We start from the raw sequence: 144179 nt of genomic DNA, 5'->3' as shown, positions 1-144179 counted from the left end.
TTGTGTGTGCTATTATAAATGACATTAGCCACACTGTGGATTTGCATGAGAGTTGAACTAAGAGAGAGATTGTGTCCAAATGGCTGGGCTTTGCTACTTTTGTGTTGGAAATGTACCACTTTGAGGCGTCGACAACAGTCCCAGCAAATATACGAAGACTGAGCGGATGTTTAAAATGAAAAGCATTGAACTTGTACTAAAACAGTTGTGCTTCTCATCATGTCGCCATAATATCTTCAAATGAGCAGGAATTAAGTTTTGAGCCAGCCAGATATTCAACTGCGAATGACTTTTTGCTTTGTGATAAAGAAAGCGTGTGCAGTGTGAGAGTTGTGTGTGTGTGTGTGTGGGGGGGGCAAATGTGATGCCAGCACTTGCCCCCCCACACACACACAGACACACGTGCAAATGCAAATGCAAAAACAGGATTGAAAAGCAGCTTTAAATTAGTTGATCTCTGAATACAATTTCACTTTTGACCCGTCGTTGTACAATGTGTTCAGAAAACGCTCCTTTTTCACGCTTTCGCCCCGTGTGTTGCAGCTACGCCATCACACTCTGGTACTTTGACGCAAAAGAGAGAGCCGAGGCGAAGGAGAAACTCAAACTGGGTGAGCAAATGATTCTGTTCCACCTTCACTCTCCTGCTGTAGGACGTGAACCTACTGCGCCACTTCTGGTTACATTTGGTACAATATATTATTATCGTAAAGTGACTAATTTTTCTTCTTGTGCTGTATCTGGTTTCCACAGCGACGGGACAGAAAGGTGTTGAAGTGCCTGTCACTCCGAACAGCAGGACATGAATCTGACGCGATGGCCGGAGAGCACTCTGGAAGTATTACGTGCCTTCCCGAACTGCTAATGGATGTGATCACGAGGGGAGACACAGTTAAACTGTCGGTCCACGCTTTGGCACCCGCCGCCCGGCCGGCAGACTGAGCGATCAAGAGCACAGTGGGCCGCACTGCGAGTCGGGGGGGGGGGGGATAAGTAGACGATAACGTCACTGTGTCAACGAACCACGGATGAAGAAGGCGAACTGACAGAGGGGGGGGGTGGGGGCAGAAAAGACTGTAGTGTTATTTAGTTTCAGGTTTGCCCGCTCAGTTATCAGAGACGTTGCGACGTCTTCAGACACCAACGTTCGATTCTCGCTCTCGTGCAACTTTCAGTTCAAACACGAGGAGCAGAAGCGACGGACAGATCGGCGGGGGAACGAGGCAGAAGGAGGAGAAATCAACGCCCTCGCCCCTTTTGTCTGACTTGATTTGATTTGACACTGTAGTTTTACTCTGTATAGCACACCGAGTCCGCAAATTATTTCAGGGCTTTATCAGGCTAACAATTAAAGAAAAAAAAAAGTCTTCAAACAGCCTTAAAATTGAAAAAGAATCACTAAAAATCCAGCATGGATGTTTTTTTTCTGTCCTTTTTTTTTTATTTTTTTAGTGATTTTAGTGTGTTTTAGTAAATTTCAAAGACTGAACCTGGAGTGCTCGAACCTTTCCTATATACTTGACATGCGGCGCTCTGTGTATGACTGAAAAACGCAGCTCACGCCTGACGCAGGAGGCGGGACCTGCAGTGACCGAGGTCGAAACAGGGTTCGAAGAAGTAGAGTGTGTGTGTGTGTGTGTGTGTGTGTTTGTTTTTGTTTATTTGTGCCAGCGTGCGTGCGACTGCGTACCTGTATGCTGCTTGACTCTCACCCTGCGCTCAACGAGGCGGGGAACATATCAAGGATCGTCGAATTTAAAACCCGCCGGTGAAAACCACATCACGGCGGGCGATTTCAAACAAGCACCACAGCGGAGTCATACCAAACCGTACGTGAGCGAGGGACAAACCCGTCGGCCTGTAAAGTGAAGATCATTAAATCTATGAAGCACGGGGTTGAGCGCGTCTTTGCTGTATGCGAGATGCAGGGTGAGACTGCTCACGCGCGTGGGAATCGACGATTTGTAAATGTGTAACTTGCACACGTGTGCGACGAATTCCACTGTCTTGAAGACGACCGCGCACGTCGTCTCAGTTGATTTGGTTGAAAGACAAAAGAAAAAAAAAAAAAAAGAAGCACTTTATTGGTGAAAATGCCATATATGAGTGGTAGGGGGAAAGAAAGAAAAATGTAGATTAATGCCTTTATGCTGTGGATAATATGACCGTTCAAATGCAATAGAAACTAAAAAGAAAGAACAAATGGAAATTGTTTACCTAATTATTATTTTTTTTTTTTTTAATTATCAAACTAAAATGTGTCTCCTTTTTAGATACAAAAATTAAAAAAAACATTGTTAACTAATTTACTGGGAATGAAAATTGTAAATTGACGTTCAGTGAGATGAGACCAAGAGAGCATCACAACAAACCTTTTTAATGACAGACGTGATTAACCTGGGTCTCCTTGAACACGGGATGAAAACACAAATACAATAAAGTGATTGAAGAGTGTACTGTGAATATGAGAAATGTAGTCTGTGTCTTTATTGTGGCAAGAGTTTTTATTTGGCATCATTTACACTGACATTTTACACTATAGTCTTTATTTATGAGTTGACATCAATGCAAAATAAAACCTTTTATCCTGCAAAAGACGACGAAAGACAGTCTGAATGAAGCTGACAAAGACTTTTTGATAATGGTGAAAACTTGTTGGAGGAGGATTGTGTCATGGAAATGCCAGTGAGGAGCAATCACCATCTGTACAGCTATTAATAAACCGATGCGTTATGTGACACAAACCAAGCCTGACAGGCATATGGCAAGTGGTATATTGACGTCACAATCGCCAAACACCCATGGACAAGATCTTCTACATCAACGTGGGTTGAAAGGGAGTGCCAAATAATAAAGTCCAACTGACACAGAATCGAACCAGGATGACATGTGTGACTATTTGAGAATAGTTAATCCTATCACACATTTACATACAGTATGTTACTGTTTAAACATTTATGTTTGCAAAAGACAAATTCACTTTTTTTAATGGAGTATATTGAAAATACTTTTGTGTCAAAAAATGTGTTTTACTTACATTGACAAAAAATGAAATTTTAAACACCCGCAAGAAAAAAAAAATTCAACTTATGATCGCCCTTTTTTGTGAATTAATAATTGTGATTTATTCTCAACTCCATTTAGATCTCAAACTTATTTAAATGCTTTATATATATATATATGTATATAACATTTACAGGGTTTAAAGTTTTATATATATATATATATATATATATATATATATATATATATATATATATATATATATTACCAAAAACGTATTCTTCGACACGATTGGCAAAGCATTTAAATAAGTTTGAGATCTAAATGGAGTTGAGAATAAATAATAATGTATATAACATTTACAGGGTTTAAAGTTTTATATATATATATATATATATTCATGGGGACAGTTGCAAACCGTTATGGGTCTAATTTAGTTTAAACGCTCAAAAACAAACAGACTGATGCTATGAAGTGTGAAGCTTTCGGTGCAGAACGTAGGATACAATAGGCTTTAACTTTGAAAGAATATATGAAAGGTTTCTTCCTGTTAAAATAGAGCATTTCTCATGTGGAAGTTTCATTTTTCTCAGTAAAAGCGCCTTGAAATGACTGTTGTATTTGGCGCCATGCAAATACAATTGAATTGAACAGAATTCAGAATTGAATTTTGTCTTTTTTTATGTGGTCCCAAAGTCATTACACCACAATAGCAAAGCTCCATGTTTTGCTTGTACTTTTAAATAGTTTCGTTTTTCATTACAATTCAGTTCAATGTTTTTTGTTTTTTTCGTTTTGTACCTTGATATTATAAATAGCTATCACTTGAATACAAATTACAAACCTGATATTTCTCTTGAGACGCACAGGGTATGAGCAGAAGCTCTGCATCACCAATCACAACCATGTAACTACAATTGGCCTACGAACCTTTCACAATATAGAAGTTATGAGGTATTTATGTTTTGCATCGAAACTCGAGCAGATGTCTCTTCTTCTATCTCATGAATTTGTTTAATGCTGCAATCTGCTCCCGCAGCAGCAGCATTTCCCATCCGAACCCCTCCTGCAGAGGGTCAGGGGACGTTCGTGTCAAATGTGTGGGTGTTCGTCTCGAAAATAGACCTTGTATGCAGCAGCTTCAGATATTTTCTTACTGTCTTCTCGCTCCACCTTGTGGCTCCATTCATGACAACGTGAGTGGATTTCACCCGCAGTTGTCGCGTGTAGCCGCCAGGTGGCAGCACCTCATCTCATATATTCCCATTCATTTAAAAAAAAAGAAAAAAGGGTCCCTTATGAGGATTTTCTTGTAATCATTACTCACAGTTTCTACCCTCAGGGTTTACTTTTACCCTCTATGGCTGTTTCGGACATCTTATGATTCAAAACACACGCACACACGCATACACGCACACATGCACACATGCGCACACACACCCACATCAAATTCAATGGAATGGTAAAACAACAATACAGCAACATATTAACCTCAGTTTTTTCCTTAACTCAGATAAATGATCAGTAAAATGACATAATCACTTTTAAAGACATACAAACTGTCAAGGAAATCAAAGTCTTTGGACACTCAAACACAGTAGATTCCAGTTACTGGGTCCTACACACAGAAAAATAGAAGCACAAAGCAATAGAACCCACAAACACACACACACACACGCAGACACACACACTCAAATAAGCACAGTGCACGAGGTGTGTGTCAGCAGCCTACACACCTGTGACCCAACCATGTGACAAGTTTTTCCAGTGAATCACATTGAGGTAAAAGTTGTTGTTTGGCAGCATCATAAATTTAATATTTGCCCTCAAGTCACGATGATGCAATTCTTTGAAGCAATTACACGCCCTTTGAATAGTTGCCATGCTATTCATAGTATGGGCATGCAAAGAGTTTCCCTGGGTCTCTCTCTCTCTCTCTCTCTCTCTCTCGCTCACTCTGTCTTGTTTTGAAGGTCATTGTCCATATTCTATCAGTCCCCAACCATGTCAGAATTTCCTCAATAGATACATCTTTTAAAATATGAATTTTTTTTTCAAGTTATTGAAGTTGATTTCCTCTCATGTCAGTGTGTCACAGTTGCTTCACTTCTTGCATCACGGAGGAGATGAAGCTCTCAAGCGAAGGTTCATGTATGTTCATGTATGTTGTGGATGGAAAACCGAAAGCAGTTCCTCAATTTGGTAATTCTCTGAAATATCTGAGTGCTCAGTGAGCGAAGGTGTTTCTTGCAGTGGAGAGTAAACAGTTCATGTTCACCGAGGGTCATTTGTTTGTGATAAAACCGTTGGTGAAGACATAAACAGGAAGCTGGTAATTTCCCTGTCATGTGCAGCGGACAGACGGACGGACGGACGTACGGACAGACAGTTAGACTCTGATACCTTCTCTGCACTTGGTCTTTGCAAAGAAAACTGCACAGAATTACACACAAGTTAGAACGGATGAGAGTAGATTATAAACACTTTATAACCCTTTATATCTGCAGGACTGTTTTAAACAAAACATTTTTTTAAGGTTTGTGAATGTGTTTCTTGCCTTCATTGAGGATAAGAGGCCAGAACACCTTAAAATCTCTCCTGCGTGTTCGCATGTGGATGTTAAGCAGTCATAAATCTCAGTGTCGAGCAGAAAATGAGAAGATTTGTTGTCTCCTTCCGGGAATGTGAGTTCAGATAAAAAGAGCTGCACACATATACTGTGCCTGGTTCAGGTGGTGTTCTGGCATGCTTCCCATTTCAGTGTTTTTAGTTGTGTCTAAGACCAGAAGTCTGTTTGCAGTGATCCTGTTGTATATTAAGTACCTTCACCTTATCCTAAGTCTGTCTTGCCTTGAATATTAAAACTTTTACATCAATGTAAACTTTGCTTTTCATGGCAAGGGAAATTAATAATACGTATAGCTTCATGTCTTACTGAACAAATAAGTAAGAAATATGAAAGAATGTTCTGAATAACTTTTTTTTTAATGTACTGATGTAAACAATAAAACAGAAGTCACACAAAGATATTAGTTTTATAAACATCTTGTAGGTCGATTAGAAAAACGTCTCCTCCTCTTTGCCTCTCAGTAACTAAATACGCCAGCATTCTGTGGAAATCACAATTTCTGAATGTTCTTACAAAACAAAACATTTTCCGTTCTCACATACAAAGTTTCAGAATAGTGGCAAAAAAACAAAAATAAGGAAAGTATCTGGCATGAAGTCCCCTTTCATGATTGTTATTTGATTAAAAATAAACCTGTCACATTGTATTCAAGCAGTGCCTCCACAGGAGTCACACCAACCTTTATTATTTACATGTTTACCTCAGATTATTTTATTTATGGTCCTGTTGTCTTATTACTGTCTTCCCAACCTTTGTCACCCTGCTTCTTTTGACCTGCTTCACTTCACTCAAAGTAATGACAATCTCAAAATTAAGCTCTGCGGTCGGGCTCCAAACGTTATAATCGATCAATATTTGACTTTAAAATTCAGTCTATGTGTTTATGGTTATTAATGTCATGTTGTCCCTGCGGTTTGTGGAGTCGACTTGTATTCGGAAAGTTTTCTGGTGAAGGAGAGAGAATGCTGATGTTTAGGGTTCAGGAAGGTGCAGATTGTCAAGTAACACAAAGGGACGGACGTTTTCCATTTGTCCCGCGGCCAAACTGTCTGTACATCATCAATCATAAGTCACCGTGTGGCCAAACACAGCTGGTATGTAATGTCAGGATGGAAGTGCTGAAGGTCTTCTTCAGAGTTATGAAGTCAAATATCCATAAACATGACATATGTTTGACTATAGTTATAACTCAAGACAATAGAAAGTCAGATGAATACATTCCTTAACAAAGTGGAGCCGTGGCTCAACCTCCTTTGAATTAGTGGGAAGGAAGATGGATGGATGGATGGATGGATGGATAAGTGTAATCCTCCATTTATCATAATAACTTTTCTCACTGTCTAGATTATTTTCTAAAATCACAATTTTAATCCTTTAAAATAGGAGTCTGTGACCTTTGTGACCAAAAGAGCCGTTGTTGAGATTTTCCACCAAATAAAATGTATATTCATGACATTTAATAGTTACAATTTATATATACAGTACCTTACTTTCTTTTTAGCAATTCTTTTTTGCAGTTTTTCTTTTCTATAGATTTTTGCTGCTTTAGCCATTTTATGCATCTTGACTATTTTGACTATTTATAGCCAGTGTGCATTTCCAAATGGTTAGAACAGTTTTAGCTATATTAGCAATTTTAAACTTTCTTCACTGTTAGTTTTTGTTATGTAAAGTTTTTCTTTTCTGTTTTATCCATTTTTAATCCATTTTCACTTCTTTAGCTGTTTTAAGCCTGGAGATTCCACCTTTTTTTGAAAAGCAGGCTGGTATGGACATAAAAAAAAAAAAAAAATGAAAGCAAAATATTTATTTACATGGCGTCGTTACATTTAGCCTGAAGAGCCAAGTGTGACTCCAGAGCCGCAGGACATAAAATGAGAAGAAAAAAAAACGAATTCCAAGTTGTTTCACATATTTACTTTAAAAATAGGATCTAGATTCAAAATAAGTGCTTTAAAAAATATGTACACTTACACCAGTCTTTAGAATCAAGTACATTGCAACAAGAATATTGAACATGTCAGTGAAATCAATTCAGGACTCTTTTTTTTTCTTTACTCCTTAAAACAGAACCACATGTCGTAGAACCAATGAAATTCACTTTTTCCTTCTGCTCATTACAGTGTTTGTTCATGTCTGGAGGGAAAGGAGGTGGTTCGTGCTCTTGCCTCAAGGAGGTAGTATCCCTGTTTCAAATCCGGTTTGGGGCTTTTCTGCGTGAAGTTCTCCCACAGTATTTACTCCCAAAAGCCTATTTGACTTTAACATCTGTCTGTTTGTTTGTACTCCGCCTGTAAATACTCTCATTTCTTCTGAAACGCTCAGCCACACAATGGGTTCATACATCTCATTTGTGCAGCAGGCCTACGTATGACCTGATTCTTCAAAAACCTGCCCCTTTCTGTTTTTACTAGTCTCTTGCAGACTTTCCATGATTTAATATGTCTATATCCTTCTTCCATAACCACTTAAGCTTCATGCTGACACATACGCGACAGTTTGGTAAAACTTCAGGCCTTCTCTGTGTTGTATTCTCCCGTCCCGTTAAAATTGAACACTAGCAAAGAACATTGTGTTCTCCTGTTAATTTCACCGCCGATCATCTGCTGTTGTCTTTGGGAAATGGAAATATGAAGCAGGATGTGTCACAGAGGAAAGATAACTGTTTCAGCGCTCAACAGTAAATCATCCAATCAAATCGTTGCGAGCTGTGTCAGATGTCTCACAGTAATACGGTGAAATGCCACCATTCAGGTTAAATATTAAGATGTACAGCATTTGTTCTTGCTGCGTTTACTTGAATGACCTCCATATTGAAGCTGTCAATCTGAGGTCGCCATGTCCACACTGACAGTTTCACTTCACAAAATGCTTTGTGAACTGATTAACGTAGTTTTAGAATCAATGACTGCTGAGGTAGTGAGGTCAGAGATGAGCTGAGACATGCTGACCACAGCTGACTTAAGTACGAAGGGCAAGATACACATGTGGACACATCATCAGACATGGACACGCCCAGTCATGCTTACAAGTAATTAAGAGTTCACTAACTCCAAAGACATGTTTTCACGTTTTTCATTTTAATTACTGGAGGAAACCAGAGTGGCCACATTTCAAAACTAATGGAGACTTTGTTTCCCCGAGACAAAAGAGAGGAGGGACACGTTGCTTTGGTGTCAGTTCACATCTGAAAAAGCACTAAACAATGACTATTAGCAGGCCTATACATGCAGAGAGAGGACATGCAAACTCCACACAGTAAGACCTCCTCGCCTTGACTTGAACCGAGAATATTCTCACTGTGAGGTCAGAACATAAACCACTACACCAGCCTGAAAAATATGCCTTTTGTCATGAGCTTTAAGCGTTGCCATAGATTAACCTTAATGCGCACATAGCTTTGAAAACACTGTGTTGTGTTGGTAAAGTGTTGTTAAAACACAAATGCATCACACTGTTTTTTTATGGAAGAGACTGTTCAGAGCAGAATATTGGTCAGAAATGTTTGTCATCACTGAAATGAAAAGTATAGCCAACTTTCACATTGTAAATTACACAACAGTTCAACATTCTCATCTTGAAGACAACAAAGCTACGTGAAGGTGACTGCTTTAGACAAGAAAAATAACACTACTTTAAAGCTTTTATAAGTTTTATGATCAGTCAGTCCAGAATGTGTGGAGTTAACATGTTTTTTTTTCTGTGTATGTGCAGCTTTTTTTTTTATGGGTTTCCCAGAATGTTTCTGGGGCAATCAATTTGTGTCTGTTAAGTTAATTGTGGAGGTATTACAGCTCAATGGCAGTTTTGACATCTGGAAAGAAAGTATCACGCGTACAAGTATACAGACGTTTGAACATCTGCTCCTTTCCAAACAATGTCTTAATCTGGAAGAACTCAGTGTTCTCTCAGTCCTAATTTCTTTTTGAGGTGTGTTGTCATCAAACTCATATAAGCTCATATTCTGTTGAAGGGCGAAATGTCTTTATTTCATCATATGTTGATACTAATTTCTGAAAGTTGTGAGTCATTGTGTCATTTTTATAGGGACATTATGACAAGCGGAATAACTGTAGATTACTTTCTTTTTTGGGGGCCGTTTTTGCCAGCCATGCAGCAAACACTCATGATTATGTATTACTCTTACCAATTTCCCGTTGAACAGAAATGTATTTCTATCATACTGAAAGGGTGAAGACCATACAAAATCCAAAACACAAAAAGAAATCCACTTCGAGATATATATGTATTTTTTTTGTTGCAGCCCCATTTGTCTCGTGTCCCAACTGAAATTGCTGGATTATGTATTTTCGTGTTCAGAATTTACAGCGCTGCCTTTAACATGTGCTTAACTCTAAGGTCACTTCTGTAGTTGCCATGGCGATGGATCTTCTTCCCAGCACTTCTCAGAATGTATAAGTGATTTTGTGTTGTTGTTGTTGACATGTCTATCAGACTCTTAATCTGTGATGGTATAGGCGGTCTCATTCACATGCTTGAGGCTCATATGGTGCATGAACACTGTGTTGGAGCAAATACATTATAAGTGTCTCCTATTTATCTGTGCATGTAACACGTTTGGAGTCTGATGCATTACCTGCATGGGTTTCCATGTGTGCCTGCGTGCCTCCGTGCATGCCTGCGTGCGTTTGCAGGATGACAGACATCGTTAAGGACGGTTGGATGGGCAGACTTTATGAGCCGATGTATATTTGTCCCTGTCTCCCAGGGGAGCGGTGGATTGTGGTCGTTCTCACGGGATGGGGAGTGTCTGTGCACCTCTCCCAGGGCTATCTCCTACACCGAGAGGGCTTTAGACCGTCTGACCCCTGTGTCTGACCTCCGACTGGTCCTCCGCTGGGCCCCACGAGCCCTCTATCTGCTGGCGTCTGTCTGTGCAAGCCCCCTCGGCGAGATTCTTTCAGGTCTGGTTTATAAAACAGCATTGGGGAGATGGTCATGTCACATGCGCACTGGCTCCTGACAGAGCGCTGCCTATAAGACAAGCAACACGGTTGCGCTGCTCGAATCGTGAAGATGAAATTTCAAGCGGGTGTGGTCTCAGAATCATTTTAAACAGACCTCTGCATGTTGAAATATTCAATATCCGAAGGCATGTCTGGTTTATTGTGCCGAGACCTGAATAGGAGCTTTACATCTGCATTAGGTCACCAGAATCAACATGCAGCTGCTAACTGAGCATGTGTCTCCTTGGTCCCGTCCTCAAAGATGTCTGGATCTGTACCGGCAAACGAAAGACCTAATAAGTGATATGCAAAAGTTACAGCACAAAGAAAAAAGGAAGAAAAAAAAGGCACACAATTCCAAAGCAAAATCAAACTTTTTGATATGTCTCAAACAGAAACAAACTCAAGTGCTCAACAGCTTTGTCTTTGTGACCCCATTATGTGCGACTCGCTCCTGTTTAGGGGTTTTTACAGATTGATGCCAAGAAGCCTGTTATTTCACAATCCACTCATTAGCAGTTTGTATAGGATTGCTCTATGGTTCGTCCAAATGCTGGTTAATGTTTGGCCCAGTGGCAGTTCACGCTCTAATCCAGGCCCTATAAGGCAAAACACAAGGATTTACGGTGGAATGGAATTAGAGCAGAGGAAGAAGCTGATGCAACGAAATGTCTGATCGGCATCACGGCATCATGTGAAGATCAGACAGGAATAGGTTTGTGGAGTGACAGGAGGGAAATGTGTCAGTAAGAGCAGCAGCAGTTTATCTAACCAGTCTGGCAGTGCTGCCCTTGATCCAATCTACTATTGCAGCTAACAGCTCAGGCAGGCAGGAATTATCGGCTACACTGAGGGGATTAAGCTGCCATGTGCATTCACATGCGAGGGGGGTGTGTGAAGTGCGAATAAGGAGGTATTGGGGTAAGGTCGTAGTAAAAGGTATGGGGGAGGATTGTCGGTGAATCTGGAAACTGATAGAGAAAGGATTAAGAGTGGGGGTTTTTTCTCGACGTTACCGTTCACCTCAACTTGGCCGGGCAGCGAGCGAAGCCTTCGGGTTATTGCTGGGACAGTGATCACTAGAGTTTATGCATCTTGTCAGTATACAAACCTCCTACTGTGCTTTCATTTTCAACAAAGTCCTTTAAGAGCGCTGACTACTGAAATCACATTAAAACGGACTCAGCAGCCGAGCCCCACTGACTACTCTCAATATTGAAGTACTAAGATGTAAGGGAAAAATGCATGAGAAAGGTATCTGGGGATGTACTGAGGGATTGTGGAGATTAAAAAAAAAAGAAAAAAGAAAAAGATGAGCATAAGAAAATATTTCAATGATTAAAGTTCTGGGAGCAGACCAGAAGGTGAAAATAAAATCCATTCAACTCTCTCGACCCTCTGCAGTTCAACAAAGTGGACTGACACATGTTTTTAATCATAATGTAATCAATTTTTAAAGACAATCTATCAATACAGGCAATATCAGCGCCACTAGCTTTGTCTGTAATACACTAATAACTAAATACTATCATGAAATTGATAATGCAGCGCAATTCTTTTCTGCTCTCTCCTCCAGCAGTTCAGTGTCAACTAACTGATCACAAATAAAAAATTAATAGCACAGTATGACAAAAGTATGAGATATTCGTAAGTGGTGATGATGAAGAGCACGCTGAGTCCTACGACTGAACTGCCGACAGACAGAACACTCATCGAACAAGAACATTCATTCTTTCACTCGATCAAACAAATTCATGTTTTGGGATCCTTCTGTGATTTTTTGTTTTATTTAGGTGTGTTTAAAGATGTGAGGTGGTCGCCGGTGAAGGTGCACTGGGGCACTCCGTGTCCCGATTGGTGTCATTTCAGGTGAACTTTATGAGTCATTATATTCTGACCAACACAGTGCTGACAGCTCAGCCATAATGGGTCACAACAACCACACAATTTGACATGTTTATTGTCAGCAATGTGATTCTCAACTACTTTTAAAACATGTAACTGGTAACTGCAAGACATTATCAAAGAAATGCTGATGCTTGTACTTCAGTTTAATTTGCCAGATCTGACTGAGAGACTGGTTTATTATTGGAAAAATAGCTTGGAAGCATGCGTTATGACTTTTTATTTACTAAACTTGTACATTTTAATTGCTGCCATTTGTGGGATGTCAGGACAGTGTCTTTGTCAAGGCCGCGTTGAATAGTGCCTATAAAACCTGACATACCAGCAGAAAACCTCTCAGAGGGGTTTCACTCAGAACTTGTTTCCAAATCTTGAGAAATTTCACTCCTCGATCTGACTGACCTCTGTTCTGGTCTGGATCAGTTACAGCCACCTTGCCTCATGGAGACGGGACTATTAATATACACATATTATATACAGGCAAACAGGCATGTATTGCTTTGACGGCATACTGTAAAGACACAGACACGTGGTGTGTGTGGACATGTGCGCGCACATGAACAGCTGTGAGTGCTCACAAAAATGTCCAAAACACTTCTGCCTGACACAGTTAAATCATTATCTTTTTAAAGGTTATTCAGATACAACCTGTACCAATAAATTGTAAGACTAGAGTTCGCTCTATTTAATATTCAATACATGATGCTATAACTAAAATAACACTGAGGCGAGCTTCAGATCAGTTCTTATGCAGAGATCTCATGTATCACATTGCAAAATGACTCTTGGCCAGTTCACAGAAACTGAATATCTAAACCAGAATACAGCATTGTTCTCATACTGTGTGTGAACTTAGCGAGCTGAAAACTCGTAGAGTGAACATAGAGCCCACATGTCCAAACTTGTATGGATGCCGTGTAAAAAAAAAAAAAAGTACATTATACAGGATTTAACTCCCACACGTAAAGACGAATGGAATTCTCTATTGTGAGAAATTAAAGTTAAAAATTGTTCCACAATTTGACTAAATGTTCCTGGAAGAAAAACAACAATAGGTTGAACATGCAAACTCCACACAGGAAGGGCCCAAAGCTGGGGATATTCACGCCGTGAGGCTGTGTGGCAGCCTCAGCTGGTTCATCACGTGCAAATCACCACATCTGGCCTTCATTTACATGGGACATATTGTCCAAACCTTCATGGATTTGAGGTTGTAAATACAAAGGGTTTTTTTCCCCTTTTGGTCAGAGAGTCGGAGACACAAAAACATCCTCCCTTTATAGCTTTCAACAGTTTGACCAGCATGTCTCATCAGAAGACACAGTTTCATGTTTTCATGCTTGAGATCGGGCTGGATTGGCAGAGAACACATTTCATTCCTGTGGGTTCTGTATACAAGAGGCCTCTTATGCAACACGTGTGCTTGTGTACGCTTCACTCCAAGTGAGCGGAGAGTAAACATTAAGGGTATGATGACTCAGCATTAGAGGCTGCTATTAGTCAGAGAAAACAAGAACATCCACGTTGAGAAAGTAACTTCATCAAATGAAGCATTCTTTGAATCTTCAGGGATTTAAGTCTTTCTGTTTTTTGAATCTCTTTTGACATTTTAGACTTGAAAGAAGTCGTAAAATGTGGCCGTGAAACAGAAAAGTAGCTTTTCTCCCCTCTGTCCTTTGTTCTTCAGGTCCCGTCCTTACCGAGACAAAGAAATCTAGTGAACAAAAATGGAGTAGGAGGTAGACGGGGTGGAATGGTGGGCTTGTGAAAAGAGAAGATTCTGTGCTTGTGTATGTGTGTGTGTGTGGTACAGTGTCGTCTAGCTTCCATAGGAGGGCTAAGTGTTTGTCAAGCTGAGAAAGGAGGGGGTTGGGAGGTGTGTCAAGAAGGGCGTGTGGAGCTCAACAAATCAGAGCCCTCACCAGTTCAGTCTGGCTTGTTCTTGTTCTTGTCCTCAATGTTCCCTGCAGAAGTCCTGAGGGAAGATTGTGTCCTGCCTGTTTTTTATTTTACTCTTCAGGTGGCTTGTCTTCCCAAACACTCATCGAACTGCCTTCGGTATCACCTGGATGGTTATAGACCGTCTGACCGCTGTTGCTGCAGAAATATAACACCCATCTATATGTGGGACTAACTTTCTGCGAACTGTCTTTTGAGAGGAAGCACATGCACCGGACATATTGTGGTGGAACCACTTTTAATGGGCACGGAAGCGTTGAGACATATTGGAATGAAAGAATCGCACAGTTGTTGCAGCTGTGTCGGCTGCACATTAGCGATGTGTATATCCACTTCCACAACATTTCATTTTTTTTTTTTTTTTTTTTAATTATTTTTAAATACATTACAGTCATTCCAATTTGCTGTTATAGAGAAAATAGAAAAGCCCAACATATCCACATGAGCAAGCAGGTGTGTTTGCGACTGTGGAAAGGAAAAACTCCCTCAACAAGGAGAAACCTTTGCAGAAACCAGACTCAGAGGTGGCGGCATTCTGCGGACCGGTTGGGGTGAGAGGATAGAGGAGAGGAGAGGAGAGACAGAGAAAGGCTTGGTGAAACAAAATAAATACACAAAATACAAAATACCTACAATACCCTTGTTAGTGCTACATACAATTGTTTTTTTGTTTTTTTTGATAATACATTAACCACAGTGATCTAAATATTTTCCAACTGCCATGAGATTAAGACCAGCCTGAGCAACAACAGAGCAAAAGACCTAAATAATGACAACAATTATAACAAAAGCAAAAAGCAAAAGGACATAGAACAAAAATAAATAAATAAATAAATAAAACAAACAAACAAACACAACAACAACAAAAGCAAACAACAACTTGGTTTTGATAATTAACAGAACAATCTCGTCAATGAGGAGTGGGAGTGTGTGTGTGTGTGTGTGTGTGTGTGTGTGTGTGTGTGTGTGTGTGTGTGTGTGTGTGTGTGTGTGTGTGTGTGGTTTGTCCTCTGGATGTGAATGAAACTGTTGTTGGGGGGCCGCAGCACCACCCCGGAGCCCAAGGCCACCAGGGCCGGACGCCGCCACTCCGGCACCCAGCGACCCACCGGATCCAGGGAGGCCCCGACAAACCCCCCCGGAGAGCCACGCCCCAACCCGGAAGGCACCAGACGGAGCGCGGAGAGAGGACCCCCCCCAGGCCAGAGGGGCCCACAGGAGAAGGATAAAGGGCGCAGAGCCCCGGGCCCCGACCGAGCCGCCAAGCCGGAACCGGCCAGTGCAGCGCCCCCAGGCCACGCGGGCAGGGAGCCCCCCCGGCCCCGACAGCGGAGCCCGCCGCACCCCCGGGGGCCATCCCCCCACCACCCCCCCAACCCCCGGCGGGACAGAGAAGGCCCCAGCCGCCGAGCCCCAGACCAGCACCCCCCCAGACCAGGAAGAGCGAAGGCCCAGCCAGGCCCGGCCGGAGGACAGCCACCCCCCCCCCCCCCCCCCCACCCCATCACCTAATCCCAGCCCACCCACACACTCACACCCAAGCATACGCATACACACACACAGACATACATACACACCCACACAGATACACACACCAAGCATACACATACACACACAGACATACATATCTACATATATACAGACATACGTACATACATTTATATGGTTGGGAGGGGGGTGCCCCCCACTCCCCAGGCCGCCAGCCAGGCCCCCACCAGGCCACTACGGGATCTCATCCTCCACCAGTCCAACTGTGAATAGGGAGGGAGGACCACTACCCAGCCCCCCCGGAGGTGCCACGCCCGAGCTAGCGTGCCCCCCGCACTCCAGCCGCACCCGCCCCGGAACACGGCGGGACCACAGCGGGAGGTGCTGGGGGGAGCCCCCACCCCCCCCTCCACCCTGTGGGGTGTTGGGTGCATGTGGATGTGTGTATTTGTGTTTTGAAGAGGTGGTGCAATGTGTGTGTCTAGGGTGCGGTTTAAAATTGAGGGGTAGCGGGGGCCCGGGTGTTCTACCGCTGCCCAGCGGCAGAACCCCGAAAGCCAGCTGATCCCCTCAAGACCCTGCGTGACTAAGTGTAGTTAAAATTGTGGGCGGCGCAAAGTCGGGGGAGGGGCAGACCACAGTTAAGTGGCCTGGACCCCCCACCCTAGGCCCCGTCCACTGGCCCCTATTGTTGAATGAGGTATGGTATGGTAAGGTAGGAGGGGCTGAGAGGGAGAAGGTCCCCCCGTCGCTAGGACTTAGCCCAGCTGGACCCCCCGCGCCATCCCGCCCCACCCCGAAGCGGCCGGTCTGGAACACGGGGACCAACACCCACTCCGACAAGGCACCACAAGAGGACCCGGACAGGAAGCCCCCCCACCCCACCCGACGGCCGAAGAGCAGAGTCTAAGACCCGCATGGCCCGGCAGGAGACCAGCGGCTAGGGAGCGTAAACCCCCCCCCCCCCCCCCCCCCCCCCACACTCACATACTCTCATACACATACACACACCCATACTTATATATAAATTACACCCCCCCACACGCACATACACCTACGCTCACATTCACCGTCCCCCCACACACACAAACACACGTAGACACTTACACACACCTACCCATACAGACCAATCCACACTCGTACCCCCCCCCCCCCCCCCCCCACACACACACACACACACACACACCCGGCCCCTGTCCCATAAAAAACCCCCCCGGGGGTCATCTCCAGTCAGCTGTCCATCCAAACCCGGAGCCCCTACTGCCCTCCATTTCCCCCCGATCCAGGGGTGAGCCAGACCCGGAGCCCGGCAGCAGGGGCCACCCCCGCCCCAGCGAGGGGAGGGAGGCGGAGGGAGGACCCACCCCCGGCGCCGCAGCGGGCACCCCCACCAGGACCGGGAGGGCACCCAGCCCCCAAGGCCCCGAGGCCCCACACCCGCCCGCCCCGGCCAGGCAACCCGGCCGGGGCCCAACGCCCAGCACCCCCACCCCACCCCAGCAGAACCACCCCCCACCCAGAGCCGACCTCCCCCACACCCACCCCCCGGAACCCCCCAGCCCAGGCCGCCACCCCCCAGGATAGATGCCAGCACCCCCCCAGATCTCAGGGCCGCCAACCACCCAAGCCACAACGCCCCAGCCACAGATGGCCCCAAGAGCCCCGAGGCGGAACTACCACCCCCCCACAGGGCTACATGGTGTATTCAATTATTGGGGACCATGTCAACTCAAATTGAGCTGACCGAACATTTCAAAGTTGTTCAGCGTTGTTTACATTGAGAGCTGCTAAGTGTGGAAGTCGTTTGAGTGTCTGAAGCGCGTCTGAAGTGTTATCTCCGAGGGAAGGACAAAGTCAGCAACGCCACTTGAATATAGTCACAGTCGCATCAAAACGTGTACTGACTGATGATTTCACGATTACGAGTAAAGAAGTTTATAGAATCATACAGAATAGTGCCCTTTGATATGACAAATGCTTGATAATAAATCAACTGTAATAATACATTCTAACAGGATTCAATATTGTCTGGGTAGTTTACAGATAGATTGTGTTGCTCAAACATTGTAGTAAAATACATGTAGAATTCCCAGATTCTGCATGTATTTGGGCTGGTCTACATGAAAGCAATCTGTTGAAAACTACATTGCCATTTCCTTGCTTTAACCGTGGAGTAATTGGAGCAAAAAATTACATGAGATACCATGTGATCTGTTGGCGGAGGAAGTCAAATATATGAGCGTGTTACAGCATATAAAACTCAATTTGGCACAAAAAAGAAAAAAAAACGCAATATGGGAGATGGAAGTCTGGGGTATAACAACGAAAATGTAATTAAGAACAGTCAAAAGAATAAAAGTTGTGGCGAGCCAGCTGAAGAAATGCCTCTATTCACAATAACCACAGCATCTATAGTAAAAGCAGAGACAACATTTTAATGAACTCTTCCCAAAATTTTGTGAGAAAGCTCAAGATTGATTTTGTGTTATTTTACATGTCAATGGGAAACGATATTCAATGTATAGTGTAATCAAATTGTTCAAGTGTCACCACAATATTAGCATATGAACATTTTTAACACAATATCAAAATATCCTTATCTAATTCAGATTCATTTATTTGCCATTTGCAGTAAAACCACATTGGAATAAATTTGTAAAAGTCCCCAGTGTGCACAAGACAGGTACAGCCATAAAATAACATTAATTAAAAAGTACATAAATAAAACAGGATAAAAGTACAGAAATAAAACAAAGAGAACAGTAAACAATTGACACTGTGAAATCGATCGACTGAAACAGATTATAATACCACAATTATTATGAATACTGCTGTATTAAAACAGTCACATTCGTGCTGAAATATAGTACTGCTTTACTGCTCACTGAAGAGTGTACCAGAAGGGCTGTCCACTTTCATTTATTCGAGCACTGACAGTGCAAAGGACCCTATGGTTTTATTTGCTTTTGAAGAAAATATATCAAGCTAAGTCTTTTGCACTCTTTGTTTTTCACCTTCACATGATAAAGCTTAGGATCAGTAACTGATCCTGAAGTGACGTCGATATAAGCTTCAGTGGAGAGGGATTATTTATGCGGTAGATGTAAATAGTGGCAAAGAACAAACCTGGAAAATTCCTAGCGGCACTAAGTGAAGTTAACAGTTTTTGGAAGTAAATAAAGACTGAAATCCAGCATGTCCATTTTGTTTAAAAGTCCAATATTTTTTTTAGAAAATGTTATGGAGGCGTCATAGGAGAGGTCCAAGAGCATTGTATTCAAAGTATATTGCCCCAAATTCAGCCTTGGTTCTTAATTTGAGTCTAAATGTCAATCTATTGACCTCTACTGAGAACTTGATGTTTCTGTGTCTGTCATTTAAATGTTACCAAGTAGCCAATGCGAGCTCCTTTAAAAAAATATATATCATACTGAATTTATCCATTATATCAGTAATCTTTTTTAGTTTGATCTACCTGTGAGAGGGTTAAAGTGAGTGTCTATTACCAGAGGGAGTGGTTCATTCCCCTGATTCCTCTGATTGGCCTGTGTGAGCACACGTTCGCCAAAAAAATAGTGAAGCAAGCGAGGGAGACAGCAGACGTTCATCACTTCCTCGTCCTTATACACAGGTTATGGGGACACATATTACTGTTAAAAAAATATTCTATAGTCAATTTTGCACAAGTCGAAAGCTTAAAATAGCTTGCACTTCATCAGCCGGAATCTTGGCGATCTTTTGCTGCAGGACAGATGGCAGTCATAGCAAAAAGTGAAGACCTGCTATACATTTTTTATTTCTGTGTGCATGAGTCTCTGCAGAGGAGTGTTGCTGCGCAGAGAAAACAAGACCCCAGAGACTGGTGTCCTCTCTGTGTTATTGATCGACCTCAGTATAATGTAGGTCATTTATTCACATAAACACACTGACACAAACATCTGCACAGCTCACACACTGTTCCGTGCATGGACAATGCAGTATTAGTGTATGGCTGTCTTTGACTGTGAGAACCTTGGTGCGCTGTGGGTGTGTTTCTAAGTAAACAAACAGATCTGACCTCCAGCAGGTAATACCACCTCTCAGAGACTGAGAACAGGCAACGGGATCCAGTTACATGCCTTTTAGCACACACACACACACACACACGCATGCACGCACACACACACACGCACGCACGCACGCACGCACAAGAAGGGAACATTTCCTTTTACAGTGCTCCTTTTCAAAAAGCATCCGAGATTGTCAAAAGTATTGTGTCCTTGTGATGTTTTTCATGTTATTTCTAGCTGGAATATACAACACCAATACGTTCAGATCTCAGACATGTCTGACATTTGAAAACACTGATTGCCTGTGTTGTAGGACACTGTTAAAATACATCACTTATGGATACAAGGCAGGTTAGTATGTCAAAAGTACACAGAGTCTTTCAACCAAGAGGAAAACAAGTTCTGTAGATGATAAGGGGAGAAGCAGTTGTAGCTTAAATATTCAAAGTTAAAACACATGGAGCAAAAACAAAAACAGCTTGTCACCACATGCTGCAGTTTATAGCAAGTTCTTCCTCAATAAACCCCCTCCATGTGTGCATGATTATACAGTGTGAGGCTGATTAAATTGAACTTGAAGTACAGTATAGGTGGATAAAGTGAATCGAAATTTACTGATGTAATCATTGTAATCACACAGTCCAGACTTAAGTTAAACATGGTTCCACAGGGTTCTGTCTTAGGTCCCATACTTTTCACTTTATACATGCTTCCTCTAGGGAATATCATGAAAAAAAACTCCATTAACTTCTATTGTTATGCAGATGACACACAAATGTATTTATCTATGAAACCAGAAGATACTAATCAACTTTCTAAACTGGAAGCCTGTCTCTAAGACATAAAGTCTTGGATGAGCCGCAATTTCCTACTTCTGAACTCGGATAAAACTGAAATTACTATATTTGCCTCAAAGCATCTGCGAGAGAAATTATCTAAAGATATAGTCACACTTGGGGGTATTTTGACCTCCAGTACCACTGTGAGGAACCTGGGAATCAATGTTGACCAGGACTTATCCTTCAACTCCCACACTAAACAAATCTGCTGAACTGCCTTTTTTCACCTCCGTAATATTTCCAAAATTAGAAACGTGCTGACTCACAGAGTGTCGCCAAAAAAAAGAATCCATGCATTTGTTACTTCGAGAGTAGACTATTGTAACTCCCTATTAACAGGGTGTCCAAATAAAACTGCTTAAAAAGCCTTCAATTAATTCAAAATGCTGCAGCAGGAGTCCTGACAAGAACCAGCATAAGAGATCACATCACTCTGATATTAGCTTCTCTTTATTGGCTGCGTGTTAAATCTAGAATAGAATTTAACTTATAACTTATAAAGCTCTTAACAACCAACTAAAAAAGTCGTGGATGGTACGGAGGAGCGACAACGTAGCCATCTACTGATTGGTAGTGACGATCGCTACTCTTGACTTGCCCGCAATATTTAACTATTTCATCGGCCGTAAACCCTCTGTTGTTGTTTCCATACACCGCTTTTATCACTGGTTGCTTTGTTAACTGTGTTTATTGAAACGTCAGCACGCAACACAACATGGCAGTCTTTAAACGAGGTGTAGATGTTTCTCTCAGTACAGGAGAGGAGGAGATTCAGCAGGAGCTGGACTCTGCTGTTCACGATAAGAAAGTTGAACCTGTGTCACAGACAACGACTCTGACGGCCGCAGGCCGCTTTCGCGTTCTTCACTGAACACGTCTCCGAGTCGTTCACAACCCCACCTACATTTTTACCATACCTTCTGTGGTGGAACGAAGTTGGGCCTGGGTGCGCTTTGCCGTACCGTAACCTCCAGCTCCGTCACTTACTGCACGGCGGAACTGCGGCTTCAGGGAGGCTGAAACCGGCCAGGCTGAAGACTTACAAAGCTGTTTCAAAACACTGCCAATGTTGGGTTTCTCTCTGTTAAAAGCACCTAGAACTGATTGTGTTGTATTTGCCATATAAAAAAAAGTTGAATTATGATCTCGAATTAAAAAGTATTTAGTTTGTGGTAGATTGCCATGGTATCGTTCAGGACCAAATGCCAAAGTGTTGTTAAATAACTGACGTAATTATTGTTATTCAAAAGGAAATCAGTTTAGTAATCAAAGACGTGCTGTAACAGACATGAGAGGATGGTTGTAGGCAGGGCATGTGAGTCTGATTACACAGTGTAAATCCGTAAATAAGTTGTGGAGGCCCCTCCTGGTCACATAAGGCTCGAAGAGATCAGACAGGGTTTAGGGGCCTTTCATTTGGTGAGGCCTACAGACATAACTCGAATGTCGCCTGTTGACTTGCAGCAGGAGTAAATGTTTTTTTCTAAAATAAAATAAATTCTTCTCTTACGCTAATTTGAACCAGGCTTAGAGATTTTTCAGTGTTTTAATTTAACACAGCAGTGAACTTTACACAATGCAAATGTGATCATTTGCAAGTGTGAATACTAACATTAAGCAGACATAATATTTTGTGAATTAAACTATTGTCCTCAGGGGAAGACGCATATCTGGAGGAAATTTCCTGGTATACTGGGGGAACTATCTCAGTCCCACAGTGGAATGACTGCCTGCAGCATTTCCACCAGTACATCTAAAAATAATCTGTAACACATGTTAACATAGTGGTCTGGAACCTTACACAATGTGGAGCATTGGCAAGTCGCGATGCCTTAAATTTCTGAATACAAGAAGCATCTGCTTCACGTGCTTTCCGATGACCAAACCAATTTAATATTTACTTTTCATCATCTTAATAGTCAGCCGTTGCAGAAGTACTTCTGGTGCCTGTCCCAACCTTGGATAAATGGTGAGGGTTGTGTCAGGAAGGAAAGCCAAAGTAAATACGCAGATCTAACGCCACTGGTTCTGTTGACCAGCAGGGTGCGGGGTAGAATGTGGCTGTTGGAGGTAGTAATCCACTGTGACGAGCAGAAAGACAAAGAAGATCATCCTGGCGAGCATGAAGCACAACACAAAAAAAATCCTACACAGGCCACTTCACAGACCTTACCTCATAGTTTAGAGGAGATATGAAGAAATGCAGATAATAAAACTCTGCGGTGTTTTCTGAATTGTTTCATCTGTCACTTTGTTTTCTGTAGCATTGTAGGGAAAGCCACACAAAGTCTGTGTACTCTTACATGACTTCATAGATTTCCTTTGCTCTCCTTCAAATATTTGATTCGAGGAATGTACCCAATAAGGGTCGCACTGAAAAAAAAAAAGAAAGAACCCAAAACACTAAACATGGTGCTGGTTTGAAGTCTTGGCTGGTTTGACATCTCAACATTCCTGTTAAATTAACATCCAGCTATGCATTTTCATCATGACTCAGTGAATTTTCTTGTGTGCCACCCTTGTAGCTATTGGGCAAACATTCTTATGATTTTATCATCTTTCATGGAAGGACTCCTTTGTCTCCCACAGGTGAAACAACAGCTTTGGAGTCTATGAAAGGCCTTTTTGTGGAGCACTTTGATTCTGTTACATAGCCACTATCAAACTTTAGGAGAAAAAAAAGGCCTTACTAAGGCAGTACTTAGTACATTCAGATGAGGTATTAAGTTTCCTTTCTTTCTCCACCTTTCTAATTTTCTTGTAGTCAGCCTTGCCATCTCTCACCTGTTGTTCTCATGATACCTGAGACAGTCGAGGTTCATTGTCTGATATGTCACAGATCACATGCTGGACAGCCAGACTCTACCAGAAACAAGACGTGAGCTTTCGAATGCCTCCGTTCAAGCATTTCGCTGTGGATTTCCCTTCGGTGAAATCAGAAAGACAAACAACAGTCTACAGTTGAATTAGTGGCTATCTGGAGGCTGTACAGAGGGATCATGTTTACCTCGCTCACCATCTGTTTCTGTATCTTTGGACACTTTTATTCTGGCGTAGATAAAAGTAGTATTGGGTGACTAGCACGGTCAGGTGATTTTAAAAGTAGGAGTTTTTCAAATAAAACAACAAAATACAAAATTACAAAATGTCTCATGCCAGTAATTTCATAGAAACAGTGAAACATTTCTATTTTAAGATTTATTACCAATAAATAAACAGTAAAAATGAAGCAACTTTGTTTAATTCTTCAGAATCTTGAAAATCAAAAACACAGTATGTTAACAGAGAAATTTCAGTTTTCTTCAACCAGAGAGCACAAATAAATCAAAATTTTAAAAAACTACTTATACTTTTCAGTTCATTAGTTATATCTAATATTTTTTTTTTGGTCTTTTTTCCCCAAATATATTCAAGCCAGTTAAATTCTGACATCAAATAGGTGGAAATGTGATGACCCACAGCATGTGCATTGAGGCTATGTGTGTTTTTATAAATGGGGCCAACTCTGGCAAAACTCCCTCTGCTCTCATGTGCCTGTGGGTTTAACCATGGATGTTGAGTCCTTTCTCACAGAGCATTTCACAGAATCACAGCGATTCCTCCCAATCACTCACACAGTCAAAGGGAACAAAGAGAGAGCTTGAGATAACAAACTGGGCACTGGGAGGACAGCGTCCTACGGGGTCTTCTTTGGTGTTAAAGGTGCCTTTCCCACAATTTTCTAGCACTGGAATTCCTTTTTTTTTTTTTTTTTTTTTTTTTAAAGACTTGGATTGTTATTTTGAGGGTAAGCTTACCTCAGCATGTCTTGGGGCCCATACACACATGTTTTAAGTAGTGGGACTGTAGGCCTCTGTGATTCAGACAATGGGAGTCTGTCTCTTGGTACAGTGTGACAGTCACCTTGCCAAAAAAACTCCTCGGGTGGGATCCATGAAAACCATTATGTGAATGGAATTTTGAACATCATTTGTCTGTTTTCAACACCATTTATCATTTCACATCACTTTGATTTTGGGTTTCTGCAAGACTCGTTCTGGAAAAGACCAATCCAGTGTTGTGGAGAAGGACACCCTGCTCCCTGGTGCTTTAGCAATCATCGAGAGCACAAACGCTAAGATTGTTATCGCTGCATTTGTTGATCCATGTGCATTCCTCTTTGATCACATCGCCTCAACAAAAATTGTATACTTTGTTGAATTGGCGCTTGGGAGGAGAGCAAATAAGCACACTCAGGAGGGAAGTCACATCAAAGTCCAGCACCAGCGGCCTTCACAGCTGTAAAGGCAAAGCATCTCTACCGCCGCTGCATCAGCTAACGTGCCCCAGTTTAACTGCCACTCTAATAAAAGGCCGTAATCTGGAAGGAGATTAGTGGAGGTGGATAGGAAGGCGTCGTTTTGAATGTACCGTGTTTTTGATGAAGTCAACTATGATCATGGAAATGATTACACAGGATGGATAAATGACTGCATGTCGTTTGTTTGTGAAGCAAGAAAACACATCTATTACTTTATGTCATTTTTAGCTAACTGATTTGATAGTTTGAGATTTTTAAACTCCAAAACTGGCTTCAAGATCAGCGCTTCAGAGTCGTCTGACTCCTCTTCTTTCAACTCCATGATGCAATAAGTGTGGATGGTTGCAAATTAATTAATATTTTGTAAAGAAAATTATAAAAAAAAAAACCAAATGTTTATTCTAAACATATGATTTTACCATCACTCACAAGCCAATCCCCCACAGTAACTTTATTTTTAAAAAAGAAAATCTTTTATCAACAATTGACTTTGTTTCCTCCCTTTGCTTTATTAATTAAAAATACAAAATGTTCCTCTACTAAATTACAAAATCACAAGGTCTTTCCTCACAATAATCCAACCACATGCCATCACATAATAAGGCCATTAGACTTAAAAAAAAAAAAAAAAAAAAAAAGAAAAAAAGAAAGAAAAAGTCTTCATACATGTGGCCCAGTGGCCAATTTTCATTTGTGATTTCAATTTGTGTCAATGAACATTAAACCTTGACACAAAAAGCCCATGGAAACTTGCAGAACATTTGGGAAAATAGGTTGCAACAACTTTTGTCTCTTATTCGGCAAATCATTTCCGAATAAATCCCCCAGAAACTGTGAAAGAATGTCCCGTACAGAGAGGATGGAAGAGGCACCTCATGGGGGAGATCAGTGTCTGTTGTTAGGGAAATACTGAGATCAACAGAGTGGCAGGCACACAGCATTTCCCCTGGAATTTTCTACTTTCAACTTAGAAGTTGAACTCCTGAAAGAAGATGCCAGCGATGCCTTTGCTTTTGATAAATGTGTTTATTCTCAGCCTGGATTTTTATACGAAACATCTGGATCTGGGCCTGGGTCAGACCGTCATCACTATTAGATGGAATATAGGCATTGCCTGCAGTCACAACTTATAGTAAACAACCTTACCCAGTGTACGTGTACAGGGGTTTACCTGCTCACACAGTGAGCAGGTAAGTATTTACCTGCAGTCTGTCAGGTTGCGCTGCAACCTGGTGGCTGAGTTGCATCACCCTATGGAGTTGAATAGAACCGAAATGCCGAATGTCGAATGCCACAGAAAAATACCTTGAGAGGGAAGCTTGAAAGAGGTGCAGGTGACGTGTGAAAGCCGGGACTCGTCTTTCCGCCGGCTGGAGCGCGAGCACGCCCAGTCACACGTCACGTGGGTGGAGATTAGGTTTCCCGGCAGATAAGCGGCATACAAACGTTGAGAGAGCAGGCGGGCATCGCGACCGTGGCTGGAAGGAGGAAGTTACGCGTTAGAGAAAAGCCGCTCCCGCCGCCTTGTCAGCTTGCAAGTGAGAAGTTGTCAGAGTCAGTTCACCGGCTGAGCATCGAGTCCCGAGTGAACAACGGTTAAGTTACCGGGTGGGTCTGGACGATCGCGTCATGGCTGACAACAACGACAAGGAGGGAAGGAAACCGTCCAACGGCGAGTCGCATCTCGAGCCGTTGGCCAACGGGATGAGCCACAAGAAGAGCGGCCCGGAGCCGCTGTCCCAGCGGCTGCTGCGCATCGCCAGGGCCAACTTGCTGGTCATCCTCACCGTGGCCGGGGTCATCGTCGGCGTCTTCATCGGGCTCGGCGTGCGCAACGTGGACCTGACCATTACGCAGAAGATCTACATCGGCTTCCCGGGCGAGATCCTCATCCGGCTCCTGAAGATGATCATCATCCCGCTGGTGGTGTGCAGCCTGGTGTCCGGGGCCGCCAGCCTCGACCCCCAGGCCCTGGGCAAGCTGGGCGGCTGGGCGATGCTCTTCTTCCTCGTCACCACCCTGATCGCGTCGTCCATCGGCGTGGTGATGGCCTTCATCATCACTCCCGGGGCTGTGACGGTGGACAAGCCCGCGGGTTTGAACGATGAGATACCTGCTCACAAAGAAGTTATCGACTCCTTTCTGGACTTGATCAGGTGAGTGTAAAAGACAGGGAAACTACCTCGGAAGCCCCCCACCCCCTCCCCTCCCCACAAACTAACGTTTCCCCTCTGTGAACCATGTGATCGTAAGAGCGGCACGCGGCGTGGATTAATCACGGTGTTGTAACTCCAGTTGCATCAGCCCTGTTAGGACTCCTCCACAAAGCTCATTCCTCCACTCAGCTACTGCGCTTCTTAACCGGATTCTGGTATTTGCATATAGCCGCTGCTGCATCTGCCTCTTTTCTTTCTTTCTTTTTTTTTACGTTATCCCACGTGGAGTCGAAGGACACGTGTGGAGTTTTCCAACACGCTGGGAAACGTCCTGCTGTGAATGCAGGGACGCGCTGCCCCTTTACGCAAAGATAAGACCCCCCCCCCCCCCCCCCCCCGACACACAGGATTCAACATGATTTATTACACCTTAAATAGTCAAACCCCAGCAACCAATTGTCCACAAGTAACTTAAAACTATCTGTAGTTGTATAATAATTGAAATAATTCTTATTTATTTAAAAAAAAATGTAATGTCCTAATTTCAGAGGAAAGTTTGTGTGCCTGCCTCACCTCAGTGTTTCTCTGGCACAAGGCTGATCTCCATGAGGTGCCTCTCCTATCCTCTTTGTGTGGGACATTTTGTGCATTGTTTTGCAAATGTATTTATTTATTTAAAGACTTTTGCGGAAAGGTTTAGCCGAATCATTAACAAAAGCTGTAGCAACCTATTCCCCACAGTCCTGCACGTTTTGATGTGCTTTTTTGTGTCCTTTCTTTAGTTAGTCACGTGCAACAATTTACAGTATTATTCTGCTCAGAGCACCAGTCAGCACAATTAAGTACATCATTATCCTTTAAAAAAAAGTTTTATTTTAAAATTGAAAAACAAATTAAACTGGACATGTCCACATTGCTCCATCCATCCAGATTTCATTCCACCTGTGGTCACATGGTAGCTGGAGCCCAGGACACATTCTGAATAAGTGCTGGTGGAGAGAGAAACAGTCAAGCACACTCACATTACACAGACACGAGTCATCAATATTACTCAGAGTGCATATCTTTTGACATGTGGAAGGACACTGGAGTGTCCAGGTAACATGCATACATTGAGAAAGTGAGTGGAATCGCACTAGAATATCTTATAGAGGCCAAATAATGATGACCACAACAATACTGAGTGGTTCATTCGTTTGTTTTGCTTGTACAAACCAGGATGACGGCATTTGAAACCTGCTGAACTTGTTTCTCTTTAGTATCTTCTGCTCTGAACTTGTTTGGTGTCCACACATTTGTCTCCTTTTTTTTATTTTTGCCAGTTAATCTCATCTATGAGATGTGTCTTTTAAGCCTGGCACACGCTACAGGATTTAAAAAAAGATCTTCACAGATTTGGAGACCACACACTTGATGATCACAAAAGACAAATTGCACAAGATCTTCCTCTTCTGGTCTGATGGTGTGTTTTGTGACTACAGAGCTAACCAATCCTTCAGCAGAGTATCTATAAAACTATACATATAGGTCTATGTTCTTCACATGCAATGCTCCAAATTATGCAGAGTCATACCATGACTCATGACTTCACACCAAGTCACTGCCGACTCTTCTCGGAGCAGGAAACACACTGCAGGATTTCTCCTCGCAAAATATTGAACATGTTCATTATAGAGGATCTCCCCTTCCGACCAGATTGGACCAAATAAAATCACTCTTAAAATCAGCCGCGGTTTTTTAATTTTTTTATTTATATATATATTTTTGCAGACATGCAGGACTTTGCTCCTAATGCTCGGGAAGGTGAGATCGAGATCAAAATCATTCCGATTATCCTGTAGTGCGTGCCGACCTTTTAGATACAAAATTTTAAATGAACTCGTGGCTCATATGCCACCTCATCTCCTCGAGAGTGAAAAGGGAAGCAGCTATGTTTAGAGCAGGTAAACACTCGAGTCAGCCTGAATCAGTGAGGTGGCTACATGTCACGCAGTACTTCCTCGGGAGGAAGTTACCCAACAGTTTCCATGGGGTGCAGGTTATTTTGCCTCCTCTTAATGGCGCCTCTGTTTTTACATGTGGAGGGTGGGGGGGGGGCAGACATTCCTTATCTGTGTCAACAGCAATTCGGTAGATTACATGTTACGAGAAGTTGGTGTATTCCACCTCAGTTTGTAGACGTGGCCACACATTAGGTATCATCATGGCCTGGAAGAAAGGCTTTGGAAATGTCCTCCTCCAATATTGGTGAAACCCTGCTCTGTATTTAGACTAAACAAGGAACATTTGAAGGTGTATTTTAGGCAGAGTGATGACAGGCATCACGCCACCATAGAAGGGAATAGGATGAAGTAGGATAATAGAATAAATGTCCACCGGTACTTTTTCTTTCTTTCTTTCTTTCCATTGTTTATAAGATTTATAGATTAAAGCAGCAGTTTGAACTCGCAAACCAAACTTGGATAACAAGTTTATTGTTATTATCTGCCCTTTTTTTATTGATCTGCCTGTAGCTGCAGAGTAAACACATTTCAATATTTGAGACTGTGCAGCATGCGGACCTGATGACAGGTCTGTTCCTATGCTTTTTGGAAGGCTTTACTGCTATGTGCAGTGTACACAGCTGCTTCCTATCCTCCACCCCATTTTCTAGGCTCTCATGAGCTCTACACCTGACATGCAAGAGTAACGGTGCGTAGTGAAATGGTCAGAGGTTACCATTTGTGTTTTTTGAAGAAAAGCTTGCATAACTGTATTTACACTTTCTAACAACTTTATCTGCCTTCCAGTTCTCTGTTTGGGAATAAAGCGAACTTTACAGTTTCCCACAGAAAAGCTTGTCACGACCTCACACTCATTTGCACGCCGTGCTAATCGGGACAGCGGGGGAAGCCCGTGCCTCTCATTAGAGCGAGTCCTCTCGGCGTGTGTCCCGCTCAGCCTGGACTAGAAAAGCTGTGTGGATGTTACTGGCTGAAAGTGACAGCAGGGCTGCTCATCGGAGTGTTCAGGACTGCCTGTCCATTGTTTAGACACACACAGCAGAGCACAGCCCCGACTACATACCAGCAATATGTATCAAGTTTTCACCGCAGCCGCTTCAGCGTCCCTGTTGACATTTCTTATCTGCTATCATAAACCGTATGCTTGCATTCACAGGAGATGGCCAATATTTACTAGTGTCGGCACCTGTTGATTAGTCGTATTCAGTTATTTTGAATATGTCTGGCATCCCGTGGACTCGCACTCAACATGAGTTAGTTGATGTGATTAAACTATTGTAACACTGTCAAAAGGCTAATTCTCCTGTAATGGATTTAACACAGACCACGTTAATAAAAGTGGTATATATTTGGAGAGAATGGGGGGAAAAAAAGTATGAGTACTCAGTATGAGTACCTTAACTGGTACGTAATCGCTTTTTTTATTTTGTCAATAAGTTATAAAAAAAAGAAAAAAGTGCTTGCTGACGTTTGCGTTGGTGACGCTGTGTGTTTGTCTTCCTTCCATTAACCACTTTCGTAGGAATCACGGGGTGTGAAGCCCAACGTTTCTTCTCTTTATCATACGCATAATGTGTCCACCGTGTGTTCCCTGTTCAGGAACGTGTAATAAGTCGCGGGGAAGACGTCAGCATAGCTCAAGCCAAACAATCGGCAGCCTGACAACAGGGACGCGCCCACCTAACATCACGTGACCGCACCGTGTGTGCCACTTGTTGTCACACCACGCTTGTCCGTTCTCTTTGTCTGTACAATAGTCGAGTTTATTTATATTGCCACAAGTCACGTGGACATGTGGAAGCGCCTTCTTTTACTCACTAGGGTGAAGAAAACAAAAGGATTGGGGGAAAAAAAACAAACCCTCAAAACAAACAAACTCTATGGGGGGGAGTTTTAAATGTTTCCTTCCACACCTTCTGCCAGGAATTTGAAGGTCACACACAAAGAAACGGAAGTAAAAGTTTCAAATCTGTATAAGCAACTTCATACAACTTTAGAATCGATGGAGATAAATGATCTATCAAGATCATTATAAGTTACAGTTGTGTTCCTGCCAAAAGCAGTGGCAGTACACCGTGTTCCTTCATAATTCTTTCATTACTGATCGAGAGAACGATGCTGGCGCAGTTACAGCCGTGATGCTCTGGTCTTGTTTTAATGTCTTGCGAGGTTCTTTATGAAGTACACAATAGTACAGCTTCTCTTCCCATCTCAGCGACTCAAAATACATTTGAAAAAATAAATGGTGTCCAGCTTATTGAGCCTGTTGCCAGTCATGTGCTGTTGTAATCCAGATGCACTGTGCGTCCAACAAATGGGAGTGAATGGGTGCAAAGATCTGGTAAAGTTCATGCCTCATTACAGTAAAGCTATGACAGATTACTGGAGTATCGGGGCCAAACCGGGTTTCATGCATTCTTTGGAGATTTAAGATGCACTTGCATGTATGTGACAATGTGTGCATATATGTGTGTGTGTAGTCGTTTGCACCACAACTTGAAGGAATACAGGCACAGAGGAATAACTGGATTAATCGCTAAATTCTCTGGGCTATTTCCACCTGATCGCCCTTGTGATCTTTCTTTCTCTGCTCTGACTGTGTCTGATGATAGGAGAGAGCAGAGCAGCAAGATGTGACTCGTCTGATTGTTTTGAACTGACCATAACGGCAACAGAAGTCTCTCTGCCTTGTCTCTGAATGATACTTAAAAATAAACCGGCTTTGTCTGGCCCATGGCATGTGTGTTCATAGATTTGTCCAAACACATCAAAGCTGTTTGTACTGAAGGAGTTGTGACTTCAGCTCCGCTTTATCCATGGTATGTGAATATAAAGACCCAATGAAAGCCTTGAACTATGGTGCAGCATTCGCCCCCAGTTCAAGAAATATGTAACCCGTAGTTCTCTATGGCTCTGTCTTTTTCCTTTGCCTCCAACGGGGTAGCTCATTGCACGCCAAGCTCGGGTATTTAAAGTATTGTTTTCCTTTTTCTTCCTCACAGGAACATCTTTCCTTCCAATCTGGTTTCATCTGCTTTTCAGTCGGTGAGTGTTTGATTTAAAAACGATCCTCGGCACAGCCGCAACCTGGACATTGTGTCGCGGGAGTATTGAAAGCAGCTAAACTATAAACCGCCGTCTCTTTTCCAGTATGCAACGGGCTACAAGTTGGTGAAACTGAATGGCACGGACGGCAAACCCAACATCACCGTTGAGAAGGTGGGCAAAGTCACTGACGTTGGTATAAACCCATCTGCGCGGCGAGCCGTGCCGTTAAAAAGCCGGTTGTCTTCTTTCTGTTTTCCTTCGCCAGGTCCCCATTGGAACGGACCAGGACGGCATGAACATCCTTGGCCTGGTTGTGTTTGCCATCGTGTTTGGCGTGGCTTTGAGGAAGCTCGGCGAGGAGGGAGAGATCCTGATCAAGTTCTTTAACTCCTTCAACGAGGCCACCATGGTGCTGGTCTCCTGGATCATGTGGTGAGCGTCTTCATCGCGCCAGTGGAGAGTGGCTGCCGTTGTGCCTGCGTCAAATGTGAAGAGTCAGCCTGGCCTTGGTTCTTGGTTGTGATCCTCACGCAGCAGCTTCATTTCGTTCGTCGTCCGATTCATCGTTGCACTCGGGGAGACACCTTGTGTTTATACGGAAAATATTTCATGTTTTCACTTCTGTGCCCTCAACCGTTCTGCCGGTTGTTGCAGCACAGTGAGGAAAGGAGCTTTAGTTCAACTGAGCGAAGAGGCTGAGGAAGTGAGTTTGTTATAAACATTTAAAAGCTCACTTTATCCACTTGAGTACATCTGACAAATAAGACGGTTGTAGTGATCCTCTTGCCTCTGAAGAAGAAAAACAATGATGTACTTCTACATACATTTATAGGCATTCCTCCTCCTTGCCTTCGTCGTTCCACCAGATCCCCCCTTGCCTCACGTCTTTACTCTCCGTCTGTCTGCAGGTACGCTCCTTTGGGTATCATGTTCCTGGTCGCTGGTAAGATCGTGGAGATGGACAAGGTCGGCGCCCTCTTCGCAAGCCTGGGAAAATACATAGCCTGCTGTATGATTGGACACGCCATCCATGGCTTTCTGGTGCTGCCGGCCATCTACTTCATCTTCACGCGCAAGAACCCATACACCTTCCTCTGGGGTATATTCACGGCTCTGGCGACGGCTTTCGGCACGAGCTCCAGGTAGAAACCTGACCGCTTCGTTCACACGCCGACTCGTCTGGTGGTAGATTCCCCGCTCAGCCCCTCTCGCTCACCGTCTGCCTCCGCAGCTCCGCCACACTGCCCCTCATGATGAAGTGCGTGGAGGAGAATAACGGCGTCTCCAAGCACATCAGCCGCTTCATCCTGCCCATCGGAGCGACGGTCAACATGGACGGAGCCGCCCTCTTCCAGTGTGTGGCGGCGGTCTTCATCGCCCAGCTCAACAACACTCCTCTGAACTTCATCCAAGTCATCACCATCCTGTAAGTACGGGAGCGGCCGAGACGGTACACTTGCGCAAAGTTCATTGTCGGTCTGATCTGGACATTTCCCTTGCTCTTTCGCGTCAGCGTGACCGCGACGGCGTCCAGCGTCGGGGCAGCGGGTATCCCCGCTGGCGGCGTCCTCACCCTGGCGATCATCCTGGAGGCAATTGGACTCCCCACCAGTGACATCTCTCTCATCCTGGCTGTTGACTGGCTCGTGTAAGTAAATGATCTTTATTAGACACTAGGTGAGGGCTTATCAACCGCTACTTCAAAGCTACTGAGCCAGATACATTCTTTACGAACCTCCTGGGTGATAAGAGTTCTCGGTTCACCGTCGACGGTAATGAATATTTATGTGTGTAAAGGAGAACAAACGTAGTTTTAAACGGGGTGTGAGTTGTGGTGAAAGCAGGGGAAACGGGGACAAAAAAAAAAAGTCTTTACAAATGAATCATTCAATAAAATTCTCAGAATAAACAAGATAAATTCAAAACTATTATAAATGCCCTAATTGCCGAGCCTTGGTATTTAGAAAGTCCATCATCTCACCAACATTTTCTGCTCAGTGTGAAGCAAACCTGAACTGTGCGGCTGATAAAGAGAGGAATTATTTGATTCACATAATTCAACGTGCACTTTAAAAAAAAAATATATATTTTTTATTACTGCTCATCAAACGTCAAAGTCATTAAACATATTTTCTCCAGACGCTAAAGATGGCAGCTATAAAGTCAAATTTGAATTGGACACTAGATGGCGCAACACTAGCTGTGGGGGAGATCTTCTACTGAATGCTTCAGTTCACAGCATGACATAAGACCCTCTTATAAATGGTGTTTTATATTGCACTTACAATTTAGGATGGTTAAAGTTTCATCAGCTATTTTTGGACCTGATTTTTACAGCATTTTCTTTCCTACAATTTCAATATTTCAGCCGTTTTAAGCATTTTTACTCTTTTGAAGCACTTTTGTGGGTTTGAAAGTTTTTTTTTCTTTTTTTTAAGCTGCTTTTCGCTGTTTCCCTCATTTCTTGTGTTTTTAACCAACCCCCCCCCCCCCCCCCCCCCCCCCCATTTTAGCCATTTTTAATTGTGCTTTTTTTTTTTTTTAAACTCTTTTGAAAATGACTGCGTGTGTGAACGACATGAAATGTTTTATTTAAGGGGAATTTTGTGAAAGGATCAGGGAGCCACTTCAGGCCAGTGACCGAGCCAATAAGGTCATTGTAGAATATTTGTAACAATCTGTGTTGTGTACATTCACAGTTTTTCCACTTGTTTGCCGTCGTTGAGTGAATGTTTTGGTATTCAACGCGGTGCCTTTCCCTTCCTGTCTCCTTCAGTGACCGTACCTGCACGGTGCTGAACGTGGAGGGCGACGCATTTGGCGCCGGGCTCCTGCAGCACTTTGTGGACCGTCAATCCAGGCAAGAGGGAACGTCGCTGAATGAGGTCAGACTCGAGGGCGATCCGTCGCCGCCCCCCGAGCAATCGCCGCTCATTGAGAAAAAAGAGGGGAGGGGCCCGAAGGGGGATTCTCCCATCGACAGTGAATCCGCTCTGTAATCCAGCTACTGACATTCTCAACTCCCCATCCAGTCCTGGATTTCTCTTGTGACACTCCGGCAAGCTGGATCCTCACGGTCAAGACTCCCTTTTTTTTTTTTTTTTTTTTTTTTGCCAATTCTGCCCTGAAAAGAGTACATGGAGGGAGGATGGACATGCGCACCACAATGCAAGGAAACGCTCTCTGATCTTAAAACACTTTTCACGGGGAACAGCTACTAAACCTTACATCGGACGCTCCGAACCTGCGTCGCACCCGATGACATGTTCTGAGAGACTCTGTGAAGCCCATGAGCCCGTTCCCCCAGGCCGGCAGTCGTGCTGCTTCAGGTTGTTCTTCATCAACTTTGCAGTGAAAGTTTCATCACATCTCTGCGTTGCTTAATAAGTCACTCAGTTGTTTATGATTAAGCGGGACAGATTAAAGCTTATCTTAACTTGCTCACAGCAAATCAACAGTGAGACTCTGTCTTGGAAATTTCAGACATTTCTGACTGAAAAGTTGATGAAGTCCTTCCTATTTAATTTTTTTAAATGCACCCATTATAACAGTTTTCCCCTCCATCTTAAATCTATTTACCTCAACATTTGTGTTCAGATTGTCTTGTTGAAGAATTTCTGACTTGGATACTTTTTATTCTAAACAAAATACAATATTTGATTTGGATGCATGTGCATTTCCAATGCACATATCCAACATTATTGTAGTCACTTCCGTGCAGGTTTTGTTGATTAAATGAGAAACATTTCCAATTGCATCTCAAAAAAATCAGAATAGAGTAGAAGTTTTTTTTTTTTCTTTTAGGGTTAATTAAAAAATGTTTCACATTTATACACACACATCAAATTAATTATTCTTTACATTTTTGATAATGAGTAATAAAAGCTCATTAAGGCAACTTCAAATTTTGGGAGAAAAATACACAATATTCCCCATCACCAGCTTGAAATTGGTTTTAATTACCGAGAAATGCCGAAAAGAGTCTTGTTTTTACTGTTTTAAGTGAGCTTGAACGTTTTTATCGGGCCATTATTGTTTTAACTTTTCATGCACAAGGAGTTCTCGCGGTTGAACAGTTTTTCTGAAGCACACCAAATGAAGTGGTTTTCTTCACAAACGTCCCAAAGATCCGCTTTTTGTCCGACACACTTGCAATAAGTCAACACACACACACACATACGCCTGATCTTCGGTCTCTTCGACTGGTCTGGATCGCGTGACCTCAGGTTCAACTTTTGCTTGAAGACTTCCTCCGGCTGCTTCTGAAAGACCAAAAATCAAAGCCCCGGCAAAAAGAAAGAAGAAAATGACATTTTCTGGGAAGTGTGCTATTTTATTTCTTTAACTTTACTTGAGATGTTGCTTCTTTGTGGGTTGTGTTGGACGGCCACAGTCCTGCGTGTTCTTGTTCCTCCATCCTCCAAACGCACCTGAATGCATTGACTCTGCAGGAATGTAATGACTTTACTCAATGCAGTCGGGTGGATAACGAAGGAATGTGTGCAGAAATGTGGCCCTCCGGAACCGGGAGTGCCCTCCTCTTTTGTAAAAAAAACCACCAACAAAATAGGACAAAAAGGACCTGTCATGCGCTTACATGCATCTATAACTAAAACATTTTTCTCCCCCCCCCCGTTGGTTCAAATGAATGAAATTTGATTTGTAGAACTTAAGTGCACGTGAGCGTCTCGACTTATTTATACCCGATGGCTTTCAAGACTATAAACGTAACATGAAATACTTTTTAGGTTTTTAAGCTTTAGGTCTCTTTGTATGTGTGATGATTATTTGTAATTAATATTTATTTCTCAAATCAAAATCCAAAGAGTATTCTCTGCAAACTTTTGGATATGCTAGAAACTCCAAATTTACTTTTACTGTTGTAACTTTTTTTTTTTTTTTTTGCCAGCTCCTCAAATCAATTGGTTGGTGGAAACTTTTTTTTTTTTTTTAACTTGTGTTCCGTTTCTTTTCTTGTTTTAAGCTCGTTTATACTCGGTTGTCATTTTTGGAGGATAAGTAGATTTCTAGCTGAGGCAGAGATGAGTTGTATCGCTTGGCATTGAGCTCCCATGTTCAAACACTTTTAAATGTTCTTTTGTGTCTTTAACATCTGCTACTGCTCAAGTTGGAAGTAAGTGCTGCATATTGCCAGGACTGAAATAAGTCATGGGTTTCTTTTTTTTTTTTCTTTCCAAAGCTTCATTTTGTGCTTGTTTCGCTATATAGCCTATGAGGACATGTTTGAATACAATGTGGGCCTCATTTCTTATGTCAAGTCTTTATCTGTCACTGCAAAGGGCTAAACTAGCACTGCTTCACTATATTAACTCTTTTTTTCTTTCTTGGTGCAAGGTTATTGAGAAGTCATCATTCCTTAAATCTTACACCATGTTGATGTCTAGTTGAATCTTTGTGCGTGTTTGCACACAGTAGTTTAATAATTTTTTTATTACTGTGGGGCATTTTTTTTCAAGAAATGACCTAAATTCCCGGTTTCCATTTGAATGTACAGTTGATGCAATAAAGACCTTTTTAAAAAACAAACAAAAAAAACGTGAATTCAAAGTGTCTGCTTCCTGAACGTTTCCCGGCGTGTTTAGGCCTCATTACCTCGGTTTACAAGCTCCTAAATTGGCAAAATTAAATCATCACTGGGAAAACGAGACAGCTGTGTTGTGTTTCAGTCACCTTCAGATGTCGGATGACACTTGTTGAGAATTCACCGAGATCTTCTATGTTTTTTACACCCCGAAAATAACCACGCGCAGCCCCATTTACTGGCCTGATCTAATTACCGGCCCATATAGGAGCGCTGCCGTTCACAGGAACGTAAACACAACATGAACAGCTGCAGGAGCTACTTGAAAAGGCGTCACGATGCTGATTTCCATCAGTCGACATGCTTGTCATGAACAAGCCGGCTGCACCCCTGTCATAAAGTCTTCCACTCCCTGGACTTGGGCCATGTTTCCAGAAGATCTACAGTATTGCTGTGAGTTGGGGTGCTACAGCTTGAATAGTTAGTTGTGTGGTGCCACCTAGTGTTCAATAGGACTTACAACATGTGGCATTTATTCCCACATTATGAGTCTAAAAAAAAAATGGAAACATGTTTGTTTTTTTTCTGACTTGACTTCAGTTTGCATGCAATGAAGATTGTTATGCCTTGGAATTATTTCCAAGTCATAAAATATCGATATGTTATATAAATGTAGTTGTTTAAAGAACATAGATATGAGAAATGTGCATGGCAAATCCTGTCAGAGAAGACACACTATGAGTAAAACTTAAATTATGAGGAAAATGTAATTACATTTTTTATGTTTATTTTACAGTGTTATAAATATTTCCACTATAAATCTAAAGCAGTGGTTGGCCAGTGTGGTTCCTGTTTGTACCTGGTAGCCCACAGAGTGTCTTTCCACAATTGGGATTTGCTCATTTTAAAAAAAAAACTTAATCAATAACTAGTCAGAAAAATCAGCTGTGTTCACTGACTTTCAACTGTTGAGACAAATTATCCAGAGAAGTAAATTATTACATTCCCACACATTTTTCGTATCAAGAAAATCATTAATAGCTGTCTCTACATATATGCAAGTATTTATTGTCAAGTGTACAAACCTATAGTTCTGAAAATGTTTACAACCATAATTGAGTTGTATAGTATTTATTATTAATGCTCAAGGATGATAACTATGACATTCTCTATACCTGCTTTAGATAAGCCAAGTGGAAAGAAATGCAAGCAAATGTTAATTTCTAGAGATGAAGACTTATCTAAATAACATTATTGGCATCAGTTACTCAATCTTCACATGATTTCTAAATACTACCTCAATAATGAAATGACCAGTACATAATGTGTTAACTTATGAAATGATCAAAAAGTTACTATACTATTGTCTTCATCAGATGTGGAATTGTGACACTATCAGCTGCTCGACACGTTGCTGTTGATGAAGCTCTCACTTTGTAAAGGGTGGATGATCCCTGACTGAAAGTGTCTCAGTACTTCTTGTCACAAGATCGATATTATTGTTCGCGGTCCTTGTAGCAACGTTCCAGACTGTTGCCATCACCTTCTCTGGAGGGATCAGATTCACACACCTCCTGCAGTCTCGACACAACATAGACTCACTACTGCTGATTGGTGAAACAACACGACTTTTACCCGTCCATCCTTTTTTCTATACACTTTTATCAAATTTACGGTGTTGTGGGCCAGATTGGAGGCACTCTGAGTTGACGCTGGGTGAAGGCAGGGTTCACCTTGGGCGGCGGTCACGAATGTTTACAGGCAACACGTTTTTTTTTTTTGCTGTGTGAGGAAACCGAGAACGAGAACACACACACACACACACACACACACACACACACACACACACACACACACACACACACACACACACACACACACACACACACACACACACACACACACACACACACACACACACACACACACACACACACACACAATACACTCAGCAAGCCTCTGAATGGAACCGGGTGTCTTCTCGCTCTCAGGGAAATATAAAAAAAAAAAACAGCAAACAGCGAAACATGCTTGTCCAAATATAAATGGAATTCACCTATATAGCGCTTTTTCCACAGTTTTAACAGCCACCGGAGCGCTTTACAATGTTAGTCACATTCACCGGCTGCCATTCAAAGAGCTCAGTCTCGCCATTTAGAATCCAATGTCTTACTCAAGGACACTTTAGCATACGGTCAAATAGGGGATTGAGTCTGCAACCTTCAGATTGAGAGACCACAGCCACCCCGCCACAATAAAACTATATTAAGATATAAACTGTTACAATTTCTTTATTTTACTTAGACATAAAATGGAGCAACACCCTTATATCACACAACGCGACATAGACTGTGGTTACAGTGGTTGTTTTTGATCTATAACTTCCTTTAATTTCTTTCTTTTTTTTTGAATTAATACTATACAGACCAAAACTTCTGTTTCAGTAACTGCATGTGCTCATATGTTACACATGTAAATGGCAGATACTTATTTTGAATTGAAAACCGAGGTCTGAGAGGGCAATCGCTCATCCTCAGAAGGATGAATGACTGTGTGCTTAACGTGTCGCATGAAAACGTTCTGACCACATCAGACTTGTCGTCTACCAAAAGGCATTGAAACGCAAACATTCATTCATAAAATGTGCAAAACCGAAACAGTGCAAGACAAGGCAATACAGTTAGAAAACATAAATACATCTTGAGGACAATGTCACTTATTTCACACAAATAATTCCATACAATAAATCTGATCCCACTTTGGATCATTGACACTGCAGAAAATGAAATATTTCAAAACATCTATTAAAACTTTCAGCGGGAGTGGGAAATTATTTACTAAAACCAGTTTTTGAAAACACACAGTGTACTGGACGTTCGTACACTTGTAAATGGATTAAAATTTGCCGTCACTCATAATTGGAGGACAACAATTTGTTCAAGAAATAAATACACTGCTGTAAGCTGATATAGCTACAGTATAAGGTAACAGCAAAAGCTAGTAGCTGGTACCATGATGTTGTTCCAGAACTATGAGGTCTTGTGTTCTGAGTTCGATTATTAAAAAAAAAAAAAAACCTGTACCACCTACAATTTGCTCCTATCAAGTCTTTTTTTTGCAGGATTGGGGTACTGGGGGGTTTCAATCACCCCCTCCCCAAACTTCAGTTCCAAGAAGGCTCTGTGGTTATTGGGGCCGTACGCTGTGATGCCGGCAAACGTCATGGGCACCAGTGGCTGCAGGAAGTGTTCGGGGAACTCCGTGTCTTGTTTGTGCTCTGTCCACGTGTCTTTGGTCATGACACCGTTGCGCGAGTAGAACGGCCACAGGTCCACGTGCAGGTGGTTGGCCTCGCTGTACTGGACTCGGTAAAAGTCTCCCTCCACTGCTCGTTCCCACACGTAGCCATTAGCATCAACCAGGGAGCCCGAGTCCAGGTTCTTCAAGTGGTCACAGTTGGGTATGTCCTCCAGGTAGATGCCCAGGTCCACGTCGTAATCCCACGGGATGATGTCCTGATGGCGAACGGCGCCCAACAGGGTGCCGCCCTCGAGCCAGTAGCGAACGCCTGAGCTCTCCAGAATGTTGATAACGTATTTGGTGGTTTCTCTGAGTGCTCGCAGGCAGCATGGAGGTGTCCAGCGGTCCAGGTAGAGATAGTCTGGAGTGTCATCGTGCACGGTGCCGAAACAGCGCGGCGTCTCTTTGCTGCAGCCGTACCACTGCTCCTTCCCTTCGGGGAGCATGAGGCGCCTCAAACCAAAGCTCCTCATGAGCTTTCCCGTGGCCTCCTTCAGCCGAGTGTCAGCTTTCCACTGGTTGTGAGCGGAACTGAAAAGTGGCCGATGGGTTGCGGAGAAACAGGGGCCTTCAAGCAGCTTGACCTTCCAGCCTCTCAAGGCCGTCTGGACGAAAAGCGAGGAGAAGAGGGGTCGTCCCAGAGGGACAGAGAGGTTAAACAGATCCTCGGTGCGAATGAGGACGACCGCATCGCCCTGCAGAGCTGTACACACACTACCGCTGCTTCCAGAAGCAGCCGGGGAATAGGTGGCCGTCCACTCTCTGAGGTTGACCCGCAGATGAACACACTGCACTGCAGATCGAGCCAACACGGGAGCGGCAACCAGCCTCACCGGGCCCCCACCCTCTCCTTCCAACTCCCGGATCAGCCGCTCGACAGCCCGAGGTTGCTCCAGCTCCACGCCGTCAGGAACCAGCAGCACAAACTCTGTCTGGACATGAAACTCTGGCCGATGAGCCTGTGGTGGCTGATCCGGACTCGGGGAGAGTACTAGCAGCCGAGCCCCATCCGGAAGCACCAGCGGAGGGTATGGAGATGAGTCAGACACAGCCAGGAAGGGAAGCTCAGGTCTCTGCTGCAGGAAGGAAGTAGCCACGTCCCTGACGTAATTCTCAAAGTTTTCAAACTCCCGAAGAAGAACGGTCACACGCGGGGCCCGGCTGTGTCCCTCGACTCCGGCCGCCCCGGAATCACCAGCTCCGATGAGAACCCCCAATCCCCCTCCCAGACTGGAGGCCGGTAGGGCAGACTTCCTGGTGCCTCTCCCAAGCTCTTTTCTCTTGTCCATCATTTGCTGCTGGGCCCGGGACACATAGTAAAGGATGAGGAGATTGAGGATGATGGCGCCAGTTAACAGGCCCTGACAAAAACTGATACGCATGGCAGCTAATGTTTGCTTCCAGTTGCTCTCAGGAGATGAATTTAGGTTATATTAAGATAATCCACCGGTGGCGTGTGGGTCCCCATCCGTGTTAGAGTTTATGTGAGGGAAATGAAGACAGCCTGTAAATGGCAGAAGAAGAAAAAAATGTCACTGTATCTGTGTGTTGCATCAATTACACCAAAGTTTGCAAGTAAATATATACATGTATGACTTTCTTCACTGCATAAGACTTGGGTAAAAAAATGCCAACATGAAAACAATGAGTGATTTATTCAGACATGTGCTTGAACGTGTATTACTAAAACGTGAGCATCAATAGAGTATGTATGGTAGGCTGAATTACCAATCAATACAAGCAGGCTCGTGAACTGGAACGCAACTCACCTTGATTTTAATGTCAGTATTACTTTTGAAGAGGATTGCAGGATCCATGCCATCAGAAGCAGCGTTAAATCATTTGACCATGTCACAGCAGGTTGGTGTGGATGTCATGATGCTATTTCAGCCAGTTCTGCTCGCACTGGAACGAACCTGGCGTGATCGGCAGCAGTAAACGCGCAGATTCACACGCATTACTGCTGGTTATTAATGTGGCTTGGGTTGGAAATAAGAGTCTTACATCGCGCAGTACAGTGGTGATCAGGATATTTCATCAGCACGCAGGTTATTACGAATATCGACCAGAAAGCAGGAGCACGGAGTTAGCATGAAGCTAACAACGGGGCAGGTCTCCGTTACCGCAGCAACACAAACACTTCCGGTTTGAATCCTTCAGAATGAAGGCACACTTTTCTCGAAACCCACACAAAAAAGGTTCAGAGTCAATGACGACAGAAAATTATGCCAATTCTTACGTTAATTCAAGTACTCTGTCTGTCTACCAGACAGGCAGGTTTAGGGAGGTTCTGAATAGATAGCTGTAGTGAAGGAGGACATGGGGATCCTGGAGCGGCGGAGAGAAAAGTGGGGGCAGGAAGAATGATTGCTTGAAGAAGGGAAACGCAAAGGCCGAGAAGAAAGAGTGATCAACAAAACAAATCTGTGACCAAAGCGTGAAGTCAATCTGTGAATGTGTTGAGTAAACACTGACGCCAGCTGGGAAAGTTGAGTTAATTCTTATGAGTAAGCATGAATGTCTGTGGTCACAGCGATGGAATTTCCAGATAGTAAGAAATAAGAGAACGTTTGTTTTTGGCTTTGTAAATATTCAGATTTTCCAAAACCTCCAAGAGGATTCTTGTTCTCCATCCATCCATCCATCCATCCATCCATCCATCAATCCGTCCTCGCTAAAACAATCAACCTCCACAGGCCAGGCCAGTATTAGAACATATGGAATTATCCCTGTGAGGTGAGAGAACTGACCACTGTCCACCGTGTGTGAAGTAATCTTTTTTTCCCCTGAAACAATACCTTCCAATGTTTTTTTTTTTTTTAATTCAGATAAACTACGTGATTTTATTCTGCATTTCAGTTAAAAGGTATTATGAAGGGAAGTGAACTCCACTGGGGGATATTTTCTGCTCACTTGACTGTCCTCAAATCGTCCCGGGTCACAATATGGCAGGAAGTGCCCTCTCCTGGCTGTGCAATACACAAAACTGAGCTCTTCATTTGTCACCTCCCCGGGCTTCACCAGCAAACACCAGAAGGAGGAAACAGATCTCGGATATAAAACAACAAGAGTCATGGATATGACGTTAACGTTCGTTTCCTCTAAAGGGCATTCCATATCTACGTCGCTTGTTATTATCCTGTTTTTTAAACAATTTTAAAAGTTGGTATTTTTTTGTCTTTAGTTGCTAAGTTGGCCTCGGAGTTGCGGGTAAGTGTCGGGCTGTGGTTTTAAGCTGGAGGGGAAGCAGCGGAAGTGTAGTATTTTACCCACTGAATAGTAATTCTGCTCCGTGCGCGTGAGAAGGAAGAAAGGAGGGTAGTCTTGTAGTGGAGTGTCGCTGGGCTGGAAAAGGGTACGGGGCTAGGTTGTTTTCCCTGGTTTTTTGCTCGCCCACTCGGTCCGTTTCCACCTCCTTAATCTGGCGAAAGGCTAAACGGGTAAAATGGAGGCGGACAGACCCGGCGGAGGACCAAACCCGAACTCCGGAGGCGGCAGCTGCGGAGCGGGGCGCAACCCAAACGGGCCCAAAGCAGCACCGGGCCAGGCGACATCAGCCGCGACGACCGGGGCGATGGCAGCGGCGTCTGCGGTAGGAGGAGGAGGAGGAGGCGGCGGCGGTGGAGGTGGAGGAGGAGGAGGAGGAGGACTAGTAGCGGGAGGAGCAGGGCCCGGAGGACCGGGAGTCGGGGCCATCCCCGGACTGTTGCAGCCTCGGGAGCTGCTGCAGGACGGGGACTCGGGTATGACGCTTCCCGGGATCCTGCACTTCATCCAGTACGAGTGGGGACGCTTCCAGGCCGAGAAATACCGCTGGGAGGCGGAGAGAGACGAACTCAGGGTAAATTGTATTCATCGTTTCACCTCATATCGCGGCGAATAAAGGCCGGAAAAGGCGGTTAGAGGAGCTCCGGGAGTGTGGCTTTGTCAGTGTGTACAACCGCTGCTGGTCGGCCACTTCCAGGATGACAATAATGCTAACGGGCTAACGTCACACCGGGAGGCACTGTCGTTACAAAAAAACAAGTAAAAACACACAACTATGTGACCTGAAGTTGTCGAGCATCAGAAAAAAGAAAATCTTATGATAAAGTGTCTTTTTTTTAAAAGAGATCCACGTCCTTCGAGTCCCCATCAGATCAGATCAGATCCATGTCATTCACACTGACACACGGACCACCAAATCAGACAGTAGTCAGATTACAACAGCGACCAAAACTAAGCCACACTGTCCCATTGCGTCTCAAACATTTTAGGACATTCGCAACGTATAAACTGAAAAGTCTTGAGCTGTGATTGAACATAATGATTCGAAGTAATTCCTGCGCTATAAAAACAAACGGCATCATATTCGGATCTCATGGAATATATTTGTTTCGATGGCATTATTGACTTTCTGACTGAAATTGTGAGGAGATAAAAATCAAATATTTGAGTTTGCATGTGAAGTATGAGCATATGTGGAAGTTTTGTTTGAGTTAACCGGTTGGAGAATTAACTTCTCTAAAGTGTTCTCATTTTGTGAGAGGCATCTGTGTTTGTACAAGTACTCATCAAGGACATGTGAGGACACCCGTCTGTTGGAGATAGGCTGTATTATGGCTCTCCTGTGCAAACACAGTTTGGTAGGATATCTGGTTATTCGCGTCCCACAGGAACCAATCCAGAGATCTGTGGTTGTGCTGCCGTTGTTAAAAAAGATGTAATCGGTGTTGCACAGCTGTGCGTTCCCTTTTAAAATCACTGCATTTGAAAATAGCGGTCATCTAAAGGCGTGTGATAAAAGCATCTGTGGAGTGGAGTTGAGTTTGAATAGTATTGCTCACCAAAACGACTGACTTTAAGGGAGAAACTGGTCAGATTGTTCCAGCAAAGGAAAGGTTATAAAAACATTCCCACACACATGCATGAAATATTGCTCCACATCTCGACTAGATCAAGTTTTCATTCCTTAACCCATATTTGGATTTCCTCCTATCATCATCGTTTCCTTGTAATTTGGATGAACTCTGCCTCTATAGTTCACGAGCTCCGTAAACCAGCAGTGAAAACATATCAGTGCTCCCCTTCTGTCACTCACTATCTCACTTTGCCCCCAACGCTAACCTATGTAGTTATAAATAGGAGCTTGATAAAATATGGATGAACAATAACAAACTGACTCTGCTTGCCGGTTTTTATAGTCACGGGGTAGGATCGGGGATGGAAGTCAGAAGCAGGCCGTCGCATGTCCGACATGCCATTAGTGCTTGTTATGGAACACTGGTAATATGCGTGTATTTGCTGCACATGGTGCGGTTTCACGGGTACAATTAGCACCCTGTCCTGTGCTGAAAGACGGAGTCACTGGAGTGCCAGGCTGAGGAGTTGACCTAGCTTACATTTTGACACCCACAGGCCACAGGCTCCTGGCTTTTATTGCCAACATGCTGGCAGGGCTCCCAGCATGCCAGTTATCCTGCCCTCGGTTTGTATCCTGTGCAGTTAACGCCATACGCTTCATAAATCCATGGCTCAAGTAGTGCCTGAACGTGACTTTTTGTGTACTTTGTGTGCTGCTTCTAAATAAGGTGCATGTCAAAGAATAGATTTTGGAGTCTGCTAAAAACCATCACCAACGGTGAATTAGCAGTGTCCTGTTACGGCACTGTGACTTTGTGACGACATCAATGTGTTTGTGGGCCTCTTTAAAACTGCAGCACATATGCTGTCCTCCCCCTGGGTTTGTCGTCGGTGTGAATGGCCACCTGTGGCGTTGTGTCTCGGCTGACAGGCCAGGAATGAGGGCCCTCCCCGCTCTAGGCCAGGTGGGACGTCCCACCTCCGACATGGGACAGGTGGCACTGCTCTAATGCCCCTGTCCCGCTGTCACATGGGAGGCTTTTTCCTCTGTGTTCTGTCAAATCAAGCTTTACTGCAGAGGCGGGCGATCGGTGTTGTGAGTGCAGCCATAAGGTCGACTCAATTCTGCACAACATGTCTTTTTTTTTAAGCCCTTATTGTGGAGGCGACTGTATTTAGTAACTTTCACATTTAATCCAAAGTAACAACAGTAAGATAATCAGACATCACAAAGATCCAAGTCAGCACGTTGTACTCAACATTTGGGTTTCTCGCTTTGTAAATAAGTGTTATTGTGTGGCAGCATCACAACGCAATGTTTAAGTCATTTACTGAAGTTTTAAATTTAAAAAGACTTAAATGATCTTACCAGTGAAATTTCAGATTTTTATCAGTTTCACAACTTTTCAACAGATTCAGTTGGATAAATGTATCTTACAATTGTATTTATGTACTTTCTTTCATCCTTGCGTCATTGTTAAATGCTAAACCCTACAAAAGGTAAAGTAATACATGGTTTTGATCTGCTCCTGTTCCCACAGTTCTGTTTGAAATTGGTGATTAAAATTGTAGTATTTTAACACAGCAGATGTGTACACAATTTCCCAAAGGCATGAACTACAGACTCTGGAAAAATAATGCCGCCCTTTAGAATTGATGTATTGCATGTCGCTTGTACATAAATGGTCATTTGACTGATTTCCTCATCCGTTACTCATTGGCCTCTTGTGTGCTGGTCAGAGACGGCCATAGAGTGACATTTTGCTTTAAGATACTGAGATCAGCTTGAGTGTATTCGAATAAGTCTGTCGTAATACCTGATCTTCATTATTCTTTAACAGACCAATTGACTGTGCCGACGATAGCGAGCTGAGTCACTGCTCAAATTATATTACAGAGAAAAGGGCAGACCTTCACCCACCCATGTTCTACAGCGATATAATTTCATTAACAGTGTCAGTTGTCGTGTAGAATAGATTACTGATGACCCAGTTGACATCACTTCCGGTTGATTGTGGGCCTAGGGGCCCTTGGGTACACATCTCTAATTAATAGCTCTACTGCTTGCAGCCGCGACACACATATGACATCCATATGTATGGCATTATTACCCTACATGGTCCAGCTCACACACGTTTCCCCTCCTGTGATAGATGGGATGTATCCTGCATGCTCTGCTCTTTTCAAGCTTCCCCAACAAAATGTCTAATAGATCGTCATTTGGAGTTTCTATCTTCCCATTTAAAGACATTCACGAGATGCAGCGCTTTAATGTTTAGTAGCTTTAAATCAAAGTTGGTCAGGAAGCCCGACATTTTATCACGTTTCTCTCCCGCTGCTCTGCTGCCGTCAGCCGCCACTCTCCCATCACAACACAAATGTCCCAGAAAAGTTCACTGCTCTACTTGGATTCATGGATTCTCTCGCGGGGATGCAGGGATGAAAAGATGGAGGGCGACTGTTGGAGGAGGAAGCCTGCCTGTGACCTTGTTCTGGTGCTCTCAGAGACGGACTGACAGGAATCTGTCCACTCAAACTGTGGAACGCTCAGCAACATAAGGCCTCGTGGAGGAAAACCCAAGCGAAGGATGAAAAGACACAGCTTGCTCACTTGTACCTTTTGGTTTTGGTAGTTTACCTACATAATGTCTATATATATATATATATATATAAAATCAGCTTTTATCATTCTAAAACAAGTCTCAAGGTTTCATTACTCAGTGACTTCGGTTTTGTTTTCATTTAACAAAAAAAAAAAAAAAAAGAAGTGTTTTGACCTGCTGTTCTGCCAATATTGTATTTATCTCAACAACTTTTTGTGCCGATTCCGAGTGTCTGTCTCTTGACAAAAACACCTTCAACAGCCAATGAATGGGCTGCCTTGTCTCGTGTTGGCTGGCCCGGGTCCCATGCATGAGTAAAAACAAGCATGTCCCAGTCGAAAGCAGCGAAAGAGCAGAAAAACAAGAGACCGGGAGAAGCAAAGCAGGACCTCCCGATTTCTTTCTCAAATCATACATTTATATAGGTCGGTTTACGACTTGTTTTTACCAAGTTGGTACTTTATCTGTTCTTTAAAGTAAAAAAAAATTAAAAAAATCCTAAACCCTGCCAAGGACACCAGAGTAGGTAAAATAGGGTCAGCATTAAAGAATGAGTCTGGATGTCATGTTAGGGGGATGACATCCAGCAATAAGCCCTTTGATGTACTAATCCCTCTGTTTTGGCTCTTTTGTACATATCAGGAAAAGGCTGTCCTTTCAGTCTGCTTTTATTGCCCTGGGAGTATCTGGGTGTGTGTGTTTGTATACACCCATCGGCCTGTCTGTAACGTGGCCAGCTTTGCACTGTCAGGGATTTTTTTTTTCACATTTTGAGCACCAGTGGGAACCTGTCTGTCTGGGAGTCCAGCATGAGACCGGTACAGAGGGGGCGAGGTGGATATGCGTGTGTGTGTGCGTGCGCACCCGGGCAGGTTGTAACCCGTGTGTGAATGTCTTGCCTCTTGAAGGTGAAGATTGTACTGAGAGGTGAAATGAATGAAACGGTTTCACTGACCGGGAACCTTTTGAGTAGCACACAGAACTGCCTGATTCTTTCCCCGACTTGAAATTTACCCATATATTCCAAACGGCAGTGTCTGGGTACCGTAATCTACAGTAATAATTTGATTTAAATTGTGAACTGTTTGGGTCAGCAACGATTATTCTGTATGAGAAAGTGCTCCAGGTTTTAGATTTATGGGACCCTGATCAAGCTCTTTCACTGCTCCTATATGCAGTCAATAATTTCTACGCCCATATGCTGGTATAGTAACCTTGGCAACAAAGACAAGAAGGCCCTCGGGAGGATAGTTAAAGTAGCTTTGGTGTGTTTTAACAATCTTACTGTCATTTTTAATACACAAGTCAAAAGGAAAGCTCAGTTGTCTATTGATATGGTTGATACTCATCCTCTTAATCAGGAGTATAAGTTTCTCCCCCCTGGTCTTCTTCTGGCAGCACAGTCGGCCACAAAGAAATAGGTAGTTCTCCTTTGCGTTATAAACGGGAAGACGAGGGGGTAATTGCATTTTTGCTGCTGTGTTTCACTTTATCCTGGTTTGATGCTGCTGACTGAGTGACTGCACTGAACTCGACCTGACGAAATGACCAAGAATGCTGATAATGCTACTGTCTCTTATTTTTGTTTATTTTCTATTGATTTACTGGCATTTTACTGTTTGTAACCTGTAAAAACACAGTACAGATTTTTAGTTTTTTTGTTTTTTGTTACGTTCTTGTAACTGCGACACAACAAATCGTTCTTCAAGTGACAAATGATAAAGTTGAAGCTAAAGACATTGTGCAAAGGAGCAATTGAGCATTACGCAACACTCGGGCCTATTTGATCTCATTTGCCCAGAGACTGCGTAATCCCGTCAGGCCTGCAAAGATGACGCAGCTCCTCATGACATCATGCCTTCGTTTAAAGAGCTTTGTCAGAATTCTTTTGATTGAAAGTGTTTAAATGTTTTCGTTCAACTCAGATTGTGTATCAAGGTTGAAGTGACAGCTGTTTTCTCTCTTTAAAAATCCAGTGATTTTGGTTGTCACTGACTCGTGAGGACACCGAGGTAAGATTTGTTTGTGTGTAGAAATTACCTTTGATTCCTCTCTGCTCCTCGGTTTCACTTTTTCGCTTTCCGCCTGTGCCGTTCACTCAGCTGTCGGCTGATAAATGTCCACAAATTAGAATACAATGGGGACACAAATAGTATTTTTCATAATTTAATACAGGAAAAGTTGCATATACATTATGTTTTGATAAATAAGTCACAAAAATGAAAAGTGCAGTGTCTCATATTATTAGATTTTATAAGCTCATATGTTTATTTTACTTTATTTCAGTTTTCGTAAGCCAGTGTCCACCATGATCACAGTATGATATTGGAAATTGCTCAAAGCCTTCTGTTTTATTTGGAGTTGCTTAAAAGATAATTTACCAACCAAACTTTTTATTTTTTTATTAATTGTCTCTAATACATCTGTACACAAACTGACATTTCACTCAATCTATTTACAACGGTTTAATTGCATTTCTATTGATATTCCATATGCGGGAATATCATTGATTTATTGTTGAAATGAGTTTGCCTCCACGATGGCGGTTGATGATTCGCACTCTTTCAGCTCATTAGTTTTGGATTATTTCCAGTTGACCATTAATGCCATAGGCCACATCATTAGTGATCGAGTGCGTTGGCCACCCACTGGCATTACAATGGACAACATTGTAAATTTTCACATCGTGTGTTTTCTGTCTCGCGTACTCCGCTCGAGCGACCGTTTCCCTTGTTTGAACCTGGTCGTCGGGTTCTGAGGCCGATCCTTTGAGGCATGTGCAGAAAGAAAAATCGCAAACCCAATCCAGTCCAGCTGCTGTGTGTGCGAATAGGAGGTGATCGGCTTTGAGTCTCTATCTGGGTGCGTAAGCGTGACTATGAAAACAGTTTCAGTTGAGCTGACGTGCGTAGTGACCGTCATTACAGTGGTTGTAGAGTCGAGCTTGAATGCAATTTTATTTCAAGAAAGCATCTCTGTGTTTAATTTTGAAGACTCAGTATCAAAGCCAGCCGAGATGCATTTCTCCACTCTTTTGAGTGGTCTTCCATCTGCGTGCAGCCATTTTTAGTACCCAGTATATATAATGAAGGCTCCGTCTTCTGATGTGTAAACCTCCCACACTGCTCAGTTATCACAACAGCTGAGCCAGCTTGTGCTTGATTATGCTTTATGTCAGATTATGTCACACTGGAACAGTGACTTTTGCTCGTGTGAAAGCTACAAATAGACCCTTGCATTATTAGAAAACACAACAGTGGCACAATCACTCCTTTGTTTGGAATTGAGAATCCTCCGCTGGCTATCTGCCGCTGCAGCTACTCCTGCATTGGCTGTTTCTGTAAACCACGCCACCACAGCAAATGACACAGTATTGCGTAACAGTTCATGCATGGCTAAGCACTTTTTGTGTTTCGCCAGTCTTCCTGATATTTTGAAGGAACCCGTTTACTTGGCCTCATATAAAAGACCCTGGGTAATTGTCAAGAACTGACCTGTTTTCTTCAGGATCAGGCCAAGTATAAACTACCCACCCAGTTATCTTTTTATTTTTCAGAATCTCTTTAAGATCAGGCCCACAGTGGGAGCGAGTTCTCACAGACATCTCCAAAAACTCTCAGATAAGCATATGAAATCACATTGCATTAATCGGGATTACTCAGCAGTTAGGTTTGCTTGGCAGATAATCCCATGTTCCACCAGCCCTTCTCGCTGGTTACATGAGTCTGTGTGCGTGTGTGTGTGTGTGTGTGTTCCTCTGAGATCGACTTCTCTCTCAAACAGACCAAGAGTCTGCCCCATGAGATGGCGTTTTTAGACTGTTCTAGTTTTCCAGCGCCGCGTGTGGGAGCAGACTCGTGGACACAGACAGGGGTGTACAGAGGCGAAATGGGCTGTGAAACGCGCTGTAATAATGCTCCTGCACCACTTGGCACAAAGAGAGAGAAAGATATTGCGTTACAATCACCTGCGTTTAAAGCTTCATGGGTTGGACCTTCGTTACTCATTTCGAGGTCACTGTTGTTTCCACTGGGGCATTTAAAAATGTATTTTTTTATTTTTTTTAAGTTTTAACATGAACCAAGTTAAAAAAAAAAAAAAAAGAAGAAGAAAATAATCTTTACAATCAGCCCTGGTGGAGCATCATGTTGAGTGCTCAAGTGTGTGGGACACTGGTTCGAATCCTATTTTTCTCTTCTATCTCATTGAAACCTACAAAATAAAGTCTAAACTCAGCAGCTTTTAATTGTTGGACAATTGGGCAATTAGCAGATTTTCTTATTTTGGTTTCATGCTGAAGTTAATGTCATTTAATCAATGTTCATGTTCTTGATTGTACAGTCAAACATCTCTTTGATGATCTTTCTCTGGAAGTTTTGCAATTGTTTCCTTTATAGTCCCCTGCACACGTTCACCTGGTGCACAGCATGTAGAAATTATCTTTTTCCACTCTTGCCTGCTCTTTCCGGTACCTATTTCACTCCCTTCCAACACTTTTCTATTATGGTCTCTAAAACGTTGGTTAGCGTTGCTATGTGCTCTTCTTTTCTTTTCTCTGGCAAATGCCAAGAGCAGTCGGTGAGTATCTCTTTCCTCAAGGTAAGAATTTAATCAGCAGGGAGGAAGGAAGCGGCTGGGAAGCAAGAGGGGAAGCACACGAAGGAAGGATGTGTCTTGAAAGAGGGTGTTTGAATCTGGCCGGGTTGCGTTTTGTTTTTCCTCTCCTGCAGATGCGTACTGTGGCCTTGGTTAGAAAAAGTTAAAAATAAGAGCACTCTTCTCCAACCCTCTACTTATTCCCCGGGGTTTTTCAGAAGTCAGCTTTGTTATGCTTGTCGTGTTAAGCTCTAGACTTCACATTCGTAGCCTGAAGTAGGGTACTCTGTGGATATCAATAGCTTCTCTTTCTTGCCTTAATTGAGACGCTGCTGCATTTGTACAACCTGCTTCCAGCACTCGTGTCAGGCTGGATTGTTGTTGTTTTTTTTTGGGGGGGGGGTTTCTATTTGCTTGTGTGACAGCTTGTGACATTTGTGCCCTGTTCAGTATCTACACTGTCGGCTCATTGACATCCTGTGTATGCGCATGTTTCAGGCCCAGGTGGCGTTCCTACAGGGCGAGAGGAAAGGGCAGGAGAACATGAAACAAGACCTGGTGAGGCGGATCAAAATGCTGGAGTACGCGCTCAAACAGGAGAGGTATGACAATTGCGCGGAAAGCCCCGCTCTCATGATGTCTGCTCCTCGCTCAGCCGATCCCAGTGATTTGCATGCTTCAGGCTTTAAGGATTTTGCTTGTAAAAAAAAAAAAAAAAGTCTCCCGTTTGCTCATAACGTTGCCCTCATGTGGGCCTTTGTGGGGTTGCAGAGCGAAGCACCAGAAACTGAAGACAGGAAATGACCCGAGCCAAGGAGACAAGAAGCCGGAGACGGAGACCGAGCAACGTATGTTTAACTTAAACTGCTGTTTGGAAATGGTGCGGCAGCAGTTGCCTTTATTGCTGCTGCACTTTCAGAGGCAATTCAGTTTCTGCTTTTCTTCCCGTGCGTTGCTGTTGCATCACGATTGAACAATCTATTTTCTGTAGTCCCCAATGGGCCGGCAGAGTCGGACTCTGAGCCAGCCAATCAGATGTCTTGGAAGGAGGGACGTCAACTACTACGCAAGTAAGGCCTCTGACCCCTTTATCCTGAGTGCCGTATGGATGTCTATGATTTGTTGGTGCAGTTGCGAGCGAGACTCGTGGGCTGAAATTACACCAGTGAGCATGTTTGAGTGTTCATTTGTTCTTTTTCCCCCCTGTGAACGCAGATACCTTGAGGAGGTGGGTTATACAGACACCATCTTGGACATGCGGTCTAAACGTGTGCGCTCTCTGCTGGGGCGGAGCAGCCCCGAGGCCAATGGGCCGCCGCCCAGCGAAAGCTGTCCGGAGCCCGAGCCGCGGGCAGGTGGAGAGTCTCTGTTGGTCCGACAAATAGAGGAACAAATTAAAAGGTGAGTGTGGAAACAGACGCACCCCCCTCCGCTGTCACCACACACGCGGAAAGAGAATAGCGATGGCACAATACAAGACCAGAAATATTCACATTAGTCGAATTTCCCTTTGTTCCAGCTAGCCTATACGAGTATATTTAGTAAAGTTGAATATCAGGGAAAATAGAATTGTTTTCACTTTTATTTCTTCACTCATGACATAAATTAATAGGTTTTTGGGCAATTTATTGGCCAAAATGATATTTAAAACAAAATAAAAGCTGGAAATGTTTGATTTATGTGTAACCAAATGTAAACTTAGTCATTTTGCTGTTTGAATAAAACTTTTTTCATAGTTGGCACATGTTAAATTTCTGTTTATCAAATATTGACGTCCCTGACATTCAACTGTGTCCCATCCCGTGTAAACATGCTCCGATTAACACACCATCCCATAATCTGATTAACTTGCCACAGACATGATGACATTTGACAAAAGCTTCTTACACAAAGCAGTTTTAAGGTTTCATCTGGTCCACATCCAAGCTTGTAACCAGGCTGTAGTTAAAGTAAAACCATTTTATAAATGTATTGATAAAAGGTCCTTCAGAAATGTTTTTTCAAATTTAGTAGATGGCTTAAAATCTAATTGATGGATGGAACGGAAGAGAAAGTCACTAATGTATGCAGACAGCGCACCCTAATCTCAAAATGGTGATTATATCTGTCAGCTCAAATAATTATATTAATGATTAAAACCAAGGTTAGAAAGAACTTCACAATGAAGCCGAGATCATTGCAATAAAAAGAGTGAAAGTTGTACATGCGGTTTTATCGGAGTAATAAAATAATTAAAAAAATTAATTGTTCCACACGTGGATATAACATCCATTGTTTCACCCTCGGCCGTGTTGCATAATATAAACAAGCTCCTAGTTGTTGTTTTTTTTTTCTCTTGAAAATGAACATTCTAATTATAGTGTGATGTAATGCACGAGTGCCTTTGAGGTAAACATTTCTCTCTTATTCAAGATGCGATTATGTAAGTTAAGAAGTAGTTTTATGAAATTTCAATTTATGTCCTATTTATAGAGCACAGTTTTTGGATGCTGTCGGTGTTTGTAGGGAAGCTGCTGGAGCAGCTTTATTGCAGCATCAGTTTATCCTCAGTTTTTAAATGTGCAGAGGTGTTTTCGAAACTTTAGAACCAAGCGCAGATCTACTGAAGATGAAGCCTGGATCAGTTCTTTCAGACTTTATGGATACAAAGACTTGGTCAGAGTCACATATGCAGCCAATGAGACGCATTGCTGCGAGTATTACATAATGAATAAATACTGTTGTACTACACCAACTTAAAACGTCTGCGCCGTCCATGAACATTCTAAATGTCACATGGAATACAGTTAAGTGAAACTTCCCTCCATGTTGAAATGATTGTCCTCCATCATGTTTTCCTGCCTTTGAATTCAAGACTGATTAAATCCATCGTGAACTATGCGTTTGTTATTTGTTTTTAGAAATGCAGGCAAAGAAAGCTCTCAGGAACGCGTGGGCGGCTCTGTGCTGGACAAGATTCCTTTCCTGCACGGCTGTGAGGATGATGACGAAGACGACAGTGATGAGGAAGACGACTTCCAAGGCATGGCCACAGACTGTATCGATGGTCCGCGCAAGAGCAAAAAATCGCGTGTAAAGGTACTATCTCTGTTCTAAATACAATATGGGAAAACCTAATGATTCAGTAAAGTAGAACAGTGGTTCCTATCCGTTAAAAAAAAAATGTTTTCTTTCTTCCAAATTGTCTTGTTCACTTGGTCTTAAATGTGTGTAAATTCTCTTGGAGATCATTAAAATATTTATCTATTATCTATCTATCTAAATTCGATGTTCCCGATGTTTCGAAGTAATGCCACATTCTGATCTTTCTGCTCGCGTCCAGATGGGCTCCGAGCCGATGACCACAGACCTGGACCCCGAGGACGAGGAGGACGAAGACGACTCGGAGGACGCCCTCAGTGAATTTGACTTCCTGGGCTCAGGGGAGGATGGGGAGGGGGCGAGAGAGGCCCGGATCTCGGGGGACGGCCGGGAGTTAGGTACGCTGTTGCCATAGCAACATCATCAGCACCAGCACTTCCAGAATCACTGCCACCAGTGTATCTGTCTTCTCCTGCCCCCCTCCCCCCCACTCACCTTTTTATCCTTTACTTCTCATTGTGTCTTGGCATCTCTTCTTGTCAATAAACCAACCTCTTTTGCCAACCACCTGTCTCTCTGTCCTGTTTGACGAGCTGTCAGTCTGTGACTCTTTAGAGCCGTGTAGCCATCATCTTTTGTCTGTAGATATACTTTTTCTGCGCCGGAGAGCCATTTTAAAGGGGATTGTGCATGCTGCCTTTTCTCTGTTCACATTTCATTCTCTGATTCATATCTACACTTTAAGTTCCTACTTTTCTGAAGTTCATCCCCCCCCCCACCCCCCCCCCCCCCCCCCCCAAGAAAAAGTTGCAAAAGTTGTTTAAAAGAATGAGCTCTGCCTTTTTTTCCACCTCTGTTTTGTCTTTCATCTGTCCATCTCTTGGCCTCCTCCTTCTTCCTTCGCCTCTCCGCATGATGGATGTTTTGTGTCTCTCTCCTCTTGCCGGGCTCAGAAAACCGCAGGAACAAGTTACAAGGCATGATGTCGGACTTCCCCCCTAAACCCACCCCGCCCCCCTCTGTATCAGGACAGACTCGCTCCGGGGAAGGTAAGACCTCCCCAACCTCCCCCCCCCACAAACACGCTCCAGTACAAAAAAAGACAGATCCAACTTCCAAAGTATTCTTCTTTCATCTTTTTCTCATTTCCAACATGCATGATTGGAGCCTACATTCGGAGTCTTAGACAGTCTCTCACTTTTCTCTGGCCTTCAAAGCTTTTGTGGGGGAGAACCTGCTCCCACACATAAACATTTCCTCTGGTACATGGTGTGGGAGACAGAAAATATTATGACTGGACTGTTGCCACAGCTATCTGAGATGCATCGCTCCATTTTGCAGTTATCTCACTCTTATTTTTAGAGCCGTGACGTCTGTGTGCAGGCAGTGGTAACTGGTGCACTTTTCCACCTCCAACCTGCAGGTGGTGCTCTGGGTTTCTCCTCTGATGTTTTCATCATGGATGCTGTTGGAGGAGGGGACATGAACCTGGGTGAACTGGCTGATCTCACTGTTGCCAATGACAATGACCTCTCCATGGATGTAATTACACGTTTGTTCAGATCGACGTGCGCGTTTCTAGTTCAGCCTGCTCTCTCGAGCGCTTTCTTTAAAAGATTTGAATGTTTGCCATTTCTGTGACAGATGCAGGACAACAGAGAAGAATTTAAGAAGACATGGAACCCTCGTTTCACACTACGAAGCCACTTTGACGCCATCCGGGCTTTGACGTTTCACCCGAGCCAAGCGGTGCTGCTCACAGCCGCCGAGGATGGCACTTTAAAACTCTGGAACCTGAACAAGGCCATGCACTCAAAAAAGTGAGAACGCACACGTTCAGTTAAGCGGTGCCAATGTACAACACGCTACTCCAACCACACGTTTTCGCAGACATACCCGGGTAAAATGAAATGTATGTGTATCTTAACGACTGTTCTTCCACAGGAATGCGGCCTTGGATGTTGAGCCCATCTATACGTTTCGAGCACACAGGTGAGTTCAGCTTCACCTATATAGTCGTCTCCATGTACAAAGCTGCCACTGAAACCTGACTCCTTCTCTGCAGTGGAGCTGTTCTGTCCCTGACAATGGGCGAAGATGGCGATTCCTGCTACAGTGGAGGTCTGGATGGGACTGTGAGGTGTTGGAAGATGCCGGACCTCAACGTGGATCCCTATGATAACTATGGTGAGTTATCTAATACTCTGTTAGTCTCAGGAAGCTGCGAGGCAAACACCGAGAAACAGACAAACACTTAAAATCACACTTGCACCTAAAGCCAATTTGGAGTTACGCTAGATTTGTATTACATTGTAGGAGGAAACTGAATTCCTCTTGAAAAAAGGCCCAAATCATCTCACTACAATAGAAAATAATCTGCCACCAGGCCGTAAATCATTAATAGTTTGACCTTTTTAACTTGGTCTTCTGCAATTTATTTATTGTACTGTGCCTGTTTAAGGTGGGGGAAAAAAATGCTGTGAAAAATTTTTTTTTTCTTCCTTCCCTTCATCTTATTTGTTCTCCACCCAGACCCTGGCATTGAGAGCAGTGTACTAGCAGGGCACGAGGACAGCGTGTGGGGTCTGACCTACTCGGCTGTTCACCACCGTCTCGCCTCGTGCTCAGCCGACGGCACCATTCGCATCTGGGACCCCAAGAACTCGTCTCCCTGCGTGTCCGTCTTCAATAAGGAGAGAGGTAGTCATCCTGCTGGATCTCTATATGATTTCAGTCGCGTTGTCGTAGCAAACACCACAACTTCATTGTGTCCGCTCATTTCCAGAACATGGGACCCCCACCTCGGTGGCCTTTGTGCCCACTGACCCGAGTCAGGTGGTGGCGTCGTTTGACGGCGGCGAGACGCTGCTGTACGACCTAAACACAGAGCAGAGCGTCACTGCGCTTGAGACACAGACCAAAGATGGTACGTCCCCGATGTGAAGAAGTTGGAAATAAATAATTGCACCAGCGGGACAAAGCAGGTTGTGTTGACACTGGATCGTTTTTCTTCCTTTGCAGGCAGTGAGCTGATTAATCGTGTGGTCAGTCACCCGTCTGAGCCCGTGTCCATCACTGCACACGAGAATCGCACCATCCGTTTCCTTGACAACAAGTCAGGTATCTGCAGGAGGTGTTTTAACTGCATTTAATGCGTCCACTGCATCCTTTCGTGGCACGTGAACAACACTTACGTGAGCCTGCTTTGTGTGTGTTGGACAGGCAAAGTCGTCCACTCGATGGTGGCTCACTTGGATGCAGTCACTTGTCTTACTACAGACCCCAAAGGCACTTACCTCATCTCTGGCAGTGAGTACTACCTGGCTTTACTGACTCTACGTTCGTTCTTTCTTTGATTTAATGTTATTTGTAATATTAGGCTCAGATCCGACTCTCACATGCACAACAAATGTTTAGCTCCATATCTTGAATCTGACTTGGTTTATCATAATACCAGATGTTTCAGAATACTTATAATGGCTAAATCCTCTTTGTACACAAACAAGCCGCTGTTTTCACGCAACAACACTATTCAAATATTTGTCCTTATTTCTTTTATAACATCGTTGCCTTTGCTCGTGCCTGCCCCTCACCTCCGACAGGCCACGACTGCTCGGTGCGCTTATGGATGCTGGACAACAGGACGTGTGTGCAGGAGATCACTGCCCACAGGAAGAAGCATGATGAGGCCATTCATGACGTGGCCTTCCACTCCTCCCAGCCCTTCATTGCCAGCGCTGGCGCAGACGCTCTCGCAAAGATCTTTGTCTGACGTCGGCGTCGTCATCCTGGTGAGAGTGCAAGGAAACGAACAAGTGATGTTTGTGGAGGGTGGGAGCTGTTGAGAACACATGCAGGGAGACGCAGGACACTTTGAGCTCTGATGAAAGCTCATCAAGAGCCAGCAGGCTGTTTTGTCCCTCGCCCTGATCCATCCATCCATCCATACATCCATCCACAAGTCTTTTCTAACTTCTGCTCCACAGCACTAATGGTGCTTTGCGACTAGTCCCTGCTCGACTTGACTCTACTCACTTCATACTAGTGAAGCATGATCATAACAATCCACTTTTCTTCATAAACGTATACAAATATATCCAATTGAATTTATTTGCGCTGCTATCCAGTGCATGTTTGCGCTGCATTATATCAGGGGCGATTACATGTACATGACGGCGAGAACTCCGCTGACCCCGCCCACGCCGTGGTGGTGTTATTGTAATGGAAAACAACCGAGGCTGAGTCGAGTCGAGTAGGGCTGAGTAGGTACTACTGGAAAAGCACCATAAGTTGGTATTCCTGAGGCTCCAGGCAGCTGGAATGAAAGGATAACAAAACAAACATGTCTGTGGACTGTGGGTTGAAGCCAGAATCCCGGAAATAAACCCCCACACATGCTGACTCCGCACAGAAAGGCACTTGTACCGATATTTTGGCAGAAGTGCAAACCACTCCCCCACCGTGCCACCTTGATACAATGGTCTGAATACGTAGACGGGCCTCAGTGGTTTCCTAAGCATGAACTTTTGTTTTCCTCTTGCAGAGTCCGACGACCACCACAACTGGGCCAAATGAGACTGGAGAGCACAGCGGACAATATATTACCTGCTCACACATACATAGAAGACACAGACACTTGTCCTGCAACCCCACTGGCTGGGCCATCGCCATAGGACGCCACCCCTTCAACCCCTCACTGTTCTCTGATGCCTCAGTGACTTCTTGTAATACTAATCACACCTTATAATGCTTTTTTATATCTTTAAAAATCCTGGCTGCTCTGTTTTCAAGTAATCATGTTTGGAGTAACACTTTTCTACACTACAATATGCTTTCTCTTTATTTTTCTTCGAGTCAGCTAACGATTATTACAAAGCACCGTGTGTGTGTGTGTGTTTTTTGCGCTTCAACTTGCTGGCACAATACTCACATTTCACGGAGAGTCGACCCTGCACAAACGCACCTCCATTTATCATTTCCAGAACTTGTTTTTTTTTTTTTTTTTGGGGGGGGGGGATAATCGCTTGTGGTAACAAAAGTATGTAGGCATGAATTAAAGTAGTAACTGTTCCCGATGCGGACACATAACATCTGGCCCAGCCTCGGCAGTGGGAATCAATGTATTACATTCCAAAGACTCCAGAAGGAGTGCACGGTTCCTATTTGAGGTTGGGGAATGTTTAACCTAGTGTGCGCGTGTGTGTGTGTGTGTTGAACAAATAGCTTTAATTTTGTCACCAAGACACCTTGTCTCATTGTGTGCGTTTGAGTGTCACAGCGTCCCAGTGATTCCGAGTCTGCATGCGAGTGTGTATGACCTTTGCTGTGCACTATAAACGAACACATTTCTACAACCGTGAGCCACTTCTGCAGCTTTATGATTTCAACTCTTCAGACTGTTGCTGCCACAACATGTTAGCCAGATACAGAATCATGACTTGCACTGTGGACATGACCAGTTTTCAGAGTGTGGGTGGTGTGCACCAGGGGGTTTTGAGGGTGCAACAATCAGGTGGGGGGGTTCAAGTGATTTCCCAACTGCTTATTTTGTGCTAAGAATAAAACTTGTCCCTGTTGCCAGAAGGGAGCAGCCAAAATGCATTATCTCCCTATTTTTATTAGAAACAATTGTGATGAAATATAAATGGAGTGAATCTCAATTGAAAAAACAAGAGAATATATTTCAAATGTAAAGGAAATGGATTGAAATTCTTTTTTTTAAGGAGCTTAAATACAGTTGCAGACCATAGTGATTTAAGATAGTTTGGATTAAAACTTCAAATTGACTCCAGAAGAGTGAAAATGGTTGGTAGTTGAGTTTTTGGATGGGTGCATCCTCTCACACTCTGAAAACCTCTTTAAACTACCGTACATGCCTGTGACGCTCGCCTGTACACTCACTACAACAATACAAATGGCACCATTTGTGTTATTTGGTGTTTTTTTTTTTTTTTTACTGTACTGTGTGTGTGTGTGTGTGTGTGTGTGTGTGTGTGTGTGTGTGTGTGTGTGTGTGTGTGTGTGTGTGTGTGTGTGTGTGTGTGTGTGTGTGTGTGTGTGTGTGTGTGTGTGTGTGTGTGTGTGTGTGTTAAATCGCGGTGCTTTGAGAGACCTCGTCAGTCTTGAGTCAAAATCAGGGACCTGTTTCATGTGTTTGTTTTCTCATTCACTGGGTCGCAAACGTGCGCTGGAGTGAATCACCTTCTTTAATTCACTTTCAAGTCCTGAGATCATTTCATTATCTGTGGTCACATTTGAGAAATTACCAGTCACTGTCTTATTATGTGGGCCTCGGTTCTTTCAGGCCGGAGGGGGTTGTGCAGAGCTGTTGTATTACGGTGAGGATCGCCAGGACTGAAGTGTGGCGCGTCTTTCCTCGCGTGAGAGATCATCGTTTTGAAGATGGCGCCACTCGTTGGCCGGTGCTTGTTTCTGGTTTGTTATTTATTGGGGCTTTGAGGAATAGCTCACCTTCACCTCGGCGTTGAGGCGTCGGTCCCTCTTGTAAGACGTGCGTCGCTTGCACAAGTAGCACATTCGCCAAACAAATGTGACGCTGGCCTCGTCTCTTCGAAGAGCCATGCTTTTGGGAACAATGTCGCCTTGTTTTGCCAGTCCGGTTTGATTCAAGTGGATTGAACATAATCCAGAGATTTTTTATTTTTTTTTGATGTGAAAACAGTTTTTTGATACCGACAAGGAAGAAAAAAAAGCCATGATGGCTGAAGTAAAAAGTGGCCTCTTTGCATTTCACCTAAATCTTGACCCAAACAAATCCTTGAGTAGAGTTATGAAATCTGGTGGTAAATCAGTTGGTTGCTTGCAAGATACAGGGTCACACTAAGCGGTCACATCAATGTGATAAAAGTAGCATAGAGGTAAACACTCTTTTCCTAATCACTGAGGACACTATAGTATTCCTAATTTATCTCTCTCTTTTATCTATATACACAAGTATATTTTCGAACAGGATGGCGGACTGATGCGTGGATGTAAACAAGATGTTACTCTGCTGTTGATTTGACATGACTTTGTCAAAGAGACCAACCAGGTGCAACGAGGACGTTATCGAACTGCTGCTGGGCAAATCGCCCTGTTGTCTCATGTAACTACTATTTGGCCCCGTGTTGCACTACATCTTTAAAAAGAGTGGACACACAGGGTGGAACAATAGCGTTTTTGCAGGTGTTTCTTCTACAATCCGAAGTGAATATTTTACTCTGAGCTAACAATGTCCCCTCTGTGAGAGTAAAGACAAATCAGTGAGACACATCAAAATATTCAATAAAAAAAAAAGAGAAGGGAATCGAGGCAGAGGTTGTAAATGATGACTAGAGTTGCCATTATGTGCTGTAAATGTCCATCATTTCCTTGTTTTCAATCTTGCATTTCTTTTCTTTGATTATGAATATGATAAGATGTAAGAATACTGTAGTATCATAAGTGAATCATTCTTCCTTACTAGGCATAGGACTTGCTTGTGATTGATAATGGCGATGTAAAACTTGTAAAAAAAAAAAGAAAGGTGATTGAAAAACAAAAAAAAATTATAAAATTGTCATAAAATTGTTTTAAAAAAAAAAAAGCAAAAAAAGTCGGAGGCCAAGGTAAAGGACTCTCATTTCTTTGTGTTTTTATTTTTTTATTAGCAAATTATCACTGTGTGATATTTTGTACATCATATTAAGCTGTATTCAAACGATTTCCTCTAACTACAAGGGATAAGAGACCTGCTTTTTATTAATTTTGTTTTATTATATATTTTTGAACTGCATTCTAGCTTGTATCAAAATGACTTTCTCTTTTTGTTTACGGGTCCCCTGTTGTACGTCATTAAGGAAGAAAAGACAAAAAAATGAAAATTTTGTACAGTGAACTGAGAGTTGTGTTTTTTTTTTTTGGACTGAATTCACACCACGGTCACATTTGGCCCACAGGCCACCTGTTGTCCATGTCTGTCAGAAGTATACACCACAAATACACTCTTGAAAATGTCATTTTATGTTATGACATGATTATCTAAAATAGAATAGTCCTAACTGGTTAATTAACCACAGGCATTTTTAGATTTTTCCTCCCATTTAGTTACTTCCCAGACACTACATTTGGCAAAATATGAAAGTTTATGCATAAATAATGAACATTTTGATGTTGAATTGTAACGGCATCATCTGCACAGCCACGATCAGGCAATGAGAAAATGCTTGTTTCTAAAGAGGGACATGGTCATCCTGTGAACACTTCTTTTCAACACACTGATGCATTATAAAATCACTTTTTGCCTTTTTAAAGATACATTAGATGTATTATATAGATACATCAACTGGATTATTTACCTCTATCAATACATCAAATTCAGAATAAACTAGTCACGCCAAAGTATTCCATTACCTTTCATTGGGCATAAAGTATCTGACATACCTACATGTGCAATTTTGATTCCCCTATGATTTAATGTAAACTTTCAAAACATTTTAGATGTATTACACATGAACAGAAATAGTTTTACTATGGCTGGTCAATAATTACATTAAGGCCAACTTTTTTGAATAAATCACAAAATTTGCACATTATGAATGCTTTGTTTTCAACCTGTGTGAATTTTGAAAATTAAATAGAAAAGAAATCTTTATAAATAAAGTAAAAATATTGCTTTACATTCTATGAAGTATCTAGTTTGATGTCAAATGCTAATATTTTATTTGACCCGCTTTTTATGAAATATTGAAACATATCAAATCTCTGGGAGTCTTCGCTCTACTTAAAAAAAAAAATAGAATTTACTTCCCACATTGCCCTCTTGTGGTGGAGAGTAGAATCCCTGTAAATAGCACGTGCTGCAGATGAGTTGTTGGAGTTTGTAAATGATGTGAAGTCCCCCACCCAAGGAAATGAGCAACAAGCCGTGATTACACTGGGAAGAAGGTAAGTCAGAGACAAGGCACAAAGATGGTGAACTCCAATGTTACCGAGGGAGACGGTTGTGGCATTTGCAAGAAAACCACAATCGTCACTTGATTTCCGTCAAGCGTTAAAAGCCTTGAGGCATTCTGGTCGAGGAGTCACAGTCATGCAGACTCATTACAGAGAGTAACTTCCCAGTAACTACTCCTCCTAGAGTTTTAACATCAGCTCCCCTGCAGTAGGTGTGGTCCCGTTCTGCAGCCTGCTTCAGGTGTGTCTACCAGAATAACAAGGCGGGAAGGTGTCACACACTCCGATCTGGACAGGAAATGCAGCTTCACAATGGAGTCAGATGCAGAAATGGGAGGGATTCCGAGCGTGGAGCTGCCCCCCTTGGGCAGTGTAAGCGGAGCTCTGCTGGCCTCGGTGAAAGGGGCACACAAGACAAATAAACCTTAACCAAGGAAGTGAGAGAGAGAGAGAGAGAGAGAGAGAAAGAGAGCCCGAGAGAGGGGAAAGGGAGGGAGGAGGGAGACGCTTGGGAGCCAAGTGTCAAAAGGCGGGATCTTCTGAGGATCTATTGGCTTCAGGACATGTCAATCATTTCACTTCCTCATTGGCTGTGGTAAGATCACAGATGAGAGGGAAGGAGGGAGGTACCCTCTGACAACTCTCTCTCTCTCTCTCTCTCTCTGCCTCTGCCTCTGCTTTTTCACCAAAAAGACTGAACAGCGGGTGAAACTGAGACAGCGCAAGACTCATAAAAGCAGTACAGTTTCTCACTTTGCTTCATTCTCACAGTTTCCTGTTTAAGGAGGCCATTTTGTAACTCAGCCTGGAGGAGAGCACAACAAAGTTTGGCATTGTTTTTGTGTTTTGGTTTTTTTCTCTTTCTCTCACACGGCCGGAGGTTTGGACTTTCTCCTCTGCAGGGCAACGTCTTTGGACAAAAGAGCTAAAGGAGGGAAGAAGGTAGAGGTGGGAAGGCAGCAACGAGGGTCGTTTCTTTTTTTTTCTTTCCCCGCCTCTCTATTACATTTTTTTCTTGACAGTATGAGTTCCTCATGCATTGTGCTCATGCTGCCTGGACTTTAAAAGAATTCAGACGACGAGAGAAGTACCAGAGATTTGGAAGAAAACAAACCCCTTCTTCCTGGGTCAGGATTTCTTCCTCGATCCACTGGGAGGGGGGTGGATTCAGGACTCGAAGGGGGGAGCTGGGTATGTGAGTGCCCAGGCTTCACGCCTCCACTGAGACCCTTTGAATGAGCGTGGGTTTTTCCCAGAGCTTCACACCGCACCTGTACTTGTGGCTCGGGCAGACTCTGAATGGCTAACGCCAGCCCTTGTATGCCCTCGGGGGCCATGGCCCAGGTGTTCTTCCCGCCCGGGGGCCCCTCGCCACCTGGCTCTGCCGTGATGCAGCAGGGCACCCCCATAGCCATGCCCTCTGTGTCTGTTCACGCTGGCTTCCCTCTGATGGACCTGACTCCAGTGCAGGGAGCGGGTGGCATCGTGACGCCGTCACTGCCTCCCACGCCGTTGGGGGTCTCCTTCATCATCCAGATCGGTCTGACCAGGGAGTCTGTCTTCATGCCGCAGACCACTGACCTGGCCTACGTGAAGCAGATGGCCTGCTCCATTGTTGACACCAAGGTAAGAAAGGTGTTCGTGTGTGTGTGTGTGTCGGCATGGGGACTGGTTAAGTTTGCTTTCCAGGTGAAAATAGCTGTACGTTTTGCGGTTTGGGGGCAAAAGTCCTCACCCAACATGTTCAGTAACACTCGTGTGCTTTCATTTCTCCTCTTCCTCTCTCTGTCATGGAGCCTCCTTGAAGAAAGTTCACACTTCATTATTGCTCGGGGCAGATGGAGGGGTTTTATCCTGTGCACATATAAAGTGTTTTAACGGGCAGATATGACCGACTCTCAGGAGACGGACAAAGCGTCACCATTTTCCTCCACTCTAATTACTGCAATTAGCATTTTCCTCTCGCACAGTCGGACACGAACCCTGTGTTCCATTAGGCTGTGTTCTGTTGTGGTGGACCTGCCAGGGGATGATGACGGGTTGACTGTTGCAGTTTTATTTGGCAGGATTTTGTTTCGTTTTTTTTGTCGTTGTTGTTTTTTTTAGGAAATGTATTGCGAAAGAACTCATGGACAGATGAGACATTTCTGAAAAACTGAATCATTTCATAAGAATGGTAATCAGCGTGAACACAAAACAAGTGATTAATGCAAAGAGGATTTAGCTGCCATTTGTTTTGTATTAGTGAATGAATACGCTGCACAGTGGTTTAGTGTTGAGCGCTCGCGTCTCACAGTGAGAAGACCCTGGTTGGATTCAGGGCAAGAGGCCTCCATGTGAGTTTGCATGTTCTTCCGATGCACATGCGGGTTTTATTCAGATACTAAGTGCCCCCCACCCCCACAGTCCAAGCAAATGAATAGATGGTTAATGAGTTTGCTGATCATGGAGCATCGATATCCAAGTGTGGATGAATGACATCTTTATTCACAAAAGTACAATATCTCAAGCTTTACATTTCATGACACATAAATGCAACTGGCAACAATTTCAGCCTCTCTCCAGAGGCCCCACATCTCTTCTCCTTTATTTAGCCATCAAAAATCACTTTCAAATGATGGATTTTTTTCAAACACATTGTTAGTGGAGTCACCATTATCCCATTTTCCAATCATCCTTTATTGCATGTCATATGTAAACTGAGCTCAGTCTTTCCAGTCATAACTATAAAACCACTGGGAATTTTCCTGTTTTCTACCAAAGCAATTACTGTCTTTGTTAGGCTGAGCAGAAAACTGCACATTGGCCATGTGCTGAGGAGGGGGCAGAAGTAGTGACATCCTCTTCTCAACAGGAAGCACAGAGTGTTATGGGAAATATTGGCTTTATGTGGGCTCTGACAACAATAACTAATTTATCTGCAATTTCCCTGCAAAATATCACAATGACTTCTTTTTTCAGGTATGTTCACAAACATTGAAAACCTGTTGTATTTTATTTCATTATCGAGTGACGGTGTTAAAGGAGCAGGATGAGGAGAATGTATTTATTTGCTCAAACTAAGCTGGCAGGTGACTAGATTAGCAGATTTCCTTTCGCTCGCCCAGAGCAGCTTTGTGAAACTTGTCCTCACAATCCTAAGTGTTCCAGGAAGCAGCGTTGGCTGTCCCCTGCCTAATCCTTCTTTTGTTTTCTCTCTCTCTCTCTCTCCCTCCCTCTCTCCCTCTCTCTCTCTCTCTCTCTCTCTCTCTCCTTTAGTCATTCTCTATCATACAATCTATGTTGGTTTTTGAAAAGATAATTAGGCACTGTGTCAGTCAGATGCTCGATTGCTTGGATTCACCCGACACACCATCCAGTACGAGGGCAGGGATCACTCGCTGCACTGTGGCATGGCTCCAGCTGTGTTTCCGTTCGATGAGAGCAGATGTGGCGGGAACAAGATAGAAGTGCCGCTTGCCTTCATGGAATGAGGCAACTGCATGTCCAGATCACTTATTAGCTTGTTGTCTTCCTATTTATTTTCTGACGATTCTTGCAAAATGTAGCCACACGTATCTCCTGTGGGATGTTTGGAGTTTTTTGTACACTTGCGAGGTGTCTTTGTTTGTCTTTTGCTTGGCCATCATGTCCTTGTCCCGTGGTGTATTTTTGCAGATATGCAACAACTATTTCACAGAAGCCAGAACAAAACACCAAAATGAAGAGTAAGATGAAGCTCCACAAACAAGTCTGTTCCTTACTCGACTTTAACATTAAGTACAATTACTGTACATTTTAACAGTCAGATTTCTTCTCTTAAAGTCAGTTTAATTTCTGCCTTGCTGTATACTTCACATACCATCAATGAAAAGACAGAGAGCAAAAGGAAAATAGAAAGGAAAACAACAACAATGTGTCCCTGGTGGAAACTTAATGAAGTGTTTACATTGACTGGGACAAATTAAAATGTAATCCCCAAGTCAGTTGTAGGTGATCCATTAGATTCAAGCTCCGTGAGAGGACGGCTCACCCTGCCGCACTTTGAGAAGTCAAGTCCATGAGATATTTGGACCAGAGGAGTTGCTTTTATCAAATCTCTTGCAGCGAGTAACCACTAATGCTTCACTGATTTAATCTTATTCACCCTGATTACGGTACTACGACTTTAGCAACAACATTGCTTGGAACTGATTTAATCTACATTTGGTGTTTGATAGTATTTATTTATTTTTTTTAACAGCTGAAACTTGAGCGATTGGTGGTGTGTGTGGACTTATTCACAAAGAGAATTAATTTCAGAAAGACGATTGTTGGTGTCAAGAATTTAACAGACGATGTGTCATCGGTTGAGGGTCTCGCCATAGACGAAGACTGAAAGTTAGCTGCTTGTTTATATAACAAGGGAGGTGCAGACAACCACATTGACATTAATCACAAAATGACTGGGTGTCAGTGTCTTAATCCCACAGAACTTCTAATATGTTGACAGACCAGGAGTTTTCAAAGACACGCTAGTGTCGGCATTGACCACCAACTAACAACCTACACATGCAGGAAGTACATATTATCATTCTAATTATGAATATAAATAAATTCTAGTCTGAAAATATTTTTGAAAAAACTTTCTTTTTTTAAATTTAAAAACTGCTGATCGAAAGAAAACCTCTCCAGTGTTTTTTTTGTTTTGTTTTTTTTTATATTGAGAGAGGAATGTTGGTCCCACAGTGGACTCTTAAATACACACTTGGGCACCAGCCTGTGGTCCAGGCTCCAAAATATCACATTTAGAATAAAGTCCCTTGTCAGAAAGAAAAGCTCTCTGGTTATTTTTCTTCTGTCTCACTGTGTCAAACATGTTCAGTAAGAATGGGAATGTTTTCATTGTGCCATCAACAGCTTTCAAAACAATGGTCAACCATTAAATGAATAAAGCCCCATATATTCAAAAGTGCTTCTTGAATGTTGTTGAGACTTTTTGGCTGCTTGTCTGCGTTCGTATGGCTGTAATTTGTAAAACATCCACCGACTGTATGTGAAATGAGCTGGGGCTGGAGCCAGTCCAGCAGAATGTGTTCAAAGGTCACAAAGCCATCATAAGGCAAATACGGAAAGATGGAATATCACTCTCACATTCCCTTTTGTACAGAATTAATAGTCATCATTGTACCTCCAAAACACGTCATTCGACTGTAGGAGGAAACTAGAGTACCTGGAGACCAAAAAGACCCCCAAGCCCAGAATTGAACCAGCGATATTCTCAATCTGAGACCAGAGCACTATCCTTTTTGACGAGAGGCTCCTGCCTCTGGACCTGCTGTCAATCTTACGAAACAAATCACACTTGTCTTTGGAATTATCCACAGTATACCTCAAGTATACATTATACACTTGTTTTTCAACAGCTTGTTAGACCAGTCTGATGCACAAACTCTGACACCGAAAAATCCCCTAAATACAAAACCCCTGCCGTGCTTGGAGCTACGGCTTTAGGTAGGGAAGCTTGACAATAGACGGCTTGTCCTGGCTCGGCCAACTGAGTGCGACACATGAGTTGGGATCGTGTGTACACGCATGAATGCCTACATTGGTGTGTCTGGAGGGGTATTGAAGGTAGTTCACTACCCACACCCCCACCCACGGTCATCAACCCCATCCCAGAAAGGGTGAGTCACCGACTGTTTATTCACAGGATCCCTCCTTGTGTTCCATTGACACTTTTTTCCACTCACTCCTCAGTGGAGGAGATGAACATGCTCTCCCTCGCAGGGCTTCAACTTCCAACGCCAACCCCCAACTTCATGACCGACCTGCAGCTCTCGTCTTTTACAGTCTCTTGATTTCAGGGCTAACCCCTGCGCGAACATGAATCTGCCATGAGACAGAAAAACGGTCTTGTCTGTAAACTTCCCACACGGCGGTTCTAAACCCTGGACTGGCTTCTTGACCTGGTGATAGTGCTCACCAAAAGTTTTTTGGGTTGCTCTACTTCCAGCTGTGCCTCCCGCCCCCATCTCACTTCTAATGGAACAAGAACTATTAATGAGGCCTGGAAACCAGAAGTCTGTCTCTATCCAACCGTGATGCAGGCCTGACTGACACCCCCCCCCCCCCCCCCCCCCCTTCTCCTTTTCATTTTGTTAGTCCTCCATATTCCTATTTTGCCTCCTTGGCTACCCCATCTGTACTTTTGCTGTGCATTACAGCCAGGTTTGATTTTCCTTTCCACATGTGTTTCCCTTCATGATGGCTACCTCCTGCTCTGCGTCCTTTCGTGCCTCCCCCTCCTTTCACTCTGTACTTCCTCTCCTTATCCGCTCATCTTCATTCACCTCTGTCTGCCTTATCGTCTGTAGCCTCTTCTTCCTCCTTGCTTCCCATTTCCCGTTCGGCCACTTCAATCTCTCTTCATCTATCTACTCCCACTGCTTCTCTCGACTGTGTGAGGGGAGAAACACTGAGAAACTCACACTTCAGGAGAACAATGCGCTCTGAAAGAAATGAGTCAAAATATCCCACACTCCCAATTATCAAGCTGTTACCATTGTGCAACTGATTCATACTTTCCATTGACTATTACAGTCATGACAGGTTGAGTTAGGATTTATGACTTGAGAAGAGATGCTCCGGAACAGTACAATCAACAGACCAAAGCACAAGTTCAGGTTTGTATTCCCCTGCTTAACCTAGTTTGCCAAAAGGTGTGTCAGTTTTCCTTTCAGCGCAGACTTATTAAATTTCGTCATAAAGATTTGCAGGCTGATCTGTGTTGACGTCAGTGGGTGGGTTGCAATCTGTGCAAGGATGTCAGTCTGTGAACACATGAACCTGTTCAATCCTGTCGGTCTCGATTGTGTTGCATTGCTGCATTGTTTGCATTCACAAAGTGTATAGCATCCATTTGGGTCAACTTGCATCTAAAATGTTGTCTACGTATCGAGTGGACTTTTGTTATATATTAAATTTTTTTGCTTGAGGACTCGTAGTGCTGTGTACCTGATCTGTCACATTCACCCATTCACACAATCAGAGACGCACAAATGTAACAATATATAAGGTCGGGGTTAGATGGGGCATTGAACCATCAACCTTGTGACTGGGAGACAAAACACCATGCATAATATATCTATAATAATTTTGAAACAGTGATGGGATGGCAACCTTTTACTGAGGCTTCTTATGCTTATTGAGCATAAATGATCTTCAGGACTCACAGCAATACAAGTAAAGACACACACACACACACACACACACACACACACACATCCACAGTTGTGGCTATGTGCCCCTGCCCTGTCCATTGTTTCCACCTCCGCTTTGGACGGGGCTGTTTCTTTATCTCTCTCCCTGGAGAAGAAGTTTAGCCCTGAGAATGGGATCATACACTCCACCTCCTGTTTACCTCACTCTCTTGTACAGTTATGCCCCCCCCCACCCCCCCCACCCACCCACACACACACACACACACACACACACACACACACCTACACGCAAAGTGAAATAAAGCAACTGCCAACCCTGATTGTGCAGATAACAGCTCGGTGTGACATACAAGGTCATATTGTTTGTATGAACATGGCACATTCTTCATTTCAGTTTTTTTTTCTTAAATTTTTTACTTCATATTATAACATTATTTACAAACCCTAAAATGTGGCTATTAGGCCTACACATGTTCTATAGGCCATTAACTAACTTATTTAGGTATTTCATCTTTATATACAATTTTTTTAATCTAATGCACAAACTATGAGCCAATACTGTGATGTATAACACAGAACTGAGCCTTTATCACATGGTTACTGAAGCTCTTCATACCCCCCTTTCAACATTTAGTCATATTTATAATTTTGAGGCTTTACATGCCACTCTTTCTCAAAACACTTTGAAAAGTAAATTTGTCAAGGCATCCAAAATTCTACTTGATATACCAATAGTTTTGTGGTGTCGTTTTAAGATAACAGTTTTTTTGTGTAAACCATCATTGCTAATAGTTCTTGCATCATTTTGCAGTATAGCGCTTATTTATGAGTTGTTGTTTTTTGTTTTTTTAATGTTCAACTTCATTCTTTCACACACTAATTTGTAATTGATGGCACAGGTGTAGATTTTTTTTTGATTTTGAGTTTCAAGCATATTTTGTTGCATGACTAACCCTTTTTTTATTTATTTTAAATCTGTGAACTGCACTCCATTTGACTTATTAAAATAACCACCTGGATATGTCAAAGCTACTCAACAAACACTCTTGTGTAACAAAGCTGATCCTTTTGTCAGTGGATGAATACATAACAATATATTATCAAGACTCTGGCAGGTGGACGTGCAGCAACAAGAATAAACCACATGTTACACAGACCGAGCGACAAGTCATGGCTAAGTAAAGATAAAGCAGCTGGTGACCAGACATACCAGCTTGATATACTCCCTGACGCTCATAGTACCTATAATAACTTTATCTACTACAACCATACTGCTGTAAAGGAAATGTTTACTGCTTTCAGAAGTACAGACATTCAGCATTATGTATCGGTTCTGCTTTATAACCCCCCCCCTCTTTCTCTGTCCCCACCTCCTAATTTGCATTGCAGCGGAACAGCTTTGCATGCCTGACTGTGCCTGGTGTTTTCTAGCTGTTAGTGGTGTGCCGCTGGAGAAGCTCGTAGTCCCCCGCGAGGACATTTGATTATTCAAAGCACACACTGCTGCTCAGAGTACAGTGATAGGGTGTTTATTAGGGGGGGAGAGAGTGAGAGAAAAGTAGCTGAAGCTTTTAAGACTTAAGCGTTTGATAAAAAAAAAAAAAAAGGGAGCAGTTTTCTGCATATGATGCACAAAAGAGTAAATCTGTTGAACAATTTAATTGCAAGTGTTGATGAAGTTTCAACTAACTTGCGTGACACGTCATTTATTGCAATATCAACATTTGCAACATATACGTGGCAAGTTAACTGGACTGCAATAAATAATGATTTTATGCTCTGGGTATTTGTGCTTTGTATGTCAATATATTTGACCAATCAGATGGCGCTCTACCGCCTTGGTATAGGAATGACAACATACACGATGGCAACAACCTGAAAGTCAGAAGCAAAAAACAAGGGGATAAAAAAGCCAATAACAATAAAGTCAACAACTGCTCTGCTTGTGAAATGCTGCTAGTGGTTGCTGTAAAAGCACAAATAATGGGCGAAAATAAAGAAAAACATCTGGGCGCTGTTGCATCTGGTTGAAATTGGGTGGCAGAAGAGAAAAATCCTTATTGAGTACAAGACCCGACAGATATGTTATTGTCATATACTTGAATGTATATTGCAAGTTACATCATGATAAAAGCTCCCGTATGAAGAGGCAAATATTGTTACAAAGCAGTTATTATCATTAGTGATGAGATTATGCTGTGATTTGTTTTCTGTCACTAAGAAGATATAATGAGCTAATAAAAGGACAATCTGATGATCTTCTAGGTTTTGTTTACAGTTATTTTCACTTTCAATTTCAACAGAAAGTACATAAACATCGCAAGTTGTTCATATGTTCTAATTACTGAAAGCTTAATGGCTCTCAGTTAACTATGCTCTCAAATATAGGAGAATCTTTTGGAAAGGCGTATTATATATCAAGTGGACATTATTTATAAAACTTCTAAATTAACAGAGGTATGAAGTGGAAATTTTCCCTGATATGACTTTTGCTTCCTGTGTTTTCAAGGGTCCATTCAGCCGCTCAGATCCTGCATTCCTTTGCTTGTTCTGAGCAAAGGAGCCCTTATGATACTAATCCAGCGATTAGTAATGGTAAAAACGGTTTTTGTGCCGTAATCCAATTTGGAGCTGCAGAGTAGCTCTGAGCTGCATTTAGTGCCATTTAACCATGAGGAGTATTTGTGCCAGCCTGTTGGAGAAGCTTTCTCCTTGTCAGTGAAACAGATGACTGTGTTTCTTTTCCCCAAGAAAAGTACACAGTGAAAATAAAGGGTACATTAACACATCTAAGCACTTACACAAGCACATTTATATACTCACTATTTAGTCTGTTGGTACCACAGGCAATGCCTTTATGAATTAGATGAAACCGGCACTGTGTGTTCACATCTGAAGTGAAGCTGGAGTTTAGTTCTAATGATCAGGAATTTCAAGTGAGGCAGAAAGTGCAGTGAAAAGCGTGATCTCATGGGAAAACAGGGAGAGCTACTGTAAGTCACCTCGGGGCTTGAAACGATTAGCTGTTCTAATATTGGGTGTTGGGTGAAAAGTGTCTTGAAGAGTGTGCGCCTGGGAAAGCAGCAGACAATGGGGTCAGTGTGAGGGTTGACAGGATGGGTTTGGTTGGTCTGGCTCACAAATGCAGCGTGCGTTAGCGGGGCTCTATTTCTCGAGACACTCTTGAGGGGAACGAGCAAAACCCGCAGTCTTGCCTCAGTGGATAAGCAAGCGAGGCCGATGCTGACTGTATCGCCATTTCACTCTTCAGTATTGACCAACTACTTCAACGTTGGATTTTGCACTGTTTATGTTTTCAGAGCGTGAAAAGACAGGATAGCCATCATTGTAAGAAACCTCGACGAAATAAACCGGCTCGCCGTAGTATGTGCTGCATGAAAAATCAAGGTTTTCTGGAAAGATGCAGACTTTTCTTCTTCTACCACATCTTCAAGAAAGTGTCCTCAAGAAACTGCTTGTGCGTTTGGGAGTTGACTTCCTCAAATTCTCATCTCAGCAGTTCATAAAGCCTTTAAATGATCTTTTTTTCAGATATCTCCTGATACAATCTTTAACTACTTATTATGGCCGCACCTTGCAGCTCTGAACAGTCCAGGCAGGTTTCAGCACTGGAGGATAAAGGTTCCTGGTAGCTTCGCGTTTGATTCTCCTCCACTTTTTTTTTTTTTTTATAAACAAGTGAGGGTTCTTATCAATATCTTGTCAGTTTGCGTGGCTTCTCTCTGGAAGGCTTGTTATGACAGTTCAGTCTGTTCGATCTCTTATCTTATTATCTTTTCAATTTGTTAATAATCATGCACACCTGATACAGTGTTATAATCTACTTCGAACAGACACTCTCACATTACACTAATGCACATCATGGTATGTTTAAATCAAATGTGCATTCAAGTGTATAGGAGTTGGAGTGACTTGGAAGACTTTAAACATAAATGGTTAAATGGTTGAAATATGACTGTGAATGCAGGATACAGGTTATGCAAATGCTAACAGCTGTTTCTTGGAAGTGCCAAACCTTTTTTCCTAAATTGAAATCTAATCAGAGAGGAGATGTATTGCGCATTAAAGCTTACATGTCCATATTGCCAGTGCACCTTTTGAAAACAATGGAGTTGCATTAAACACATAAGACTTGGTTGACATGTTTGTCTACATATTTCTATCCTAATATAAATTGACCCAAATATATGAATGAAACCATCACACTTTACCAAGATGTAGATGGAACAAAATCAAATTCCACATGGTACTCGTGCTAATTGCTGTTTATTTACTTTCTTGCGATTCCAGCAGTTATGCAGAATACGGAAAACAGGTTACAGTTGATCAGGCTTTGATTCCAGTTGAACTGCAACAACTCATTTGTGCAAAAATAACACTTTGCACGTGGCTATAGTTGAGTATGTAGCCTGCAGCGTTTTCTCTGCTCTCGTCTCTTAGTAAGGAAATAACGCCGTGCAACACATGGGGACAAGAAAGAGCGGAAATAAACAGCATGTGCAGAGGAGAGGGGACGCACACACACAAGAAGAGGGAATGACTCAGAGTGCAGTGATGTGGCCTATTCTTCGCCTCAGCGTGCAGCTTTGAGAGATTGTGTGCCCGGGACACTCTTGGCACATAGAGAATGTGCTAACACTCTTCTCATGGCCCATTGTGAATGTGGTTTCTCTTTAAGGTCTTAAGTTAAAGGTCTGCAATTCAGTGTGCAGGAAATAAAGATCAAATAAGTTGCCTTTTCATATACAATAATATCACTGGAATAAAATTAGTTATTGACAAGTTCCATCACCTATGTGATTATTGTTTTCTGTTGTTCTGTTATCATTGAAGGCATCACTGTAATTCCAGGGACTTTTCCTGTTTTCAGATTGTCACTTTGAATGAAGACATGAATGATCCAGTTGAAAGCAACTTTAACAATTCATTTGCCTTTTTGTTTCATTAAAAGTCAGCTGTTTTTTAGTTTCTTCATCTTAAATGTGATGAAGTTGACTAACCTCTGAGCTGTAAATTAAGTGAATGATTGCTACCGGGGAGCTTTTCTTCTTTTTCACCATGTATTGGGGGGGATCTACTGCAGCACATCAACACACACAGTCTTGTTTTTATCAGTGATCTCTCAGCCTCACAGTGATTAAAGATTCTTCACCAGCAGACCAGACACAAGAAAGGCAGGGCTGTTGAAGTCAAGCCAGATAAAGATTAGGTAAGCTAATGAAAGATAAATAAATCGTAATGTTTGGGATGGCATTTAGATGGGTTGGGCCTCACACGCAGGCCTGACACTGATACACGGGTCTTAAATTTGGGTGCTCTTAATGGATTCATTTATTAATTTTAATTTGTTATCTTTACAACCTGTTCTAAAAGTTTTAAACTTCACATTTTCAACATGTCTTCTTGGAAAGACTGGAGGAAAGACAATGGATGCTGGATAGAGTTACAAGCGCCTATGTGACTTCATATGGCACGTGCCCCAATGATAAAGTCACACCATCAACTGATTTATTGTAAAACTAAAGGCTTTAAGCTGCTGGGATGTTTCGCTAAACATATTTTTCTCTGCTCACTTAATTATCTGAACATTTAAAAATGTTTTTAACATAGTAAACTGAAATAGTCATTTTCATTATTAGTTAAAAAAAAACAACCAAAAAACATTGAACATCGGAGTGAATCTCTTTCCATTCAAGTTATTTATTTTGGATTCATCTTTATTCTTTCCACTTTGTCCCTGTTCCTCTCTTATGAAGGCCTGGTTTGTGTCCCGTCACCTGTCGGGAATTGGTAATTTGTTCATTGCGCACAAAGTGGACTGATTCCAATGTTCCTATCAGCTGAGGAGGAGGGGGGACTCTCTCTCTCTCTCTCTCTCTCTCTCTCTCTCTCTCTCTCTCTCTCTCTCTCTCTCTCTATCTCCCATGCCTGGTTGCGGCTCTCGTGTTACCTTTCTGTCCCTGCTGATGCTTGGAGCAGAATGAGGTGCTTTGTCCCTGCACTGCTTCTCAACACTAAGCTGCTTACACACACACACACACACACACACACACACACACACACACACACACACACACACACACACACACACACACACACACACACACACACACACACACACACACACACACACACACACACACACACACACACACACACACACACACACACACACATATTAGGGGACAATGTCCTTTATGTCTGCCTTTTCTATTACATTTTCCAATGGAAAACCATTGGAGCTTGTTCTACTTTTCCACTTTCTCTTGAAAACCAGTTTTGTTTGTGCAGTGAATAAACACTTTATTTTCAAGACACAGCCGTTTATTGTTCTTTGAACCTGTATGACCAGTTTCGTTTTGCAATGCTGCTTCCAAGGATTGTTTGTATTGTGCTGGAAACATGTCAAATATACTATGCTTTTGTCAGATTACTTCTTGGCGTCATTTGTTGGATTTTTTTTTTCCCCCCACTGTGATATTACAGGTGTGTGTGTGTGTGTGTGTGTGTGTGTGTGTGTGTGTGTGTGTGTGTGTGTGTGTGTGTGTGTGTGTGTGTGTGTGTGTGTGTGTGTGTGTGTGTGTGTGTGTGTGTGTGTGAAAGACCAGGATTTACACTCCTCCCTCAGTCTCTCTAGTTTATGCAGTTATCTGTGGTATGTAGATCCGAGCAGATCAGGAATTTAAACCTGATTATGCCTCTGGTCTGCAGTATGATACTCATGCACACTCAAATCCCTGAGTCAGTAGAAAACATATGGTTTGCAGTGCAACACATTAGTTTGATCATCAGGAAGAAGGCTCAAAACGGTACCTTTGTTCATGAGCGAAACAAGACGCAGTGCTTTTGAAATGCTTGCAGACAGACTGGCAATGCATGCTTGAGGTGCTTCTCATTTTGTCATGATGAATAGATCAATTCAGCTTGCAAGACATATAAAGGTGCATCATACAAGTTGAATTTCATTAATGATGCTTCGTCTGTTATGGCTACTCTTAACAACACAAATGTTACGTAACAAGAAATAATCATTAAAAAGATCCAAATTTAACGCATTTTTAATAAAATTGATTTTTAATACACTGTATTTCTGTTTCTCATGACTCAAAAGTTAATCTAAAGAAAAAAAGTGATTTAACTATTACTGTTTGAACTTTTTAATTATACTCTATTTTTAGAGAAACGCCTGTCTGTTTACATCTATGTTTACACAGAAAATAGCAGTCAGTTATCATTCATGTGCTTCCGAATGGTATTTATAGCATTGTTCATGTTGTACTTGCCACTAACCTGCAAGTCGCAAACTGTAGAGATCCTGGTGGCTCCCTAAAGTTTTTCAACATCTTTATCAATATTCTTTTTCTTTTGCTCTGCCAACAGCAGCTTGTACGCGCACCTGTGTACCTTCTTTACTACTGCATATTCCGCCATGCTTGCATATACAGAAACTCCTCCTTCAGATCAATGTTCCCTTTTTGAAAACCAACTATTTTGAGCATTATCACATAAATAAAGTCATCTTTGTCTCCTCCAATGTGTGTGTATTATTTTACACATAGGATACAGGAACCAGATTGAATCCAGGAAGAAGGAACTTCTTTCAACCTGGCCTTTAATCTCAGCAAATATCCCGATATTGTAAACAGTTTCACGTTATTTCTGCTGATAAACTCGGCTTGTGTTGAACCTGTTGGTGCGTCCTCACCTCTGTGGTTGTTCCTGTGTACGATGGGAATTGTCACTGATAAGCAGATGAATAGTGGTGGCATAACAGTAAGAATAAGAACATTTACTTGTGATTAGACTGCAGATCAGTAAACAGCTTTCATTCAAGGGGTTAATTAAAGACATTGTGATCATGACATGGTTTACGTAGCTGCCTCTTTCTGACTCATTCTCATTTTGTTATCCTTCTTTGTGTCTGCCAAGCCCAGCAGGTGGCTGACGTCATGGGCATTACTTAGTTCCTCATCTTCCTCGGACAGAGCTGTCAATCACTCCTGTGAGCGCAATGTGTTTTGCTTAAAAGACTTGTCTTCCTTTTTTGCATTCTTATTTTATTTTGTTTTCTCCTTATGCCAGCATGGTCCCCATTACAAGTTCTACGGCTGACTGAGACCAAAGCAAGGTCATGGATGACTGAAATAATTCTTGTGCACTCCATATTTATGCCAGTATATGACCTCACTGGGTTTAAAAATAGCATGGAGGGCCAGCAGCGCATTTGTCCTTCTTGCGAACATCATCAACACAAAAGGAAAATTCCTGCACTGTGCCAAGTTGTTGTCAGGAGCTAATGAGGGCAGAACATTGACGTCTTTGCATGGCCGTTGCCATGGTGAGCCCTCATTAAACACCTCATCATTTTTAGAAAGATGGGGCTCACTCGAAGCCTCATGCCTGATGTGCTAATGAAGATAAAGTTGCTATGAGTTGTGTGTAATTGACTTAAAAGTAGAGATAAGGTGAAGTGAAGCACAGTCTAGGTGTTTCTCAACTCATGATCATCATCGTCATCGTCATCATAGTGGCCATGAAGAATGAGTATGTGTGTGTGGACACGTGCGAGAGGGCGTGTGATTTGTTACACAGTAAGACGTGGATGTTTAAACAATGTCTGCTGCTTGAAGGGATGCAGTGTGTTTCCTCCGGACTATAAAATGGCTGGATAAGGTTCCTGTTGTGATAACCAGCCTCTGTTTCAGAAACACATCAGTGCGGAGGACCATGTACGGCTGTGAAGGTCACGCTGTTTACAGAGCCCGCCGTTGCAGTGTCACACACAGCGCGTCTTTTATTTGAGACACGCCGATTCCTGCTTGCTGAGCGCATGTTATCGCCATCAGACTGGCCCGATTGATTCTGCAGAACTTAAGTGTTTCTCTCGCTGTGTAAACACAAAAGCAGCGCCTGTCATTCTGCTACGTTTCACTTCTGTCGTCCTCCAGCCCAAAGGCATCACTGCAATAAGCAGTTCTTTTAGCCATCGAAACGTCACGTCATCCTATTGATTTAATTACTCAGTTGTATACAAATCAATAACTACTTCAAGGCCAAGTACTGTACTTTGCTTTGTATTGCAATAATGATTTAGTTCATTCACAGATCATATTCTTTATTGCTCATAAGTTAATGACAATCATTTGTGAAGAGGTCTCAAACAGGAAAACACACAGATACCTTTGAACTGCTTTCTTAGTCTGAAGGTCAGTTCCTGTCAGTTTGCTTTTAGAGGAAAGCACCATCAAAGCGTGAATTTTAAAAAATATTTTTTGACAGCAAGTTTTTGTTTTTAAATTGTCTATTACTCTAATGAATGCCCAATAAATGCTAAAAAGCTAAACGACCTGCTTTCGATTGCAATATCTTGTGTTGTGCTGGCAGTACACCAACCTTGGTTAAAACATAACTCATAATGTTGCAGTCCGGTGTCTGACGAGTGTGTTTCTTTTCTCAGAATGCCCCTATTTCTTGTAAACCTTTACAAGACGTCATGAGAAATGGAATAAGTAGAGTTTAAAAGCAATTTGAATTTGATCAAAAGACATGTTCTTTATGCACAGAATGTGACGTCCATGTCAATCAGGATCAGGGGCTACAGGGTGATGGAGGGGTTAAATAGCTGTTCTCACAGTGAGAATGTCCCTGGCTTGAGTTGGATTGGGGAGCTTTCTGAAGTCGAGGTTTGCATGTTCTCCCTGTCGGCAGGTTTGGTCTGGGTTCTCTGGTGACCAGTCACAGTGTTGGAGGCTAATGACTTCCTGTCTCTTTGAGCTGGACATGCGATGAGCGACTGACCCATCCTTCACCAATAGTCAGCCGGGGTCTGCTGCTCTGCAAACCTGGATTCAATAAAGAGTAACAGAAAATACAAGCATAGATGCAGATAGATACAAAGGCCTGCTCACTGAACCTCCACAAGCCTCCAACGAGCACACCCATGATGATACATTATTATTGCTAATGGATCTCATGAACAAAGTCTTAAATTATGAAATTCCACAAGAATTATACATGCACATGTGATCTTACAATTAATACCACAAAGACCACACATTCCTGTGCTATTACAACCTGATAACACTTACATAAAAAACTACTAATAGAACTGACTATTAAATTTGTGAAGATAGACTTAAGTTACTAAATATGGTGTCTAAAATGCCATGGATATGAAGTCAACACATATGTATTTTTAAAGCTTTAAGGAAACAAGTAAACACTTTTCTATGTTAAATGAATAAATAGTCAATTTACTATGTTGAATAAGTTGAGTCTCATCAACAGGTTTAAGAAATGATTCATTTAATCCATACAACCATACTCCATATCGTTTTATCCCATTCGGGGTCAAGGGTCACTGGAGCAAATCCAAGCTTGAGTGTGGGCGAAGGAAGGCCGCCAGTCATCACAGTATCACCAGAATTTGATTTTGAAAGAACTAAGAAAAGCAGAACAAAGTAAAACACTTCACTAAGTGGATTCAGATCAACGTCTGAAATTCTAGTTCGCCTTGACTGTTGATGCGTCTAAATATACTGTGCATATCATCATAAAGTGCAAAGCCATCGCCTTATTGCTTGATCAGATATGGCGTGTTCGTGTGTGTGTTTGTGAAGCCTTCCAGTAGAAGGTGGCTCATGCCGAGCTTCTGCAAGGGAAGTGATGGGCTCTAAAAAGCAGAAGCAACAAGCTTTCTCAGCACGGCAGAAAAAGTCTTTGTGAGCTTCATACATGCAGTGTCTATGTAAAGGCAGTCTATATTTAGATGTGCCACTCACCGGCCGTATGATCGGCCCATAAGTTTTATTTGAAAAACTGACTAATGTTTTCATGAGATAACCTGCTATTGCAGGGTTGAGGAAAGTCACCCATGACTGTTTTTCTTATTTTGGGGGGAAAAATGCAATTTCAATGGCTATCCAATACATTTGTTAAATGGTTTTCAGATTGAATCACACCAACAATACAGAAAGCTCATCTACTACTAGTTTGTATCAAGTGGAAGGAATTCATTTGACAGTTTGCATATTTTTCTCATGATATCTGCATTCCACCCCTTTATACCTTTGGCCTGCCTCATGTGACTACAGGTTGAGTTGGACGACCAGGAAATAAACAAACCAACAGGATACGTGTGTCGAAGAGAGGAAATAGCTGCCAGCACTGCAGCACCACAGTGGTGTTTTCATGTGTCTGTTGAATGCAGTGTTTTTCGAGCTGAAATTTAACTTGCAAAAGCCAGACTCCATAATCAGATTGATTTATTTTCTAAACTGTTTTAAGGATCTACAGGGAGTAATATCACTTATATTCGTATATATTAACATTATACATTAATGTGTGTGTCAGTATTGACTGAGCGGTGCCATCTATAACGTTATTCACGGTAGCAAACACTATCTGAGACTCACATATGGGACCGTTTCAGTTTAAATCTCGTTAACATTGAAAATTCCAAACAGTTTAGCTTTTATTGCAGGTTGTTATGGGAGTCCACAAGTGGACATAATGGTTTGGGTCAGTCTTCTTCTTCCTCATGGAGAAAAAAAACTATACTGATACATTGAAGTGAATAATTCAATTCTTTTATTAAATACAATGTGACTACTACTTTTAAAAAGTCAATACAAAGCTTACTTATGTTAAGTGTATTTTATTTTCATTTCAGTCATTGACAGACAAACAAAACAAAAGTTTGCAAAGTTACGGATTTGAACTTGTGTGATCTGGTCCCTTGCAACGTACAATGAATTTACAATATGAGTAAAAACATAAACCACACTGCAAAATGACTGAAAGTCTGAGAGGCCATAACACTATAATACTATGTCTCAATTTCTCTGTATTAATATAATATGCCTAAGTTGTTTCATAAGCTGACCCCATTTACAGAAATGCAGCATTCCATGAATTTGGTCCTAAATCTGACTCTGAATGTCTGTGAACTTTTCTCCAGTGTAGCTGGTGCATTTATCCAAATTAACATGCATCAGAAAGTGTGCACATTTCGCATATTTTACATGCTTGTTGCCTTGTTTCAATACCATCTGAAATAAAACAACACTAAAAGAAAAGAGTGTTAATAATAAATGTTGGATAGTTTGGAAAAAAAAGCACCAAACAGGAGGATTAAAAAAAAACTGTGAAACAATGGCAGGAGATGAGATGGAGAAAAGCTAGTTTATAATTCATTTCACACATAATGGCTTCATTGGCCCGGAGAGGTGCAGGAATAGTACAGGCAACGCCAGGTAACCCGAGACCTGCTGGCTCAAAGAAAGGAGCTGGAGACCCAGCCCATCTCCAGGCGAACCACACTACCCCATACTACTGTCTATATGACATTACAAGTCTTTGTTTGCTGACTGTACACACATATATACATGTACACTCGATCTCTTTTAACAATACTTACCTTTACCCCCACAGCCACACGTACAGTGTACACACTAATGTATAGAGGCAGTTATATAATCACTAAACCAACTGTGTAATTTTTCATCAAACTGACTCACAGATAGAAGTAATGAGGATCTTTTGTGCGTTTTTTACACGCTGTACTTTCACTGAAATCTGGGCCAAGAGGCGAACAGAAGAAGATGGTAATTTCTCCGAGGGAAAAGTGGTTTGGGGAATTTGGATATTGTGCTCTCTGCAGAGCTGTAATGACTTGTGGTCTGCACAGACGTGGCAGCAGCAGTTGTGGTCGGTGCATTGTGTATGTGTTGGACTGGAGGTGCCGGATAATGTGACTCGCTGTGCTTCTTGAGCTGCTCCAGAGACGTTAGTTGCATCAGTTACCGTGTTGGGTTTAAAGCGGAGGGCCCCAACATCAAACAGCAACATTGGGCTTACACAATATTAGAACGAGGGGTTATCTGTGGATTTGGGAGGAGCTCAGAGTCTCCTCTGGTCTGGGCTCTGTGGGTGTAATTACAAATGACTGCAATTTGTCCTCGTCATGGCAGTCAGGTACCACTTCATGTAGTTACTACAAGATTCTGTCCCGTTAGACAACATGTGGGATTTTATGTCCGGAGTGGGGAAAGTTTGGAGTCTCTTCACATTAGTTCAATCTCAGTGCAAGTTAGTGAAAACTTGCACTTACAAGGATATGTGTACATACCTATACATTAGCTGACACTGTGTTTAATGATTGATTTATTCAATAGGTTCAGATTAAGTTTTTTATCTCTTAGTTGGAAGTCAATCGGTGGGGCATGCATTTTATTTTGGACTGTTCGTGTTAATCGGTCATTATTGTATTTTCTAGTTGTCAGAACGTTGCATAGCACCAGTTCTTGAACGTTACAAGCAGATGACAACAAGAAGTAGCAGCAATACCACAGCTCAGATGAATTGCAAACCTGCAGACAGCTCATATGAAGGTAATATAATGTTTATTTATGGGTCAAAGAAATAAATAAAAATAAAAATGTCCCATTACTTCATAATAAATTGTTGATTTATTTGCTTTTATTCTCGCAAACTCGTTATACTGCGAAGCTCAGGAAGTTCAATATTTGGCTTAAAACCTTTGCTTAGTTTGTAGAAAAGCATGCAAATAATACCCTCACATGGAAGATCACTGCATCTCTAAAGAATTGACTGCTTCACTCATTCTAATCTGAAAGTTGTGTATTTACAAGGTGCTGTTGACGCCACCAATTCTACTGGTCATGCAACATTTGAAAAGCATGCCATTTCCCAGCATCTACCTGGAGGTTTTGTTTCTCACGGCTGCTGTGCTGAGCGCGGAGCTTCCAAGCTGATTAATGACACCAGGGCCAATTTACAATCTTACACCCAACAACAATCATATACAGTCAATTTAATTTCCTTTCACCAAGCCACTGGAGTTAATACTCCTGGGATCACCATGCCAGGCAGCAGACCTAACTGTACTGGAAATATCCAACAGACATTTTATTCAAGTGCTCAGAGCCTGTGAAGTCACAGAGTGTGATGTGTGTGTGATACATGTCTTGTGGCAGCACACACATTTACTTTAACTATAAGAGCTACACTTTATGATAGAAAAAAAAACTAAATATGAACAGAAAGCAAAGAAAAAAATCCTTTGTGCCTATGTAGTAGACATTTAGTGGCCTCCAGGACAAGCATAATCGCAGAAAATGTTCGCCAGTGTGTTTTTATTTTTTTGTTCTCAGTATCATCAAAAACATACAGACATATTCAATAAGTGCCAGATACTGCAAGTTGAAGTTAACTTGGAAAAAATGACCAAAGCACTCGCTCGTTGCAGATTTATTGACAATTTTACGGTCATGAAATTTAAAATAAATCCAGTCTATCCACCCACAAGAGGGTTAATGTGAACGTTTTTGCTCCGAGTGGTGAACCGAGTCAAAACATGCAGCTGCCTTTAATTTAACTGAGCTTCATAGCATCATTTAGGCTTTGTTTTTCCTGCTTCGGTTCACATTCACCACTCTCATCAGGGTTATTTCCAAGCCAATGGGCAGAATTCTTTTTTGGTCTTAATAAGAAAAAGACAAAGAAATAGAAATATATTGGGAATACATTCTTCCAACTATGAAGGTTTACTATTTGGAGCTTTTATGGAATTTTCACTATTATTTTTTCATTGTTGCCACTTTGAGTGCTGTACTTTAAAAAAAAGAAAAATGCTTTTTGTGTCTTATTGTTGACTGTGTGGTCAGTAGCAGTAGCCCACTGCTTGGGCGTGGTGGACTGAACTGTGTAGCTTGGCAGCTGTACAAACCGGGCCTGGATTTCAGATGTGGCGATGTGGAGTGCTTGCTGGGAAACTGAGAGACAGACTGTGTGTGTGTGTGTGTGTGTGTGTGTGTGTGTGTGTGTGTGTGTGTGTGTGTGTGTGTGTGTGTGTGTGTGTGTGTGTGTGTGTGTGTGTGTGTGTGTGTGTGTGTCTTGCTGTTTGTAAGGAGGGTGTGACTGTTGGTAAGCGAGGAGGTGTATGCGTGTGTCATTGTTGTCGTTCTAAGGTGGAGGCCGGGGTCCCCCTTCCTGTAAGTTCTCAGCAAACACCCAGATAGTGAATCTTGACTCCACAAGGGGAAAATCAACAACAAAAGAGCAAGGAGTGGGACTGTGATTGTTCATGTCATTGTTCATTTCTTTAAATTTCTCTTTTTGTTCTCACTCAATCTTAATAAAAAAAAAAGAAGAAGAAAAAAGCACATCCATTTGAAAGCTGGTAGATGTCTTCCTCTGGTCCTGGCTGTATACCTGCGGTGTCCTGTGTGGTGTGGCCACTGAAGTGAACCAGACGACATTAACTATTCATGAGAGCAGGGTTTCCCTGTGACAGCCGCCTTTGCTCTGCTGACTTCTGACTGACAATCTCCTCTCTCACAGCTCCAGTCAAGCTTCATGGAAATGCCTTTTGTGTGTTTGTGCGGGCATTGAGATATGACTGATAGGATAAAGTTTCCCCGTTGTCTTGCTTTTCCATATCAGCTGAGGTGCTTGATTTGTGTTCAGCCTGAATTCATCCGGCGTTTCTTGTGTAACAGTGGTTCCTCTGGCGTCAGCACTTATATGTCCCAGAAGCACAGACATATTACCCACCGAATGAGTCCAACTCATCAGATATCATTGCTGGTAATGGGAACTGAGGGGCTGAGGCAGTTTGGAGCAGAGTATGGTGTAAATGTGCATTATATAATGTTCAAGTTATGAAAGGCCAACCAGCACATATATACGCCTCGTGTGTATATCTGTTTTCTCTTTTCTTTAGTGTGATTGTGTCCATCTGTTGTGGAATCATTTTAATTTATTTAACTGACTAATCTCTACTGACTTCAATATGAAGTTGGGATGATCTTTATGTAACTGTCTGGTAATTGGTATATGTTGTTTTTTTCTTTTCTTCAAATTTCTGCCTTCCTCCCCAGATTTTCCTTACTCGAATGTTTTTGAATTAATTTCAGATTTTTTTTTTCTTAGTTAACACCGGGAGGTCCACTGTTCACGTTGTGTTGTGTTACGTGTGTAATATTTAATCTGTATTTATCTTATTGTACTGAGGACAGACTGGCACTAGTGGGTTAGTTTGTTAACTTCAGTATTCCTCCCTCCAACACAACACAGACATCAAGCAAATTACATCACGACATTTATTTCATTTCACTAGCTTATATTTAATAGTCATGAATAAAGATTTATTTATAATTATAACTCACTTGGTCTTTAAAAGATGGGGAGGATGGCAAAAAAAACAAAAACATTCTGAAATGCTAGTAGGAGTATTTGTGAAAATATTTCTGGGAAAAAATACTGAAAATCAACCTGGGTACAACGTTCGATAAGTCGATATCTTTCAAATAATTTTATAAAATAGACTCAATGAGGAGGAGAAATAAGTAGACGTGTTTTTTGTTGCATCGAATGTAAAGCTGTTTGGTTCTAATGATGTTTTTTTCCGTTTATTTGTTTCAGTTCCCGGAGTGCGGCTTTTATGGAATCTACGACAAGATTTTGCTCTTCAAGCATGATACTTCAACCAATAACATCTTACAGCTTGTTAAAGCAGCCAGTGACATTCAAGAGGGAGATCTGGTGGAGGTGGTGCTCTCTGGTGAGTCTCTTCTTCTCATCGCACATCATGCCATATCAGAATCTAAATGAACTTCCTTCCCTATGAAATGAGTCCTTATTTGCATATTTGACTAGAGCTTTTATTTTGCATCGGTCTAATCTGCTCTCATTGTTTCTAACTGTAACATGTGGCAGAATGAAAGGATCTTTTCATCCTGTGTCCATGTTATCAACCTTCTTTACATTCAATCTGATCAGAGCTTGGTTTCTGTGGGGAGGAGTTTAACTTTTCTACCTGCAGGCGAAGGAAGAGCACATCCATCCATGCACACATTCAAACATACTGACAATTCAGTCAGATTCAGTAAACCCAGCAAACGTGTCATTGGATTGTGGCACAAAGTGAGAGTAACTAGAAAGTGAACCATGCAGTGAAAAGGAAAACATTCAATCTCCCCACAAAAAAGATGTAGGCCTGTAAGCAAACCCAGGTCTCCTCACTCACTACGGCAAGCGTAGGAATCACTGGCCCCTCCAAGCCACCTATCATCTTATCCATTCGATCACTTTGTATCCTGCCCTGGAGAGTCGTATGCTTGTTTTGACCACACTGTGCTCCCGTTCCCTCCCCAGCTGCAGCCACTTTTGAAGATTTCCAGATTCGGCCCCACGCACTCAATGTGCACTCCTACCGAGCCCCGGCCTTCTGTGATCACTGCGGGGAGATGCTGTTTGGACTGGTCAGGCAGGGGCTCAAATGCGATGGTGAGAAAAACACAGCACGAACAACAACGTTGTTGTGCTCCACACATTTCCAAGGGAAATGAACTGAAATACTCAACAAATATGTTTGCTCATGCTGCTGCTTCCCCCTGACTCTCTGATCCATGCCGCCCCCTGCAGGATGTGGACTGAACTACCACAAACGGTGTGCCTTCAGCATCCCTAACAACTGCAGCGGGGCTCGGAAGCGGCGTCTGTCCACCACCTCCCTCAGCAGCAGTCAGTCCCTGCGCCTCTCCACCACCGACTCGGTGTCCATCTGCACCGAGGACACCAGCCTCATACGCTCAAACACTCAAATGGTACAAATTCGTCACTCCATGAGGGCACTCCGGTGCATTTGTTCAGTGCACTGTGACTGCACTGAAACAGCCAAAATGATGATCACCTTTATTTTAGCACCTCACAGATGGTTTTATAGTCAGATTTGACATCTTCCGTACGTTTGGATCAAAACCCAAACATAGCAAGTTGAGGCAGGTGTGAAGTTATAAGGTTGCAAGTTACATGATCTGGGTTGCTGAAGGAAATCAAAACAGATTATAGACGTCTGTTCTCCAAAGGTAATTTCCGAGGCGTTCAGATATCCATCTGCAAACTCTTAGCATGGCTGCATTCCTTTTGAAGTGTTGTGAAAACACTGTGATTGATGCGAACCATGAAGTAATCGGGTTAGTGTTGTTGACATTGTTTGTGCTTTTGATCCACTCCAAATACAAGGACAAAGCAATTTCAGATGATGCATTGATTCAGTCTGAGAGCCGTCACTCACACTCATGAACATAGAAAGAAACATCACGCCAAACCACAGTACTTTTTTCAAATAGACATTTATTTAGCCATGAACATTTCTTTTTTGGTTTAGTGTCATTCTGATTGTGGCATTGTGTGATCACAGCATTTATTCTGCACCAGACAGCAGACGTTATTGAAACTCATGTATGTATGTATGTATGTATGTATGTATGTATGTATGTATGTATGTATGTATGTATGTATGTATGTATGTATGTATGTATGTATGTATGTATGTATGTATGTATGTATGTATGTATGTATGTATGTATGTATGTATGTATATGTATATGTATATGTATATATATATATATATATACACATACACTCATGGAAATTTGCCTAATATTACCTTCTGTACTGTGTTAGCCACGGACTCCCAGTGACGCCCGGCGCTTCTACAGAGGTCGACCAGTTCATCTGGACAAGATCCTGATGAGCAAGGTGAAGGTTCCCCACACGTTTGCAGTTCACTCGTACACGAGGCCGACGGTGTGTCAGTACTGCAAGAGGCTTCTCAGAGGACTGTTCAGGCAAGGTCTCCAGTGCAAAGGTGAGTGCAGATAAAACAAGGGGACTTGTTTCTGGATGCCTTTGATAAAGGAAAATTCTGGCTGATATAATCAGTTAATGTGCGACTTAATGAGAATGATCTGTTTTTGCCTTCCTCCTAGACTGTAAGTTCAACTGCCATAAACGCTGCGTATACAAGGTTCCTAATGACTGCCTCGGGGAGACCATCGGAGGTGAGGCCTGATAGGAATCTTCTGACTCTTAATAAGCCTTCTTAGTTTTGATCAAATGTCTCATTTGCATGTTTCCATCATCAGAATCAGACTACCTTAATTATTATATGACACCTTATCTAACAATACTAAAAGCACTTTTTCCCCCCTCTTTTTAGAAAACAAGACTAACAGTGGTAAGTAATAGTCGGCATTGATTTATCTTCTGAGCACTAGTTTTAGTGGCAGTTTCTTTTTGTCAACCGTTAAAAAAAAAAGAAGTCACATTCAGTCTTGTGTCTCCCATTTTTCTGGTGCTCCAGACATGTTGAGTCCCAGTACAGACACGGAAGTGCCCATGGACTACAGCAGCGAGTACGACGCCTCAGACAAATCATCGATGGACGACTCAGACGAGGCCTGCAGCATCCCTGGCTCATTTTCTCCCGACAACAACCAGCATGGAAACACTGGAGAGCAAAGGTATGTGTAGAATGTAGATGTTTAGAACAAAACTCCAAACAATGCTGGTGAGGAAAGAAAGCAGTGGTACACACCACCAGCCAACCATAAATATTGCTCATGGGCAACTGGCAGATGAAAGACCATAATTGGCTCCTGTTTTCATTTGTTGTGACCATTCAGACCCTTTAACAAAAAAAAAAAAAAAAAAAGAAGCTATATTGTCCATCACAGTAGAAATACAGAGAGACAATACCACCAAACTCACATTTACTCCTACAGTCAATTTAGAAACACTCAACCTGGACTTGAACTTGAAGGCATGAGGGCTCACCATCATCCTTCATACTGATTTAATAGACGTACAGCTTGTTCTTTTCATTAAATTTGTAGTTTCAATTCTCATACGGATCGTCATGGTGGTGTAGTGTTTAACACTCACAAAGAAGGTTGTGGGTTCCGGCATTTGTGTTTGGAGTTTGCATGTTCCCCCTATGCATTTTCTTTTGTTGTACCTGTATTTTCAACTTGACTTGACTCCAGGGCTCCATGACTCTGAACTGGATAACGCTTTTTTTAAAAGTTTAGAGGAGTTTTGAAATTATTCAAACTGCTCCTTCTCAATTTGATGCTCTTCTCGACAGGATGACATTGTTAGTCGTCTCGCAAATCTCATCCATTTTTTTGTAGTGTTTACATCCCGCTGATGAGGGTGGTACAGTCAGTGAGGCAGACGACCCGTCGATCCAGCACAGCTATCAAGGAAGGATGGATGGTTCACTACAGCAACAAGGACACATTGGTAAAAAAAAAAGGAACAAAATAATGACATTTCTGCTTATCATTCACATTTTATGTTGTGTTTTAGGCTTTATCTCAACAACAAGACACAATTTCTTCTGAGAAGTAGCTGAATGTCCAGACACACTGAGTGCATGAGTGGCCTTTTCTATGACACCCCTTCCTTTTATCCATTTGTTTGTTCACATTCCGTTTATTCAGGGACAAAAAGTTCCTACAGTCCATTTTCTGTCAATCAGCCTCTGTCACTGCAGCTCTGACCTTGATTATTCAGTCTCTACCTTTTATTAACTATTATTGCTTCCATTTTTGTCTTTTAAACTGTCCCTGAAGAAATAATTAAAGCTGGATGAGAACTCTCTCTAAATATAACTGCACTCAACAACAGCAGTGAACTCTGTCGAAAAGCCTATTTTTCTGTTTTCTCTTGCTCATAATGGCTAAAATCTTCAAGCAATGAGACTTGTTTTTCTCTTTCTGACTGCACTAACTACTTTCTCCTTTCACTGTTGTCTGTTTTTTTTCTTTCTTTTTTACATCAACCTTTCCATCTTTTACACTTACTCATCCCCTTGTCCAGGAATTCAAATTGATCCCAGAGCTTGACCTAAAATCCAAGCCCGATCTCTCTTCTTTTGACCCGTCACCATTGCACTCCCAGCTCACCTTTGTTGTCCCACCCCATTCCCTCCCTAATACAACCCCAAACAGAGAAAGAGGCACTACTGGCGTCTGGACTGCAAATGCATCATCCTTTTCCAGAATAACACATCCAACAAGTACTACAAGGTAAGTGTCGTTTAATCAGTTTGCGTGTGTGCGTGTGCATACGCGTGCAAACCTCCAGAGTAATAAAATAAAATAAAATCAAATGTGGAGACCATTACATGCTCAACAACAGTTAGATAGATCAAATTAATGGAGGAGAAAGTGAAGTCTATTTCTAAAAAAGATGCAGGAGTCAATGTGTGTGTACATAAGAAAAATCATGATAAACGAACGAAGCCTTCCAGAAGTGAAATATACCATACTGAAATATGCTCCTTTCCTTTCAGGAGATCCCTCTCTCTGAGATTCTGGAGTTGCGTCCTGCCGGAGACTTCGCTCTTGTTCCCCAAGGCACCAATCCCCACTGCTTCGAGTTCGTCACAGCCACCATGTGCTACTTTGTGGGGGAGGACCCCAATTCCCTCCCCCCTCTATCCTCCAGCAACCCTCAGTCAGTCCCCCAGACCCCCCCCTCGCCCACCCAGGTGGCTCCAAACAGTGGCATCGGCCGCGAGGTGGCGAAGGCGTGGGAAGGTGCCATCCGACAGGCCCTCATGCCGGTTATCTTCCAGGATGCTCCCCCGGCTGGGGGGAAAACACCTCACAGTAAGTTTAGAAACAACTGTCAATGTGTTTCCGCTGTCTTGTTCACTGATAGAGGAAATGTTACACATTGTATTTGAGATGGTAAATGTTGCTTTGATTTAACGTGTACATTAAAAACTCCTTTATGTCATGTTCCTTTCCTATTTTTCAAGGACAAGCATCTGTCAGCATATCTGTGTCCAACAGTGAAATCCATGAAAATGTGGTATGATTTTGATTATGATTTTTTTGGTCAAATTTGGCAATTTACTGTGACTTTTGCTCCGGTCACACACTGAACACAAGGTTGATTGTGTTAAAAATCACTTCCCCACAGGACATTGGCACAGTCTACCAGATTTTTGCTGATGAAGTTCTGGGTTCTGGACAATTTGGAGTCGTTTATGGAGGTATGTATACCTTCATCTAGACATACTGGGGTGCTGTATCTTGTGAAATTCAAACAAATAGGCAAGAAATAACACTTTGAAGCAATTGATATCTGTTATATATTTATAGTATTCACTAGACAGTAATTAAATTAATTTTAGCTGTATTTTGCTCATTTAAAATAGAAAGAATAAACAAAACAGCGCCACATGGGCAAACACAAATACAGAGATGAACAAAGCAAAAACAAGGAACAGAACAAAACTCCCTGTTAAAAGAAAGAAACGTCTGGCGCAAACGTCTTGACATGACGGCCTTCTGCTCTGATTGGTTTGTGGGTGGCAGGAAATAAATGATAGAAGAGGGCGCCAAAAAAATGAAAACAATTCATCTGGTCGCCATCAGCTTAAAGCCCCGGAACCATAGATCTCTGCAGGAAGGTATGGAGATGGATGACAGAGAGGAGGAAGGAGGAGGTTTAATTGAGACTTTATTCACTTTGAACGTCATCTGCTGGTTCAGACATTTAGTCTGCAAAAACAAGAAGGGACTTGTTGGGCAATGTCAAAGTGCAGAAAGATTACCAGAACAGCCCATAACAACCTCGTTAACTTGGATGAAATTACGTCAGCTGGACGGGTCCTGGCAGAGCCACTCCACCGTCTCCACCGCTTTCACTTGCTTCATGCTGGATAAAAAGTCTTTTTTCCTGTTGTGATCGGTCTTTCAACATGCTTATAGGATGACTTAATGTGCAAGTTGTGTTGTGTACAAATGTTCTCCATTGACTTGCTGATGAGTTAATGACATGCAATGAGGACATAAGTTCACTGAGTCCATAACAAAAGGAACTGACAGCATTTGGAAAGAGCTGAACTATAAAATTGTCCAGTCTGACTTTATCCAGCTCCAACTATAAAGTCTATCCAATGAGAATGTTTATAGAAAGTATAAAGGTTGAGACTACACTCTCAAAGTGAAGTGTACTGATGCCATAATGTGGGCGTGGACTAACAGCCTCGAGCCAGGTTGGTTGAGGTTTGTGCATTAAGACAAAACTTTTAAATGATCTTGTAGATTTTACAGGAAAACAATGAAGAAAAACCAATAGGGGAGAAATTTGATCTCTGTTTCCTGTCATCTCACTGCAGTATTTTGAATCAGCTGCACACAAAGGCACAGAGTAATTATTCAGTGCTGCTCTGAGATTTTATGGATTAACAACTGTAATTTTGTCTCGAGCCCATCAATCCTTTCGTGAATGCTTGCAACATTGCTTTACTCTTTTAGGTCTCTGGTTTTTAAAAATGGTGTTCTTGCCCAACTTTTGGGGCTCCATAGATTAACCCAGAGGGATGAACTGCATGTTAAATATATACGTACATGTGATTTCTAATGTCCGCAGGTAAACACAGAAAAACAGGGAGAGATGTCGCAGTCAAAGTCATCGACAAACTTCGCTTTCCCACCAAACAAGAGAGCCAGCTGAGGAATGAAGTGGCCATCCTACAGGTGCACGCACGCACGCACGCACACTTCCTTATGGAAAGGCGAATGTTAGAAATATGTGCTTCAGCTTTTTATCTTCGGACCTCTTCACACAGTGTTTTCAAGTGAAAATGGAAAGTTTTTTGTTGCGTAAAATGTCCTGTAAAGAAACTAAATTAGGACGATACATTTTCTTCTTCATCTCTTGATTCATTGTCTGTTTAAAGACGTTATTGAAGTGTTGGACTTTTTAACTGTGAATCTGAATGAGCCGATTTAGTTTTCTCAAGGAAAATTTACTTTTAATTCAACATTACAAAAAACGTTACTATACAGAGATTTATATCAAATACAAGAATTCCCCCCGATGATCAATAAAGTGATTCTGTTCTACTCTAAATAATACAAAAAAACAACAACATTAAAATAAAGACAATAAACATCTGAATTTTATCTTGAGAAGCTCTGAGATGTCTTTCGATGTAAATTCATATTTTAATGCTCTGTAAAGGATTCACCAGCAGATGGAGACAGAGATGCAGTAATGCGCTCATTTATTTACTGAATTGGTTCATGTCGGTCAATAATGGAGCCAGTTTCCTCTTCAGCTCTTCAGTACCTCCACATGAGCTTTCAAATAAATACCTCTTTCACATTCATCAGAATTGATCTGAAAAAGATTTCCCTCTCAATCATTTAAATAGGTGAAATGAAAGGGCCTTCTGTAGAAAATAATTTGCCATATGACAAAGCAAATTACATTTTCTTTTTCCCTTCTGTATTTCAGTCTTCTTTGGTTTTCTGCCTTTTGCTTCTCCATTCCTCTTCATCCAATGTCTTCCTCACTCCTTTTTTTTTTTTTTTTGTTTCACAGAGTTTACGTCACCTGGGCATTGTGAACCTGGAGTGTATGTTTGAAACCCCAGAGAAAGTGTTTGTGGTGATGGAGAAGCTGCACGGTGACATGCTGGAGATGATCCTCTCCAGTGAGAAAGGCAGACTGCCTGAGCGGCTCACCAAGTTCCTCATCACACAGGTGTGTGTGTGTGTGTGTGTGTGTGTGTGTGTGTGTGTGTGTGTGTGTGTGTGTGTGTGTGTGTGTGTGTGTGTGTGTGTGTGTGTGTGTGTGTGTGTGTGTGTGTGTGTGTGTGTGTGTGTGTGTGTGTGTGTGTGTGTGTGTGTACACAATATTTTATTTTGCTGAGACCTTCAACCTGACTGCACAATGACTGTTGAGGACATAAAGTGACGTCCTTAGCAATAGTGCTACATACAAATAAGGGATTGTTATGAGGAGATGATACGACCTGATACAGATAATGAGCTTATGGTATTCAGAATATTCCGGAAAGTCTATGAGAGGGGAAGTGTTGAGTGATTTGAGCTTTAATTCATGTTTGATGTAATATAAAAAGACTTCTCTCTCATGAAAGTAAAAGAAGAATTGTGTAATAGCTAAAAAAGAGAGAGATTTTAAACGGAAGAATATTGTCAGATTTTTCACAACTCCAAAGTTTAGGAAAGAACTATGCTGGAGATCACAGGGACTCAATGATCTAGCCCGCTCACAGATTTTCTGGTATTGTCAAAAGATAAAGAACAATCCTGAGATAAGATATATTGGTTTTTAAGAAAAATATAAAGATATGAAATACTCAAAACATGCAGGACACTTGACTTAGGAAATTACACAGGGGACGTTATGGTATAAAGAGAATGAGTACAGTGTCAAGGTAGTGTTAAAGGCAAGTATAAAAGTGATAATGGTATTATAGTAAAAGGAGCAGTGGATGTGGATTTATAATAGAGAAACTTACATATAAGCTGAGATGAATGGAGGAACAATTTAATAAAAAAAATAGATAAAATGTATCATAGAGCACACAAGCATGACTGGACAATTGGACTTTGATGTAAGGATAACAGTTATATGATGTATATACTCAATTTTGTCCCCTGGCAATGCCGTTATAAAATGTTCAATGAAAACATAAATAATCACAATCACGTGGAAAGAAGTCATTTTAGTTGAACATTTCTCAGGTTGGGCTGAAGTGGAGGTTAGGCTTCAAGCAAGTTTGCTCGTACAGTAATTACTATAAGTCAAGTTTCTGGAAACCTTGTAAACATAAACATGGTTTTGTGTGTGGATGTTTGCATAAGACAGTTATGACCTACAATACATCAATGTGGTCTGTCGATCTATGTGCCTTGATGCATTTTTACTGCGTCATATATGCCACCATTTTGATCACGCGTATGTCTGACTTTGTAGGTCGGAGTAACTCACATCCTGTTTTTGTGGTTGTGGTTTTGCATATGCGCAGATTCTTGCAGCTCTGAGGCATCTGCACTTTAAAAACATCGTTCACTGTGACCTGAAACCTGAGAATGTGCTGCTCGCCTCTGCTGATCCCTTCCCACAGGTACTCGTACACGCAAAAACACAAATACACACCCATTAAAGCCACTTAGGTCATGCAGCGTTTTTTTTTTTCTTCTCCCCCCACACTAATGAGCTCATTAAAGCACTTGATGTGTCATTACCGAGACACATTTCCTCAGATCTGTTTACACTTCTCAAATAGTTCTTGGAAATGTCCTTGTACTCGATCCCCCTGAATTCTTGACCGCTGCTCTCAATTGTTTCCCTCGTTAAGGTGAAACTGTGCGACTTTGGCTTCGCCCGTATCATTGGCGAGAAGTCTTTCCGTCGCTCAGTGGTCGGCACCCCTGCCTATCTGGCCCCGGAGGTCCTGCTCAACCAGGGCTATAACCGCTCACTGGACATGTGGTCGGTTGGTGTCATCATGTACGTCAGCCTCAGCGGGACGTTCCCTTTCAATGAGGATGAAGATATAAACGACCAGATCCACAACGCAGCCTTCATGTACCCATCCAACCCCTGGAAGCAGATCTCCAGCGACGGTAAACTCAGAGCGGGAGGGACCAGACGAGGGTTTAGTACACATGGTTCACAAGAAACCATTCTGGGGAAAATAGTACAGGGCATACAGTTGAGCTTGATGTATCTAATAAACTGTGTATGTGGGACAGATGAGAACAAGCAACAAGATTATTTATTAACAGAGGGTTTTGTACTGTGGTACCGACCTGTTTGCATTTAATAATCTACATTTAGAACTGTTTCGGTGTCGCTGGTATGTCCGCAGACAATTTTATTCCTTTATTCTTAAAGCCACTTTTCACTAAACTGTTTGTGTTTCCAGCAATCGACTTGATCAACAACCTGCTGCAAGTCATGATGAGGAAACGCTACAGCGTGGACAAAAGTCTCAGCCACTCATATTTACAGGTAGCGGTATAAGTCATATACACTCTCAAAGCTGCACACTGTTCAGGCTACATCTGTTCATCCACGCAGAAAGGCTCCTACAACCCAATCATTATGCCACTATGAGTCCCACTATTCAAATGCTTTATCTAAAATGAAAAAGAAATGCTTTCCAAGGCAACAATATTTCTTTATAAATGAAGAACATGTGGCAATTCGTCTACAAACTGTTACCTTTGTTTTAATTAAAATGTTTGTAGCAGCAACGGCTCAAGATCCCTCAATAAAATCTATAGATATTAAGTAAAATGGCAAATATAAACCTTTCCCCATGTGTGTAGCAGGATAGTAGCTCAAGGATAATATTTTGGTGCTTTGGGGACTTTATTGAGAACGAAAGATGAATTAGATGTAAAAGTGATGCTACATTCTGCAATAAAAAGTGAACAGACCAGCTTTTAGTTTTGATTTGAATAATTTTGCTCCTGTTTGTTTCAAGGATGTTCCGGCATTGGTTTATCCTCAAAGTGACAGCAGCTCTAACTGGGATTAAAGTCTCACTTGTAATTTCATGGTCATTCAAGTTCTTACTGACACACAGGTTGATACAAAAACAATGCATGCGCAACAAAAGTGATTACTGGATGATGCACTTTGAAGTGCATAAAAGCCTCTGATCTGATTTGGAGGCTCCTAAAACTGGAGATTTCATGCGTGTCTCTTGCTCCTCAGGACTACCAGACATGGCTGGACCTGCGGGAGCTGGAGACGAAGCTCGGTGAGCGCTACATCACCCACGAGAGCGACGACAGCCGCTGGCAAATGTATGCCCGTGAACACACTCTGCCCTACCCAGCTCACTTCGTGCTCCCAAATCCTGCGACGGCCTCTGACGACGAGGACGGTGGCGAGGACGCGGATTTGCAAGGCCTCACAGAGCGAGTCAGTATCCTCTGACACAGAGACATCAAGGACTCGCGTTCATGAAGAAAGGACAAAAGAAAGGGGGGGGGGGGGTGAGAAGGCGGCCTTATGTACAGTTTGAACAGACACCAATTTACAAAGAATTATAAAAGGAGAGTGTCTGACTGTGGAGACCTACAGAGCACATACGCTTGTGCACCAGCACTCAAGCTTCACAGCTAACGATGATCTCACTTCTCTTCTTCAGCTCATGCATCCGTTTCCTTTACCTGTCCACACTGAATCCCCGAAATGTTAACTTACTTCCATGAGAGTATCTGCTCGACTCCGTTTCACATTCTCGGTTCAACCGACCTGGTGAGTCTTTGCAGAATAAACTGGAGTCAAACTGTAAATCGAAATTTGTCACAGGGGTGAAAAGCAGCGTGGGCCTCTGCTCACACAGCCAGGTGCGTCCGAGTGAAACAGGAACTCTTAACCACAAAGATGAGAAGTCTACACGGGTGTTACATTTTCTGTTTCTGCTTCTTTTTCACTTTGTGGTGACAGTGTTGTTTCATTTCAGCTATTTTCAGCAGTGACTACGCTGATGATCACTAAAGTAAATGCACCAACAAACCCATCTGTATTCACAAATGCATTTCCAAAAGTACATGCCCTATAGGGAAAACTGGAAGTATTGATCTGGTGAAAGCAAACACTCCAGTAATTAGGCCTTTAAAGTACTCTTGAGCTGTGATGGCGTCTCTGAGAATATGTAATTAAAGATGTCATTGTGGTTTTAAAGGAACAGGACTGGGTATTACCTGCCATACGCAACCATTTTGATGTCACTCACCTCTACCTGCAGCTAACAAATTACACAAAACAAGCCTTGGTCGCTGAGTGGTGGAAATTGCTTGCATTGTGTCGAGTCGGCCACTCTCACTCATCGCAGGAGTCTATAATGATGAATGACTTGTTTTCACAGCTGACAGCACTTAGGTTTATATGTGCTGTCATTGAGCAGATAGCTTGGCGAATCTCTTAAAGCGAGCTCAGATTTCTTCTTGAGATGTATGTAGATGCATTGGTGGAGAGCTTGGGTTACTAATGTTTATGTAGTTCAGTACTTGACAACTTTTCATGTCAGTATGTCGCATGTTCCTGTGATGTAGACGTATTTAGATACGCCACTGAACATCCCATAGTTAAGATGGTCTATTATGCAAATATGTAACCTGAAGTTTAAGTATGTCTAGATTGTGTACGATGTGAAGAACGACCCTGGTCTTTATAACACAATACAAACCTCCAACAAACTTTTCTCGTTTTGGAAGTTTTATTTGTCGAATTTTGATGATAATCTCTTTTACAGGTTCCTCACAGGAAAACATGCAGGGAACAAATAAATGTCAACCCTGTACAGACAACAGAAGCAAGGGCCCGTAATTACTAACACTCAGGTTTTCTGGACTTAAAGACATGCTCTGAATGATGTGCGGTTGTGCTGCAGGAATAAATTACTTTTCAGCTTTGTCTGGCATTTTTATTCTTTGAAGAGGGACAGATTAGTCTAAATGCACTGACATTAGCTTTCATACAGACACATGCGACATGGGATCAAAGATAGGAAAGGATTTACATACTCCTCCAACAACACACGTTCATCACTCAAGGGGACGTTGTGGCTGAGGAGGGGAAGAGGGCATATTGTTTTGCATTTGGAGACGGGCGCTCTTCAGCTGACTACTCAGGTAAAAGTGCACCCTTATTCCTCCTACACTACATCTTATCATTGTTGCCAAGCAAGACCAAATAAATTTTTTTTTTCTTGTGTTGCCATTTGTTTCATTTGTATTTGGCTTTTCCTTTTCCTTTCTCCATTTTTCTGGCTTCTATCGTTAATCTGGCAAAAGCAAATGGATGAGACCGAAACAGATTTGTACCTGGCACCACAAAGTACCTCTTTATTTTACTTAATTTAATTCTGTTAATCTAATTGTGATTTTGCAACTTTTTGCTAATGTCAGTGAAAGCAGTTTGATATCTGGTGTGGTCAGCTTAATGACCTCGTGATAAAAGGTGCTTCTGTAAAACGGGAAATGCGCCGTTGCTTCCACCATAAATTAGGTATGGCAAACTCATGTTAGTACCAGGGTCATAAACAGGCCAACTGGAACTCAAGTCTTTTGTTTTAGAGCATACAAGTGCTGCTAAGATTTCCATGGTACTTTGCCTCCATGAAATACAAATACATTGAAGTTTTGAGAAACGGCCTCCCATTTGTCACATGTACTTTCTCTTTGAATGTCACAGAAAGATATAATACAACGATACTTTGAGTAAATCTGCTAAAGTATAATTTGTCTGTATTTGATTTTAATGCTGCAAATGCTACTTTGCAACTTCCGATTTGTTTGTCAGTATTGTGTTATGTCTGCTATTCTTTCAGGTGCAATGGAAAGAAACTACAATTCAACTGAAAGTTTTCTTAGTTAAAATTGTCCTTGTTATTTTTACACTTTTTTTTGGCAGGTTCAATTTGTGTCAAATCCAGCCATACGTTTGAGACATTTGGCACAAAGAGACACAAGTAATGTAAAGTGTAGGTGGCTCTACAAACAAAAGTGTCTCTGAGTGACTGAACATTTTGTAAATTACACCACTGCTTGCCTGGAAATGGTGACTTCATACATGTGTTTTGTACTAAAAACTCTCCTGCTGCGAAAAACAATCAATGCCACACTGTGCCGAAATGAACTATCATTATTATGGCAAAACCCACAACTGCACACATGTGTGCGTGTTTTCTTTAGTTTTTAAAAATTCTGTTTTGGTTAAGTAATGGTGTGGTGGATTTGTAATCCAGCGACAACAGGACTGGCTCCAGGCTTGGTGAGTCCTTTCTGTCTGTGAAGCTTACATGTTCAAAATGTGTAGATTTCCATTTCCACTTCCCTACTACAATTCAACTGGTGACTGTAACTGTCCTGTGAACTTGAAGGTGCATCACCCAGAGTTGGCCCTGTTATTGACAGGTGGTAGAATTTGACACAAAACTAGTATATAGTCTGTAGAATCAAGAGCCTTAAAGTAACTTTGAAAATGTACTGATTTCTCCACACATGCACTAAAAACATTAACACTAAAGTTGTATCAAATTCCTATTATGACGTTGGTCTGTATATATAAGACAAGGGTATATTTCTGGGAAGCTGGTCTGAAAAAGTGAGGTCAGGGTCTATTTAGCAGGAATTTAGCTCTGAAATGTTAAGAGGTTCATTTGTTCACACATGTTTAATTTAACCAGTTTCAGTCATATATACTAAAAATGTGTTTCTTTCCCCCAACCAATATTTGGTCTGCAGACATTTTTATTTGCAAAGTGAGCTTTATAAAGAAGAGTTGTCTTTTAGTCGGACCAATATAGTATATGCAGGCAGGCAGAATGATCTTGTCATTACTCTTCTGCACAGCTCGTCTTCTCATCTATACCTCTGAGACCACACACACACACTGATTGGAGCCTGCAGTTATAATTGAATTTTGTTTTGGGATTGTTGAGCATTTATCAGCATTCATAAAGTCTGTAGGAAACAGTTTGGTTTTCATCAAAATGCAATTGGGTGTGTGCTCAAGAGGCTATCAGCTGTATTAATATTATATGTCTCAAATGACAACACAAAGGGAGTGCCCTACAATATCTGTGCTTCAAACCTTCGTAATAAATACAAGCGCTGTAGCAGTGACATAACCCAGCTGCAGGCCACTCATAACGTCAATGTATTATTGTAGGATAAATCACAGGATAACAAATTCCATGGAGACTTCTATGCTTCGACAAGAAAAATATCACAACCTCTAATATAAACAATATTTTACAGGTTGAAACTTGCTGCATAACAAGTCACCTTGTCGAAGTAATGATGCTTCCTGAGATATCAATCTGGTAAAGCACTGGCAGTGAGCGCACTAAGCAAAAACCCTGCTAGGTATAGAAATGTTTACTCTACACTTCTGAAACATGATCACAAACTCTGATTGCACTTTCCTCATCAGCCACTGTGATGACAAAATAAATGTCTGCCACTTTGGCCATCAAGTACATTAAAAAGCTATACCAGCTGCTTCATCTTCCCTGGCACTTAGCTATAATGCAGTTTGAAAGGGGAGTCTCTTAACTGGGTGAAACAATTTTCAAAATTATAGAACATCGTCAAGCAATTCTTTTTGTCAGATGCAAAGTCAAAAGTTGCATCAAACTGTTTTTGCACTGCATTTTCTCATGCCAAATTATTTTACTCTTCATTGTTCAGACGACCGTTATATAAACAGAGGTGGGTTGTTTTTTTTTTTCTCCTGGCACAGTACTGAAGCGTCTAAAACCTTTTAGAAGACAGGAATCGTTTTGGATCAGTGTTTAGGCAATATAAAAAAATACAGAGAGATATTTCCAACAATGGTCAAGCCTGAGGCTTCTCTTATTTTGCTCTTTGCCGCTTTTGTTAGCTCAAGTTTTGGAAAACAAGAACCTTCATCACCACTGTTTGGAAGATGACACACAATGTCCCCATCACCCAGGGGACCTTAATTAAAAACAAGCTCTGCATTAGAGCGCGACTAAGTTAGTCATTGTCACTGAACTTTAAGGGCTCGCCTTCCATTTGTAACTTTGTAAAGCCTTTTTTTTATGTGTATAACAGTATGTACATATAAAAACCTTGAACCATCAGCTGAAGGATGGAGCACGATGCAAGAAGCAAAGTACTGTTTCAAAAAACATATGTCTTTCTGAAGAAGCTATTAGACTCCTCCAGCTTGTGACTTCTGGAACCCTGACAAACACTGAGAGATCAGTCCCAATTGTGGTTCTTTTATCTGGCTCTCTGCCACTCAGAGTTAGAGTACACAAAACTCTGAATGGCTTCATCACAAAATGCATTGCTAATATTCTGTAATCATTGCAAACCATCCAGACCACAATAGTCATCTGGATTAAATCTGCTTTCGTCACAACTGAACATGCCAAGATTTGAACCCAGAAACCCTCCATACTGCTCCAGCTCTCAGTTCTTTTAAAATTAGGCTGAAAGACCTTTTCTATTTGCCACTATCTTTGATCATAGCAAATATTTTAATATCAGTCAGTCAGTTGCCAATATCAGAGCTTCGGATGGAAAAGATAAAAGCTGCGAAAGACAGCTTTTATTGGCTCCATTTAAAAACAATGTCAGTCCACTTGAAATTGTTGCTATCACAAAATGGTTGAGCTTTTCAAATCTCAACCACTTTCACAAGAAGGTTTTCCACTGAGAAAGGTGGTACAACAATTCAGGCTGTGAATCCTTAAGTCATGTCTGAGCTGCAGGAGTCCTGAAGTACTTGTCATGAAATTAATTTGTTGTTTTTTTGTCACTTTCCACTCAGGTGGACAGCAAACTCCTATTAAAAATATATTTTCATCCATTGCTCAATTTTCTGCATTGGGGTCACAAAGTCAATATGGAAAGCACAGGACAGACATAATTTTGCCTCACAAGCTCCAAAACCTCACAGAACTATAATTTATCCAACAGATCATCGGCCAAACTCCTCTCAGTTAGGTGTTGTTGGTCTTGCTCTCATGGGACGGACTAGGCACAACCTCATCAGATGACTCAATCACCTCACCTGGCTCCTCTGTCTGGAGAATTAGCAACTCAAATTTCAGGTTCAGGTAAAACACGAGGCCAATGATCCAGCAAATGACATTTTCTCAGTATACACAAGAGCTTCACCCTCTCAAGTAGGTGGCGTGCTTCGTGTGTGTACAATTTGCACTAAATCAACTAACAATAGCACCATGAGCAGTATTGCCACAGTTTCCTTGAAAAAGTAATGGGATTACTGATTACAAGTGACTCCCTCAAAACGTAATTATTTAACTAATTACTTGCTTTTAACAGTAACTAAGTTAGACTTTCAACAGCTGCTGACCCCCGACCGTCTCACTATAAAAATGACAACCGGTTTTGCCATAACTCTTCAACTCTGAAGTGTGTGTGTGTGTGTGTGTGTGTGTGAGGGGTGGGGGGGGGGGGGGGGGGGGGCTGTTGTTGTTCATGAGCCTCAATCCATTTTGAAAACTGCTCACTGGGCAAGTTGGGGGAAAAAAATGTTACTCATCTTCCAGCTTCCATCTAAACAGACATTCAGACTTTGAATCCACAGTCACAACAAGGTTGTATCCTTTCTGAGATGTTTCAGATCTCGGTGATGTGTTGATGAAAAATGAACGCGGCAAGAAGCATTGTTCCTCCTTTAAAGGGAGAAGGAAAAATCACAGCGTGGGTGTCTAGAACTAGTTTGGGTATCATTGCAACCATTTGTCACAATCGATTCAGGACTGATGTTGGTAATACTAATACAATGATTAGTAAAGCTGTCATGCTGTGCACATCAAACAAGCAGATCAAGCCAGCAAAGGATCTAAAGACCAAAACCTGGTTAAAAGGGGTACGAAGATTGAAAGACCACATTTTTTGTTGAATGACAGACCAAAACAGTTTATGCAAAGGAAACATCACCTTCAAGGTGAAACTGAAGTCAACATGATACTAGTTGACGAGAGCACGGAATCAATGAACAAAGTACTATTCATATTGACATAAGCTATAAAAAGGCAGTAATCTCGTCTCAAAATCTGAAAAAATCTTTTCAGCAGCTAAAGGATGGCATAAAAGTGTTCACAACAATAATCAGCCAAAATGAAGAGCTTTGAAAAGTAGAAATTAATATTAGGACATATGTTTGAAAAATGGCATCCACACAAAGGAAACCACTTACTTTTGATGATTTGCTTGGTGCAGAATTGATTGTGCAATAAGATAATAATGAGTTCAGCTATAGACAGCACTTCAGGGAAGAGATCTCAATTCTGCAAAAAGGCAGCCATAACGCTTCGAGACGACCGAGTTGGTGGAAGACTTCACAATTCAGCGATGCCAGAACAACTTATAAAAGAGCTGCCACTTTGAGCTTGAGAGCCATACAGATGAACAGGACACAGCAGATTGTCTTAGCTAAGAACAAGTATTGGATATCTCAGGTCAGTTTTGTCTTTTGAAAGATTAACAAGCAGTGTTTATGAAGGGTCAGAAGAATAGTTGGTGAACAAAAGTTGGGACACCTCAAAGATCATCTATTCCTCAACAAACCTCTTTATGTGAATGTCAATGTTGGTTATTTTGGACTGTTTGATGTGAAGCAGCGTAGGAGTACAGTAAAAGGATTAGGGGTGCACTTGCCTCACACTTAGAGCTGTACGTGCTAAAGTGGCACACATCCCAACATACGATGCCTTGAAACATTGCATTTTACTCACAGGAGGTCAAGTCGGTCTTATGCACTCCGACAATCGAGACAAATTTTACTAGTGCGAAGACGGCAGAGAGCGCAGTCAGGAACCTGGATGATCATAGGATGGAAAGGAACTTGCAGACAAAAAGTATTCCCTTTTGAAGAGTGAGGTGTGGATGTACCGGTAGATGGTTGTTGAACAACGATGTGTGAAGTTGAAAGTATCGTTAATGGGAGGCTGCTCACAAACGTCTTTCACAACATGAATCACCTTGAGCCTCTATTGCCCGATAATTTATTGCTGCTGACATCACACCCCAACATGCTTTCTGGAAGCTTCAGCAGAAATGCACCAGCAAGTGCTGGGAACAAGTCCAAGATGTTGACTTACTGTGGACCAGATGGACACACGAGTATCTCCCACTCCTCCAGAAATGTAAGAAATGGTCGACACCCAGACTAAACTTTCTACCTGGAGATGTGTTACTGGTGGACAGTTCTTCCCCTCGCTACTCCAGGATCATAGGCAGAGCTTTTGAAACTTTGTTAAATGCCAGCAAGGTGGCGAGAAAAGCCAAATTGAAAAACACCATCATCAAATTTATTTATAGAGCACCCTACAGACACAAGGCTTTACAAAGAGGAAAAGTAAATATATTAAAGCAATCGGTTAAAAATCTTAATGTCAAGCGATTAAAAATACTTTAAAACCTCTCACATTCTCTCTCACACACTCTCATCCTTTTCATCGGATTAACTTTACTTTGCGCTTTTCCCATTCTGGTATCTGTTGGCTCCATCAAACCTGGATCTTCAGCAGCCGAGGGTGAAGCAGCTGGGATGAAGATCAGCACCTCTAAATCCGAGGCCATGGTTCTCGACCGGCCTCCTCCGTAGGGTGGCTGGGCGTACCCTTAGAGATAGGGTGAGGAGCTCAGTCACCAGGGAGGAGCTCAGAGTAGAGCCGCTGCTCCTCCACATCGAGAGGAGCCAGCTGAGGTGGCTCGGGCATCTATTTCGGATGCCCACCGGACGCCTCCCTAGGCAGGTGTTCCGGGCATGTCCCTCCGGTAGGAGGCCTCGGGGCAGACCCAGGACACGCTGGAGGGACTATGTCTCTCGCCTGGCCTGGGAACGCCTTGGGGTGCCACCGGAAGAGCTGGAGGAAGTGTCTGGGGTGAGGAAAGTCTGGGCAACTCTGCTCAGACTGCTGCCTCCGCGACCCGGCCCCGGATAAACGGCAGAAAAAAATGGATGGATGGTATTTGGATTCCCAAATTGCCCACAAATATTATGTCCTCTCGTCAGAGAACCCCAACCGCCTCGGTGTTTCAGGTACATTCAGGCAACTTACTCGTTCTAGACATTCAACATAGAAAAAATTGATTTCCACAAGAGTGGAGGAGCTCTACGCAGTGATTAGTGCTCTCGCCTCACAGTGATTAAGTCTGGATTTAAGGACTGGCTAGATGTTTCTGTATGGAGTTCGTATGTTCTCCCTGTGTGCTTTGGTTTTCTCCAGAGTACCCAGTTTCCTCACACAATCCAAAAACATGCATGGGAGGTGTGGATGTGTGTGTGTGTGTGTGTGTGTGTGTGTGTGTGTGTGTGTGTGTGTGTGTGTGTGTGTGTGTGTGGATGTACAGTATGCCTCCCTGTGGTTGTCCGGTTTGTACAGTACAGTGCATACAGTATAATGCCCATACTAAGCTGGGATCCGCTCCAACACCGACACGGTATTAAGTGGTATTAGAAGATGGATAGATAGACGCAGAACAAGAATACTCTAGAATCGTCTTGGAAAATCTGAACATTGACAAACACCTCCGCCCCCCAAAAATTAAGCATTCAATCTTTTAAGCTGACTTATTTCTCAAGGTAAGAAATTGGAATGGAAATTCCATCGTTGACCTCAGACTTTCACTCTCACTCATAAGCATATATACAACTTTCACAGCTGGCATCCGTGTTTACTCAACACATTCACAGATCGACTTCAGGCTTTCGTCACAGATTTGTTTGGTTTTTTTTCATAAACAAAATGGGAGTTGGGTCTTACACTGACACACAGTTGCTCTGCTTGAAGAAGTGTAACTGATAAGAACAAGATTCACACAGCCCGGTCTAGTGTCCCTGACATGTAAATCACTTCTCAGCCCAGTCGGGATTTTTTGCAGTGAAAAGAGAAAAAGCATTCTGTTTCAATCGCACAACAGTGAACATGATCTGGCCACCTATGTGTAACACTTCAATATGTGCCTGCAGCTTCACTATCTATGACTCATATGTACACTGCTCACGCAATAAAACCACAGAGGGCAGTCTGAAATAAAAAGGGGAATTTGTCGTCAATGATTCACTTCGTCTGCTGAGTTTTACTTTCTTTTACATATAGAAGAGACTGTCTATCTCTCCAGCGCATTAACATCTGCTCCATTTCGGTGAAGCATTTATCCCCACCTCTGAGTACTTCCTGCTCGCACATGTGCAAAACCAAACCTCCCTCCTCCTACTAGGGTCTTTCCCTTTTCATACTATGCCTTCATCTTTTCAGCACACTCCCTGCTGACATTTTAACCGTGGCTTTCGGAGGAAAGACAACCAGAATAAATAATCACACAGCGGATGTGGAGAGACTCCCCTGCAGTCTGTAGTTATCGAATTGAGTGCTAATTATCAAGCTCATCATTTCACTGGACCATGTGGGACTTTAGTTGCTCGGCTGCATGTCGATATCTCTGAAGTGTCTCGTGTGGCGCTGCTTTTCTGACCTTCCTGGACTCAACTTTGACAAACCCGACGCAGCTCTGGAATGTGTCTGAGACTTTTCTCCAGCTGGACAGCTTTCTTTCACAAACAAGACGCACATCTTCCTAAAAACCGCAGGTGAGCTCATAAATGATTAGAGTTTTGGAGGTGAGATGTCTTGAGATAGTACATGGCCGCGGGTGGAGGGAGGCTAAAAGTGGGCTAAAAGTGTTCTGTTTCTGAATGAGAGCGTTGGAAAGTCATACATTTATTTTAATGCCTTACTGTGACATTAAGGTAAAATCATCTTGTTTTAATATTAACTGCAGAGTGCACCACAAAACTGCTTGACAAGATGTGGAATATCTTGGGAATATGAAGCTGGATCAGGACATCTCTGAATCACTGCTTTGGTATTAGGGAGGGAGGCTGTGAACCATAAATTATAACTTATTTCCATTTGGTTTGGAGAAGAAGCATGACACACATCACCTTACACAAAAGACGGGAAGTAATTGTACATTTGTAAAGGTTCACTGGTGAGACGTTGTCTCATAAGAAGGCTGAGCTCGGGTTGTAATATTAACAAACACATTCTTAAAAAAGTTGTGTATAGTAGGCCTGGAAGAAACCACTGGGGTTGCATTGTTTCTATAAGTTTAGCAAGGTCAGACTGTATTTTCAAAGAAGAGCACAATGATAAAATTGGGGGTTTACACATTTTGTGAAATTATACTTTTTGAATGTTGACTTTTTCAGATTGTGGTCATCGTTACTTATCCAGAATCAAAGAGAACATTTTGGTTAAAAGGTGATGACACTATTATTGTACTGATCTCTCCAATGGAAAGTTACATTTTGACTTTATGTTGCTCCTAAACTGAAGTGAGTTCAACTTGTTAGCTCAACAAGCAATGAACAATATTGTAAAACATATGTGAATACGATGAACTGAAAGAGAAAAACAGGCCCACAGTTTGTAGGAGGGGAAAAAACCAACTTATTGTTAGTCAAAGCAACCAGGCAGTGACTAAGCAGCCGATGAATCATTTTAAAAGAAGATGTCTGGTATATGTGCAAAAGGTTTCACAGATGTTCAGATGATTCTTTCCTTTCTGAATCCGAAACACACACGCACGCACGCACGCACGCACGCACGCACGCACGCACGCACGCACGCACGCAAGCATTATCACTCTCTGAAGACGATCTGGCTCTCGATGGTTTCTCCGTTATTGGATTTTCTGGACGTTAATGGCATCAGATGCATCCTGAGCCGACTAAAACACCAGGGCCGTGCCTGGGAGGCAGAAACAAAACATAGAGCAGAAACAAATAGAGGCACTAACAATATTTACATTTTTTTTCAATGCTACAGTCTTAGTGAGATGCAGGAATCGGAAAGAGCAGAACAAAATCTACCTATATAGAACAGCGGATGTTTCAGACACTGACAATTTTAAAAACATTTTTTTGCTTCTTGTGTTTTCTCAGTCCCTGCTACCAAATTATAGCATAGTGCTGAACATGAAACCCTAAAGCTTTTCAACTCACTTCCTGTTTGCCAACACTTGTTATTAACTCTGTGTCGTCTACATAACGTCTCACAGCAGGACTGGAACTGGAAGGATGCCCAACGTCATTCAGTTCAGGAGCCACACACAACCAAATTTGATATCCATTGTGCTGGACTCGTATAAATATTGCATGGCAACCTTCAATTAACAACCACTCCAAATGTTTACCTTCGGATTAATGCAAATAAGGTTGAAAAGTGGATGAGGAAGAAAACGAAATCTATATTTCACTAAATATCTTTTCATTAAGAACTGGAGAAATACAGTTATACAGTACAGTATAATTACAGTTTCAACACTGTGACATGTTTGAAGACCAACACCTTAATTTTTGGTATGTGTTTTCTCTTTGACTTTTAAACTTGAACTTTATATGGCAAATATGCTGAAAGGTTTGAAACGCTCTGACTTCAGACTGAGCTTGCATGTTTCTACAAATGCACCATCACAGCGTGGCTTAGATTCTAATGCTCCTACACAGTGTTGCCTGGTCAGGTTTGACATTTTTAGAGCGACTAGCGATAACTTTAGTGAGAATTTCTGGTGTGTTGAAGACTGGAGTCAGTCTCTCAGTGGCTTCTGCAGCAGTCGAAGCTTCACCACTCTATGTCCACACAGCAAATGACTTCTTCATGTCAAAAAATTGCTGGCCCAAGCTCGGATAAAACACAAACATTTCACATTATAATTGATATTTTAACATTTAACAGTACAGGACCAAATTTACTTGGTCTTTTTGTCCAATCAGCTGCTCCCTTATTGCAGGGAGTCATTACAAGACAAAGCAATAATGTCATGAAGTTATTTTGATGAGCAGTGGCCTATTTCAGAACTTTCGACCTTGCCCAAAATGAGAAGTTATTTGTATATCTGTCTGTAGCAATTGGAAGGTTGCAGATTTTGTTGGCTCATTTCCCCATCCATTGAGGAAAAGATGACAAAATATCCTTGTGCATGACCCTGAATTAAGCCCAAATTGCTCCCAACTGTTGGATTGAGCACCTTGGATGCCAGCTGTCACTGTCGATGTGTATGAGTGGGATTCACACCTTGAAGAGCACTATGCAAGTGAAAAATAATTACAAAAAAATGTTTCATTACATTTTTGACCTCCCCCATTGTGTCATTCCTAGTTGCAAATATTTGTACAAGTTACTGTATGTGATATGAGTAACAGGAGTTAATTAAGTTCTCATCCCACAGGAATGAAGGCTTTGGCCCACAGGCAGGATGTTTCACACTAATGTGGATGTACTAGTGGCTATTTTTCCCCATTATCTTTTGACATTTAGCAGAGAGGGCAGTTGTTCGTGGCCTTTCGGAGCCACTTTAGTAGTCTCAGCTAGGTTTACACGATCGGTTATATTCACACATACATTAATGCACCTGCTCACACAGCAATGGCGAGAGCCACTGAATGGAACAAGGACACTCTGATAGATTGAAAGGTGGAGACTGGAATCCAATTGCCAAAATTGGGATTGACGTCACAATTAAAGTTGCATAAAGCAGGCAGTGCAAATAAATAAATGAATAGTGCAACCACAGACTACAACTACAAGTCTGGCTAAATAAATACCAGTAATACTAAAAATATGATCATAAAACCACGAGTCAGAAATAAATGAAGGTCAAAAGTTAGATATGTCTCAGCAGGTGCAGGAGGCAGGGATCAGCAGATTGTAATTTTTATGTTCAGACAATGGGGAGTGTTGTCGGCAGCTGCTGAAAATAACTAAAAAAGTAACTAACTCAGTTACTTTTAAAAACAAGTAATCAGTGAAGTAACTAAGTTACTTTTTAAAGGAGTAACTAGCAATCAGTAATCAGATTAGTTTTTTTTAAATAACTGTGGCAGCACTGCTGATGATGCATCTACAAAGGGGATCCAGGAGGAATTTAATTGATTGTCATATAGTGCATACAGATCACATTAGTCATGCCTCAATGCTGCACAAAGCATTTCATCCATCTTGTCTGCTGGAGACAAGCTATGCCGGTGGCTGTTACATTAGATTAAAGTAAACCATTAACTTAAACTCTCTGTCTGACTCTGTGAGGATACAAACAAATTAACAATAACTGCCTGGATGTGACTGATATTTTGTCCCCACAAATTCATTTTGAGCTGATAAATTGAGCTAGTTATTGTAAAATGCAAATCCTGTTTTGCTGATACAGTCTTTGTCATCTCTGCCTGTCGCTCAGTTTTAAACCATGCAGGGCAATGAGAGCAACAATTTAAAGGGCTTTTAACAAAAGCAACATTTGCATATAATAATATGCTCAGCTTGTCAGTTGGGAGCAGATGTATCTCCATGAAAGTATATCAAATGGAAAGTGCCTTAAGGCACATAATTAATAAATCCAGGACATTAATACAAATAAATGTCATGCATGTCATTTTTCCTTCATACAGAGCCGGCTTGGGCTTTAAAGAGGGAATTCGGGTGGTCTCAGTTTCTATTAGAGACGTGGGTATAGACCGTTATCCTCTGCGAGCATGACTAAGCCCATCTGTTCTCCAGAGGGGAGCTTCGCCAGAACTCCCTCCACTGTCTGCAGCGAAATGGTCTCACATGTGAAATCATCACTATACCCCTGTCATAATATCCCCTCAGCCCACTGAACCTCGTAATAGGGCGAGGGATGCAAAATGTCCAAGCTGTATTAGAAATATTAAGATATACAGTGGTTTGTTCATGTCACCTGTGGCCAGGGTAAAATTTGATGGAAGGGGTGGTGGCTTTCACTTTGTGTGTGTGTGTGTGTGTGTGTGTGTGCGTGTGTGTGTGTGTGTGTGTGTGTGTGTGTGTGTGTGTGTGTGTGTGTGTGTGTGTGTGTGTGTGTGTGTGTGTGTGTGTGTGTGTGTGTGTGTGTGTGTGCATGATTTCCTGTCTCTCTGTATTTGCCCTATGATGTATGGACAACCTGTTTAGCATGTAACCTGCTTTCACCATTTGTCAGCTGGGACTGGCTCCAGCATGCTGTCATCCTTAGTTGAATATAGTGAAATAAACGATGGATGACTTTTAAAGTGATCAATATAATCAACACAATTCAATGCAATGCAAAAAAAACCAACCTTACCATTATTAACAAAGAGTCCCATATTACCAATTAACATTTTGTTGTAAAGTCAATTCCGTATCATTTTCAACCACTGCTAATGTGTTTAGTTTATGCGCTTTATATTTTGATGAAAACTGAGTAATAATTAAAAGGAAGAATAGACCAGAGGGGGAAAAAGTCCCTTTCTTTTCTCTAGAAAAGCTAACACACAGCTTGTGTTTTTTTGTTTTCACAGGTGAAGTTTGAACCAGGGAAGTGACAGAACACTGAAGAAACAATGAACGTCTCCGTCACACCGACAATGATGGCCACAAACGCAACGTGTGTGAAAATTGATTCAAGTGGAATCAGCACCTTCCTGATGTCTGTTTATATTGTGGCCTTTGTCTTTGGTTTGACGTTCAATGTGCTGACCCTGGGCCCCATTTATCAACAAGTGCGGCGTGCAAACGTTCTGGGAATCTTCCTTCTCAACCTGTTGATCTCTGACATACTCTTCATCTTCACAATGCCACTTTGGATGAATTATTATCGACAAGGGCATCACTGGGGACTTGGGGTCAAGGCATGCAGTGTAGCTGGATTCTTCTACTACTCCAACATGTATATCAGCATCTACCTGCTCTGCTGTATCTCTGTGGATCGCTGCCTGATGGTCACTTACCCGCTCCACTTCAAGACTCGACGTACATCCCGCTATGCCTGGGCTCAGTGTATCGCTGTTTACGTGGTGGTGGTGGTGATGCACATCATGGTGCTGATCTATGACAATCTCAAAGACGCCCACGATGACCTGCACAACAATGACCGTTGTTATGAAACTTACCCCATGCAGTCAAATGTTGCTCTCTTCAATCTGGTCCGAGTGGGCATCGGCTTCCTGCTGCCACTGCTTGTGTTGGCGGTGAGCTACTGGAGGGTGCTCGCCACTGTGGGCCAAAGTCCTGGTCTGAATGCTCAGACTAAGAGAAAAATCCGCCTGCTGTCCTTTGGAGTGATCGGGATCTTCTCCTTTTGTTTTGCTCCTTATCACATCCTCCTGCTCACACGCTCCCTCGTCTTCTACAGAAACAAAGACGACACAACGCCTGAAGGACCTTACTGCCAGTTCGAGCAGAGTATGCACTTCTACTTCTCGTGTGCGCTGGCTCTGTCCAGTCTGAACTGCGTGGTGGACCCTGTGCTCTATGTGCTGGTCAGCAACTTGGTCCAAGAGAGAATGAAAGAGTGCTGGAAAGGACGCACACAGTCAAAGGCAGAGAACTGTGTTCTAACGACAGCCAAACGAGTAAAAACCAATAATAATCTAATATGAACAAACAGCTGCATGTTTAGTGTATCTGTATGCAAGTGTATGTATATAAATACATACACTGTTGTGCATAGTACTGTGGCTTTTAACACTCAATCGCTCATCTCTTGAGTTCGACAGTGGGCAGCAGGACTATTTACATCCAATAATCAGCCCTTTGTGTGTGGACAATCAGCCATCCTTTGTGAGCTACGCTGTTACATTAGTCTGTCCTCCTGATCCCACTTGCATCCCTCAAGAAGGGGCTGCATAATGTGCGCATCTCAGAGCTCGGTAATTGGATTGGAGTCCCTGGTTCTGCTCCTCAGAGAGTTCTTCAGTGGCAGCCACTTGTTCTGTTGTTGGACACCGCTATAGTTCAGAGCCTTGTTTTTTTTTGTTTTTCTTTTAATCCATACAACGATTGTGTGACTCTAACATATTTAATGTGCTCAAACTACAAAGCATGCCAAGAATAAAAAGAGTTCAGTAGCATGTCTGTGTGTCGCTGTCTAAACAACAATAAAAAGAGCTGAATGGACGGACAAATACACTACTCATTTATGCCGGTGCTCTGGTTTTAGGTTGTCTCTTCCAGGAAATATGTGGAAAACAACAAAAACTTCCTCAGCGAGAGAAGAGTTTTGGAAATGAAAAACACACACAGTACATGCAGACACATAGCCATCATCATTGCTATATAAAACTAATCATTGATGCAGTCCACCTGCTGGCCTTGTGTGTCAAGTGGAAAAAGAGAACAATCAGGTGTTGGTGTGCGCTCGCAGTCATGTGCTTAAGTGTACCTGGGAGGTGGAGAGTGGAGCGGCATTTCATTGACATCTGAACTTCTGTTAAAATGATTTCTGTAAGAGTTTGCAGTCTTAATTTTAATATCTGAATAATTTGACGAGAAATATTCTGATGTACGTGCTACACAACAACGCAACCAGAAGAGAGGAAGAAGAACAGAAATAAAGAAAACATAATATTGAACAGAGAAGTGGCATCATTATGGTTGTTCTTGTGTCCAGTATTCCCACAGTGACTCTCTTTTATCCACAGCTGTTTGTTGAACACATCAATACATCAGCAACTGAGTACTGAGCATACATCTGAATATACCCTGAAGATGTCAAGGCTTGTATAAACTATAAAGAATAGTTTACTGTTCCTCCAGAAAAAAAAGACATCTGTGGGCTTCCAAAATTGTTTCTGATACAACAAAATGAAATCATTTCAAATAATAATATATAACAATATATAAAATAACATATAGTTCATTCACTGCAATTCCGTGGCCATGTAATTGCTCCCTGGGTTTTTACTTCCGCCAAGGAAAAAAAATCATTGGCATATATTTATTTGTTCATCTGTCTTTTGTCAAAACTACTGCATGGATTTTGTTTACAATTTTCACTACAGATCAATATTAGGCCGTTGAAGACTCCTTTAAATTTTGGCGGTGATCCAGAAAGTTTTTTCTTTCCTGAGTCCAGGTCTGACTTTAGCGGAAGTCAAATATCTCAGATTGCTCTTGTTTCTATTTGCAACACAAAATAAGTACAGGCATTTTCTTTAGAAATATTTCACTGATATGCTCAATATGAAAAAGCTGAGTCTTTCCAAATGTTTTCCTTGAAGTACAAACAAAATAAAATGTAAGATTTAGCTCAAAACCTATTACACATACTGAAAACTGATTACTTGCAACTACAGAGTGTTTGGTACTGACTTTATAATTGGCAGAAATTGTCAACACAGTTTCATTACCGACTTTAAAATATTCCCTCGTATTGACCCGGTCCTCGAGGATACCTCGGTGTGGAGCCCCCCTGAACTATCCATGGTTGTGGAAAATTACAGGAGATTGTTTGCCGTCTCTGCTGTTGGCCAGTCAGTTGAAATGTTACGGTTAGAGTGCGATGTCTGTCACACAAATGATCTTTGTAAGCGTACGTGACGTATGTTGGTTTACGCGGTCACTACAGGTTAATAAAGAAGTAGGCGGCGCTTCTCTTCTGGGTTTTGATGGAGAGTGACCACAGCGCACCTGTGTTCAGAAAATGTCTCCTGCGTAACTTTGTTTACCGACAAGTAGTTAAGCCCGTGTGTGTGTAGTGATGTCTACGTCGGCTGGACCGTCCGGGGAGAGCTCCCGGACACCGAGGGAGACAACCGCTGCAAGGGATTCAACAGTTACAGACTGAGATACAACCTGTATATTCTGCTCACCTATTACCACCGGGGGAAAACAACAAGTGAACAACAGAGAAGTTTTCTTCTATGGTGACATAACCATTTTCTGTGTGGTTATGTAGCCCTGTCTGACCTGTATCTACCTCCAAAGGGTGAAGAAGCTGAGGGACTCAGGGTGAAAGTTTTGAAACTAAATCCCCCACCTGTCCATGTGTTTTCCTCATGCTGTAGATAAAAACTGCAAAAGGAGCAAATTTCTACTTGGCTATGAATGTTCTTCAAAAGGTCAGATTGGATCGTTCTTCGGCAGTCAGGTAACAGGACAATTATTTTAATAATTTTTTCCCCCCTAATTTGTTAAACATCATCTGTTAAGAGGAATTAAGAAAACAAGTAAAAATGTACCAAATGTACTAACTAGCTAACTAACTAACTAACTAGATCATCGAGCCTTCTTCCTGTTGAACATGACTCTAAAGGCAGGCTTTTTTAATTTTTTTTAATTTTATGTGTAGCTAGAGAATAATAAAATAATGTATATTTAGTGCTCATGCTCTGTCTTTAGATTAAAGATTAAATCAGCTTTTTGAGAGGGAACAAAGACTGGAAGTAGCCTTTCTTAACATGCCTTTTCGTCACCCTGCTATTTCCCCACAGAAGTCTGATTTTGAAACATTTGAAGACACATGAGTGGAAAATGCGGTTTGAGTGCATGTCTAAAAATGTTAAAGTGCAGTCAGCTATAAAATCAAAGTTGCACTCCGCCACCCTGCGGTATCAGGTCCACAATATTAAACTTCCATTTTCTCTAGACTCAGCTTTTAATGAGTGAAGTCAGGCTGCAGCCGGACTCTGGGAGATCAATACAGTTTCATTGATTAGCTGTCATGACTCATAGTTCTATAATGCAGGGTAAATCGAAGTACATACAGGAAGCAAGCTATTTAAAGACATTATTTTTAGTTCAGTCACATATTGTGATATGAACGCAACAGCCTCATTAGGAATCAACTTTTCACTTCCTCTATTATGACAAACAATCACTGTTTATTACGTCATGTTATTTGTGAGTTGCCGTTCTCCTGCCACTTCTTCAGTGAGGCAACAAATCTGGATAATCAACTCAATTGGTCCTTAATTTCTGAGGCATCAATGTTTGCAAGAGATGCAAATCCACACAGGTTTATTACAATTGATAACTCACAAACAACAGGTAAGACAAGTCTTGAACTTTGTTTTGTATTTATGACAGTGACATCCTATATACAAAAGTTGCTGAACTTTGTGCTTTTTCTTATCATCCACTTGACCAGAAGTAGGTCAAATACATAGTACAAGTACTTTGTTACTATTGTAATGTGAAGATTTGGTGGTCAGCTGACTTTTATTAGGAGGTTGGAGACAGTTTCTGGGTTAGTCTTTACTTTAGTTAACGTGTGTTTCCTGTTTGTGTTTCCACGTCATTGATCTTGTCTGAACTAACTAATGAACAATTACAAAGTTTCAATTTATTTAAAGATGTCTGAAAATTCTAAATGTAAATTCAATCAGCCACCTAACTCTGTTAGGAATACTTCAAATACATAATACATACAGTTCATAGGTACTTTTGTTTCCTTCTACAGTACAAACAACAGGTTTGCACTTACCTGGTGACTGGGAATCGTCTTATACATTTGTGTCCTGTACAGGGTGTACACCGCTGATACAACTGACGGAAAGAATAATGAAAACAAAAATCACATCTTACTCATATATTTGTTGGGTTTCTTGTGATAACTTAGATGTATTTGGTTGATATTTCTCCTTCTGTAGCAGTGCAAAATTGCGTTTTAAGTGGATCTGATTGATGCTCCAAAGGTTTGATCAAGAAATTCAAAAGGCAGCTTTTCTGAATCGGTAATAGTTGGTTGTGCCTCAAGTTGCCTGCAGATCATTGCTCGCTGTATGGCTCTGCCTGATGGTAATACCTCTACTAAGTGAAAGCTTCAGAAGTCAGATTGTTATTCTCAGCAAAGAGGAGCTTTCTCAGCATCAAATCATGACGAGATTCACGATTTCTGAGGGGAGAGTCTAAAACACTTTGTGGAAATTGGATCAATTTTATCTGAAGCAGCACTGGCTACAAAAGTGACCACACGCCACCAGAGGATCAATTCATCCAACTTTCTTCACCAAGAGATTGAAAATCCATGCTTTATAACAGAGTTTAATACAAAAGGAACAGAAGACTAAGACTTGTGAGACTCCAAAGAAAAAGTGGCTATGGATGAGTGGGAACCAATGAACCACTTCTTGTGTTTAGAAACAAGACCAAGCACTTAGATGTTAGTATTTCACAGTGGATGAACATTTAAAGTTCCACTTATGGGTAAATTTAAGATGTATAAAGAAGTGAAAAAGTAAAGATGTCTCCGTCTGTCAAAGCCAAAGGGACAAATTCAAGATTCAATAGTGTGACTGGGGCTGTTCTTGTTTAAATCCACCAAGACTAATGTGAAATATTGGGATTATTAAAAATTTCAGAGTATACAGTATATTTTCTGAATATATGTAACCCTCAAGTTGAGCATTCATCCATCTTCTATACTGCTTGCGAAATGGGGTGAAGTTAACATTGGAATTAAATATAGCAAGGAGCAAATCATTGATTTTAGATAGAACAATGACATGCCACAAGAAAGCATAATTCACAACAAAAGATTGAAATTGTTGGCTTCTACAAATATCTTGGCACTGTGATTGACTCACAGCTTAAATTTGACATGAACACTGAGTTGATTGCCAAGCGGGGTCAACAAAGAATTCATTTAATGTGGAAACTAAATTCTTGTAATATCTTTGACATAATTTTATGCACATTTTTCTTTTATTGAATACCTTTCAAGCGTTTCTTTTACTTGCTAGTGTAAGGGGATCCTTCAGACGTCCTTCGTTCCCTGAGCTATTTAGCTCCCATTTTAAATGACTTTTTAAATGGCATTGAAAAGACTTTATTTTGAATTTTTGGGGGGGAACAAGGCGTCATCCATCCATATTCTACACTGCGCACTGCATTGCTCACCGGAGGGTCAGTGGCTGAAGCTGATCCAAGCAGCTGGAAAAGGGCATACAGCTCTGGACTAATTCCCAATCCATCAGAGTGCAGACACAGAGAGAAAGGCATAGACTAGGACCCATTTACACCAAATTAGATGCTGTAATTCACATACCATCTGTTGAACTGTGAGAGGAAATCAGCAAACATAGTAGAATATGCATCCTCCTCCACACAGATGTATGATGTAATTAGTCAAATCAGACAATTTTCAGAAAAGTACTCCTTTAAAATGCATGAAGCTAATTTAGTCACAAGCCACTATACCAGATATAAAAGTTCAAATACTTGTCTATGCTAATAGCTAAGCAGCCAACCAAATGGCACCAAGTCAATGTATTCAAGCATGGAGACCTTCTCAAGTCAAATCAAGGTGATGTAATCATAGTATAGTTGTTGGTGTCAGGTGTCTGAGTATTTCAGAAACTAGTATTTTACTGTGATTTTCATTCACAACTATCTCAACGGTTTACAGAGAATGAAAAGAAAAACAATCAGTGAGCCGCATTTCTTTGAGCAATAACATCTTGTTACGGAAGACCATGTTTTGACTGTCTCAGAACACATGAAATATTCAACCTGGTGATCAGTTGGTGAAACACGGAGTACAATTCATGCACATTGAAATTAGATAATAGAAGACTGATGGTCTCGATGTCTGCTAGTCTGTTACATTTAGATGCTCGGGTCTGAAGTTTGCAGAAACAACTTGGAAACATTGTTGTGATTTATGGCTGGTTATTAGCATTTAAATTACTGTAAGTAATAGATTGCTGAAAGTAATGAATCACTGGGGGGAGACGCAGCTTTGCGTCTTGTTCCCAGGATCCCCCCAAAAAAAGGGAAAAGGAAAAGAGAAAAAGTATCCAAATTGTGTTCTGCTCGTCCAGCGGGCTGAACCTCGGTTTGATTCTGTGGTCCACTTTGTGCTCGCTCGGTAGTCAGGATGAGAAGTGATGAGCAGTCAGTTGAAAGGGGGTTTCACAGAGTTTGAATTTCGGACATTTGCAGTGTCCGGGTCGGGTTCGACCAATGAGTGGTTGGAAGCGAGGAGCCCTGCAGTCACTTCATAGTTTCTATTGGTCCCCAACCTGGGGGTTGTGGTCCTCAGGGTTGCCGTCCTCCCCCATGCTGTTTTATTACCTTTCTATTGTTCCCGCTGTCAGCAGTGTGCCATCCTCTAACAGATACCACACCATGTCAAGGAGCTCCAACTACCTCAAACCTCTTGTTTTTTAATTGATGATAAGTTCACTGGACTTGAAACACTTCTCTAGTCACCAGAACACCTTTGGGAGGCAGTGGAATTGAAGATCCATGTCATTAATGTTCAGCCGCTTAATCTGCACCGGTAGCATGTCAACCTGCACTTAAAGGAACATTTTCAGCTCCTTGCTGAATGTATGCCAACAAGAATGAAGGCAGTTCTGATTGTGTATAGGGCTCCAACCTATTAGTAATAAGGTGAATATAATATTTTGTCTGGCAAGTGTATGTGACCCACTGTTCTAATACATTGCAGAAATGTTGTATGTGTTGCAATATGTGACAAAATCTGGATTGAGACTGCAGCATTTATTTGCTTCTATTTGTCTCTACATAAACATACAAATTACTGTCAAGGTGCCCACGTAGCTCATCCAATTCTGATGTTGAAGCTGAAGTGACACGAACCCCACATTGCAAAAGCTTGGAGTTAAAACTCTCAAGTCCATCCCAAAGAAAACACAGATGCTAAATTCATGGTAGATGTGAATGTGTGTCATTATGAGTTATTGGGATTTGCACACTGTCGAGCCGGGACTATATCCATTCCTGGAACCCAAACTAGTAGAAAGTCAGATTGTTGAAAATAAATTGGAAAGTTGCCGCAATTCCAATAAAATGTCCTAAAACTAACATTAACTCTAAAGTTTTATGAAATTATCATGACTTCCAGACAGAATAATTGATTGAATGCTTTTCTGCACAGCTCATGTTTTGCCATCTGAGACCTCTCAGGGCTCATTATGTGTGCACGCTAAAACAAATGTACCACTTTCTGTACCCACGGTTTCAATTCAGGAAAAGAACTAAGAACTGAACATACCATTTTATACACAAGCACAAAGTCATCGCCTGGTTCTTCATACATCTCCAAGCTTTGACACATACGTGTGTCTACTATGTACACAACAGCCAAATCCAAAACTGGATAGACTTTTTTTCTATTTCTCTCATCGACATTCATGAAACTCAAAAACATAATATAAGATTTTTACAATGACAATTAAGCAATTTAATTGACTTGCATGAGTCGCTGAGTGATTTATTAAAATATGTAACTGGACAGCAATTGTCATGGAACTCAGTCATGGAAATGATGTTATAAAAGCAACTCAAAACATTAATCTAGTTTGTCTACTCTGTTTTACCCTTTATTGCATTACTTTGCATTACTTTAGCAACCTGCTGTTACTCAAAACACAAGGTCATTCAGTGGGTCTGAATTTTCACTGTGAAAAATGAAGTTTATGAAGTTGAACTGGTTAAAAGTTCATCCAAATAACTTAAGTTATGTTGAAGAATGCTTTTAGCTCACACATTTCCACAGTAAGGTATGAAATGTTGGTCCATATGCTGCACATACATTTTGGTGTGTTTGAGTTAAATGTTAAAGTTAAACTTGAGGGTTAAACCAATGTTTTCGACTGCACATGTTCGTTGATGGCCGTGATGATGCATGAATCACCAGTCTAGCAAAGGATTTATAAACTGATGACAACAAAGCAGCTGATATAATACAAACAACCAACAAGTGGGTAAGAGGAAATAGCTCTTACGAAGGTCAACTAATGTATTCTCTCAAAGCAGCAAATACATTTCATTGTGAAGACACTAATATCAGGGTTATGTTCTCACTAACAGCCAAGCTGACTGAAGATTGCACTAAAAAAAAAAAAAAAAAGCATAGAGTAACTATGTAACAAAGTAACCTCTAAAAAAGGTGATTTTTTTAAACTTCAGGAATAAATTAGTTGCATATGAATTTGACAGTATAGATATTTGTTACATTTTAACAGCTTATTGTGTTTGAATGCACGTGTACATTTATGACAGGCTTGTCATGACAGCAGGCTCTAAGAGCAAGAGGAATAATACTCCATGATTGAAGTTTACACACACAATGTCATCACTCTGCCACAAAAAAAAGAAAGATTTTTCCTGAGTGGTCAATTTTTTTAATGACGAGTAATCACTCTTATGCTGGCAATATGCAGTGCAAATGCTGTTGCACCCACCTAATAAAAGAATAATTAAAATTGTGTTTTTGTCAAGTGAATAAAGATATAAATCAGAATCTGTATCAGAATCACTTTATTAATCCCTGGAGGAAATTCTTTGACATAGCACCACATAGAAGGAAATGGATAATTTAAGTAAAGTCAAATAAGTAATTAAGTAGTAATTAAGTAATTAACGACCCATATATACAAAGCTCAGAAGTGATGATGGAGCAGAGCAGCGTGAGTTTAACACGCAATACATCACACACTATTTACAAGGAGGACTTATGGTTCTTATTGCCACAGGAATGAAAGATCTCCTGTGGCGCTCTGTTGGGCACTTAGATGGAATGAGTCTGTCGCTGAAGATGCTCCTGCTGCTGACCAGGACATCATGGAGGGTGAGAATCATTGCTCACACTGGACCTCAGTTTGGACCTGATCCTCCTCTCTGAGACCACCTGTACAGAGTCCATCTCCACCCCCACCATGTCGGCAGTCTTTCTAATGAGATCGTTGAGCCTGATGGTGTCGGCCACCCTCAGCCTGCTGCCCCAGCATGCAACAGCAAAGAGGATAGCACTCGCCACCACAGAGTCATAGAACACCTGCTGCATAGTGAGGCAGATGTTGAACGACCTCAGTAAATAGAGGCGGTGTAGGCCCCTCTTTGGGGTGGGGGAGGGTTAGGCACCCAGTTCCTCCCCAAGTCCACCACCAGATGGTTCTGCTCACACCAAGTCAACCCCGCTGATACGTCCAACTACTGCAGTCATCTGAGAACCTCTGGAGAGATGTCTGTGCTGTAACTGAAGTCCATGGTGTAGAAGGAGAAGAAGAAAGGAGAGAGGACAGTCCCCTGAGGGGTCCCGGTGTTGCTGACCACACTTCCTGACACACTGTCCTGCAGGCGCACTGACACCGACACTGACACCAACACTGACACTCAGCCTGGTTGGCAATAAGTTTTTACAACACATTATCAACAACAAAAAAGATCCATTACACATATTTCAACAGGTTGCTATGATGAAAGTTGTGAAACAGAAGAAGGTTGGCAGGACAAATTCAGACAGCAATGTACATCTAGTGATATTTGTATCAAATTGTAACAACAGTTGTTGTACTGCTCACTTATGTTAGCACACTGTGGATCCAAATCCAGTTGAGGGGAAATGTTCACATCACATTGTTTGCAGATTACTGCTGGCTGCATCACAACTTGCTCCTGCACAGTGACAAAATTGCAGTTTTTCTAAACACAGTACAACAATTTGGCCCTATTGTGTGTGGGGCACAAAGCATTGTGGGGAGGATTTGAAATTCGTCTTCAGAACTACAGAGTGGCGAAAAGTAAAAGGACCACAGACCTTTTAGGGGAGAGCTTCAAGACAAACCTCCTGCAGTTTAGAGCTAAATACAGTCACAAGGTTTACTTCAGGCTCCCTGGAAACAAACAACATAATGATCTGATCGTTTGAAGATGACAACTGGCATTATCAACACTGGCTGTGGAGCCGGGGTTTGCCTGCTGGAATGAAAGCCACAGTGTTTTTGCCAATGAGCAACAAAAGCAAACAGAATGTATTTTGGGTATTTTCCTATAGGTTGATTGGATACTGGACACACATGCCATTCAGAGTGATACAGTCAGAATGGAATTCATCAGGGGGTGGAAGGAACTACCATTTTTGTGGTTGGCACATCATTGCCTTCTGCTGAATCATTTTCATTTTGTGGAAAGATATTTCACAGGAGTCCTGATTGAAACACATCAAATTATTGATTTTGAAATCCAAGTGAAGCTCCCAACTCATACTCTAAACACTTGTACAGTCTCAAATATTCATTGATGTTTGACTTCCTGAGGAATTTCGCCTCAAAGATCACAAATAAGTTCTTTTGGGATCCACAGAGAGTAAAAATCAACACACACATATTAGTCAAGTCAAATGGGTCTGTTCTTTTATACGTACTGCAACTTATTGGGCTTTTCTTGAAATGTGTATTTTAATCCAATAAACAAGACTTTTAATCTCCACTTCTTTATCATGAAAAGAAGCGTCAGTTAAAACTGAAACTCTCAACAATAAGTAACAGAATTAATGCTGCTTATGTACAATTTAGGACACATTAGTCAAATCCCCAGTGAGTTTTAAGAGCACATTCTCAAAAACTGACTTGATATTATTAATCACACTTAACTAGAGCTCAGTCAGATTGGCAGCCACACATTGATGGTTATGGATGACTTTATTTTCCGTGCTGTGAATATTAAGTCAATTGTTGGGTCAGTCTTGTTTTCAAGACAGGACGAAAGCAATGACTATTAATGAAGTGACACCTTTATTAACTTAGCATTAAACAAGTGATAACTAAAGCAGTTGGATGATGCCATTAAAGCTTTGTACATAAGACAAACACAAGTACAAACAAACATTTCTATTGCACGAATGAAACATTCGATTATAAAGCCACGTTGTAACCCTACTTTGTTATATCACTATAAATAGCAACAAATATGTATTTCAATATAATTCACATCATTTGGATGATGTACTACAACATAGACATAATTGACTTAGATAATTAGATTTTGAAACACAGACTTCCATTAGGACAAACTAAAACAAATATCTTCTGCACGTTTCCTCCTCTCGGCCTGTACTCTTGTCAGCTGTGAGGAGTTCAGCGTTCGGTCAGTTCCTCCAAGTGTTTAGCGTTTATATAGAACCAAATGCTGTAACCACTGAAACCGCCCCTCGTGTCAGCCTCGTGCATAAGTCTGCGAGAGACATCTTAAGCCAGAAGCTTCTGTTTATGCCTTGGCTTGCCTTTTTAAAGCGGCAGGATCTGCTTAGTGTCTTCTCCAGCAGCTCCTCCGTTCAAGAACAGCACCAAAATCCAGATGGAAACAAAAAAAAAATCTGTTTTCTTCAGCACTACAACAAGCATTATACAGCCTGGACTGGATTTCCTTCTTTGGGTGTTTGGTTAAAGATAACTTCTTTTAGAGCTTCCCTCTGGTGAAACTGGAGACAAGAAAAATGTATTTGTGTCACAAAAAGCTGAAAGAGCATGGATGAGTCAAATAGATATATATATCATTGTCTTGTATCCTCACTTCAGATATTAACAGTGGTGTCACAGTCCAGGTCTGGATGTTGCCCTCTCCACCATTCCACTCTCATGGTTGCGGCATGGACAGAGGTAGCCCTTCAGGTGCATGCGCACCTTGCTGTGCAGCGAGGCGTATATGAAGGGGTTGTAGCACGCAGAGCTCATGGCCACTAAATGACAGCAGACCTGTAGAACATTTATGTAGCGTTTTCCTATGATATGAAAGTTTGGGTCCAAATCCAGCAACAGGTTCAGCACCTGCATAAAAACATTAAAAGAATGTTAAACTTACTTTTAGCAGAATTTCTGATAAAAACAACAACAATATGTTCAAGACTTAGAAATGAGCAGGGTGTATTCTGCACAGTATGCCAGGCAACTGCAGTGAGAGACTTACAATCACATCGAGGGACCAGTTAAATTCGCAGTATGTACTGAAATAAGTGTGAAGCCTAACACAAATACCTCTTATAGCAACAGAGCAAACAACTAGGTCACTACAATGGCTCCAAATGTGAAACATATAAACTACCATTTGAACATTTTACTAATTGTAACAAATATGGTGCTAGTAAAAAATAAAATTTTCAAAGGTTTTTGGTTTTCTGCTATTTTCATGTGAGAGTCACTTGATGTGGCTGCACGGTGACAGTGGTGAGGGCCATCGCTTGGGGCATTTGTGTGTGTGTGTGTGTGTGTGTGTGTGTGTGTGTGTGTGTGTGTGTGTGTGTGTGTGTGTGTGTGTGTGTGTGTGTGTGTGTGTGTGTGTGTGTGTGTGTGTGTGTGTGTGTCTGAGCAAGACCCTCAGGCTCCCCCTGAACGCTGCTCTGAGTGGCTGCTACTGATTGGTCAATTTAGGAAGGAATTTTCCCTCTGAGGATTAAAAAAGTGCAATAAAACTAAAACTAGAATGGCACTTAAGGTGCTAAGTACAGTACTTTGCTCTGTCTGCTTGTTTGTACAATAACACCACATCATGAACTCTCCACTCTCCTTCAATTAATGAGATGAGGAAATTCAAATATCATGGCCATTTGCATGGCTCATTGTCAACACATTTTTCCCCCAGTTGCATTAAAATGATGATGCGCTGTCTTGATAGATGATGCATGAAATGCAATAATCTCATGGGCAATTAAAGTGTCATGTTTGTGTCGCTTCACTGATTTCATAATTTCCCAATAGTTATCTATAGAAGAATGTGAACTTGATGTTAAGGGACACTATATGTTGAAGATGAGAAGGGGATAGCCGAGTACTGGCCAACCAGTCAGAGACCAAGAGCCACAAAAATGACCCTGGTACTACAACGAGCCACATCATACACACATGGACTTACACTTGAACTTCCTCTCTCAGACAAACACAAAATGACAATATTTTTTTTTTTTGCCATATATATTTATCTCACACAAATAATACCCACAGTCCTATACTACCCCTCCTCTCTCTCTCTCTCTCTCTCTCTCTCTCTCTCTCTCTCTCTCTCTCTCTCTCTCTCTCTCTCACACACACACACACACAAAGAGAAGTCCCTTTCCCACTCTACAAGAAATGTCCTGTGTTCTGCTACTTTCACTTGACGCTCGATATTTCTACCTGCTATTTTTCTGTATTTGAAATTGCATTGCAGGACAACTCATGTCCTCTCATGTGCAGTACAACACCTCTTGTCTCTCTCGCTCGCTACACTTCCGTCTGTTACATTTAAGGGTTACACTCACTCACCTCTTTTTCTGAAACTGTATGACGTAGTTACACAACCCTTGTGAGAATAATGACCCTCATCGATTCACTAATGATCTAGTGGTAGTGTCCTTCACACTAAGGTCTAGGGTTTGATTCCTAACAGAGACATTTTTCCTTGTTTTTCTGGTCATTTATACCCCCGTTAATGGGTCAAAGCTGCACACTGACAGGCAAAAAGCTGCGTGTTTCTCGTGAGCTGAAGGTTGTCCACCCCGATCGAGTATGCTGGTTTCTAGTCTCGGGTCTAGATGTCTTCCTTGGGTGCATTAGAGATTATGGGGGGGAGCAAGGCTTTACCTGGTCTCAGGTCATCACAATAGATTTGGTCCTCTTAAAAAAAAATGTGTAATGAGATAGTACTTTTTCAGAATTCAGAGTAGGCCTGGGAAACCATTTAATATTTGTTTTAGAAGGCTCTCATTTTTGTCGTTGTTTTTGGGGGCTATAGTGCAGGCGTCTGCCAGTAGTTGGCCTCATGTTGGTAAAACAGAGATCAGAGAGGGAGTGTGCAGGCTTCCGAGTGCCACTTTGTGGCACTCGGAAGCCTTTTCCAAGAAAATAAAAGATTGAAAACCAGTCACCTGAAGAGGAAGCCAGCACAAGGCAAAGGCGAGCACTGAGGCCACCAGCAGCAAAAAGGTCTTTTTCCTCCTCTGACTCCAGCGCTGCTGACTGTTGGATGGCTCTCCGGGTACCGAATAGCGTTTCAGGCTAATGGTGATGCCACAGTAGGATACACTGACTGACAGCAGCGGGATCATGTAGGTGGCTATGAGAATGAAGCAAGAGTAAAGCAGCCGCAGGTTTCCACTGTTAGGCCAGAATTCCTCACACACGACCAGGTCAATGCCGGTGGGTCGCAGGTCCAGATAACGTGTGTAGAGAGAGGGCGGTGCCGCCAGGGCCAAAGATAAAAGCCAGATGCCCAGAGTCACTGCACCACAACCCCAGACAGAGATTCTCCTCCGGATTGGGTGAGCTGGGAGAAGTGAGGGGGAAAAAAAAGCAGTCTTGAAATCTTACATAAATTACATTTTATTACAGACCACCGGTGTTTAAAAAGTGAGGACAGCACCCCCCCCCCCCCCCCCCCCCCCCCCCCATATAGCACCCAATTGGTCCCCAACATTCACAACTCAAATGCCAGATTTACTAATGTTTTCTAAAAAAAAAAAAAGTGTTGAGATCCAAAAGGGATAAAATCTTTTGAGTCAAATCTGTTGCACAAAGAATTCTGTTCTAAAAACATGTTTCAATAAACTCAATAGGTTTTTATGTGATTTGGCCCTATTCACACGACAACATCATTTCATGTAACTGCATTGTTTCGGGCCGATCATCCACACGGCACTGCGTTTTAGGAGCCTGAAAACCAGGTCGCTTTCAGAACAAGTTCCAGAGTGGAGAAATTTTAATACGGCATTGACGTGTGGATGGCAAGATGCACATTTGCTGAAAACGATGATTCCACCCCTATATTGTCTTCTCTGTTTTTAATGTATCTCTGAGGCAGAGCCACAACACCACCTAAAGGCTGAGAATATGTACTACATCATTTTGAGAGTCGTTTTCATAGTGAATGCCCGCCCCACACTGTGAAAACCACTGTGATAGAACAAAAATATAAATTTCCCTCGGCATGTTATTAGCATTATTATGTGGACAATTGTAAAATATTGCAAATATACTGAGTGTACATGAGCTTGTCATTAGCTGTTAATCATTACAAAACATTTTGGTATTTTACCTACTACGACGTAGCGGTCCACCGCAATGGCAGTGAGCGAAAGCACTGACGCAAACACTGTGGCACATTGAAGCAAGGGGACCAAATGACAGAGGGGTCTTCCAAAAGCCCAGCCATGGCTGTCAAAGGCATAAGATACAGTCAGTGGAACACAACTCAAACACATCAGCAGGTCGCCAGCTGCTAGATTACCAATGAAAATGTTTGTGGCGTTGTGAAGTTTCTTGTCAGCCAAGATGCAGGCCAACAGGAATAGGTTTCCAACAACAGCTACGACCACTATGATGCTGTAGAGTGGCAAGAACAGAGGTTTGAATCTCTGGAGAACCTCCATGCCGATAAACGAATCCAAGCTGTGGTTCAGTCCTTTGATGTCTTCAAGCTTTTCTTGTCCAATTTCATGGCTGCTGTTATGACTCACGCTGAAGTCTTTGTCCATGAGAATGTCCATGTCTGTGAAAGTCAAATGGGAAAAAAAATGCAATAAATACTGAATCACAAAAGACAACAGGATTAATCAACAAGGAATAAACATTATGCCACAGCAACCACTGTCAAAAAAAAAAAAACTTAGACAAGTGAGTTTCTTCAAATTCTTTACATTACATTTTGAAGCTCAAGAGAATAAAAAGCACAGTACATCGTGGAACGGTAATGAGATGTTTGCGGTGGCAACGTGGACAGATTCAGGTTATTTTACAAGCTTGACATGCACAGTGTTTTGGAAATGAAAGGAAAATTTGAAGTACCTCAACAAAAAAAGAAAAAAAAATCTTATTATTGGGAGAACATGAAACCTTCATACTGTACACTAGACAGTGAACCAGCAGATTTGAACCGGAATTATTGTTGCTGTAATGCAATAACGCTCACCACGGCATCCCCGTGCCTTCTGCTAACAATGTTTGATTATAGAATACATTTTTTTTGGTCAAGATTAGTCTGAATTAGGCTGGATTTAATTAGGGTTGCATAGTCATCCAGTGGTTGGACCTGTTGGCCAACGGAGTCTGTCTGTTTGGCGCTTGTACGACGTCCCAGATGGACCAGCCTTAATGCTTAGACTGGTGACACTCTCTCTCTCTCTCTCTCTCTCTCTCTCTCTCTCTCTCTCTCTCTCTCTCTCTCTCTCTCGCTCTCTCTCTCTCTCTCTCTGTCTGTAGATGTGGCTGCACGGTGACAGTGGTGAGGGCCATCGCTTGGGGCATTTGTGTGTGTGTGTGTGTGTGTGTGTGTGTGTGTGTGTGTGTGTGTGTGTGTGTGTGTGTGTGTGTGTGTGTGTGTGTGTGTGAGTGTGTGTGTGTGTCAGCGTCTCCTGGCAACCCAGCCATGCAACTCTGACTTAGATAAAGTGCAAATAGATGACTGCTGAATGCAGTATGTTTATGTTTATGTTTATGTTTATGTTTATGTTTATGTTTATGTTTATGTTTATGTTTATGTTTATGTTTATGCTATGCTATTGACGTCACCAGACAACTTTTGATCTTCCAGAAACTTAAAAAGTGGAAATTCTTCAGCAAAACCCCAGGCATATAAAGATTCAGTTCCTTTGGTTTCGAAGCAGATGGATTTACAATGGAAATCAGAGATGATGATAGCCTCCAGAAATCACAGTTTAAAAAAAACTAAGTGAGCATTGTGTCTGAGTGTTCAGAGCATTTCATAACCACAAGAGGCTTATCGAAGTATATCTACACTTTCCCCCAACCTGACAAAGCATCTCACATTTATTCTGTTTCTTCTGTCAAAAAGCTTAAAAATTTAATGACCATGTTTGTTCTCTGCACTTTCAGCTGGTATTGCTGTGAATCTACATAAAGTGATCATATCACATTCCTCGATATTTTTAATTAAAAATCCTTTGAAATTGTTTTGACAGTGACTGACTGTCATCTTAAATTAAGTCTCTTATCTTATCTCTCCATACCAAAAGCCAAGAAATCTAAAAAAAAGAAGAAGCTATAAGACAGAAAGATAAATCTATGAAGACTCGAGGTTATCGTTTACCCTCCCAACAATTTCACAGATATGCTTCATGCTCAAATCTTCATGAGTTGTTTTGACTGTGACTCAGGACGCTGAGCCTACAGTAACATTTCTGAAACTTTTTTTTTTTTAATGGACAGGGGGACTAAGTCCAAAAACAGGAAAATAAGTTATATAAATCATAGCTATTAAAAAAAAAAAAAAAATGACAGGCTGAAACGACGGGCAATTTTTGTACGTTGGTGCCTTCAGATGCATCACACAGTGAGAGCTTATATATCCTGGTGCCTGTCCCTCCCTCTTGCAGGCAAGTCTGCTGTGGCTGAGTTTAGTCAGTAGATATTTGGTGCCAACAGCCATAAAACAATTATCAGGTGGGGAAGTTTCTCAAACAATCTCCTCACTACGGATGTTCTCTGTGAACCCTGACCCTTTTCTTTCTTCTGTTTTTTGGACTCATGCTTTTGGACTGACCTTTTGGATTACCCCTTCGCTCAGTCTGAACTTTCAATAAACTCTTTGAAATTTGATCATTTGTACGACTCTGCTTTTGGGTTCGCCACATGAAAAATGTTTGCCTTTTAGACCTGTCTTACAAACATGACCATAGTTGTCAACAGAAAGTAATTGCGAGATTCCACCTTTCCAGAAAAGAAAAAAAAACCCAAATAAAGCAATTTGAAAACCTGATGATGATCAATATTTAACATCTAGTCTTCTAAAACTTTTAGTTATAACTCTAATACTTTGACACATAACACATTTGTGTGATTTCAAATTAAAGGGAAGAGCTGGTAAAGTCAGATGTGCTTTATTATGTGGTATTTCAGTTGACTTTCCTCCTGTTGCAGTTGAACATGATGAATGTTCCTTTCGTCAGCGTGGCCTTTTAGTTTTGGATGTTAATGAAACTGAAACAGTAGCAGCACACCAAATGACTGCCTGCCCTGAAAATGACTTTCAGATGTCCATGAAGCTTTTGTTAATGTCAGCATTCCTTTATTTTGAAAACAAAATGCTGACCTTTAAGGTGGAGGGGGTCTCCAAGGAACAATCTGTCAGCCCGTTTTTGTGATTTGATTGAAAACAAAAGTCCAGGGCACTGATTATCTCCAGGCATATCGAAACAGATTTCCGTCATTTTGAATAGACCTCCTGTGTGGAGAACAAGCTGTAAGTAGGTCAGATATTTGAATGGTGGTCGATATGGTCCAGAATAGTAAAGATCTTTTTGATTCAAAGTGCTCCATTCCCTGGAGGTTTGGGAATTCTGTGGGTTTCTCCAGCACTTGTATGGTTTATAGTGACTCCAATGAACTGTTTAATAGATTTTCAGTGCCAATGAATAATCTGAAAGTAATCATCGCTACACTCTCATTTTACGGTCCAATCACTGACACCAATTTCCGGCTTTTTTTCAATTAAACTTTCCTCAAAGTTTTAGATTGACAGATTTACTTTTGCAGAAATAAAAATAGGGGATGTAAGTTAGGAACAGAGATTAAATAAGTAATATTGATTGGAAATTAATGTTTGAAAGTTTAAATGGCGAGAGAGAGAGAGAGAGAGAGAGAGAGAGAGCGCAAGAGAGAGGGAGAGCGAGAGAGGGATATTCATTTTAATAATTGCAACTAAAAGCAGAATCGGTTCAGTGGAAATTAACAAAATATTGATGACACCTTGTGATTCGTTACATGCTGGTATATTCACCCATGAAACTCAAATACAAGATAAATGATAAACACGTTTAAATCATTAGTAATGTTGTTGAAGTGATTATGACAAAAAAACATGCTCAGGATATAAATTAATAGGAGTTAAACATATTTGAAAATATTGAATCCCATTATTTACAATATTTATCATTGTAAAAGATAGAATGTGCTTGTGTAATTGTGTTGTCTATGATCCATTTGATTTAACCACTCGCTAGAAATAAATCTGTTCATTGATGATCCTTACAGGAAAGTTAATGGATGAAAAAACATCACACACGTTACAATTGTGATTCTCCCATCAACTGGCGCCATTCCAGGTGGTTACTGGGTTTCATGATTCTCCAAAGTTAAAAACCGTCCAATGATGTTACACTCGGTCAGTGTTGTTCAAGTTGTTCTGTAAAAACAAATCAAGGCTGTTTCACTGGTGTCTGATTCGTTCTGAGCTCACTCTGTTTACCCCCCTCAATTAATCTCTGTGAAGCTCACTTGCATATCAGGTATTCCAGTGACTGACAGAGTGAAAGTAGTGACTGTGGCATTATTACACTATGCCTCTGTTTATCTTACCTAACTCGCATTTCCATACATTTGGTAGATACATCCTCCTGCCAGTAATTAAGTAAAGGAAACATTATATGTTGACAAGTAGAATAACATTAAATTTACAGGCTCAGCGAGTTAAGGCACTATCGTTGTCAGAGGAATTGTTTGACCATGTGTGAAAATTAAGTGCGTATAAATTTGGCCTTAAGTAAACATGCTGCCATTATGGTGTTGAGAGGTATTTCCTCCATTGGCGGCTCACAACTTTTTAATCATTGACTTTATTATAAGATCTTTTCAATTTGACCCCTTATTTTTAGTCTTCTAATCATTTGGAATCTCTTCCTTTTCTTTAATTTTTTTTTACATTTTTTATAGGAAATTCAGATTTATTCACCTGTAATGTATACATGTGTTTAATAACTTATTTCACCAACACATCCAAATATTTGGTATAACATCTCATCTCAACAAATATGAACATGATACTGTTTACGGCAAAAACCCTCACCGTCCATTTTGTGTGTGTGGTGTCAGTCACAGGAGTATTCTCAGTTTATTAACTGGAAAAATACACCTGAAGCAAATGTATAATCTATATGCATGGCATGGCCTACTGAGAATCTTCATAAAGATGTGCAGTAACATTTTGTTGAGAGAATACTGGATGTGTAAATTCCACTGTGTAAATCTGTATGTCTCTATAGTATTTTTTTTGCATGTATAACATCACAGACATCCTTTCAGCCGTGAAATTGTTAGTATTTTTTTTTTCTGGAAAGGCTAGCTGAATGTGTTATAATTTTGTGCACAACATTGACCTGTGAGCCACGTGTAACAGAATGAGCATCTACTCACTGATTGAATACACTTTAGGAAAGCCACTTTCCCAGGTCTTTTGTTTGCTGTGGGAACATGAACAAGGACATTTTTTTTCGGGGTGGGGGGTGGGGGGGTGGAGGGGGTCTCCAAGGAACAATCTGTCAGCCCGTTTTTGTGATTTGATTGAAAACAAAAGTCCAGGGCACAATATATTTTCTCTCAGTAACACTGTGCAGCGATGAGTCATCTGTTCATGCATTTTCGGAGATACGGCTTAATCCATTTGGCTTGTTTGGGTACTTTTGTCTCACTAAACTAATGTCGAGGAGGCTAGCCATCTCTGAGTCAAGTATTTTCAGCTTCTGTTAATGCTTCAGACAGCTTCCCACTTTTCACAGTCCTTCTTTCTCTAAAGTCGAGCTGTCAACAAACATGACCTTAAACAAACTGTTAAGGTAAAGGTGTGCACATGGAAGCAAATAGCACTTAGCCACTCATTTGTGGTCATCTTTAGAGGAAAAGGAAAGTCACATTTCATGACAGTTCATTCAGCTTTATTGGGGTGTTTTACCAAGATTCACAAAGGTCAACATCATGTCCTGAGAGAGGAAAGTAGTATAACCTTTAAGAGCAGTCAGGCCTGAACCTTCATCTTCCATCACTTACGAGCATAACTTATGGTTAATGGTGAAAGATTTTTTTTGTCTCCCATGTCTCCCATGCCTTTTATAGTACCCAACATTTTTGCATCTCTTGCACCTTAATAAGATTAAGTATTGTGATGAAGTAATATGGCTAAATTATACATTCAATATGTCATAAACCTCTTGATTTCTGAAGCCACATTTAGAAAAGTTTCCCTCTCTATGTTTACAAAAAAATCTTTATTGACACACACCTGCATATACACCTGGTTCAGCGGTACTATGAACATACCAAACCTGTAGGGGGCAGTGTAACAAGAAGCATGAAGCCATGATAGCCAATCAGAATGGTGGGAAAAATAAATGACGTCATGAATTGTAACATAAATCGCTATCTACTAATCATTAGATGCAAACGGCAACAAAGAGTTTTTTCTTAATCTTCACTGTGGTAGGATTTTTGAGGATTTTTTGTTTGTTTATTTATTAATTAATTCATTAATTTATTCGACTGGGACAATGCACATTAATGAACCATCAGAGGCAAGTTTGCAAATGTGGCAGGTTATAGCAAAACTGCAAATTTACATCTGTAGTCCCGATGCAGGTCACACAAGCAACACAATGTATAAAAGAATATAAAACACAATATAAAAACTCATCATTTGTGGTGATTCATAGCTGGGTTTATGTGTAAATGCAAGGTTCAAGAGAACTATCACCGTTTTTTAAATACCTGGGTACGTGTGAACGTGGCCCAAGTATTTCCATCTCACAGGACGAGTAAATTGGTAGAGTAGTTTTTGGTTCTCTATCATTTATTTCTGTTTTATACGCGTGTGACACAGAAGCTGACCTGTCAGCACGGTTTGCACGAGTCTAATGAGATGATTGTGCTTGTGAGGAATAAATGTAATTGAGTGATTTAGTCTATGAAATTGAGAATAAAATGATAAAATGGACATTATTTTTATAGTGCAGTTCATCCTTTATATAGAAATTATAGATATGGTGCACTAAATGTTATTTACTGAAATAAAATTACTTTGATAGGCGTATTAAAGATTCATGACTGTCAATACACAGCAGGGAAATTATATTCTTGCATATTTTATGTCACTGCAAGTTTCATGAGATTATGCCTCTTTGATAAGTGGGAGTTTAGTGAAACAATAGCCTACTTGTTTGTCATAGAAGAAATGTTTCAGATCATGTTAATTCTAAAGCTAAAAGTCAGAAGCGCTTTTGACAAAAAATTAAAGTAATTAGCACACTGAAGCTTCAGTAGACGTACTAATTCCTGAGCTACAGATCTATTGCAATGGCATATTATTGTATGACTTGCTTCTCACAGCTGTGGCTGCCAAGTGTGGCAGCTTATTTAAATGTTTTCACTATAATTTTAACATTTGCTAGTTATATTTTATTAAAACAAATGAAAACAAACAATTAATAGCAGTGGGAAGATGAATAAGCTTATTAAATCATCCCCACTCTCCAGTCCATCTGTTTGCATTGCAGGATTTCTTTTTTCAACCAATCATACGCTCAGAACTTTAATACATTTAAATAACCACAAAGCAAAAACAAATAAAGTAACCAAGAAGGAAATAAACTTTGTAATTAGGATCTCCACTGGAATGCTGAACACTGAAATCTAAAATTGCCATTAAATTGTTTTACCACAGGTGTCACTTAAACAGTCCAACTTTATCAAGGTGTGGCTCCAGTGGGATGTGGAACGGTAGAGTTTTTACATGTCTTCACAGCAGGAATAAATTAATCAGATGGTTGGTAAAAACCTGATGCATGTGGTTCCCCTCCAGTTATTTGAAATGTGTTTTGCATCGGCACAATCAAAGTGAAGGACATGTTATGAAATTACCAAGTACTCTGCAGCTTGGACCCTCTGCGACTCAGACAGAAATGCGTGTTAATTGTGACACACGTGTCAATAATCAACCACACGACTTTGTTCATGGTCCCATCTGCGTCCTCACAATTTACCTTATATAACAGCTTGGAAAGAAATCCCAAGCTTGCCTAGTAACACTGTTGCCATGGCCTTTGTGGAAACCATCCAGACCCTGTAGCTAATTTGTGAAGCGTGATGAGAATTGAGAACCCTCAAAATGCAAAACAGCAAGGACGAAGCTTGATCACTGTCTCACCGTAGTCTCTCTGCTCTTTAGTCATGTTTTTATTTACATTTACCGTCATTGCTTTTTCTTGACCCTGCTGACATTTTTTTGTGATGATAATTTTTACAACTCCGGGAATTCAGAATTTCTCAGATAGCTGTGTCATGAGGAGAGGGTTGGAAGCAGATGTTAGGCAAATATGAGACACAAATGAGGTCAAAGGTGATCATGCAATTCTGATGAGGTGACTAATGGTATCCCTCATTATTTAGATCGAGGATGCCAAGTCCTGCCAGTTCCGCATGCTGGCCGTTCACACTTCACAGGTCTCTGAGTGTCATTGCAACTTTGAAAAGCACGTCTTCACTGCTCTGCCATCTATTCCAGTAAGGATATAAATACAAACCACATCCTGACTTAAGGTGTTTAAGGTCACACCAATGAAGTTTGACTCCACATTTATGCCGCTCATTTGTCTGCAGGGCTGATAATCAACTGCTATCTAAATGTGATTATTGTTCGCTGACCCTCTCATGAAGGGAGGTCAAATCCCCGCTAATAGCATTACCTCTGTCAAGAAACAGCCCAAGATGTGTAAACACATAAATGTGAACATTTTTTTCCGAGGGGAGGGAAAAAAAAGTGTAATTCTAAATCTAAAACCTAAATTCTAAAGATGTGAGTAAAGATGAAGACTTTTTTTCATTCGAACTGTAAAATCTTCTTAGATTTGACATTAATTATGCACCAACTACAATTTAACAATATACTCAATTTATGCATGTCCGAATTGTGTACAATGTATAAATCAGACATGATTTTTTTCACCTAATTTATTTATTTATTTTTCTTTAGATATGTGGGTTTAATATATCGGGGTATAAGAAGCTTTGCCAAAGAAAAGGGCTGATAGTATTTAAACATGGCTCAAATTTACCATTGGTAGTCGGGAAAACAATACGAAGGAATGTGAAAACTAATGCTCACCATGTCAAGATGGATTATTTACATACTAATTCTTATTACATTTACCTTCCAGAGTAAAGATTTTACGAGGTTATTTTCTGCAGGGTGCAGTGAGCAGACATACGTCTATAAAGGGGGAAAAAATCAGTTTACTTGAATGACTCTTTTCTCTGCCCTTTTATCCTTATACCTCTTCAAAATGTTCTTTTGTAACGACATGGTTATTAAACGTAGTAGTAGTGCCACCCCCTCCTCTTTTTTTCACATGCATATATGCCTGAAGGCACCATGAAACAAAAGTTGTGTTCACCCTGATCTTGTTGGGAATGACATCCTTATATGAATGGACACTGCTTTTACTTTGACACACATTCAATGACAGATGATCTCATAGCTTCATGAAACACAAGAAACATGAGCCTGCAAGAATCTCTTATGGTGTACAGCAGATCACACGTTAACTGATGAAGTGTAATACGGAGTAAATCTGTGTGACTGTGCTCCTATAACATATTCAATACCAGATAGACACTGTGAGAGGGATAACATTTGAAACTACTACTATAACATTTGTCTTTCAGTGACACATACAACATAACCAATTTATGAAAACACAATTTGTCGTATGGCTTTAAGCATGTTTCGATCATTACTACTAATTGAATAATACTACCTTAATTCCTCAAGAGACAAATCACAAATCCACTCTCAAGATGTAATTGTGCTGCATTTTACCACACAAAGGAAAAAATTACAGCGAATAACTCCTGCACATCTTGTGTCACGATGCTCGTGCTGCCTGGCTGTTGACTAATGCTCCCTATAAGACCCACATGTCAATGTGCTGACTGCCAGACCGCCCCCAGAGCTGCTAATTGGTATTCCTCTTAATTTGGGCTACTATTATTGCACCATTTATCATCACCACTAAGTTATTAGCAGCCTTTTCCTTGTGGTGCCATATGACTGTCAAGCCTTGGTGTGTTGGCAGATTTCCACCATATTTACAAGACAATATCTGGGAAACATGATGTAGTAACTGACAGCTAAATAAACCTTCTGATTTCAAGAGGTATGGAAATTACAGTAATTGTGCTTCTTAATTATGTGCAATTAAATGTGGCACAATTGAGGCGGTATTGTTTGTGTATTTTTCCTCCAGGAGTATAAATGTCACTGCATGTATGAATTAGAGCGCAAGAGTGAAAGCATCTTACCTGAGCAGTCAGGCAAGCTGGAGAAAATCACTGAGGTTCTTCGTCACTTCAGCAAATAAACTTCTGTTTCTTCTACTTGTCTCTCTCGCCTCTTTTCTTCACCTCATTTACTGACAGATGATCGTCCTGAAAGATACAAATAATCCAGAATGGAGTGAGGAGCCAAGCAGGGAGATGGTGTTTCTCACTCAGCACTCAATGAGAGTGACAGAAGGAAAAGAGAGAGCATGAGGGAGAGAGAGAGAGAGAGAGAGAGAGAGAGAGAGCGGGGGAGAAAGAGAGAGAGTGAGAGAGCGAGAGAAAAGGACCCACATAACCTTTCTACCTCAAGATCTTCTCAAACTGAGCCCTCCCACCAATTTTTCTTTATTTTGTTTCCATCCGCACACCGAGCATGTACACAGAGACATGCACACATTTCCTTTCCAGCATGCTGCACTGACTCGCAGAGCCAACCTGTTGTTTGGCCTCAGGCAAGAGGACAGGCTATTTCTTCATTTGCTGTAAGAACGCAGTTTATTGCCTGCAGGTAGCCGCACATGAGAAGGAATGATGGACAAAATGCCGAACAAGGACCAAATAATGATTTTGCCCCACAATTGAAAAAAAAATGCAGGTATAAGGTGCACAGAAAAGAACAACTAAGACAGATGCATACTACATCATAAGACAGTCCAAAAATCTTAAGTTTAAATTCACATATTTGTGTCAAATATGAAACACACTGGTGAAAGCATGTACTGTATTGCCATGTGATGTCCCTCCGCCGTTTGTGCTTTACCAGTGTCTGAGAAGCCCCTGCTGAAAAATCGACAGCAGCTGCAGTGAAAGCAGCATCAAATGTGATATTCAGACTGCTTCTCTATTCTCACCCACACCCTCCATGCCCTCTCCGCTCTATCACCCAAACCCCCTCCCTCATTCACCCTCACGCTTTCTTTTTTTCAGGCAGAGGGCAGCCCTTTAACAGTATTGCAGGACGTGTGAAGATCTCACTCCTGAGCTCAGAAATCCTTCCCACAGGTTCTTCCTGACCATTCCCCAGCTGAGCAGACTAATTCAATACAGGACAGACTGCTCAATAGAACAAACTGTCTTGGCAAATCCCAGAGAGCCTTGAGAGATGAACGGAAAACTTAAAAAGAGAAAGACGGGACAGAAGAATAGATATGGATTGCTGTGAATAAGCGAATTCTTGCTGCTCATCTTTTTTACAGATGCTTCTAAAGAAGACCGAAAGATTGATTTCGGTTAATGCAGTGAAAAGCTTACAAAGGAATGGCTACGATTGAAAAGAAAGTAGATTCTCAGCTGCTGGAATCAAGCAATTTGTTCTTGAACTACTTTGATTTTCAGACTCTTGCCATCTCCAGAAGTGAAATGTGTGATTTGTTGTCCTATATTATGTTTTGAAGGGATGTTTTCTTTTTTAAGATTGGCCAATAATTATAGGGGCTTCTGGTCTCCCATTGATATATGAATGGGCTGTTAGCATTTGAGCCCTGACATTTATTTTGCCTTGTTATCAGCGTGTCACAGCTGTCGATGTAATTGACTGCTCAACTCTGTGAAATGGAAAGAGGCTTTTTCTAGCTCTGTATTAGTGTGTCACTTTGCATACACACGTAACTGCGGTGGCATCAATTAACTTCTGCTAATGCCTATAACAGATTTAATGGATTATTGCAAAAGTAAAGCCTTTTTTGTGACGACCCAGTTTTATGGGATATAGATTCATTACAATCATGAGCGCACAAGCATGCAGATATATTATTGCATCTTCTTGTGAATAATCAGATATACTATAGAGTTTAAATATAACTAAAGAACATACATGTAGAATTTTGTTATAGCAAAGTTTCAAAGGGAAAAAAAATATGACAAATGTGCAAAGAAATTAAGTGTTCTGATTTATGCAGCATCTTGTCCTTGCATGTAATACCCAAGATGAGTAGTATGTCATGTCATTCACATTGTCCTTGGACTATTGGGACAGTTTGATAGCGGCATTTTTCTCCATTGTTCCTTCTCTGACACAAGTTGCAATGCTCTTTTCAGTCCATTTAATGACCGAGGTTAACCAAAATGTCTTTTGTCTTCCCTGGGTGTTTGTCTCACTTGTCCATTCATGACTGTTCTCTATAATCCTATATAAGTGGCTCATATGCTCCAAATGTATTTTGAATTCTTTGTCAAGCCTCCTCATTGCCAATCTTCCAAGCTATTTCAAGAAATTGTCTGTCGCAGCACATTTTGAAGGCCATAATACATTGAGTAAGTTAAGTATTATGCATCCAGGTCTCATATCCGTATAAGGCAATCAAAGGGATGAGTGGTCTTATAAACCTGATTTTCGTGCATAGAGAGACGTCCAGGTGTCCAGGTGCCAAAGCCAACATTTGATTTTCGTGAGACCCAAGAAGCATTCAAAGCTGTTATTTGTGAGGACTGCGTTGCTGCTCTTTTCAAACTGTTACTCAATGATGCTCACAATCTTTTATCAGAAGTTGTGATTCCTCATTACTTTCTATAGTGCTTTTCTCCACACTCTGCCAAAGTCTTTTTTAAAGTTGATAAAGTTGTGAATTTTCATCTGATGATCTTTATTTCATTTATTTATATCTTTATATTATTCAACAGTCTCCAACTTGCGTAGACATTATTATCAGTTTCAATGGGATAATGGCAGAGATCTGTTATATACCGAGCCCATTTCTCATGAATTTTATCTGACTCTGTTAACAGATTCCCACTGGCATCTTCGATTACGGATTTCAGTTTTATCAGTGGCTCAGTGTTTCATGTGCTTCTTCTGCATCATTCTTCTCAAATCCATGTTATATCTCATTGCACTTCAATTGAATTGTTAGCAGCTCAATAGTTTTTATTCTTTTGCTTTAACTTAATTTATTCTGAGCTCGTTTTTTTTTTTTTTTGTCCCAT

The 144179-nt window shown here is 41.7% G+C and overlaps 7 protein-coding genes across 9 annotated transcripts in view; 5 read left to right on the top strand and 2 right to left on the bottom strand.

Annotated features, from left to right (window-relative positions):
* Positions 1-966, top strand: part of egln2 (egl-9 family hypoxia-inducible factor 2) — a 13845-nt gene extending 12879 nt beyond the window's left edge. The window contains exons 5-6 of the mRNA XM_080507347.1: positions 544-611; positions 754-966. Of these exons, the coding sequence (XP_080363473.1) occupies positions 544-611; positions 754-806 (121 nt within the window). The 3' untranslated portion in view covers positions 807-966. The remainder of the gene's footprint in view (positions 1-543; positions 612-753) is intronic.
* Positions 967-26110: 25144 nt separating this feature from the next.
* On the top strand, positions 26111-37879 carry slc1a5 (solute carrier family 1 member 5). The gene is made up of 8 exons (XM_080504167.1): positions 26111-27295; positions 32301-32343; positions 32449-32517; positions 32612-32778; positions 33255-33488; positions 33578-33772; positions 33860-33994; positions 35123-37879. Exons 1-8 carry the CDS (start codon positions 26769-26771, stop codon positions 35343-35345), a joined length of 1593 nt encoding a protein of 530 aa, XP_080360293.1. The 5' UTR covers positions 26111-26768; the 3' UTR covers positions 35346-37879.
* Positions 37880-40974: 3095 nt separating this feature from the next.
* On the bottom strand, positions 40975-42570 carry fkrp (fukutin related protein; the record flags this gene model as incomplete). The annotated part of the gene is made up of 1 exon (XM_080504060.1): positions 40975-42570. The coding sequence occupies one exon, from the start codon at positions 42568-42570 to the stop codon at positions 40975-40977; it is 1596 nt and encodes a 531-aa protein (XP_080360186.1).
* A 1820-nt stretch (positions 42571-44390) lies between these two features.
* strn4 (striatin, calmodulin binding protein 4) lies at positions 44391-64186 on the top strand. 2 transcript variants are annotated; one of them, XR_013937003.1, is made up of 19 exons: positions 44391-45029; positions 53728-53831; positions 54001-54077; positions 54221-54299; positions 54445-54630; positions 56130-56307; positions 56552-56708; positions 57264-57359; positions 57734-57852; positions 57955-58130; positions 58255-58302; positions 58376-58497; positions 58843-59010; positions 59096-59236; positions 59332-59430; positions 59533-59619; positions 59913-60101; positions 60854-61034; positions 62615-64186. XR_013937003.1 is itself a non-coding variant. In XM_080512981.1 (18 exons), the coding sequence occupies exons 1-17, from the start codon at positions 44634-44636 to the stop codon at positions 60080-60082; spliced, it is 2403 nt and encodes an 800-aa protein (XP_080369107.1). In that variant the 5' UTR covers positions 44391-44633; the 3' UTR covers positions 60083-60101; positions 60854-64186. The 2 variants fall into 2 exon arrangements, 1 of the variants encoding a protein (XP_080369107.1); XM_080512981.1 differs by having other exon boundaries at positions 60854-64186.
* A 1753-nt stretch (positions 64187-65939) lies between these two features.
* On the top strand, positions 65940-101400 carry prkd2 (protein kinase D2). 2 transcript variants are annotated; one of them, XM_080511417.1, is made up of 19 exons: positions 65940-66870; positions 88893-89031; positions 89625-89756; positions 89895-90076; positions 90939-91122; positions 91244-91315; positions 91474-91491; positions 91618-91777; positions 92447-92558; positions 93269-93346; positions 93613-93931; positions 94084-94136; positions 94248-94320; positions 95706-95812; positions 96663-96824; positions 98116-98214; positions 98449-98716; positions 99019-99104; positions 99816-101400. In XM_080511417.1, exons 1-19 carry the CDS (start codon positions 66544-66546, stop codon positions 100038-100040), a joined length of 2796 nt encoding a protein of 931 aa, XP_080367543.1. In that variant the 5' UTR covers positions 65940-66543; the 3' UTR covers positions 100041-101400. The 2 variants fall into 2 exon arrangements, with proteins under 2 accessions (XP_080367543.1, XP_080367544.1); XM_080511418.1 differs by lacking the exon at positions 91474-91491.
* An 8762-nt stretch (positions 101401-110162) lies between these two features.
* gpr184 (G protein-coupled receptor 184) lies at positions 110163-116962 on the top strand. Its single transcript, XM_080509801.1, has 2 exons — positions 110163-110213; positions 114960-116962. The coding sequence occupies exon 2, from the start codon at positions 115002-115004 to the stop codon at positions 116037-116039; it is 1038 nt and encodes a 345-aa protein (XP_080365927.1). The 5' UTR covers positions 110163-110213; positions 114960-115001; the 3' UTR covers positions 116040-116962.
* A 10759-nt stretch (positions 116963-127721) lies between these two features.
* Positions 127722-131644, bottom strand: LOC308137345 (prolactin-releasing peptide receptor; the record flags this gene model as incomplete). Its single annotated transcript, XM_080505997.1, has 3 exons — positions 127722-127955; positions 130028-130425; positions 131194-131644. 3 exons carry the CDS (start codon positions 131642-131644, stop codon positions 127722-127724), a joined length of 1083 nt encoding a protein of 360 aa, XP_080362123.1.
* Between the last annotated feature and the right edge of the window lie 12535 nt (positions 131645-144179).

The sequence above is a fragment of the Blennius ocellaris genome, assembly GCF_963422515.1.
Source record: "Blennius ocellaris genome assembly, chromosome: 2".
Classification (NCBI taxonomy): Eukaryota; Metazoa; Chordata; class Actinopteri; order Blenniiformes; family Blenniidae; genus Blennius; species Blennius ocellaris.
Note: the sequence above shows the minus strand (reverse complement) of the source record. Positions and strands in the feature narration are given on the sequence as shown.

What these genes read in the sequence shown, in the direction of transcription:
- slc1a5 (XM_080504167.1), top strand. Translation starts at nt 26,769, where the DNA reads ATGGCTGACAACAACGACAAGGAGGGAAGGAAACCGTCCAACGGCGAG. An exon ending in CCAACATCACCGTTGAGAAG is followed by an intron (nt 32,518 to 32,611) that starts GTGGGCAAAGTC and finishes TTCCTTCGCCAG; the next exon opens with GTCCCCATTGGAACGGACCA. An exon ending in CTGGCTGTTGACTGGCTCGT is followed by an intron (nt 33,995 to 35,122) that starts GTAAGTAAATGA and finishes TGTCTCCTTCAG; the next exon opens with TGACCGTACCTGCACGGTGC.
- strn4 (XM_080512981.1), top strand. Translation starts at nt 44,634, where the DNA reads ATGGAGGCGGACAGACCCGGCGGAGGACCAAACCCGAACTCCGGAGGC. An exon ending in GGATCCCTATGATAACTATG is followed by an intron (nt 58,498 to 58,842) that starts GTGAGTTATCTA and finishes TTCTCCACCCAG; the next exon opens with ACCCTGGCATTGAGAGCAGT. An exon ending in TGAGACACAGACCAAAGATG is followed by an intron (nt 59,237 to 59,331) that starts GTACGTCCCCGA and finishes CTTCCTTTGCAG; the next exon opens with GCAGTGAGCTGATTAATCGT.
- prkd2 (XM_080511417.1), top strand. Translation starts at nt 66,544, where the DNA reads ATGGCTAACGCCAGCCCTTGTATGCCCTCGGGGGCCATGGCCCAGGTG. An exon ending in GCAGGGGCTCAAATGCGATG is followed by an intron (nt 89,757 to 89,894) that starts GTGAGAAAAACA and finishes CGCCCCCTGCAG; the next exon opens with GATGTGGACTGAACTACCAC. An exon ending in CTGCTGATCCCTTCCCACAG is followed by an intron (nt 98,215 to 98,448) that starts GTACTCGTACAC and finishes TCCCTCGTTAAG; the next exon opens with GTGAAACTGTGCGACTTTGG.
- gpr184 (XM_080509801.1), top strand. Translation starts at nt 115,002, where the DNA reads ATGAACGTCTCCGTCACACCGACAATGATGGCCACAAACGCAACGTGT.